This window comes from Ambystoma mexicanum, chromosome 2q, assembly GCF_040938575.1.
Source record: "Ambystoma mexicanum isolate Mex_15411 chromosome 2q, UKY_AmexF1_1, whole genome shotgun sequence".
In the NCBI taxonomy this organism is placed as follows: domain Eukaryota; kingdom Metazoa; phylum Chordata; class Amphibia; order Caudata; family Ambystomatidae; genus Ambystoma; species Ambystoma mexicanum.
Window position 1 is genome coordinate 1,403,053,171 of NC_090924.1, and position 144,179 is coordinate 1,403,197,349.

Sequence of the window (144,179 nt, forward strand, 5' to 3'; positions counted from 1 at the left end):
CAGCGGACCCCATACCCATCACGTATGGTGTGCCACAGGGCTCTTGTGCCTCTCCCACATTGTACAATATATTTACCAAGCCCCTTTTCGATGATCTGGATCATCTCGGTATCACATACACGAACTATGCAGATGATTCCCAGATCCTCCTTCCGCTTTCAGGAGATTATGGGAAGGATTTGGCCTTGGTGAATAGAGTGTACATCATCATCCAGGCATGGATGGCCACACATGGACTATGCCTGAATGATGATAAAACTGAACTCATTATCCTAGGTACTACCACCAGTTTAAAAAAACTTGACCCTGCCTATTGCTCCTTCATGATCGACGGCAACAGTATCAATGTGGGACATGAGGTTAAAACACTAGGCTTCTACTTGGACGCTACCTTTTCCTTCAACAAACAGGTGCACTCCTTGGCATCTTCCATGGCGTACACGTGCAAACTGATCCGCACAGCTAAACCCTTTCTGTCCGATACCAGCTGCTTGACCCTCACTAGAGCCCTCATACTGTCCCGCCTGGACTACTGTAACGCTCTCTATCTGGGGTCCTCTAAAGCCATCACTAGTAAACTTCAAACTCTCCAGAATAACGCCCTTAGAGCGGCACTGAGTATCTCCAACAGAATAACTGGCTCTCTATCAAAGACAAAATTCTCCTAAAAACTGCCTCACTCACTCACAAATCCCTCAACAACGCGGCCCCTATTTATTTGATCGACAGATTTCACAGACAGACTTCCCTGAGACCCACAAGAATAGCCTATAAAGACTGCCTCTCTGTCCCCAACTTCAAACTTCCCAGTGAAAGCAGCTAAACTGTGGAACTCACTACCGCTAACACTTAGAATGGACCTGCCCTATCAGAACTTCCGATCCAAGGTCGTTTTATGGCTGAAAAAGTAGGCCCCAAACACTTCCAGCTGCATAGTCCTTTTTACTATTACCATCTATACTTATCGTATTGCATATTGCCTGTACGTACTGCTGCCTACCTGTATATATGTTCATAATCGTGATATTACTTCCACTGTGTGTATCTATATATTTTTGTTGTTGTAACTAAGCTTTGCAATCTCATGTAAATGTTGCGCACTGTTACCTGAGGGTATGATCGCGCATTACAAATAATAAAACAAACAAACATACACGCATATTTCCAGGGTGTGCAGGTCCAGCACACTCCTAGGTTATTAGTGAACAATGTATTCAATTTGGGGTATATTGTTATTCTGAAGTCTGAGAGTATACTAGAATTATGTAACATGTGTGAGGCACACACCTAGATTCTTGGTTACTTAATTTGCACAATCATAATACATACAGTGTGTCTGTTGTCACAAGGAGGAACAGAACACTTGCAAACGAGGTATAATCAGTTCTATTTTGAAGAAAGGTAATACGGATGAGGGTAGCATGGAAAAGTGAACTAGCATGAACATAACGGCCTAACTGGAAGGGTTGCTCAGCACAAAAAGCATCTCAAGCAAAAGGGCTCGGTATCTAGGAACCGGGCAGTCAACCTCCAATTTCAAAGGATGTCACTTCCCTCTCTTCCTGTCACGTGGTTTGTGGAGCGACGTTTAATCCCAACGGGCTGCTTTAAAACCTTGCATTTCCCACACATGAGTTATATGGTTAGGGCAGGGTGAGATCTGGCGAATAGCTAAACGACACAATTGGAAAGTTTCTAGACGAATGAATGTCAGGATGTGATGCTTAACTTAAATCAAGTGCAAAGATCCTATTGCGCTGAACTCAATGTTTATTCCCTATGCCAAATCCGCACCCAGGAGGCCATCCGTCATATCGTTCAGAGCCTCGGTGTCTTCTTTGTCTTTGCCTCGTTAGATAACGCCATCGTTGTTCACATGTCTAGGGTGCTGTAGCCATGGAACTCCTATTGGGGCAAGCCATTGCATCATTACCACTCTTGCCCTAGTTGCCTCTTGCTGATTTACGGAAACAAGACCTGTAGCTTCTGCTCTTGGCCCAGGGGTTCTCTTGCGTTACCCAGGCAAGACCTGTACCTTTCACCCATGCCCTAAGGGTTCGTGGTTAGGATTGGCTTCCTCTTTACCTAGGTGTTTGTCAAGCTGCAAAATTGATGTCACCCACCTCCCAGTCAAGGGTTTCACCAAGGATGCAAGCTAGAGCTGGTGGCTTGGCAGCTACCCCCAGAATTTTGGCAAGCTACTCTTTAGCGTTTCCTCCCAAAGCATGGCTCCAGCATAAGGGCCAAGGCTTCCAACTGCAGACCTTCCCTCCAATTCTCCCCTGTTCTACAGTGTGGCTCCCTTGGCTTGTCCACCTCCTGTCCCGTGCCAGTCTTACTTTGCCACCTATTTGGCTTGGCTACTTTAGTTGTTACTCACTGTTACCACTGACATTCTGGAATGCCATTCCAACACCTTCAAAGTCAGGAGCCTTCTGCCTCTTTTCATAGTTTGGCTCAAGTATCACCCCAATGAGTGCTCTTATTTGTGAGTCATTTTCAATATTAAGGAAGGTATTTGTAATAGGTGCATCCAAAATGGTTCAACCTCCTCCCCGAGTGGCATGGCCTGTGCTTTTTGAGATCAGTCCTTGCTCTGGCCCCGGCAGTCTCAGATCTCAAAAAGCCTGCCTGCCATCTTGGGATCAGGCAGCTATGTTTTAGTGTCCGAGCGCTCCATTACCAGCACTGGAAGTGCAGTGCGTACGATTGCGCTCTCATGAACAGCTTGGTTGCTCCCTTGATTTCTGTGTAGTTCTCATCAAATTCAACTCCACCACCTATATCGGAGCTTTGCTGGTGTCCCGATCCATGGTCAAGGCCTGCCACTGCCAGCAGTTTCTACCCGTGGCTGATGATCTCAAAGTTTCTTTCCCATGTATCATTTCTGACACTTGGACATAGCACTGCACCTTCTCCCTAATTACTCATTTGACATATGCCGCCTGGATGCTATCAAGAACTTTTCCTGACATGGGCAGCCTCTGAACCTTTGGGGAACCCGAGGGAGCCGCATGGGACCCTAAGGGTCCTCCATATACCATCTCCAGGGGTCGCACCACACAGCCTGTGGCTTCCCCTGAACTGCACAGTTCTCCAGCGTCCCCTCAAAGGCAGATTCAAAACAGACTTTGCCACTCTATCCCAATGCATTAGGAGTTTGTCCAACCCCCGAATATTACCTGTTTGACACTTCCACTTTAATCTGTTAGAACAACTCCAGAATATTGAATCTTTCCGTATACCCGTGTATTCCAAGTCAAGCTTTATTTTAAGTAGGCACAATACACCTATATTTCACGTTTGACAATCTCTGTATGCCCCATTGTGTACATTGTGTGCATTATCCAAATATATACAATTCTACTATACTCGGTTTTCACAAAGCAAGGATACGCCCGTTTGCCAACCCGAATATACTGCCTCCTTGACAAGCCCAGTACACTCCCAGTCTGACAATCCTCTTTATTCTTACAGTTTGTATAATCCTCACAAATTACCAATTTGGCAACTGCAGTTACTTCAGTTTGACATCCATAGTATAAACAATGTTTGACACCACATTTAGGGACCAATTTGCCCAATCCTCTTTTTTTCCATTTGCCAAAACAGTCTTCTCCCAGTTTGCACAATCCATCCCAGTACAATGCCGGGTTTCACAATCCCAGTTTGAACAATGCCTTTACATTCCCAGTTTCATAGGCCAGTTTACACAAACCCATCTTGGTGAAAGTATACTCCCACTTTTCCAACTCCCAGTTCACTGCATGCTCAGCCCGCATAATTCCAGTGTACTCCCAGTATGAAAATATTACTATGTTCCCAGATTGCAGTCACCAGCATAAACATTATGAAAAATCCAAATATACGACCTATTTGTCACTCCCAGTTATCACAATTCCAATACATTCCCTATTCCACCAATCCAGTATATTCCAAGGTTGACCAACCACAGAATATTCCCAGTTTTAAAATGAAATTCTATTCCATGTTTACAGAATTCCAATTAGCACAATCCATGAATATTCACAGGTTAAACAACCCCTGAATATTCCTAGTATGGGCGCCCCAGTGGATTACCAGTTTGCACTATGCGAATATATCTACATTTGACAGTTACAATATTAATGCATTTTGATCACTATCCCATACAGAGAGACAGGGGCTCCTGTTGGCAGAGGGCAGCTGTTAGATGCTTACATGTAGATTCACGTTGAAGTACTGATTGCACGTTGAGGTGTAAAGAATGCACGGAAATCCGGACGTCCGGGGTTTCTGCGCATGTTTACACCAAAATATGCAAACAATCGTAAATGCCACCCTCTCAGGGACGTCATTTGGGGGCTTGCCAGGGGTCGTACCTGCGATCCCTGAGGCCTCCCTTGCTATCCCTGTGGTCTCCCTTGCTACCCCTAAAAAAGGCCAGTGCCAAGCAACTCTTTGTTTCTGGAGTGGCTTTTGTTGAGGCCTCTTAATAAAAAACAGGGAGTTCCATAAGTGTAACACTTTGAGCAGTGACCCTAAATAAGAAAGACTAGGAATAACAAATAATGTGTGTTTCTGAAAGTCTATATAATTCTAGACTCATTAAAGGGCTGAAAGGTCGTGTTCTATCGTTTCCCATGATGTCACTTCGGGATGGGGTCAAATTACATGACTTCCTGTAATTTCACCAGGGGTCAAGGGTCATGTGATGTCACTTCCGCTACCCCTGGCATTTTGGTAAAATTATGTCCCTGCACCCTCTATGTTCATGCATTGACAGGTGGTATTTACGTAAGGAATCCGTCTACATTTAGCACGTGCAAAAAGCATGCAGATTCCATCCGAGCTAGAATCTCGCAAGCATCAATATCAGCTGTGGGGGGAGTTGCTGTCATATTTGTGGCAAGAAGCGGATATAGGGGCGATGAGTCGGTAATTGCGATTCATGTTCTTATGTCACATATCAACGAAAAATTGCGTCGTGATTTAATGACATGCCAAAAATGCTTTACGTACTGTTATTAAAATGTCCACCAATTTATTTACGATCAAAACAAATACGAATGTCTTATTAAAATGATCAGCTTGGCGTTTTGACTAAAGACATATTTCAGGAGATGGCATCGCAGGTAGAAATTATTACTGTGAAAATAAGAAAATAGAAGAGTTATCACGCCATGTCATCACTCTGCTACCGCAACATGTCACCGCTGCATGCGACTTGACAGGTGCGATGTAATGCATTCCAGTTCTGCACACTGAACTCTACACTTTACAGAAGCGGAAAAGCAGAAAAATGTGGGGGAGAGGGGAAAAAAAAACAGAGGGCGTGCATGTGAAAATATTAAAATACTCATCTTCGGATTAATTCATTCCTATGTTAAAAGAGCCCTCATTGCCATAAGATATTGTATATTGAACCTCATAAATAGATACATCGAGGTACAAGGTCATTCCAGGCTGCAAAGAGAGTGCTCTGGGGTGCTGCCTGCCCACAGTGCTGCGTTCGAGAGTACACCCTACGCCCCCCTCCCAACCACACAGTTAGGTGAAAACCTTCAGACGTCCTCAGGCTCTTGATATCAAACTCCTCATGCAACACTCGAGTCTGCAAATGACATGCAGAGCTTTGTGCACCAACCCATGGAGCTTATATCTGACATGCAAGGTCACAGCTCTTCACTTTGTTCTCTTCATCAGGATGGCTCCCAGGTTTTGGGTCTTCCATCAGTTGCTAGGCTCCTGTCCCACCCACCTGTTGATCACGGATAATCTTCTGGGTCTCTATTTGGTGCTCTTTCTTTCTGTCCCGCTGCTGTCTACCTTTTTTTAGCTGCCCCCCACACACTTTTCCAGTCCAAGGGGATCAAGGTCATGTGAGCCATGTGTCATCCACCTACTAATCACGGAATTATTTCCTGCCCCTATTGGTTGCTAAAAGTATTTATCCATTCTCAACTTTCAAGCGCCAGGCTGTCTGAAGGGCAGAAGAAAACGAGGGCAATTCCTGTTTGGTGCTGGTCGGACCTGAAAAGGGCCTGAACCCTTGCTCCATGAATCACAGCTCATTCACCCCGTTCCGCCCTCTCTCTTCGCCACACTCACCCAATCAACGCCCTGCTCCCACGTACAACTAACCCACAGAATCTCATCCACATCCCACTTCTCGCCACCGCTCTACACTGCCTCCAAAAACACACATGCAACTTCGTGCTCATCAGTGCTAACTCTGCAATGCCTACATGCAACAGGCGTTGCTATACTCACCACCCATTAAAACCTAGACGCACTATCATAAAAATATGGGCAACCCCCACCTCCATGCACATCCTGGGTATCCTGAACTCCACAGTTCTGCAGCCTCAAACAGAAGAGCTGCAAAGGGATCACTGGCAGTGGGCTCGCAACCATCCCCAAGACGTGAAGCACATGCACCCTCCAGGAGCACCCAACACCTGCAGCCATGCAACTCCTCTCCTCCCGCATCCCGCTTAACCACACTCTGACAGCCAACTTCCACCTCATCTACTGACCACCCCAAACTGAGCTCTGACCTCATTACAAAAGCATCCGCTAACAACTTCTTCCATCTTCCGCAGAGACCTCAACCTGTCCATGAGCCAAGCCAACAAGCAAGCTAGAGAGACTGCTCCAACTGGTCAACATCATGGACATCAAGCAACTCTTCACAGAACCAACTCGCAACAAAGACACAGCACTCAACCCAGTATTCACCACCTCTCCAGCCATCGCAGGTCTTTCCCTGTCAGAAAGCCGAGTGGTGATCAATGAGATACATGTACTACAAAAACTCAGGGTTTCCACTGGCTTTATTTTGGTCAACACAAATAAAAGATATCAACTTGGAAGAAAATAGTAGGATGTCTTCTTCTGGAGTCGCGAAAACAAGAAAACCCAAGGCAAAATCCTGGGTGTTTAACAGTCTCAAAAGTCTGTGCTCTCTCCCAGCAATTCTTGGTTTTCAGCCACTCACAGACCAGGTTGTTTCTGTCTCCCCTGTACTTCCTCCTAGGTGTTCTCTAGCCATTGGTTGACCTTGATCCTCTCAATAGGATTCGGTTTTAGTTGTTGCACAGAGCCACATACCAGATCGGAGCAAACAGTGCGAAGAGGTCTATGTTCAACAAGCACTGACCCCAAGACTTCCTGTTGGATTTTGGTTAATTATCTGGGCCAGAGCGAGATTCTAGCCATGGTCTAGGATCTATATCATGGAAAGACAGAGGATATGGCAAGAGAAATGTGTCCAAGATCGCACAGTGAGTAAAGAAGTATGAAATAGCCTGTACTACAGGTTGTGCTATCTGCAGTAAGTACGTAGAAACCTTTTATGGTTGCAAGGAAGGTCAGCAAACTCCACATTCACAATTGCTGTTGCTGGTACTATCAGCACTAAATCCACATATAAAACAAGCAACAACGTCTGTGAGCTGAAGCATTTGATGGTTTTATATAAGGCAATTTAAAGACAATACTCAAAAGGACAAGCAACATGACCTGGGATGCCACACTCCCCAGCAATTAAGCAGGGGCACTGAAAGTATAGAACAGCAAAGGGAGTATAAATTAATTAGAAAGATTCTTAAGAAGGCACAAGTAGCCATATAGCTTATAGGATAGAAAGGAAGCCATAGGCATGCACACAGGTGCACGGAAAATAGCAGACCACACCCAAAAATCAATGGGGAACCAAGGGAGGAGTGCAAGGGAAAACCAAGAACAGCCTACAATGGAGAGCTAAGGAACAGGAGCAGGGAAAACACAATCACAAGACCAGATCCCCCCCCCACTTCCCACTCAGAAGGAACGAAAAATGTAACTAAAATAGGAATTCTCTGTAAAAGGGTTGTTTCAAGGGTCAAGTTTACAATGCGGAACACAGCGTGGGTAGTAAACTATAGACCAAACAAAAACTGCTGTTCAGGAAATAGAAAAGCACTGGGAAGTACAGACTCAAAAACAGAGTAAAGCTAGAAGAAAATACTAATAAGCAAATCAGAATTAAAATCCAAGAATTCAGGAACAGGGAACAAGGAGCTAGGAACTGGAAGGTAGAATCATAGAATCAGGAACAAAGGATGGGCCACAAATTGGAACACTGCAACAATGGCCAGCACTTTGCTGATCCCATGCCCCAGGTGTGATCAATGCTTGCTCCTGCCAGCCTTAGGCGGTCCTTATCCTCCACCCAATCCTGGCCTGCATGGGTGGAGATTCTGCAGTGGGCAAGGCTATCAGTGATCTGTAGTCTTTAGGGAAGCAACACTGCCTGCCAAAATCCCCAAATGGATCCGGATTGGATGCCAAATCATCACAATAAGTTGTTGCAAGGTTTGGAAGCAAAGCCCAATAGGGAACAGACACCAAAGCATGCCCCCCAAATAGCAGAAATGAAAGAGGAGGGCAATGATCTTGAAAGTCTGTTTCAAATGACTAGGTCCACCTGCTGTTTACTCTCCTTACACCTCTGTGACAATCTCACTCATCGGGACCCTCCTCTACCCCTGCTTATCCTCTCCTGCTAGACGGAGCCTCATTGTGAACTCCTGTTATGTTGGCCCATGCTTGTACCGCCTCCCAACCCTCACACTGGTCCACCAGGCATATAACGTATCTGGTGTACCTCCCCCCTCCTGTCTGACCCATCTCAGGCTATTCCTCTTCATCACCTACTCCACCAGTATCTCCACCATACGTTCATGTCTCTCAGTTTTCTTCTTCACCTTATCTTGTGGTCTCACCATCTCCTCATTGGGGTGAACAAAGTTTTTCTACTTACTGGGTTTGAGGAGAAGTGGAGGACGTGAAGCTGGCAGGAAACACATAGCCCAGTGTTTGTGTGTCCAACAGAAGAAAAGAGGAACCACCTGCCAGGTTGTACCTACCTCCTGTTCCAGGCTTGAAAATGGCTGTGCCCTCTGATGTTTCCTCTGGAGGCTCAGCATTGTCACACTGAACAGAGGAAGTGGGGGCCATGTTGGATGGGCTGTTTTGTGAGCAGGGAGCCTCATCCTTTTTTAAATCCTTATTCGTACTCATTCAGACTACGGAGGTGCACTTCCTGGCCATGAAGCTGTGCCCCAGCATTCGAATAATGCTTGTTTAGCGGGTGGCGGTACCTAGCCCCCCATGGTCCCCCAATACCTTGTCACACCCTCTACCTTTGGACTGGACAGACCACGCATCCATACTCCTCCTACTTTAGCAAACACTTCTCGCCCACTGGGGTCAAGATGCCCAGCTCTCTTTAACAACTACCCCATGGACGCACTAGAAAAAAAACGCATTACGTTAGCTTCTACGTCTGACCCCTTCGGAGAATGCCAAAGCCCATTTCAGCATGCTCAACCACTCTAAATGAAACTACCAACAACCAGGCACTACTAAAACTGTAACTCAACGAACATAAGCCCTCCCACCTTGGTACCCACAGTAACTCTGACAGCAAGCACACCATCCATACTCAAGAAAGGTCCTGGAGAAAAGTGCACCACCAAGAACAACTCATCAACCCAAAGAACTCTCTTTTTAGCACACAGAACACTCATCACCACAGCAAAAGAAAATAGTATTACCCATTTTTGCCGGAAGACATGATCTCAAATGTTTTTGTGCTAATTTATTTACTACTTCAGGAAAAAGATGCATAAATGATCATGAAGGTAAAACAAGACCAGGGAAACATCAGACATGATCAGCATACAAACCATACACAAACTGCATGAAACTAAGATAAAACCAGAGGAAGTGCCGGCCAGTGGCAGTGTCGGTACCTGGAAGCATCCTCCTAGTGAGAGTCAATGAAGTAAACAAATATGAGCAGTCACAAAAATTCTCACAGTGTTACCCTTTGGCTTCCTATGTATCCCATATTTTCCCAAACTTCAGAGGGCAGCCCCTGGACCTAAACACTCGTTCCTCCAGCTTCACGCACCCGTCTATATCCCGTTCCCAGTTCGACAATGTGGGCTGCGCATGTGTACCCCATGACAATGCACTATTGCCTTTAGCTAACACTAAGGCATTTGATAGGAGAAGTTTTTTGTATGTGGAGACAGCGGTACCAACCCATATTGAATTAGGGATAGTCACGGGTCCATAGATATAGGCTGAGCAAGGATCACTGACAAGCGATGGAACACTGCACACCTGAACCTCTGTATTTTAGGGCCTAACCATATTGTGTGTGAGACATCACAGTCAGGTGTTGTGGCGTGGCCACATTTATACAGGAAGTCCCGTGTATAGTAGGCTCTATGAAGGATTTTCAACTGGGTCAGCTGAAGTCTAGCCGGAATGGCGATTTCTCGGGAAGACATTACGGCTTCCTGCCAATCTTCAGCTTCCAGCGGGCCTACACCTAATTCCCATTTTGAATTAAGTTTTGACAGGGAGTGGGGGGTAAAATTAAGGATAATTTGGTGCAGCGTGGAGATTGATTTCGATGGGATCAGTGCATCATTAATATCGGCCTCTAGCGGAGATTGTGAAAGGAGGTCATAGGAACCCCGAAACTGTGCCGACACAGCATGTTTAAACTGCGCTTATGGGAATTTGTCACGAGCCCTTACCGAAAATTGCTGTCCCAACACTGCAAAAGGCTGAACTTGGTCCGAAGCAAGTACGTCTCCTAACAATTGACTGTTTTTATTTGCCCAAACTCGGAGCAAAATCAAGCCCAGGGAGCTCTGGGAGATCTTTATTACCCCAAAGCAGAGATTTTAAGGACACTATCCCTCGCCAGCCTATTATTACTTTCATAACTGCACCGTGGGCACAGATAATCTGCTGTGGCGTCAATGAGAGCCTGTTAAGAATCCCACAATCATAGAGTGCCTGGATTGACTGCCACCACCAAGTCGGGAGAGTTTGAAGCTGATATGAGAGAGGGTGTGATCTCCATGGAGCCATTCATTGGTGACAACCAGTTGGGAAGCCCAATAGTGTTTTCAGATGTTTGGGAGGCTTATGCGCCGTCCCCAGACAAATATGCCCAAGGTATTCAAAGCTATTTGTGGTTCAGAGTCATGCCACAATAACTTCGCACAAAATCCACACCAGCGATCCAAACAGTGTATTCTGGAGGATGTACAAGTACTTAGATAGGATCAACATTTTGAATAGGGGGCCACATCCAAACAGTGAAAAGGAAAGGGCCTCCCAGAACTTGACATTTGAAATGAACCTCTGTGTGATGGCTACCAAATTGCGTCTTAAAAGCGTTTTAGACAACGACAGATTCAGATACCCAGACACAAAAATGTGTCAAAGACCACTGAGAGTCAGCAATCTGGTGGGATTGACCCAGGACCACGCCGCATTGGGAAAAAGACAGTCTTGCTCAAGTTGACATGCAGCCCGCTGATTCGTTCAAATATTTACATTATCTCTAAGACTCTGGGATAGGATCTAAGAGGGTCCCCCATAAACAAAAGGAGATCGGTAGCATAAAGTGACACCCGATAGCCAGACAAAACCCTTCTAAGCCATATCGCAAGAGGTTCTACAGCTGTGAGAGAAAACAACGTTGAGAGGGGACACCCCTTCTGCATCCCCCATTCTAGACAAAAAGTGTGTGAAGAAACACTGTTAATACGAACCACTGCTTGCGGGTGCGCATACAACAGTCTGACCCACTGCAAGAACGTCTTTCCAAAGCCCATTTGACATTACCGGCCCATAGGAAGTCCCAACTAATTGATTCAAACACCTTCTCAAAGTCAATCACCACCAAAGCGAGAGTGTCTTGGCGATAGCTGGCTCCATCCAAGGCACTATGTACCCGGCGTATATTCATGCGTGGGGCTCTACCTGATAAGAAGCCACTCTGGTCCGGATGGACCAACAAGGGCAGGATGTCCATCAGGCGTGATGCCAAAACCTTAGCCAACACCTTCGCTTCTGCATTAATAAGTGAGATAGGCCTGTAGGAGGCACATTCAAGCAATGATTTACCCTATTTTGGTATCACTACAATAGTTGCTGGTCTTAGGTCATAAGGCAGCTTCCTGCAGTCCCTACTAGCCTAGAACATTGAGAGCAAGAGACTAGTTGCACTGTTACGTAGTGACTTCCACAACTCAATTGTAAAACCAGTGGGTCCCAGAGATTGACCAGAATGGAGAGTGGTCAAGGCCAGCAACAGCTCCTCCTCGTGGTCCCAGAATCCAAAACATTTCTCTTTTGGGATGAGATAGATGAATTTCCTCCAGCAGGTCAGAGAACTCTGGTAATGATACATTCTACAGCACCGCATAGAGAAGGCTATAATAATCTGCGAAGGCCTTGCATGTATCGACATGATGCAGTTTACAATCCTGCACACAGCTCGAGGACAAATCCCGTTTTACCAAACAAACCAACATCTTTTCAGCCTTATCCCCAGCCACGTACATTCGAGCCTGGGAGGCCAGGTAGGGCTGGCAAGCAGTACCAGTTGCACTATTATGTTAATCCTCCCTAGTCAGCAACAACAATCTCTGTATTTCTGAGGCTTGGTCAGCAATTATTTATCTTCGATCTGGGCCAAGTCAATTTCCAAAGTTGGACGTTTCTCTAGTCTCGTTCTTTCCCTTGATGCCAGGATCGAGATAGCCTCCCCACGTAAAACAGTTTCATGTCCTTCCCACACTACCCGTGGATCATCCTACGAACGGCCATTTAGCTCAAAATATTCTAGTTCAATCAGTAAGTACTATTATTAACTCTAAGAAAGCCTTCTAGGAAAGCCAAGTAATATGAGTGTAGACGGCAATTAGTCCCAGAACGTGATTGCGGCCGACCCACGGACAACAACAGTGAGGAATGATCCGAGATGTGTCTAGAGAGGTATTGTAAGCCTGAGACGCACGCAAGATCTGTGGAAGACATGAAGAAATGGTCGATTTGTGACAGTGACAAATCCACACCAGAGTGAAACAAATAGTCTTGCTTCTGAGGGTAACACGGTGCGCCATACGTCCAGCAAACCATGGCACTCACCAAGTCATGGCGTTTGGGCCTGAGCATACCCTAGACCTTGAAAGGGTTTGGCTGTCTAAGTCTCGGTCTATGACGTTGTTTAAGTCCCCACCCACCAGTCAGCGTTATTGTTAATCAACAGCTTCTGCAATTCCATAAGCAAGTCAGAATTTACCGTCGTTACCAACAAGATGCGTCTCTTGAAGAAAAGCCACAGAGGGCTTTTGCCGATTAAGCAGTTGCAAAACTCTACCCCTTTTAACATTATTAGAAAAGCCATTAATGTTCCACGACAAACAGTATAATCGTGATTCACCCTCTGTGATCATGGGGGCTTCCCCAAGCATACAGGATCCAACAAGAAGCACAAGGAGACACAAACCAAACAATATGATCTAAACAAAACAGAGACACTGGTCGAGAAACAAACCCCACCAAAACCCCAACAACCCCCCACCCTCATACAATCACATATCCTGTTGTACCTGTTGCCCAAACATTTAACTGAATGAACTTAAGTTGCTTCGGGGAAAGAAGAGCGATACAAACACTCTAACATGCATTGCACCACCCTAATATACTACCAGGTGCCAGTAGCAACTAACGGGGAATGGTTCACATCAGATAGCCTGTACCCCAAAAGAAGGAGAGCATCCCCATTCAGGTGGATGGGCTGTTTTGGGTCTCCATTGTGACCCGGTGTGTTATCTGGGGCAGAAGTCCAGATTTCCGGTGGCTGCCAGGAAAAAGAAGTATGTGGCGTCCTGCCATGACCCGTCGCCATGCATCTGATGCGTAGTGCACAGCAAATGAAAATGCACAGAGTGGTAGTGATCGCTGGGCCTCAAGGCTGCAGTCGCGCAACCGCCACACCGGCTCCGCGCCCCTAATTTTGACACAACATTGCTATCATGCTTTTTTACAAATAAAATTCCTTCACTTTATGCGACCACCTCATCGCGTATCTTCCGTCACGTGGGCACTATTACAGGGATATTATATTGTGGAAAAACAAGAAGAACTTAAAGAAATTGGCCTGTCAGCAAATGTTGCCTGTAAGAGGACAGAGCTGTTTATTGTGATTTTCCGTGGTCCCTGCGCAGGCCACCCCAGCAGATAATCGGCGTTGCGACTCTCTGTTGCCCCGCTTCCCCTGGTTATTGCATTAACTCTGTGATTAATGAGCCTGCGCGGGCACAGGCCAGGGGTTTCCCCCAGTGTTGTCCCTGCGTGCCTTGCTTCGTTAGGCCCGCGTTCCGTGTCACGGTGTTCTAGAAATTAGCGCGCCTTCCTTCTACATGATGAGCGCGATTCATCAGCCGCCCTGTCACACAGACTCCCGCCCTTTCCTGTCAGAATGAGTTACACAACTGCTCGGATGTTATTGGTAAGGAGCCGCGATGCACCGGGCTTCCTTTTAATATTTCATCGCCGCTTCTGAGAGGTCTGCTTTGGAAAGGGGCGCTCCAGGGTTTTTCTAACTGCACATATGCCTGTCAGAAATCTCGAACGAGACAAAAAGTTGAACGCCTGCAAGCATGCCTTCCTTCTTGTTTGCTCTTTGTATTCACGAGCAAGTGGCCCCTCCTACCCACAAAAATGTTTCATTTGTACTATAAAATACACTTGGAGAAATACATTGTGTGATGTCGTCACTCACTCCCTTGTCACGTGGGAAGGGACACGGGGCAACGGGAAGGGGAGGGACGGGAAGTACGGGTATGCAGTCAGTTCCTGAAAGGCTGTGAGAAATAAAGACGTGTTTGATTCGTACCGCCTTAGTGTCTGTCCATTTTATGTGGAAAGCTTGTGGCGTGAACGTATAAGTACGTGGGAGACCGATCCACCTCTTTACATTGGCGACGAGGCGGAAGAACCACCGCCAGCACAGCCACGCAAGTCCCAGCACCGTGCGCTCGGAGACATCGAGTGCGGACGGAGCAGCAGGCTGCGGCCCTACCAAGACGTGACGGTGAAGGTAAGGCGGGTGGGAGTGAGAAAACTCCCCGCCAGCCACCATCCTTGGTAGGATTCCGGGCGGGGTACCGGCACGTACCCGTCAACGGCGGCGAACACCCGGCAGGTAGAGCACGTCGGCTCCCTGCGACGGCAACGAACACCCGGCAGGTGGAGCGCGTCGGCTCCCTGCGACGGCAACGAACACCCGGTAGGTGGAGCGCGCCAGCTCCCTACGACGGCGACAAACGCCCAGCAGGTGGAGCGCGTCGGCTCCCTGCAGTAGGGGCAGGCCATCCCACCAGCGACGTGAGGCCCCGGGCAGAAAGAAGCTGCCCACGACTGGGGAAAGGAGACAGCGGTGGGTGGAGCGTGTCGGCTCCCCGCGTGACGGTAGGCTGTCAGTTTTTCCTGGATCACTCGCCAGAGGCGGATGCGCGGGAGGGGAGTGCTTTTGGCTCCTCACCACAGTTTCCCGCCAACTAAGCTGTGATCTACGTGGGTGGAGCGTATCGGCTCCCCACCTATCAAACGGAATCCCGCTACCGGCGGCAACGCACGTGGGTGGAGCACATCGGCTCCCCACGGGCTTAAAAACTCTCCTTATTCTTTTGTTTCCCCTTATTTCCCCCATTTCGTCTCTTATCACAACGAAATTTTCACGTGGGAAGAGAGCACTGGCTCCTCGCATTTCTTTTGACCAGCCACACTGCAGCAAACAATAATTGTGTCATGCTGGATGACTCCTCAGAGGAGTCACTTACCGTACAACTAACACCTGCCCGGACGACTCGCTCAAAAATGACGGACAGCCTGATCTCACAACTGCCCCCCAATTTTGACCTCAGTGATTCCAGCACGCTAGGGCCCAGGTGGAAGAAATGGCTAAGGGACTTTGAAATGCCTGAAGATACCATAGACACCTACATCAGCTTAAAAACTGCTCTCATCGATTACTTCACGCCCCACACCAATGTGGATTATGAACGGCACGTTTTCCACACCATGAAACAAATAAAAGGTGAAACAATGGACGCGTTCGTGATGAGACAGAGTAAAAATGAAGCACTGCGATTTTAACAAATATTCCAATGAGGAAGCACTTCGCTCACAAATAATAGTAGGATGTGAAAGTGGTGACTTCAGGAAAAGACTATTGCAAAAACCACGTAGTCTGGAAGAGATCCTACGCCTAGCACGATCAGAGGCAGCTCTAACAGCACAGGTAGAAGGGCTGGATGGCATCACCATCACCCATGGGAAACATGAGAGCCTACATAAACTGGAAAACACCCCTAAGGGGAACACAGACCCATTTTGCTATCGTTGCGGGCATGAGTACCCACACGAGGGCACGTGCCCCGCCATGGGTCAAATCTGCTCTGCGTGTGGGGGAGAAAACCATTACAAGGCTGTTTGTTTCATATATCGCATCAAAATGCGTGTAAGCGGAAGGAACAGAAGATCCACGCCAGAAAGAGAGCCGAGGCGTCCAAGTCCCAGTCGTGACTCACACAACAAAGCCGAGTCGCCACGCCACAGATTTCGTGAGGAACCCACAGACCGAAGACAAGCAAAGTCATCACGAGAGTGGAGAGACAACAAAGCGGCGTCCTCCGGACGAAGAAGGCGCCCTAGGAGATACGTCAGGTGTTTAGTGGAACAATCACAGTCGGACAGCGTCTCCAACACCTCTTCAGAAGACAATCCCAAAAATGAACTGAAACCACGAAAAGGAGAACCACGGGTGAAAGGCTACTTATACGCACTTGGGAACCCCACAGCAAAAGAAAACAGCCACACTCTCATAATACAAGTCAACCAGGTGGCTGCTGAATTTCTCGTGGACACGGGAGTCACGGTCAACGTAGTAAGTGAAGAGGTCTACAACAGCATGCCAAACGCACCACGCCTGCAACCAGCCCGAGCGCTTATCTTTCCATATGGCTCCACAACACCCCTTGCGTGCAAAGGTTTCTTCATGGCTTCATGCAAATACAAAGACCACGAGAAAGAGATACCCATGCATGTCCTAGAAGCCGCCACACATAGTGGGTGCATTCTCAGCTACAAATCGGCTGTCGACATGGGGCTAATACATATTCTATACCGACTCATGATGCACAAGCATTTGGATCCCACTTCAAGCATTGATCAAGCCTTCCCCGCACTATTTAAAGGTCTAGGAAAACTGAGGGACAGGCAAATTGAACTACACATAGACCATGGCGTCACGCCTGTAGCCCAACACTACAGAGGAATTCCCATTAACATACAAAAACAGGTAGAAAACGAACTGATCAAGCTCCTAGAAGCCAACATAATTGAACCGGCTGAAGGTCCGACCCCCTGGGTGTCCCCCATAGTACCCGTACCAAAGAAAGACTCCCCGGACATTCGCATTTGTGTGGACATGCGAAGACCAAATGAAGCAATATTAAGAGAACGTCATCAATCTCCCAGAATAACAGATATGGTACACCTCCTCAATGGTGCCACCGTCTTTTCAAAACTGGACCTCAACAAAGGCTACCATCAGCTAGAACTCCATAAGAAATCCAGGTACATCACCACTTTTGCTACTCACCTGGGTCTCTATAGATACAAGAGACTTAGTTTGGAGTCTCCTCAGCAGCAGAAATCTTTCAGTCAGAAATTCACAACGTAATCAAACATGTGCCAAACTGCCTAAATTATAGCGACGATATCTTGGTTTTCGAACAGACTCAAGAACAGCACGATGACACACTCATGGGTGGGTGTGCATGGCACTGGAAGAAGCACACCTCACACTAAACAAAGAGAAGTGTGAGTTCAGGAAAACAACACTACGATTCTTCGGGCACATCTTCTCTGAAAGTGGAATGACACCGGATCCTGAGAAGGTCAGCGCCCTCACAAACACCACACCACAAACCTCCGTTACCGATGTGCGATCATTTCTGGGCTTGGCAAGCTACTGCACAAGATACATCAAGGATTTTGCATCGGTCAGCGCACCCCTACGAGCCCTCACTAGACTCAATGCAGAATTCAAGTGGTCAGACGAGTGCCAACAGGCTTTTCAAATCATCAAAAACCGCATTGCGGATGCCAAAAACATGGCCTACTTCGACCCCAAAAGACACACAGAACTAATCGTGGACGCAAGCCCAGTTGGCCTAGGGGCCATATTGACTCAACTTGATCGCAAAGATGGTCAGGCAGCACACGTGGTATCCTATGCAAGTCGCAGCCTCTCAAAAACTGAACAAGCCTATTCACAGACTGAAAAGGAAGGTTTGGCTGTAGTGTGGGCCTGTGAGCACTTCCATGTATTTCTCTATGGAAAACCATTCACAATAGTCACTGACCATCAGGCATTACTGTTCATCTACGGCAGTGCTCAGGCTAAGATGCCCCCGAGAATAGCTCAATGGGCCTTAAGGTTACAAGATTATCACTTTGACATCATTCACCGGCCGGGGAAAGAGCAAAATCCAGCAGACTTTCTCTCGCGTCACCCCAGCCAGGGTAGCAGCCCAGAACCCTCTATAGCGGATCAATACATCATGTACGTAGTACAGGGAAATGCCCCACAAGGTGTGGACATGGAGCAAATAGCCAGAGAAACCAACACCGACCAAGCAATACAAATCATCATGAGATGCCTCGAGAAGGGCCGCTGGAAACATGCAAAACAACTCAAAGAGAATGTAGGAGATGAGACTAAACAAGACATCACGTGTATACTGGCCGTAAAGGAGGAGCTTGCCAAAACTGAGGAAGGACTCTTACTAAAAGGAACCAAGTTAGTTATTCCACAGACCCTGAGAAAAAAAATACTGGAGTTGGCGCATGAAGGACATCGAGGAATAATGTCTACCAAAAGAATGTTGCGTCAAAGAGTATGGTTCCCTCAATTGGACACTCAAGTAGAAGAACTGCTAAAAAACTGTCCCACCTGCGTGGTCCTCAATCCACAAACCAGACCAGAACCACTCAGGATGACTGAACTGCCGGAAGGGACCTGGGAAGAAATTGCAGTAGACCATTATGGCCCATTAGAGGGAGGTGAATATATCCTTGTGGCCATTGATGAATATTCCAGATTTCCGGACGTACAAATCATACCTTCCACAGCGGCATACCATACCATTCCTGCGTTAGATCGGATGTTCGCCATTTATGGCATTCCAAAAATACTGAAATCCGATAACGGACCCCCATTTACTGGACATGATTTTAGAAACTTTGCAGAATACATGGGTTTCCATCACAGGAAAGTAACACCGTCGTGGCCTCAAGCCAATGGTACAGTTGAACGGTTCATGAAGAACATCAAGCGTACCACGCAGATCGCTCGCCTGACAGGAGAATCGGTGGAAAAATTGCTGTGCCAATTAATGAGGGACTATCGCAACACACCCCACAGCACCACAGGCAAATCGCCATCCGAAGTCATGTTTGGAAGAAATGTAAGAACCAGACTACCTCACATGGGGCTGGAAGAAGAACGCTACAAAGGTGATGCGGAAATGAGAGAGCAAGATGCATCACGGAAATCAGACATGAAAGAAACAGCTGATAAGAAAAGAAGGGCTGAAGAGAATCTTCTAACAAAGGGAGACATCGTCATTGCAAGGCAGCCGCAAAATCGCAAGAACATGGCAGCCTTCAGAGAAGAGCCCCTCACCGTAACGCATAGGAAAGGGTCTCTCATCACGGCTGAAGGCAGCACCCATGTCTTGACAAGAAATAGCTCCCACTTCAAAAGGATGCCAGGAATTGTACCGCTAGTTGAACCTCGCACACCCCGAGGTACCTGGGAAAAGGACGCACCCTACGATGGAGACAGGGAGGATTCCGACGCAGAGGAGCCGTGTTGGCTCTCCCAGGAATCGAGCGAGAGAAACGACTGGAGGCCCCAAAGGACTCGCAGAAAACCACATCGCCTCATTGAAGAAATGTCATGATCCCGAACTTTATGTTTAGTATCGGGGGGGTGTGATGTCGTCACTCACTCCCTTGTCACGTGGGAAGGGACACAGGGCAACGGGAAGGGGAGGGACGGGAAGTACGGGTATGCAGTCAGTTCCTGAAAGGCTGTGAGAAATAAAGACGTGTTTGATTCGTACCGCCTTAGTGTCTGTCCATTTTATGTGGAAAGCTTGTGGCGTGAACGTATAAGTATGTGGGAGACCGATCCACCTCGCAAGTGGCCCCTCCTACCCACAAAAATGTTTCATTTGTACTATAAAATACACTTGGAGAAATACATTGATAGGTACATTGTACTAAGCTTCCCATGTTCGGCTTTTCTTCATGTTCTTCCTTTTTTCTCATTCCCCCCTTCCTCCATTGGTCTCCTGTTTTTAGGCCCACCTGTGATTTGAGAGCTATGAGTTACTTCATTCTGTTTTCAAGCTCCCGAGAGAGAGAGAGAGAGAGAGAGACAGAGAGAGAGAGAGAACACTTCTTTACCTCTCGGGCTTAGACGCATGATCGGCCCACTATCCTGTGCTCTCTCTCTCTCACCTCGCCAGGGTTCTAGGAACTATTGCCGCATTTTCTTTTCGACGACCACACTAACACTTTCAAGAAAGTGTAGGTCGGCAAAAGTGGGCCTGACGCTGTCCAGGGCTCACAATCTGCCATGCCTGATACACCTCATAACCCTTTGAGCCTGATGGTCTCAGCACTGTATTACTTTATCCAATCCTTGCATGTAAAACTCTCTTGATAGTTTTACTTCCATTACTCTTCCTGTGGCCTTCTAATAAAGAAGCTCTTTGAGACTTAGAAAGCTAATGCATTATTCCATCTATCGCAAAGTAATTTTTTAGTGTAATAAAAAACTCCAAACTCAAAACCTTTTGTGTTTTTTTGTTTTTAAACAACTATACCAATGGAACATGCCTACTAAACATTCTCTATAAACAAGTCTTGTGTTTAAAGCACTTAGGGGTCGATTCATGGAATTAATGTGCGCTGAAAATTCCTGCGCAGAGGTGCCAAAACGTGCGAATCGCAGGAAAAGTGCGAAAATTGCAGTGCAAGTGCGAAAATCGCAGGAAAACCAGCGCACAGCGATTCATGGAAGTCTGTGCGCGAGAAAAACATTGGATGTGCGCTAAAAATGTGCGCCACGCACGCCGGCGCACAGGTCATCCAACAGCGTGCGCCACGGCCACTGCGAAATCGCACATAGCGCGGCGCACATCACAAAAGTAGGCGGAACACGGGGCGTAACACTCGGAATGGGGAACAACGCGTGAAAATATGGGCGTCACGGGGGAAGTACAGGAGGCAAGTGTGCGGAACGCCCACACGCTCGTATTCATGGAATCGAATAGGGCAAACCAGCGCACGGTCAAAGACGCGCACAGGGCCAAACAAGTACGTCACAAGAAAGCAGGCGGTAGCGCCCCTGCGACTGAAAAAAATGTGCACCAAAATGTGCGCTAACAAAAAGCACCCATATACAGCCATGATGAATGGCCCATACAGTGGCCCTCTAGGACAAATGAGGTGCAAAGGGGCACCGACAAACACGGACACCCGCTGTGTGAAAAATAGCGTGTGCGCGCGGGAAGTTCCACACGCGATTTGCCTGGGTACGTGTACTTCGGGGTGCGCGGGAAGTTCCACACGCGATTAGCCTGGGTACGTGTACTACGGGGTGCGCAGGAAGTTCCACACGCGATTGGCCTGGGTAGGTGGGGGTGCGTGGGAAGTTCCACACGCGATTGGCCTGGGTACGTGTATTCCGAGGTGCGCGGAAGATTCACACGCGATTTCTGCAGGGTACGTGTATTTCGGTGGTGCCGGGGAATGCTACACGTGATTTGGCCATGTGGGTCCCCCCAGGTGTTCCCTCTACACCCTCCACGGCCCCTGCAGGCAGCCCACACCACAGGGTAATACCCTGCACCCCTGCTCATGTCCCACAGGCAACCCATCCACCATGGCCATGCCCACCAGCCAACCCACATGTCACCTTGCACTACTGATCACCAACACATGTCTCCCACCCCCCACACCCCCCAGCAGTGCAGGGGCAGCCTCCACCAGGCCTCCACCCATGTCTCCCACCACCCCCACCCCCCAGCCACCAGGGGCAGCCTCCACCAGGCCCCCACTCATGTCTCCACCACCCCCCAGCAGTGCAGGGGCAGCCTCCACCAGGCCCCCACTCATGTCCAACTCATGTCTCCCACCACCCCCACCCCCCAGCAGTGCAGGAGCAGCCTCCACCAGGCCCCCACTCATGTCTCCCACCAACCCCACCCCCCAGCAGTGCCGGGGCAGCCTCCACCAGGTCCCCATCCATGTCTACCACCACCCCCACCCCCCAGCCACCAGGGGCAGCCTCCACCAGGCCCCCACTCATGTCCCCTATTACCCCCACCCCCCAGCAGTGCAGGGGCAGCCTCCACCAGGCCCCCACTCATGTCCCCATGCACCCCCACCCCCCAACAGTGCAGGGGCAGCCTCCACCAGGCCCCCACTCATGTCTACAACCACCCCCACCCCCAGCAGTGCAGGGGCAGCCTCCACCAGGCCCACACTCATGTCTCCCATCACCCCCACCCCCCCAGCCACAAGGGGCAGCCTCCACCAGGCCCCCACTCATGTCTACCACCACCCCCAACCCTCAGCAGTGCAGGGGCAGCCTCAACCAGGCCCCCACTCATGTCTCCCATCACCCCCACCCCCCAGCCACCAGGGGCAGCCTCCACCAGGCCCCCACTCATGTCTCCCACCACCCCCACCCCCCAGCAGTGCAGGGGCAGACTCCACCAGGCCCCCACTCATGTCTCCCACCACCCCCACCCCCCAGCCACCAGGGGCAGACTCCACCAGGCCCCCACTCATGTCACCTATTACCCCCACCCCCCAGCAGTGCAGGGGCAGCCTCCACCAGGCCCCCACTCATGTCTCCCATCACCCCCACCCCCCAGCCACCAGGGGCAGCCTCCACCAGGCCCCCACTCATGTCTCATCCCACCGCCCACCACCAAGCAGTGCAGGGGCAGCCCCCACCAGGCCCCCACTCATGTCCCCATGCACCCCCACCCCCCAGCAGTGCAGGGGCAGCCTCCACCAGGTCCCCACCCATGTCTACCACCACCCCCACCCCCCAGCAGTGCAGGGGCAGCCTCCACCAGGCCCCCACTCATGTCTCCCATCACCCCCACCCCCCAGCCACCAGGGGCAGCCTCCACCAGGCCCCCACTCATGTCTCCCACCACCCCCACCCCCCAGCAGTGCAGGGGCAGCCTCCACCAGGCCCCCACTCATGTCTTCCATCACCCCACCCCCTAGCCACCAGGGGCAGCCTCCATCAGGCCCCCACTCATGTCTCCCATCACCCCCACCCCCCAGCCACCAGGGGCAGCCTCCACCAGGCCCCCACTCATGTCCCCTATTACCCCCACCCCCCAGCAGTGCAGGGGCAGCCTACACCAGGCCCCCACACATGTCTCCCACCAACCCCACCCCCCAGCAGTGCAGGGGCAGCCTCCACCAGGCCCCCACTCATGTCTCCCACCACCCCCACCCCCCAGCAGTGCAGGGGCAGCCTCCACCAGGCCCCCACCCATGTCTACCACCACCCCCACCCCCAGCCACCAGGGGCAGCCTCCACCAGGCCCCCACTCATGTCCCCTATTACCCCTACCCCCCAGCAGTGCAGGGGCAGCCTCCACCAGGCCCCCACTCATGTCCCCATGCACCCCCACCCCCCAGCAGTGCAGGGGCAGCCTCCACCAGGCCCCCACCCATGTCTACCACCACACCCACCCCCCAGCAGTGCAGGGGCAGCCTCCACCATGCACACACTCATGTCTCCCATCACCCCCACCCACCAGCCACCAGGGGCAGCCTCCACCCGGCCCCCACTCATGTCTCCCACCACCCCCACCCCCCAGCCACCAGGGGCAGCCTCCACCATGCCCACACTCATGTCTCCCATCACCCCCACCCACCAGCCACCAGGGGCAGCCTCCACCCGGCCCCCACTCATGTCTCCCACCACCCCCACCCCCAGCCACCAGGGGCAGCCTCCACCAGGCCCCCACTCGTGTCTCCCACCACCCCCACCCCCCAGCAGTGCAGGGGCAGCCACCACCAGGCCCCCACTCATGTCTCCCACCACCCCCACCCCCCAGCCACCAGGGGCAGACTCCACCAGGCCCCCACTCATGTCCCCTATTATCCTCACCCCCAGCAGTGCAGGGGCAGCCTCCACCAGGCCCCCACTCATGTCCCCATGCACCCCCACCCCCCAGCAGTGCAGGGGCAGCCTCCACCAGGCCCCACCCATGTCTATCACCACCCCCACCCCCCAGCAGTGCAGGGGCAGCCTCCACCAGGCCCCCACTCATGTCCCCATGCACCCCCACCCCCCAGCAGTGCAGGGGCAGCCTCCACCAGGCTCCCACCCATGTCTACCACCACCCCACCCCCCAGCAGTGCAGGAGCAGCCTCCACCAGGCCCCCACTCATGTCTCCCATCACCCCCACCCCCCAGCCACCAGGGGCAGCCTCCACCAGGCCCCCACTCATGTCTCCCACCACCACCACCCCCCCCCAGCAGTGCAGGGGCAGCCTCCACCAGGCCCACACTCATGTCTCCCATCACCCCCACCCCCCAGCCACCAGGGGCAGCCTCCACCAGGCCCCCACTCATGTCTCCCACCACCCCCACCCCCCAGCAGTGCAGGGGCAGCCTCCACCAGGCCCCCACTCATGTCCAACTCATGTCTCCCACCACCCCCACCCCCCAGCAGTGCAGGGGCAGCCTCCACCAGGCCCCCACTCATGTCTCCCACCACCCCTACCCCCCAGCAGTGCAGGGGCAGCCTCCACCAGGCCCCCACCCATGTCTACCACCACCCACACCCCCCAGCAGTGCAGGGGCAGCCTCCACCAGGCCCCCACTCATGTCCCCTATTACCCCCACCCCCCAGCAGTGCAGGGGCAGCCTCCACCAGGCCCCCACCCATGTCTACCACCACCCCTACCCCCCAGCAGTGCAGGGGCAGCCTCCACCAGGCCCCCACTCATGTCCCCTATTACCCCCACCCCCCAGCAGTGCAGGGGCAGCCTCCACCAGGCCCCCACCCATGTCTCCCACCACCCCCACCCCCCAGCAGTGCAGGGGCAGCCTCCACCAGGCCCACACTCATGTCTCCCATCACCCCCACCCCCCAGCCACCAGGGGCAGCCTCCACCAGGCCCCCACTCATGTCTCCCACCACCCCCACCCCCCAGCAGTGCAGGGGCAGCCTCCACCAGGCCCCCACTCATGTCTCCCATCACCCCCACCCCCCAGCCACCAGGCCCCCACTCATGTCTCCCACCACCCCCACCCCCCAGCAGTGCAGGGGCAGCCTCCACCAGGCCCCCACTCATGTCTCCCATCACCCCCACCCCCCAGCCACCAGGGGCAGACTCCACCAGGCCCCCACTCATGTCCCCTATTATCCCCACCCCCAGCAGTGCAGGGGCAGCCTCCACCAGGCCCCCACTCATGTCCTCATGCACCCCCACCCCCCAGCAGTGCAGGGGCAGCCTCCACCAGGCCCCACCCATGTCTATCACCACCCCCACCCCCCAGCAGTGCAGGGGCAGCCTCCACCAGGCCCCCACTCATGTCCCCATGCACCCCCACCCCCCAGCAGTGCAGGGGCAGCCTCCACCAGGCTCCCACCCATGTCTACCACCACCCCACCCCCCAGCAGTGCAGGAGCTGCCTCCACCAGGCCCCCACTCATGTCTCCCATCACCCCCACCCCCCAGCCACCAGGGGCAGCTTCCACCAGGCCCCCACTCATGTCTCCCACCACCACCACCCCCCAGCAGTGCAGGGGCAGCCTCCACCAGGCCCCCACTCATGTCCTCTATTACCCCCACCCCCAGCAGTGCAGGGGCAGCCTCCACCAGGCCCCCACCCATGTCTCCCACCACCCCCACCCCCCAGCCACCAGGGGCAGCCTCCACCAGGCCCCCACTCATGTCTCCCACCACCCCCACCCCACAGCAATGCAGGGGCAGCCTCCACCAGGCCCCCACTCATGTCCAACTCATGTCTCCCACCACCCCCACCCCCCAGCAGTGCAGGGGCAGCCTCCACCAGGCCCCCACTCATGTCTCCAACCACCCCTACCCCCCAGCAGTGCAGGGGCAGCCTCCACCAGGCCCCCACCCATGTCTACCACCACCCCCACCCCCCAGCAGTGCAGGGGCAGCCTCCACCAGGCCCCCACTCATGTCCCCTATTACCCCCACCCCCCAGCCACCAGGGGCAGCCTCCACCAGGCCCCCACTCATGTCTCCCACCACCCCCACCCCCCAGCAGTGCAGGGGCAGCCTCCACCAGGCCCCCACTCATGTCTCCCATCACCCCCACCCCCCAGCCACCAGGCCCCCACTCATGTCTCCCACCACCCCCACCCCCCAGCAGTGCAGGGGCAGCCTCCACCAGGCCCCCACTCATGTCTCCCATCACCCCCACCCCCCAGCCACCAGGGGCAGCCTCCACCAGGCCCCCACTCATGTCTCCCACCACCCCCACCCCCTAGCAGTGCAGGGGCAGCCTCCACCAGGCCCCCACTCATGTCTCATCCCACCACCCACCACCAAGCAGTGCAGGGGCAGCCCCCACCAGGCCCCCACTCATGTCCCCATGCACCCCCACCCCCCAGCAGTGCAGGGGCAGCCTCCACCAGGTCCCCACCCATGTCTACCACCACCCCCACCCCCCAGCAGTGCAGGGGCAGCCTCCACCTGGCCCCCACTCATGTCTCCCATCACCCCCACCCCCCAGCCACCAGGGGCAGCCTCCACCAGGCCCCCACTCATGTCTCCCACCACCCCCACCCCCCAGCAGTGCAGGGGCAGCCTCCACCAGGCCCCCACTCATGTCTTCCATCACCCCACCCCCTAGCCACCAGGGGCAGCCTCCATCAGGCCCCCACTCATGTCTCCCATCACCCCCACCCCCCAGCCACCAGGGGCAGCCTCCACCAGGCCCCCACTTATGTCCCCTATTACCCCCACCCCCCAGCAGTGCAGGGGCAGCCTACACCAGGCCCCCACACATGTCTCCCACCAACCCCACCCCCAGCAGTGCAGGGGCAGCCTCCACCAGGCCCCCACTCATGTCTCCCACCACCCCCACCCCCCAGCAGTGCAGGGGCAGCCTCCACCAGGCCCCCACCCATGTCTACCACCACCCCCACCCCCCAGCCACCAGAGGCAGCCTCCACCAGGCCCCCACTCATGTCCCCTATTACCCCTACCCCCCAGCAGTGCAGGGGCAGCCTCCACCAGGCCCCCACTCATGTCCCCATGCACCCCCACCCCCCAGCAGTGCAGGGGCAGCCTCCACCAGGCCCCCACCCATGTCTACCACCACACCCACCCCCCAGCAGTGCAGGGGCAGCCTCCACCATGCCCACACTCATGTCTCCCATCACCCCCACCCACCAGCCACCAGGGGCAGCCTCCACCCGGCCCCCACTCATGTCTCCCACCACCCCCACCCCCCAGCAGTGCAGGGGCAGCCTCCACCAGGCCCCCACTCATGTCTCCCATCACCCCCACCCCCCAGCCACCAGGGGCAGCCTCCACCAGGCCCCCACTCGTGTCTCCCACCACCCCCACCCCCCAGCAGTGCAGGGGCAGCCACCACCAGGCCCCCACTCATGTCTCCCACCACCCCCACCCCCCCAGCCACCAGGGGCAGACTCCACCAGGCCCCCACTCATGTCCCCTATTATCCTCACCCCCAGCAGTGCAGGGGCAGCCTCCACCAGGCCCCCACTCATGTCCCCATGCACCCCCACCCCCCAGCAGTGCAGGGGCAGCCTCCACCAGGCCCCACCCATGTCTATCACCACCCCCACCCCCCAGCAGTGCAGGGGCAGCCTCCACCAGGCCCCCACTCATGTCCCCATGCACCCCCCCCCACCAGCAGTGCAGGGGCAGCCTCCACCAGGCTCCCACCCATGTCTACCACCACCCCACCCCCCAGCAGTGCAGGAGCAGCCTCCACCAGGCCCCCACTCATGTCTCCCATCACCCCCACCCCCCAGCCACCAGGGGCAGCCTCCACCAGGCCCCCACTCATGTCTCCCACCACCACCATCCCCCCCCCAGCAGTGCAGGGGCAGCCTCCACCAGGCCCCCACTCATGTCCCCTATTACCCCCACCCCCAGCAGTGCAGGGGCAGCCTCCACCAGGCCCCCACCCATGTCTCCCACCACCCCCACCCCCCAGCCACCAGGGGCAGCCTCCACCAGGCCCCCACTCATGTCTCCCACCACCCCCACCCCCCAGCAGTGCAGGGGCAGCCTCCACCAGGCCCCCACTCATGACCAACTCATGTCTCCCACCACCCCCACCCCCCAGCAGTGCAGGGGCAGCCTCCACCAGGCCCCCACTCATGTCTCCCACCACCCCTACCCCCCAGCAGTGCAGGGGCAGCCTCCACCAGGCCCCCACCCATGTCTACCACCACCCACACCCCCCAGCAGTGCAGGGGCAGCCTCCACCAGGCCCCCACTCATGTCCCCTATTACCCCCACCCCCCAGCAGTGCAGGGGCAGCCTCCACCAGGCCCCCACCCATGTCTACCACCACCCCTACCTCCCAGCAGTGCAGGGGCAGCCTCCACCAGGCCCCCACTCATGTCCCCTATTACCCCCACCCCCCAGCAGTGCAGGGGCAGCCTCCACCAGGCCCCCACCCATGTCTACCACCACCCCCACCCCCCAGCAGTGCAGGGGCAGCCTCCACCAGGCCCACACTCATGTCTTCCATCACCCCCACCCCCCAGCCACCAGGGGCAGCCTCCACCAGGCCCCCACTCATGTCTCCCACCCCCCCCCCCCACCCCCCAGCAGTGCAGGGGCAGCCTCCACCAGGCCCCCACTCATGTCTCCCATCACCCCCACCCCCCAGCCACCAGGCCCCCACTCATGTCTCCCACCACCCCCACCCCCCAGCAGTGCAGGGGCAGCCTCCACCAGGCCCCCACTCATGTCTCCATCACCCCCACCCCCCAGCCACCAGGGGCAGACTCCACCAGGCCCCCACTCATGTCCCCTATTATCCCCACCACCAGCAGTGCAGGGGCAGCCTCCACCAGGCCCCCACTCATGTCCTCATGCACCCCCACCCCCCAGCAGTGCAGGGGCAGCCTCCACCAGGCCCCACCCATGTCTATCACCACCCCCACCCCCCAGCAGTGCAGGGGCAGCCTCCACCAGGCCCCCACTCATGTCTCCCATCACCCCCACCCCCCAGCCACCAGGGGCAGCTTCCACCAGGCCCCCACTCATGTCTCCCACCACCACCACCCCCCAGCAGTGCAGGGGCAGCCTCCACCAGGCCCCCACTCATGTCCCCTATTACCCCCACCCCCAGCAGTGCAGGGGCAGCCTCCACCAGGCCCCCACCCATGTCTCCCACCACCCCCACCCCCCAGCCACCAGGGGCAGCCTCCACCAGGCCCCCACTCATGTCTCCCACCACCCCCACCCCACAGCAGTGCAGGGGCAGCCTCCACCAGGCCCCCACTCATGTCCAACTCATGTCTCCCACCACCCCCACCCCCCAGCAGTGCAGGGGCAGCCTCCACCAGGCCCCCACTCATGTCTCCAACCACCCCTACCCCCCAGCAGTGCAGGGGCAGCCTCCACCAGGCCCCCACCCATGTCTACCACCACCCCCACCCCCCAGCAGTGCAGGGGCAGCCTCCACCAGGCCCCCACTCATGTCCCCTATTACCCCCACCCCCCAGCCACCAGGGGCAGCCTCCACCAGGCCCCCACTCATGTCTCCCACCACCCCCACCCCCCAGCAGTGCAGGGGCAGCCTCCACCAGGCCCCCACTCATGTCTCCCATCACCCCCACCCCCCAGCCACCAGGCCCCCACTCATGTCTCCCACCACCCCCACCCCCCAGCAGTGCAGGGGCAGCCTCCACCAGGCCCCCACTCATGTCTCCCATCACCCCCACCCCCCAGCCACCAGGGGCAGCCTCCACCAGGCCCCCACTCATGTCTCCCACCACCCCCACCCCCTAGCAGTGCAGGGGCAGCCTCCACCAGGCCCCCACTCATGTCTCCCACCACCCCCACCCCCCAGCCACCAGGGGCAGACTCCACCAGGCCCCCACTCATGTCCCCTATTACCCCCACCCCCCAGCAGTGCAGGGGCAGCCTCCACCAGGCCCCCACTCATGTCTCCCATCACCCCCACCCCCCAGCCACCAAGGGCAGCCTCCACCAGGCCCCCACTCATGTCTCCCACCATCCCCACCCCCCAGCAGTGCAGGGGCAGCCTCCACCAGGCCCCCACTCATGTCTCCCATCACCCCCACTCCCCAGCCACCAGGGGCAGCCTCCACCAGGCCCCCACTCATGTCTCCCATCACCCCACCCCCCAGCCACCAGGGACAGCCTCCACCAGGCCCCCACTCATGTCTCCCATCACCCCCACCCCCCAGCAGTGCAGGGGCAGCCTCCACCAGGCCCCCACTCATGTCTCCCACCACCCCCATCCCCCAGCCACCAGGGGCAGACTCCACCAGGCCCCCACTCATGTCCCCTATTACCCCCACCCTCCAGCAGTGCAGGGGCAGCCTCCACCAGGCCCCCACTCATGTCTCCCATCACCCCCACCCCCCAGCCACCAGGGGCAGCCTCCACCAGGCCCCCACCCATGTCTCCCACCACCCCCACCCCCCAGCAGTGCAGGGGCAGCCTCCACCAGGCCCCCACTCATGTCTCCCATCACCCCCACCCCCCAGCCACCAGGGGCAGCCTCCACCAGGCCCCCACTCATGTCTCCCATCACCCCCAGCCACCAGGGGCAGCCTCCACCAGGCCCCCACTCATGTCCCCTATTACCCCCACCCCCAGCAGTGCAGGGGCAGCCTCCACCAGGCCCTCACTCATGTCTCCCATCACCCCCACCCCCCAGCCACCAGGGGCAGCCTCCACCAGGCCCCCACTCATGTCACCCATCACCCCCACCCCCCAGCCACCAGGGGCAGCCTCCACCAGGCCCCCACTCATGTCCCCTATTACCCCCACACCCCAGCAGTGCAGGGGCAGCCTCCACCAGGCCCCCACCCATGTCTCCCACCACCCCCACCCCCCAGCCACCAGGGGCAGCCTCCACCAGGCCCCCACTCATGTCTCCCACCACCCCCACCCCCCAGCAGTGCAGGGGCAGCCTCCACCAGGCCCCCACTCATGTCCAACTCATGTCTCCCACCACCCCCACCCCCCAGCAGTGCATGGGCAGCCTCCACCAGGCCCCCACTCATGTCCCCTATTACCCCCACCCCCCAGCAGTGCAGGGGCAGCCTCCACCAGGCCCCCACTCATGTCCCCATGCACCGCCACCCCCCAGCCACCAGGGGCAGCCTCCACCAGGCCCCCACTCATGTCCCCCTGCACCCCCACCCCCCAGCCGTGCGATTTGCCTGGGTACGTGTACTTCGGGGTGCGCGGGAAGTTCCACACGCGATTGGCCTGGGTACGTGTACCTCAGGGTTCGCGGGAAGTTCCACAAACGATTAGCCTGGGTACGTGTACTTCGGGGTGCGCGGGAAGTCCCACACGAGATTGGCCTGGGTACGTGTACCTCGGGGTGCGCGGGAAGTTCCACACGCGATTAGCCTGGGTACGTCTACTTCGGGGTGCGCGGGAAGTCCCACACGCGATTGGCCTGGGTTCGTGTACTTTGGGGTGCGCGTGAACTTCCACACGCGATTAGCCTGGGTACGTGTACTTCGGGGTGCGCGGGAAGTCCCACACGCGATTGGCCTGGGTATGTGTACTTCGGGGTGCGCGTGAACTTCCACACGCGATTGGGCCTGTGAGAGTGGGGTACATGTATTCCAGGGGTGGGCGGGAATATTTACCCGCGACTGTGCCTGTGAGAGCGTGCTACGTGTATTCCTGGGGTGGGCGGGAAGATTCACACGTTCGCCTACGACATGCCGAAAAATTAATGGTCAAATCCTGAGACACGTACGCCAGCATGAAGCAGGCGTACGTCGACCCGCGCAGCATAAAAGTGCGCGCAAACAACAAACAAGCTCATACGCCAGGATGAATATACCATTCCTAGCAGCAGTGGCCGTGGGTTACCAAAGGAGGAGGAGGAGGATAGTGAGGGCCCGAATTTTCACTCCCAGAACCAGCCTTTTTGGGATGCCTGATGACCAGGTGTATGGGAGGTACAGGTTTCCCCCACACATAATACTGGACCTGGTCAGTGAGTGGGAGGATGACCTCACATCACCCACCCTGTGCTCCCAAGCACTCAGCCCCCTGGAGAAGGTCCTCAATGTACTGCACTTCTTGGCCACAGGATCATTTCAGCGGACAAGTGCCATAGTGGGTGGGGTGTCACAGGCCACGCAGTCACGCTGCCTAGACCAGGTCTTGAACATCATCACTGCACGCCCATCAGTCCGTAGGCACATATACCTGCCCAGGACACCTGCAGAAAGGCAGGCTGCCACCCTCGATTTGTACGGTGTGGCACAATTCCCAAAAGTGCTAGGTGCCATCGACTGCACCCATGTGGCACTACGTCCCCCCAGGGCATCTGAGCACATCTATAGGAACTGCAAACACTGGCATTCCATCAACGTGCAGGTAGTATGTAATGCTAAGGTAAAAAATCATCACCTCAGTATATGCCAACTATCCAGGGTCCACCCACGACAGCTTCATTTACCGAATGTCTACCCTAAGCCGGGACCTAGAAGCTGGGCGGCATGGCGATACATGGCTGCTTGGTGAGTATGAATGCCACTGCACATGCATGCATGTCAGATGCAGAGTTATGTCACTACCCCACTAATGATACCCATCACCTCCTCACCAGGGGACAGTGCCTACCCTCTGAGCACCCACATGATGACGCCAATTCGGAACCCCATCACGCCTCCAGAGGTAAGATACAACACAGCCCATATTGCAACCCGGGGCATAGTGGAGCGCACATTCGGAGTGCTCAAGTCACGCTTTCGCTCCCTTGACAGTTCTGGCGGGCAGCTGTTATATGCGCCCCCAGTAGTGTGCAGGATCATTGTGGCAGCATGTGTCCTGCACAATGTTGCAACACGCCGGGTCCTGGCTGTGGACATGGTGGTGCCCCCACATCCCCAACCACATGCACGGCCGCTGCGCATGGGAGGGGAGAGGGCACGGGGTGAGGCAGCCCGTACGCAGCTGGTGGCTAATTACTTCACATAGAAATCACACCCCAGTGGAGTGCACACAGGCCTGGCACATACCATCTGATAAGCAATGATGACTTGACCTGACAATTAAAACGAACAAAGGGACTGTCAACTGTCAGAACCATAGCAGCCTGAGATTGTTCATGTGGAAGTGTCACAATGTGTGCATCCCTACCTACACAAACACCACCAATGCAGTGTCATGAAAAGACACTTCCATGCTGCAGAAATGAATACCCACTTGCAAAATACTACATGAAAACAGTGCCATGTCACCCACCCCCTCCCCGGCATGGCCACACAACACACCATGGCATGTCATGCAATGTGAGAGGAAAGAAATTAATCCCCACAACATGCCCCACGTGTCAGCAGCTACAGTGTCCCTAATGACAACATGTCCACACATGAAATGCTCACAGTAATGCAGGACCTACAACCGACATTACCAAATACTTACCAAGAATACCAATCACCTACACAACCTCCTATATACCTTAAACATGACATTACAGACTTAAAAATTAGCTAGCCTCACCACCTGATGATGACAGCCCTCCGAACACTTCCAAGTATACAGTGTTAGCGCCACGCAAGAGTGTAGGTGCACTGCTTACAACATGGACTCCAGTTCCAAGGTGGACCGCATTGTGAAGACATGAGGAATGGACCTGCAAATATGGAGGATGAGATGGATGCAGAGGCACATATCAATACACCACGCAGTGTACAATACAACAACAATATGCACTATGTATGTATACACAGTATTGACTACAGACTGCCCACACAGCTCATGGGAGTCCAATGTCACCATGTATGTCAATGTCACTTGGGCACACCCTTTGCAAGCCCATGGAAACGGGAAGCAGGAGGGGTGTGTGTGACAAAAACCCAAGCATCTCAACCAAATCCATGACAAGCCTGCATGTGCCCAGCCACAATTCAGCGTATGCCCACGGGAGCCACACAAGGCAACATACTGTCCAAAAAAAAAAAATGCCCATTAATGGGCCCGGGGGGGTTGGGGGAGGCCACCCCGGAGGTCCGAGGACAGGGTGCACACCAAAACCCACCTGTGTGGATCTTGCGGAAAAAAAAAACACCTCCATGGGCTCATGGCCTATACGGCTACCCTATTGTGGGAGTATCACTGCTGTCGCTATCCTCACCCTCTGCAGCTGCATCAGGAGGTGGTGGCACTATGGGAGGCAGCCCACGCAAAGCCCTAGTCTGTTCCTCCATGGCTGCAAGCATGCGGGTGTGGTAGGTCTCGTTCTGGAGGAGAAGTGTGCGGAGGTCCCCATGCAACAACTCACGGGATGCCCGGACCTCCGCCCTAGTTGCCTGCATCTCAGCTGAGAGCGTACGGGTGAGACGCTCCAGCTGCTGTTCTGTCCTTCGGTTTGTTGAAGCCTCAAGCTCAACAAGAGTCGTCCTGAGGTGAAGGAGTTCCAGCCTCAGGGCTTCCCTGTGGCCCTGGGACTCTATGGAGATGGCTTCCTGCAGAGTCGCCAGTGCCGCCCGCCTGTCCCTGTCGGACGCCAACATGTCCTCCCTGTGTGACTGGCAGATGGAGTCGGTTGCCTGCTGTAGTCGCTCCATCAGCCTTTCGGGGGGGGCAATGGAAGTGGCCACCCTATCCATGGCCTGAGCCATCATCTCTGATGATGCTGCCTGTTGGGTTGCCATACCATAAATGGATTGCTCCCATGCGGTATTGCCAGGTGGCGTACGGCCACCACGTCGGCGGGCACCACACCTGTCTGGGGCAAGGCGAACTGCGCCTTGCTGTGCTGGCACTGCCTTTGGCTGCAGGACTGCATTCCCCCTCTGATCTGCTGGCCCAGGAACAGGATCAGATGTCGCAGAGTGTGACCCTGCATCCGTAACCACCAAAGGCGTACCTGCCAACACTGACATCCCCATTGAGGGTTCTAACCCTGGTGCAGATGGGTTGGACAGAACAGAATCCTTCCCAGGAACACTCACCTGCGACGGCATGTAGGTCTCATCATCCGAATCGACACCTGAGTACAGCTCGGGGGAGGTGCAGCCAGAGACACCCCTTGAGAGCACGACCTGCAGCAGTTGTGGGTTCTCACCCACCACCACACCACGTCCCTCACTGGTGGTCGGTAGGCCCTCAGACCCCTCCTGGGTCTGCACCATCTCCACAACCCCAGCAGTATCAAGTGCGTCTTCCCCTGCAAAGACATAAAAGAAAACAAATGGAAACAAGCATTAGCACTATGGCACACAATTAGGGCTGAGAGGCTACAGAAACAGTACTTGATTGACACATGTCCCACATGACTAAAACACTCCCATGCATGCACCGTCACTGCATGTGATGGGGAGGCAGATGGCACACATTGATGACACCAAGATGGAAGATGAACACATTTTCTGCATGCTGCCTAGCAGTGGCATCACACATTGGCCAGTGATTGGCAGGTCAAATACACATGCCATCACACAGATGGCATGTACCCTAGCCATGAAGTGAAGAGGGAGAGGAGGTCACCAATTGTTCATTCAGTCCAGTTTGTTCATATAATTGATTATTTTTTTTGTAATGGTTCAAATGTTTAACCTGCAGCTGCCAGTCAAAAATGGTCCTATAGCACAGGGACATGTCCAAACTAATCATGTCCACGAAACTGAGCCAGTCCACTGTACCATAGCCATGTCAGACATGTGACAATAGGACTGAGAAATCCTGAGTAAAAGCGTTGTTATGCAAACAATCTGCGTGAATAAACAGAGGTAAATAAGCAACAGTGTTGTGGCAAGATGACACTCCAAGGGCAACTGGCGTGGTGTTGGGCTGGATGTCTAATGTTGGCCGAAGGGATGCTGCTATACCCAAATGCTGTTGCCAAGAATGTATAGGAAGAGGCACATGGGTGAGCCGAACCACTCAAGCACACACACCCTCCCCTGGCACCCAAACAGAAGCCCTCCCACACACACCATGCACATGGATGACACACACATGCATGTGCACTCACCGGACAATGCCTCGTAATCTGCCAGTTCTCCCACGCCTTGGATCTGTTCCTCCGTGACGTAGGTCCCAGCAACCTGCTCATGTGGAGTGAGTTCTATGTCGTCTGCTGGAGACCCACCTCCAGTCACTAGAGTTGCGGCATGATTTGAGGCCAGCTTATTCTTTGCCCTGCGCTTCAGGTCATTCCAACGCTTGTAGCATTCATTAGCTGTGCGCCTCATGATTCCAAGGGCACTTATGATGTCCGCAATGGTCTGCCAGTGTGCCTGACGTTGTGCAGGTGTGGTCTTGGATCCTGCAACAATCACCATTTCGCGGTCATGTGCGGACACATACTCTACAAGTGCATTCAGTTCGGCCTCATTGAAGCTGGGCTTCCTTGACGGGCCGGACTGTGTAGCCGTGTCTGGGGCATCAGCCTCTACTGGACGAGCACTCTTCCTCTTCCGCTTGGAAGGTGGTGGGGATCCTGAGTGTCCTACGCCGTGCGTGGGATTGCACACTCAGCATGGGAGTTGGTGCAGGCATTATCTCAAGTGTGATGGTGTCAGGGGGAATGTCAGCATGATGGACTTGGACCGACACTGTCCTGGATGGGTGTGTGAGAGTTGGGGTGGAGTTGGGGTGGAGGAAGCCGCAGCTGCCCCTGCAGCCTCCCCAGCCTGCCTACGCGGGGCAGCAGATGACCTAGCTGCCCCTGATCCACGTGGCCTGATGACACCAACGTTCACCGGCGCACGTGGCCTAGACCTGCTGACCTGGAAGTCAGCCATGGAGTCACCCTGTCCCAGGTCTGGTTCCACAGTGGGCTGGTTCAACAAGGGCTGAGCATGGATGGTGTCAGCCACGGTAACCTCAACCGGGGGGGGGGGCATGGGTGTCCCTGACTGCTCCTCCACACATGGGGGACTAGGGGCACCTGCAAGTCACGGCCACGTCCCCTACTGGATCCACCACGGCCACCACTTGGGGCTCGGCCACCTTTGCCACCCTTACGGCTTGGTCGCCTCCCAGCCATGGCACTGATGTTATTGTGCGTATGGGAGTCGATGTGAACTATTGTCCTGGGCAATTGGGGGTCAAAGGGGTTGGGTACCAGATGGTAATCGTACCCTAGTGCTCTAGCAAGGCTGTATGTCACCCCTGGAGAAAGATGACGGGTCACGCAACGCACAGGCATCCCAAAAAAGCGAAGTAAGGTGCACGCAACCCCTCCTAGACCACGTGCGTGGAAAAATAAACCTGCACTACGCTGTGGCACCCAGGAACACAAGAATGAACGTATGCGTGTCACACGCAGCCTAGAATGACCTCTGAAGGGGTACGCGACACACGGGGCAAGCACAGATGTTAAATACGTGCGCGACCCACCGTCTGCCAGGAACAAAAGCGTGAAAAATATGCGCGTGTGCGCGTTGGCAACACCCCCGCCAAAAGGATAATTGTACGCTGTCTGAGGAGACAGGACAACAGTAGTAGGGAACGCTGTTTGAGGAAACAGGCCCAGGAAAAAGAGGAAAAGAGAAAAAGCAGTCAGAGGTAACAGGGAGTACGAACTGGAAACGCTGTGAAGTAAATTGCGTGTGAACCAACAAGAAGTACAGATTTCACCCACTCGCTCTCCACGAAAAACACGTACAAGGAAATGGCGTTCTACACGTACCTTTTATACACACGTCACAGACGCGCATACGCGATGAGGCCATTTCCACCAATTACGCGCTTTGACACTCGGACGTGTATCTCTTCATTTTTACACGCGCCATTCTCTACGGCCATGCGCGTGACGTCACAGCTGCGCATGGTGGCCTTTGGGCCAATGAAATCGCATATGCGAGCACACGTGGTAAAACTGCACGTCCGAGTGTCATCGCGTGTAATCGGAGGGAAGTGAGCGTACACGCGATTGGCCTGGGTACGTGTATTTCTAGGGTGCGCAGGAAGTTCCACACGCGATTGGTGGAAATCCACGTGTGCTCTGTCATCACGTGTAATGAGGGAAACACCCACGCGCCTCACGTCACAGATGCGCTCACGCGCTAAGGGCCTTTGGTCCAATGAAATCGCATATGCGTGCTGACGTGCATACGCGCTAAGGGCCTTTCCTCGATTTACACGCAGACGTGCAGGATTTTCACGTGCCAAATCACTCCGTATCAAGCTGGCCACGCGTAAGCACACGAGCAGCCTCCCACGAGCCATCTGCTGCTGCCTGCCTGCCTGCCTGCTGCCACCGTGCCCTGCCATTTGGTGCCTGCACATCAGCCATCTGCAGGGGTCCATTTGCTGTGTCCACCCCTGCTGGAACAGAAGACTCCCGACTGGGATACCATCGCTCCACAGCCCAGCCCCAGGACCCAGTTGCCCACCCACTCCTGCCTCTGGGGTTGCCATGTCGGGCACTGCAACATCTGGCACCACTGGCAACCCCCGGCCAGAGAGGCAGAGGGCACCAGCTTCACTGCCACCGAAGTTGGTGTCCTGGTGGAGCAAGTCCTGGGGCAGTATGATGCCCTCTTCGGAAGTAAGCGCGCCAACAGGAAGGACGGACTCGGATCTGGACGGACATCGTGACTGCCATCAACATGGAGGGGGTGGCAGTCCGCGACTACCAACATGTCAAGAAGCGCTGGGATGACTGCAGGTCCAGGACTCTCTTGAAGGCCCGGCACCTCGTGGAGGGGGGCCGGGGCCGCATGAGTACCATCCAGATGAGGGTCCTGGAACGCCTAGGCCCAGCACTCCACGCCCAGATCCTTGAGAGGCAGACCCGTCTGGAGTTGAGCGGTAAGTGGCCAAGCATTGCTGTGTGAGACAGGGCATGTCGCAGTGTGCTGGTTGTCTGATACTTGCCTGTATGTGTGACATAGGCCATGTATGCATGTGTGTGTGCAGGGACGTCATGCATGTGAGACCAGTAATGTGTGAACCGCACGGTTGGTGCATGTGTTCAAATGCAACATGGGTTGCCCTATGCGGAATGGCCACATGAAAGCATGCCAGTCTTTGTTCCTGGACATGGGTGAGGGATGGGTGCTGATGCCATGTACATGTATGCTGTCCATGTCTGTGTGTCTAACCTGCGTGTCTGTGACTTGTGAATGCCAGGGATGCATGACACATGTCTGTCGCAATGTTCAGGTTCACTGATGCAGCCTAGTCATCCTTGTATCCACTGTGTCTGTGGTGTACGAGGCCAGATGGATGAAACTAGGGTGAAGTGTGTGCATGTGATAGGCATGGCCCATGATGCATGTGAGTTCCAAAACAACAGTGTATGTTTCAATAATCACTTGGACATGTATGCTAATGTCCATAGCATGCACCATGCCTGTTACCGCATGTGTTTTACCTGCACTGAGCCATGTGTTGTGGAGGGACATGATGGAAGTGATCTTTGACAGTGCCACTCATCTCCTATTGCTTCCTGTCTAGGGGACCATTGTACAGTACCCTGATGCTTGTGTTCTATGTCTCCCTCTACACAGCGCCACGTGAAGAAGAGGGCGGAGACGGCTCTCTGGAGCAAAGCGGCGGGGATGCCCCCACGGCTGCAGCGGAAGGGGTGGGTGAGCCCCCTCAACGGCGGAAGATGGGGTGGAGCCATCCAGGTTGGTGGTTTCCACGGAGGAGGAGGAGGCCGCTACTGAGGCGCACATGGGGCCTGGTGGGGGCATCCCTGCTGGTGCAAGTGTTGCAGTCCAGGGGCAGGGGCAGGAGGCAGCACAGGTCGCCGTGGAGGGGCCTGTGCATGTCACTGTCCCTGACACTGTGACTGCACCACCATGCACCAGCAGGGATGCCCCATCCCAGGCCCGTCCGCAGGTAGGTGGGATGTCCATGTCATATGACTCCCCTCCACCTGCGGACGAGGGGACCCCTGGCCGTATGGAGAAGGTCCTGATTGGTGTCGCGTTGCGCACAGGTGCAATTCGTGATGAGGTGCGTGCTTCCCGGGAGGAGCATGCACGTCATCACGGAGAGCACCGTGCCGACGTGGCCCAGTTGGGATCGGCCATGGTCGGGGGTTTCCTACATGTGACAGCCAATCTGGCGACCCTCTCCTCCTCTGTGGAGACTATGCACCAGTCGTTCTCCATGCCGTCTTCCGGCCCAGATGCCACCAGGGCCCCCTGTGGACCTGCCCCGACCAATGCAGCCGGCTCGGTGGGGATCCCATCCCTGCCACAGTTGGGAGTCGGAGGTCCAGCAGGGGTGGACACACCAGCAACTGGACCCCAGCAGATGGAGGATGTGACGGCATCATCGGGCAGGGCACGTGCAAGACGGCGTCGGTGGATTCCATCAGCCTGGATGCCGTCGTGCTGGCACAGGTAGTTGCGCCGGAGGCAGCGGCAGGCTCGACGTGGGAGGCATCATGGCTCGGGGCCATCAACATCAGGGGTGCAGGCATCGGCCGGAGGGCAGGAGAACCCTGGAATGGGAGTGGCTTCCGTGTGGGAGCCGTTGGGCCAGCAGATAGGTGCAGAGCGGCAGCGGGCAGAGGAGGAACAGCTCACAATGGTCAGGGCGGAGAACTCCATGCGGAGGGTGCTGAGGCGGGCTGTGTGCCTCGAGGGTCTACGCAGGGAGTTGGAGCTGGACACTGTTTTATCTCTGCGAGACCTCGGGGCCAGGGAAAATGCCCGCCTCCAAGCCATTGAACAGGAGTTCGATGATGCCCTGGCCCATGACAACATCCAGTGAGCCGTTGGACTAGCCCGCTGCCCATGTAAATAGTTATGTAGTTAGTGTTAGGTTTCCTTTGTTTTTGCATTTTCTTTGGACCTTTTGGACAATGGGCCACATTTTTGTATATAGTTATTTTTTATTAGGTAGTGTTGTTAGATAGGTTTCATTTCTTTTGTTGGGATCATGGACCCTGGCTTGTTCACCTGTACATAGTTCACTGTTGGATTTTCTTTTCTTTTTACAATTTACCCATGGAGCAATGGCTTTCAATTATAATTTCCCATTGGATTTTCTTTTGTGGACTGTGACTTTGGACACCATTCCTTTGGATTCTGATTTTTGGTTTTGCATTTTTTCACGGACATGCTTCTTTTTACTTTTTTTACATTCCCATTTCTGTTAGTTTATTTTTGATTCAATTCATGATTCCTTTAATACATATTTTTTGATCAAACTTCAGTGTGTAGTATCATCTCATTGGTTTCATGCATATCATGATATGGGTTTTGAGATTCACTGACACCCATTGGGTGTATGTGAGGGACATGTGTTCGTTTCCAAACTTGCAATTGCTGTTCTATCATGTTATTGCCATTTCTGAGTGGGTGGATGCAATACTCGGGTGGGTGTTTTGCATTTGGAGGCTGACCATAGGGACCAGGGATCTAGATTGTGATGACATGTTGGCTGGGGAACATGAGTTGGACATGAGTGGGGGCCTGCTGGCAGGTGCCCCACAGTGCTGGGGGGTGGGGGTGCAGGGGAACATGAGTTGGACATGAGTGTGGGCCTGCTGGCAGGTGCCCCACAGTGCTGGGGGGTGGGGGTGCAGGGGAAAATAAGTTGGACATGAGTGGGGGCCTGCTGGCAGGTGCCCCACAGTGCTGGGGGGTGGGGGTGCAGGGGAACATGAGTTGGACATGAGTGGGGGCCTGCTGGCAGGTGCCCCACAGTGCTGGGGGGGTGGGGGTGCAGGGGAACATGAGTTGGACATGAGTGGGGGCCTGCTGGCAGGTGCCCCACAGTGCTGGGGGGTGGGGGTGCAGGGGAACATGAGTTGGACATGAGTGGGGGCCAGGTGGAGGCTGCCCCTGCACTGCTGGGGGGTGGGGGTAATAGGGGACATGAGTGGGGGCCTGGTGGAGGCTGCCCCTGGTGGCTGGGGGGTGGGGGTGCTGGGAGACAGGAGTGGGAGCCTGGTGGAGGGTGCCCCTGGTGGCTGGGGGGTGGGGGTGGTGGGAGACATGAGTGGGGGCCTGGTGGAGGCTGCCCCTGCACTGCTGGGGGGTGGGGGTGGTGGTAGACATGGGTGGGGGCCTGGTGGAGGCTACCCCTGGTGGCTGGGGGGTGGGGATGATGGGAGACATGAGTGGGGCCCTGGTGGAGGCTGCCCCTGCACTGCTGGGGGGTGGGGGTGGTGGTAGACATGGGTGGGGGCCTGGTGGGGGCTGCCCCTGGTGGCTGGGGGGTGGGGGTGGTGGGAGACATGGGTGGGGGCCTGGTGGAGGCTGCCCCTGGTGGCTGGGGGGTGGGGGTGGTGGTAGACATGAGTGGGGGCCTGGTGGAGGCTGCCCCTGCACTGCTGGGGGGTGAGGGTAATAGGGGACATGAGTGGGGGCCTGGTGGAGGATTCCCCTGCACTGCTGGGGGTGGGGGTGCAGGGAGACAGGAGTGGGAGCCTGGTGGAGGGTGCCCCTGACTGCTGGGGGGTAAGGGGTGCAGGGAGACAGGAGTGGGGGCCTGGTTGAGGGTGCCCCTGACTGCTGGGGGGTGGGGGTGCAGGGAGACATGAGTGGGGGCCTGGTGGAGGCTGCCCCTGGTGGCTGGGGGTTGGGGGTGGTGGTAGACATGAGTGGGGGCCTGGTAGAGGCTGCCCATGCACTTCTGGGGGGTGGGGGTGATGGGAGACATGAGTGGGGGCCTGGTGGAGGCTGCCCCTGCACTGCTGGGGGGTGGGGGTGGTGGTACACATGGGTGGGGCCCTGGTGGAGGCTGCCCCTGCACTGCTGGGGGGTGGGGGTGGTGGGAGACATGAGTGGGAGCCTGGTGGAGGCTGCCCCTGGGGGGTGGGGGTGGCGGGAGACATGGGTGGGGGCCTGGTGGAGGCTTCCCCTGGTGGCTGGGGGGTGGAGGGGTGGTAGACATGAGTGGGGGCCTGGAGGATGCTGCCCCTGCACTGCTGGGGTGTGGGGGTAATAGGGGACATGAGTGGGGGACTGGTGGAGGCTGCCCCTGCACTGCTGGGGGGTGGGGGTGCAGGGAGACAGGAGTGGGGGCCTGGTGGAGGGTGCCCCTGACTACTGGGGGGTGGGGGTGCTGGGAGACAGGAGTGGGGGCCTGGTTGAGGGTGCCCCTGACTGCTGGGGGGTGGAGGTGTAGGGAGACAGGAGTGGGGGCCTGGTGGAGGCTGCCCCTGCACTGCTGGGGGGTGGGGTGGTGGTAGACATGAGTGGGGGCCTGGTGGAGGCTGCCCCTGCACTGCTAGGGGGGTGGGGGTGATGGGAGACATGAGTGTGGGCCTGGTGGAGGCTGCCCCTGCACTGCTGGGGGGTGGGGGTGGTGGTAGATATGGGTGGGGGTGGTGGAGGCTGCCCCTGCACTGCTGGGGGGTGGGGGTAATAGGGGACATGAGTGGGGGCCTGGTGGAGGCTGCCCCTGCACTGCTGGGGGGTGGGGGTGCAGGGAGACAGGAGTGGAGGCCTGGTGGAGGCTGCCCCTGACTGCTGGGGGGTGGGGGTGTTGGGAGACAGGAGTGGAAGCCCGGTGGAGGGTGCCCCTGACTGCTGGGGGGTAAGGGGTGCAGGGAGACAGGAGTGGGGGCCTCGTTGAGGGTGCCCCTGACTGCTGGGGGGAGGGGGTGCAGGGAGACAGGAGTGGGGGCCTGGTGGAGGCTGCCTCTGCACTGCTGGGGGGTGGGGGTGATGGTAGACATGAGTGGGAGCCTGGTGGAGGCTGCCCCTGCACTGCTGGGGGGTGGGGGTAATAGGGGACATGAGTGGGGGCCTGCTGGCAGGTGCCCCACAGTGCTGGGGGGTGGGGGTGCAGGTGCAGGTGAACATGAGTTGGACATGAGTGGGGGCCTGCTGGCAGGTGCCCCACAGTGCTGGGGGGGGTGGGGGTGCAGGGGAACATGAGTTGGACATGAGTGGGGGCCTGCTGGCAGGTGCCCCACAGTGCTGGGGGGTGGGGGTGCAGGGGAACATGAGTTGGACATGAATGGGGGCCTGGTGGAGGCTGCCCCTGCACTGCTGGGGGGTGGGGGTAATAGGGGACATGAGTGGGGGCCTGGTGGAGGCTGCCCCTGGTGGCTGGGGGGTGGGGGTGCTGGGAGACTGGAGTGGGAGCCTGGTGGAGGGTGCCCCTGGTGGCTGGGGGTGGTGGGAGACATGAGTGGGGGCCTGGTGGAGGCTGCCCCTGCACTGCTGGGGGGTGGGGGTGGTGGTAGACATGGGTGGGGGCCTGGTGGAGGCTACCCCTGGTGGCTGGGGGGTGGGGATGATGGGAGACATGAGTGGGGCCCTGGTGGAGGCTGCCCCTGCACTGCTGGGGGGTGGGAGTGGTGGTAGACATGGGTGGGGGCCTGGTGGAGGCTGCCCCTGGTGGCTGGGGGGTGGGGGTGGTGGAAACATGGGTGGGGGCCTGGTGGAGGCTGCCCCTGGTGGCTGGGGGTTGGGGGTGGTGGTAGACATGAGTGGGGGCCTGGTGGAGGCTGCCCCTGCACTGCTGGGGGGTGAGGGTAATAGGAGACATGAGTGGGGGCCTGGTGGAGGCTGCCCCTGCACTGCTGGGGGGTGGGGGTGCAGGGAGACAGGAGTGGGGGCCTGGTGGAGGCTGCCCCTGACTGCTGGGGGGGTGGGGGTGCTGGGAGACAGGAGTGGGCGCCTGGTGGAGGGTGCCCCTGACTGCTGGGGGGTAAGGGGTGCAGGGAGACAGGAGTGGGGGCCTGGTTGAGGGTGCCCCTGACTGCTGGGGGGTGGGGGTGCAGGGAGACAGGAGTGGGGGCCTGGTGGAGGCTGCCCCTGCACTGCTGGGGGGTGGGGGGGTGGTAGACATGGGTGGGGCCCTGGTGGAGGCTGCCCCTGCACTGCCGGGGGGTGGGGGTGGTGGGAGACATGAGTGGGGGCCTGGTGGAGGCTGCCCCTGGTGGCTGGGGGGTGGTGGTGGTGGGAGACATGGGTGGGGGCCTGGTGGAGGCTGCCCCTGCACTGCTGGGAGGTGGGGGTGGTGGTAGACATGAGTGGGGTCCTGGTAGAGGCTGCCCATGCACGTCTGGGGGGTGGGGGTGGTGGTACACATGGGTGGGGCCCTGGTGGAGGCTGCCCCTGCACTGCTGGGGGGTGGGGGTGGTGGGAGACAAGAGTGGGGGCCTAGTGGAGGCTGCCCCTGGTGGCTGGGGGGTGGGGGTGGTGGGAGACATGGGTGGGGGCCTGGTGGACGCTGCCCCTGGTGGCTGGGGGTTGGGGGTGGTGGTAGACATGAGTGGGGGCCTGGTGGAGGCTGCCCCTGCACTGCTGGGGGGTGGGGGTAATAGGAGACATGAGTGGGGGCCTGGTGGAGGCTGCCCCTGCACTGCTGGGGGGTGGGGGTGCAGGGAGACAGGAGTGGGGGCCTGGTGGAGGGTGCCCCTGACTGCTGGGGGGTGGGGGTGCTGGGAGACAGGAGTGGGAGCCTGGTGGAGGGTGCCCCTGACTGCTGGGGGGTAAGGGGTGCAGGGAGACAGGAGTGGGGGCCTGGTTGAGGGTGCCCCTGACTGCTGGGGGGTGGGGGTGCAGGGAGACAGGAGTGGGGGCCTGGTTGAGGGTGCCCCTGACTGCTGGGGGGTGGGGGTGCAGGGAGACAGGAGTGGGGGCCTGGTGGAGGCTGCCCCTGCACTGCTGGGGGGTGGGGGTGGGGGTGGTGGTAGACATGGGTGGGGCCCTGGTGGAGGCTGAACCTGCACTGCTGGGGGTTGGGGGAGGTGGGAGACATGAGTGGGGGCCTGGTGGAGACTGCCCCTGGTGGCTGGGGGGTGGGGGTGGTGGGAGACATGGGTGGGGGCCTGGTGGAGGCTGCCCCTGCACTGCTGGGGGGTGGGGGTGGTGGTAGACATGAGTGGGGGCCTGGTGGAGGCTGCCCCTGCACTGCTGGGGGGTGGGGGTGATGGGAGACATGAGTGGGGGCCTGGTGGAGGCTGCCCCTGCACTGCTGGGGGGTGGGGTGGTGGTAGACATGGGTGGGGCCCTGGTGGAGGCTGCCCCTGCACTGCTGGGGGGTGGGGGTGGTGGGAGACATGAGTGGGAGCCTGGTGGAGGCTGCCCCTGGGGGGTGGGGGTGGCGGGAGACATGGGTGGGGGCCTGGTGGAGGCTTCCCCTGGTGGCTGGGGGTGGTGGTAGACATGAGTGGGGGCCTGGTGGATGCTGCCCCTGCACTGCTGGGGGGTGGGGGTAATAGGGGACATGAGTGGGGGACTGGTGGAGGCTGCCCCTGCACTGCTGGGGGGTGGGGGTGCAGGGAGACAGGAGTGGGGGCCTGGTGGAGGGTGCCCCTGACTACTGGGGGGCGGGGGTGCTGGGAGACAGGAGTGGGGGCCTGGTTGAGGGTGCCCCTGACTGCTGGGTGGTGGGGGTGCAGGGAGACAGGAGTGGGGGCCTGGTGGAGGCTGCCCCTGCACTGCTGGGGGGTGGGGGTGGTGGTAGACATGAGTGGGGGCCTGGTGGAGGCTGCCCCTGCACTGCTGGGGGGGTGGGGGTAATGGGAGACATGAGTGTGGGCCTGGTGGAGGCTGCCCCTGCACTGCTGGGGGGTGGGGGTGGTGGTAGATATGGGTGGGGCCCTGGTGGAGGCTGCCCCTGCACTGCTGGGGGGTGGGGGTAATAGGGGACATGAGTGGGGGCCTGGTGGAGGCTGCCCCTGCACTGCTGGGGGGTGGGGGTGCAGGGAGACAGGAGTGGGGGCCTGGTGGAGGCTGCCCCTGACTGCTGGGGGGTGGGGGTGCTGGGAGACAGGAGTGGAAGCCTGGTGGAGGGTGCCCCTGACTGCTGGGGGGTAAGGGGTGCAGGGAGACAGGAGTGGGGGCCTCGTTGAGGGTGCCCCTGACTGCTGGGGGGTGGGGGTGCAGGGAGACAGGAGTGGGGGCCTGGTGGAGGCTGCCCCTGCACTGCTGGGGGGTGGGGGTGATGGTAGACATGAGTGGGAGCCTGGTGGAGGCTGCCCCTGCACTGCTGGGGGGTGGGGGTAATAGGGGACATGAGTGGGGGCCTGGTGGAGGCTGCCCCTGCACTGCTGGGGGGTGGGGGTGCAGGGAGACAGGAGTGGGGACCTGCTGGAGGCTGCCCCTGGTGGCTGGGGGGTGGGGGTGGTGGGAGACATGGGTGGGGTCCTGGTGGAGGCTGCCCCTGGTGGCTGGGGGGTGGGGGTGGTGGGAGGCATGGGTGGGGACCTGGTGGAGGCTGCCCCTGGTGGCTGGGGGGTGGGGGTGGTGATAGACATGAGTGGGGTCCTGGTGGAGGGTGCCCCTGCACTGCTGGGGGGTGGGGGTGCAGGGAGACAGGAGTGGGGTCCTGGTGGAGGGTGCCCCTGACTGCTGGGGGGTGGGGGTGCTGGGAGACAGGAGTGGGAGCCTGGTGGAGGGTGCCCCTGACTGCTGGGGGGTAAGGGGTGCAGTGAGACAGGAGTGGGGGCCTGGTGGAGGCTGCCCCTGCACTGCTGGGGGGTGGGGGTGCAGGGAGACAGGAGTGGGGTCCTGGTGGAGGGTGCCCCTGACTGCTGGGGGGTGGGGGTGCTGGGAGACAGGAGTGGGAGCCTGGTGGAGGGTGCCCCTGACTGCTGGGGGGTAAGGGGTGCAGTGAGACAGGAGTGGGGGCCTGGTTGAGGGTGCCCCTGACTGCTGGGGGGTGGGGGTGCAGGGAGACAGGAGTGGGGGCCTGGTGGAGGCTGCCCCTGCACTGCTGGGGGGTGGGGGCGGTGGTAGACATGAGTGGGGGCCTGGTGGAGGCTGCCCCTGCACTGCTGGGGGGTGGGGGTGATGGGAGACATGAGTGGGGGCCTGGTGGATGCTGCCCCTGCACTGCTGGGGGGTGGGGGTGGTGGTAGACATGGGTGGGCCCCTGGTGGAGGCTGCCCCTGCACTGCTGGGGGGTGGGGGTGGCGGGAGACATGAGTGGGGGCCTGGTTGAGGCTGCCCCTGGTGGCTGGGGGGTGGTGGGAGACATGGGTGGGGGCCTGGTGGAGGCTGCCCCTGCACTGCTGGGGGGTGGGGATAATAGGGGACATGAGTGGGGGCCTGGTGGAGGCTGCCCTTGGTGGCTGGGGGGTGGGGGTGGTGGTAGACATGAGTGGGGGCCTGGTGGAGGCTGCCCCTGCACTGCTGGGGGGTGGGGGTAATAGGGGACATGAGTGGGGGCCTGGTGGAGGCTGCCCCTGGTGGCTGGGGGGTGGTAGACATGAGTGGGGGCCTGGTGGAGGCTGCCCGTGCACTGCTGGGGGGTGGGGGTAATAGGGGACATGAGTGGGGGCCTGGTGGAGGCTGCCCCTGGTGGCTGGGGGGTGGGGTTGGTGGTAGACATGTGTGGGGGCCTGGTGGAGGCTGCCCCTGCACTGCTGGGGGGTGGGGGTGATGGGAGACATGAGTGGGGGCCTGGTGGATGCTGCCCCTGCACTGCTGGGGGGTGGGGGTGGTGGTAGACATGGGTGGGCCCCTGGTGGAGGCTGCCCCTGCACTGCTGGGGGGTGGGGGTGGCGGGAGACATGAGTGGGGGCCTGGTGGAGGCTGCCCCTGGTGGCTGGGGGGTGGTGGGAGACATGGGTGGGGGCCTGGTGGAGGCTGCCCCTGCACTGCTGGGGGGTGGGGATAATAGGGGACATGAGTGGGGGCCTGGTGGAGGCTGCCCTTGGTGGCTGGGGGGTGGGGGTGGTGGTAGACATGAGTGGGGGCCTGGTGGAGGCTGCCCCTGCACTGCTGGGGGGTGGGGGTAATAGGGGACATGAGTGGGGGCCTGGTGGAGGCTGCCCCTGGTGGCTGGGGGGTGTGGTGGTGGTGGTAGACATGAGTGGGGGCCTGGTGGAGGCTGCCCGTGCACTGCTGGGGGGTGGGGGTAATAGGGGACATGAGTGGGGGCCTGGTGGAGGCTGCCCCTGGTGGCTGGGGGGTGGGGGTGGTGGTAGACATGAGTCGGGGCCTGGTGGAGGCTGCCCCTGGTGGTTGGGGGGTGGGGGTGCTGGGAGACAGGAGTGTGAGCCTGGTGGAGTGTGCCCCTGACTGCGGGGGGGTAGGAGGTGCAGGGAGACAGGAGTGGGGGCCTGGTGGAGGGTGCCCCTGACTGCTGGGGGGTGGGGGTGCAGGGAGACAGGAGTGGGGGCCTGGTGGAGGGTGCCCCTGACTGCTGGGGGGTGGGGGTGGGGGTGCTGGGAGACATGCATTGTTGATCAGTAGTGCAAGGTGACATGTATGTTGGCTGGGGGGCATGCCCATGGTGGATGGGCTGCCTGCGGAACATGAGCAGGGGTGCAGGGTAGTCCCCTGTGGTGTGGGCTGCCTGCAGGGACCGTGGAGGTTGTAGAGCGAACACCTGGGAGGACCCACACGGCCAATTCAAGTGTAGTACTCCCCAGAACCCCTGAAATACACGTACCCTGCTGAAATCGCGTGTGGAACTTCCCGCGCACCCCTGAAATACAAGTACTCTGCTGAAATCGCGTGTGGAACTTTCCGCGCACCCCTGAAATACACGTACCCTGCTCGCACAGGGCCAATCGCGTGTGGAACTTCCCGCGCACGCCTGAAATACACGTACCCTGCTCGCACGGGGCCAATCGTGTGTGTAAAACTTCCCGCGCACCCCTGAAATACACATACCCTGCTGAAATCGCATGTGGAACTTCCCGCGCACCCCTGAAATACACAAACCCTGCTGAAATTGCGTGTGGAACTTCCCGCGCACCCCTGGAATACACGCACCTTGCTCGCACGGGGCCAATCGCGTGTGGAACTTCCCGCGCACCCCTGAAATACACGTACCCTGATGGAATCGCGTGTGGAACTTCCCACGCACCCCTGAAATACACGTACCCTGCTGAAATCGCGTGTGGAACTTCCCGCGCACCCCTGAAATACACGTACCCTGCTGAAATTGCGGGTGGAACTTCCCGCGCACCCCTGAAATACACGTACCCTGCTCGCACGGGGCCAATCGCGTGTGGAACTTCCCGCGCACCCCTGAAATACACGTACCCTGCTCGCACGGGGCCAATCGCGTGTGGAACTTCCCGCGCACCCCTGAAATACACGTACCCTGATGGAATCGCGTGTGGAACTTCCCGCGCACCCCTGAAATACACGTACCCTGCTGAAATCGCCTGTGGAACTTCCCGCGCACCCCTGAAATACACATACCCTGCTGAAATTGCGTGTGGAACTTCCCGCGCACCCCTGAAATACACGTACCCTGCTCGCATGGGGCCAATCGCGTGTGGAACTTCCCACGCACCCCTGAAATACACGTACCCTGCTGAAATCGCGTGTGGAACTTCCCGCGCACCCCTGGAATACACGTACCCTGCTCGCACAGGGCCAATCGCGTGTGGAACTTCCCGCGCACCCCTGAAATACACGTGCCCTGCTCGCACGGGGCCAATCGCGTGTGGAACTTCCTGCGCACCCCTAAAATACACGTACCCTGCTGAAATCGCGTGTGGAACTTCACGCGCACCCCTGTAATACACGTACCCTGCTGGAATCGCGTGTGATACTTCCCGCGCACCCCTGAAATACACGTACCCTGCTGGAATCGTGTGTGATACTTGCCGCGCACCCCTGAAATACACGTACCCTGCTGATTTTGCGTGTGATACTTCCCGCGCACCTCTAATGCACACGTACACAGGACAATTGCGTGTGGAACTTCCCGCGAACCACTGAAATACACGTTCCCCGCTTGGCGTTTGCTGTTTGCCAGCCCTGTGAACTGGTCCAGGGTTAGCGCAGCCCTTTGCGATTATTTGGGGATTTTGAAGGCTTTTCCTTGCGCGAGGGCGTTCTTGGGGGCGTAACTGGCGCTGCTGCAGGGTCGCTGCGCCACGGCTGGTTTTGGATGCGAAAATCCATGAATACGCTGTGCGCGGAAATCGATTTTAGCGCACGCGGCTGGCGCAGACATTTGCACGGGCACGCTGTGCGCCAGTCGCGTGCGCCACTTTTGTGCGAATTTCTATGAATTACCCTGTCAGTGTCTTCCTACTCAGTGAAAATTATACTTCTTTGCAGACTTTTCTCAAAATTAAAGTCATAATATCAGAATGTACAATTATATTAGATGTTTTAAATGCATCGTGCCAATGATTATCTTTTGCATTCCTGAAAATCATTCACATTTCCAGTTGTCAACTGCACATCTGCCACTTTCCAACTGTAGTTATTTTTCAAACTGCACGTTGTGTCCAAAATGCACACTAAAAATAAACCTGGGGTGCTCTGCTGAAGAGGTGTGCAGGAAGGGGTACAGATGGCACCAGAGTGGCACTTGGGCACATGTGGTTGCCTCCCTACGGCTTTTAACCTTGCCTATCCACTTCGTAAAGGTTTTTCATAAGAAGCCATTTTGTTAACTTAAAGGAATAGTGCGCTCAAAAATATTATTGTCCCGAGCATTTGGGCATGTGTTTTTAAGCATATGTTGATCGATCGTACAAACATTTCCTATCCATCCACCTTACCGTAGTTTTCCTAACTTTTACACATGCGAAATCAGGCTGCAGGGAGTGGCCATCTTGTGCTAATCTTATCCGTTGCCACATCGCCCTAAGGTGAACTGCCCTGACGGCACTAAATCATATCCCCCACCCCTGAAGCTGACATCACTAGACGCGTACGGCCCATTTCACAATGCCAATGCACATCTCCAGCTAAAGACGTGTCTCCATGGAAATGGCAGGACGCCTCTTTCCTAAATAGGTATAAACAGACGCTTCTCATCAGACAACATCAGAGTTGCGTTTTCAATCGTTTCACTGTCTTTTTTGTGTATCCTGTGGCTCGTTTCTGCTCTGTTCAGCTGTCTTTGTTGCCTGTAGCCCGTGCGAACAGATACTATTACTATCATTACTATCTATTTTAATTTTGTCGCATAATGGCAACAATACAGCCCTACCAGTACGAGCCGGAGTATTCTGAGGTGGAATTAGTCGAAAGAGAAAGATGCACAAAAGATGGTGCTTTGGACGACAGTTGGGAGAACGAATCACCGGATCAAGAGCTTGAGCCTAGTCGCATGGAAGATGTTTCCACCTGGTGTACCTGCAATCGGTGCAAGGTCATGCCAACCGAGGAGGAGAACTGCTGCTGCCGAGAAAACTATGGATGCTTGGCCTACATATCGGAAGACGAGACACGGCCGCAGTGCGTTACCGAGCTGCATGACTTCAGGGCAGCCTGCCTCACATGGTCCGTGTTGAGGATTATGATGGTGCTTATGCACGAACTTCGCCCAAGAGTTTGCCTTCGCAATCCTAGTAACGAGTAAGTGTACTCTAGATTTGATGTTACTTTGACCACTGAGGCCACTTACATTTCTTGTTTGTCTCCTATAGTGTCGTAACTTCGATCTATCACCGCCAAATTAATGTAGTCTTGCAATTATATACATCACTCATGATTTGGGGAAATTATACTGGTCATCTTATGTGTCTTTCACGTACAACTAAGAAACAATATTTCTCTGTGCCCCAAACATTACAAAATGTATAGCTATTCACTTTTGTAATGTGTCTACACTTTAAAGCCCAAGTTGATTGATCCATGAAGTAACATTTGTACTGGCAACTATGCCATAGGGTACAAGATTACATTTTCAGCTAAGGTTTGATACACTTATCATGTTCAATTAAATACAATTTGTATGTTTCTCTTCCACAGGTGGTACAGGCTGGTGACCTATCGTGCGTTTACATGGTGGCTTCATGCGAGGCTTGGATACCGCGTTCGATGAGTAATACCCGCCTGTGTCATTGGTGCCATTAGAGCCGCATTCCCCAGTGACAGCGGTCAGTACAGGGGCTTTTCTCACATTGTGCTGCAACTCGAAGTATATCATGTGTAGTACATTTGTGCCATCAACATCAGCAACAAAATAAAATACAACTGAACTTTTATGAATGGTTGTTTACATTTTTCTGTGAATCACGGACACGCTCACTTGTCCTGGCAGGGCTGACCTTCAATGGTGTCCCGGGCCTTGTATGCACGCCTCATGCCCATCCATCCCCCTTTCATTATCAACGGGAGTTCGCACCTGTGGATGTGCGCTGCCAAGTGGCTGGCAGGGATGGGAACGGCCAAGGTGCCAAACACCATGTACACTTCAAAGGTATCTTCTGCACAACGGACATTGTACACATGGCCTAGCCAGACCCAGTGTCTCCCGGCAGGCTCCCCTGAAGCAGGCCGCACCCCTGCTATCCACTTAAGACCACGCCATAAACACGTCATACACACCCATTTTTCTAATTCTTTATAAACCCCTTGATATTTATCATGAGAACATCTGTGAGCCCTATAAGTCAACTCGTCATCGTGCTACCTGTGAAAATCTCTGAGCACTGGCAGTCAACTCGTGATCGTTCTACCTGTTCTCCTGCTACTAACTACCCTGCTTGTTGAATCTAACTGTTTGTTGGTCAAAGTAAGGGCAGGTCACCTAATCATCTCTTCTTGATCTTTAAATTTCTATCTATTTCGAACGAATGTACCCAGTAGTGTAATGTTCATTCATCTCATTGCCATTACCTTTGACTTCTGTTTAATTTGTTCTATTCTCGATGTATAGCAATTGTCATCATTGTCAATTGGGATTGAATTGCATCCTTCGCGGACAGTGTCTATAAGCATGTTTCATTTTGATGCATGAAAGTACATTTAACAGACGAGTAACATGTTACGATTTGCGTCTCATCAAACAATTCTGTATGAAAGCTATCCTAGTGTATAGTCGACTGCGCTACACAGGTTTTGCTTCTGTGACCAAAGCAAACATTGCATGAAAACATTTATGATATCATTCCATCTTTCTCACGTATTCATGTAAAATAATGTTTTAACTATGTGTACTTTTTTTAACAGATTTTTCAACAATGCCTGCTTGTATGGTTTACGGTTGCCGTTCTAAGACCCATACCAAACCTAAGGGCACAATAATGCATACATTCCCAAGGAATATAGATCTAATAAGAGAATGGGTCAGATATTGTGGATTTGCGCCAGGCGAGCTTGAAAGTAGAGCCCAGGATATCTTGAGGGACTTGAGGGGCGATCAATTTCGCATCTGCAGTCTGCACTTTACCCTGGATATGTACGACCAATCACAGTACACAAAGAAGCAATGACTCAGAATGTCCCGTAAATTGCTTCCAAATGCAATTCCAACTCTATTCATGCACATGCTGCCTCAGGTGAGTCACGGTTCATAAATTAGCTGTGGGCCTTGTGGTACTGAACAGGTAACTACAGGAACGGATTGGTGCTTTCGGTGTAAATGTTTCTTATTAAACTGCATAATTACCAGATTGTATTGCTTTATAACTATACCCCATTTTGCCAGACATCTGTCCCTGGTTTTAGGAGCATCATAGAAAATTATTTATGAACACAGAAAACTATGCCATAGTGCCCTTCGGAATAAGCATAATCTTTTCCTAATCGGTTGCTTCACATGTCAATTCTTTTAGGTGAGCATATTGACTATCGGTAGTGACGACATCACTGACACGTCCAGAATACCAATGTTGAGCCATACAGACTTCCTAAAGTTCATATTCTTGAGAGTTGGATCTTCCCACATATCTAATGCAGATCTAATTTTCCCTTTACCACTTTGTGACAATGCACTGAAAATGAAGGAGCAAGATTCTGCATCCTTTTCTTTTCCGTAGTCAACAATAACTTCGAGCGCCTATCAGGTAGTTTTATTTCGCTTTTCGATTACGGAAATGTATTATGCTATGAAATAGTTTACGTATCTGTCATGATGCCTACCCCCGAAGCACCAGGCCAGGCCCAGCACCCCCGGGAGCAGGCATCATGCCCCGTGTAAAAGCCCAGCGGCCCCTTATAGGGGCTCTTTGGACTCTGTCCTGGCGCCGTTGGCACCAGGCTCATGTTGGACGTCAGTCCTGGCGCCATAGGCGCCAGGCTCATAAAGGAAGGTGTTTTGTGCACTTACCTGATGCAGACCTTGCTGTAAGATTCAGGCCTCCCTGAGACCTGAAAGGGACTATTTTTTCATTGGGACTATTTTGCCACTCGGAAGTGGCCAGGGAAGGATACTTACCTGGAACTACTTTGGGGGCTATTTAAGCCACGCCCAGACAGTAGCTCACGCTTCGCGTTGTTCTGAAACCAAGCAGCTGAACGCTCACCGTGTCTGCTCCTGCATCTGGTCTCCAGCCACGCCCGCCTCGATCCTGGAACATCTGCAAGGAAAGAAGAGAAGAGAAAGGTGAAAACCAAGAATTTTATCAAACTTCTTACTTGCATCCGGAACGTTCACGCCAGCGTTCCTGAGAAAAGATTTTCATTTAAAAGCACCGCGTTGCTCGCTGCAGCGCTGCGCTTCACTCACCTGTCCTCGGGAGTTCTTCTGGCCCCACCGCGACTGTCTGCACCGGTCGCCACATCTCTGCGCCTAGGGGAGAGAAGAAGAGACAAAAGGTGAGCAGAAGGAACATATGAGGAAAGCCTAATTTTCCGCCATAACACTTACCGGTCTTCTGTTGGTGGACCATTCCACATTTCGGGTCGGCACCGCTTCGTTGGCAGGTACCGCACCCCGGCCCCTATGGGGAAAGGACAAAAGACATTACTGGAGGAATGTAAAGACATTAAGAGGGATCGCCCCCATCGCTAACTCACCTGAGTTTACCATCGGCAATTCAATCCCTCAACGCATCGCCTTCATTCTGCACCTGAAATAAAGGACAGATCACAGGTTAGGAAGGCAACAGAAAAGGAGGCTCTACACTTGAACTTTTGTAATCTTCATACTTACGGCGTTCCGCTCGGAAAAGTCAAGTGGATTTTACCAGCGCCATTCTAAAAACCAGTGAAGTAACTGGACAAACACGCGCCCCTGCACCAAAAGCAGGATGGAGAGTTCATCCTTTCAAACCATAAGGTGAGCTTCAACCGGGGATTTCGGAGGAAGTTAGAGAAGAACGAAGACGGGAAGGGGGGAGCAAGCACACTATTCTCTGCAGACTGTTAATCCCCTTTCTCATCTGCAGAAGGATATTCCTACGGGCCAGACAAGCAAGATTTGAGGGTCCTGTTCAGTCGGTGTTCCGAGTTCTGCGCATCATGCTCGAAGAGGCCACAGCAACCCAGACTAGACCAGCGCCTCCGTGGGAGTCAGGTGAGCGTTACAGTATCCTGTTGTTTGTTTACATAATGTTTCATATATGGGTTTTTATTTATGTGTACCATTGTCTGCATCCGATTGTCTCTGTTCAATTTCACAGTTTTCATCCATACCAAAACAAGTACTGTGTTACAGGGGGATGCTGGTACTTCGACTACAATTACATCATCCTTTGGAGCTGGTCCAGAGTATGGGGTATGCGTACTGACAGTTCCCTTGAATGAAAGAAAGTAAATCCTACATCTGATACTATTAGACAGTGACATTCATATAAATGTGCAGTTTTTCAAACTTTTATAATTTCAGTTCTAACATTAAAATTTCTACCCTAATGCCGAATACAATGCAAAATGCTTCAGTGCAACATTACAATCAGTAGGTTTTTCACAGTGATCTCTGATCCAGTACACTTGCCATCAATCAGGTGAAATTCAAAATGTCTATTTGACTAAATGACGTACACTGTTTATGTGGGTATGTATGTAAGCGATACGACTGAATTATTTTTAATGAATATTCTATTCAAGGGATGTATACAAGGTTGGGAATTAGAAGAGGAGGCACATGGATCAGAGTTGGTGGACCAGCTTGCTGGTGCGGTCGTTACAGTGAAGAACACAGTTTCACAGAAAATCAAGAAAACAAGGGTAACTTACAAACAATTTTGTTTACGAAAAGTGGTTTGGGCTGGTTTTGTCTTCACAACATGTTTTATTTTACATTGAACATCTTTTTACAACCCATCTCCTAGAGGCCCAGAAGGAAAAGAAGTATAAAGACACAGACAACAAAGGAAACCAAAGATGCTGCCTGCCAAACAGATCACCCATGGAGCATCTATTATTTGAGGGGCAGCGTAGTCCAGTCAATAAGCAAACTCGAGATGCTTATGCCCAATGGCCAAAAAATGAATTGAATGTGACCAGCAAAGCAGGCAAAGTGTTTTTGGACCATTGCTACAATGTGAGAACTCGACAAGATGAAGAGAAACTGAATATAAGGAAGATACTTTTGAATTATTTAGTGACCACTTCACACAATCTACACCCGCAAAAAAAGGGACACCCAATAAACAATCGACATTGATGGTTCCTCCAATTTGTGTGCAAATAACACAAGCTGAAATAACAGACGCTGAAGCCTCAACCCAATTGACCCAGAAACTTGCCAAAGATCTCGATTTAAGTGTGTCCTGTTTGGCCGATATGTCCACTACAGTTGAGTCACAAACCACATTAATGCAGGACGATAGTCTAATAAAGGAGCACAAATGCATTGTATTCGACAGCTGCCTGGTAGAGATTACACTGATGCTGAAATGTGTCCATCCAGTGAGAGGGGGATGTATGCGAGCAGCCATTGGTGAATGTGACTCATGCATCACAAGGCACTAACCTGAAAATCCAAGCCACCTGTGCCCAGCTCCATGGTACATTTTCATTGTGCGCTCAACCGATGCTGGGCAAAGTGCCAGCTGAAAATCTACTGTGTGCAGCAGCTTTATTTTTCAGTGGCTCTTCTTTTGGTAAATTGTCCAGGTTCTGTCAATTTGTGGGACTTCAGTTCCTTTCTAAAACGCAGCACTACAAATATCAACTAGAATATTTATTCCCTGCTGTTAGTGAAGCCTGGAAAATTGAAAAAATGTCAATTGAAAGGACATTCTCGGACAAACGGATCCGGCTAGCTGGAGATGGACAGTGTGACAGCCCTGGATTTTCAGCAAAGTACTGCACATACTACTTTCAGGACATGGAAACTAAAATAATTGTGAGTTCGATGGTCGTGCAGGTATGCAAATGTTAATCCTCAGTGGCCATGAAGAAACATGGTTTTATAAAATCCCTGCAAGATCTCCAATTGAGGGGAATGCAAATAGGTCTCATAGCCACCAACAGACATGTTTCAAAAGCCCAGGCAATGCAAGAGCAGTTTCCAAACATTTGCCATCCATTTGATGTATGGCATGCTGCCAAATCAATCAATAAAAAAAATCACAGCTGCTGGTAAAAAAAAAGGGTTCTGAAAATATTTTACAGTGGTCCTGGTCTTTGAGCAACCATCTTTGGTGGAGCTCCAAAACCTGTGGTGGGTCTGTGGTAATTCTACTTGAAAAATGGCGCTCATTAATACACTACTGTTCCAACGTTCACTCTTGGACAGAAAACCTACATTTTCACCAATGTGCACATGGACCTTTATCAGAGGATCAGGAACACAAGAAGAAGTGGTTGGTTCTATCTTCACCTCCACACAAAGCTCTTGAGAAGATCGCGTTTGATAAAACTCTATCAAGCGATCTGAAGGGACGCACACAATTCTGTCACACAGGAGATTTGGATGTGTTCCACAATATGTGCCTAAAGTACAGGCCCAAGAGATTGCATTTCAGCATAGACGTGATGCAATATCGAACATTACTAGCGGTATAAGCGCATAACGAGAACATAGGGAGAGAACAATCGAGGACTGCAGGAAACTTTGGGATACTTCGTTACACAATGGCCTTTGTGAAAAGAAGCAAAAAATGTGGTAAAGCCAGGAAATGGAATTCGATTTTGTTAAAGATCTCACTTTGACTGTGTTGGACATGCATACTCATGGAATCGCTCATTATTTTGTTCTTAGGACACATACATTGCAACAAAACATTTCAAATGTGCCCTGTCCCCCGAAAGCAGACATTGTGGAAAAGTTCACTTCCCGGTTCAAATGATTAGCAGCTATTTATTTATTCAACAATTTTTATATACATTGTCCAAATAAAGTGTCCAAATTGTCTTTTGAAATGTATCCTCTTTGACAATTGTCCAAATAAAGCATCTAAATTGTCTTTTGAAATGTATCCTCTTTGTCAATTCTTTTTGCAAGAAGTGCCTTTTGGAGGATGCCATACAGTGTAACGCTGTGCTTTCACACTTTCCACTTTCGTTGAGCTCTTGTGGGACCTTCACTGATCGGGCGAGGGTCAGATGGATGTCAGCATGAAAGCAACTTCGGGGTCTGCAGTTGCCTTACCAAGCACGTGTACAAATAGCAGAATAAATAGGCGTCCCACAAAGGAATGAGACCTAGGCTAGATAAGAAACTTGGCACGCAAGAACTTTTGACTGTAAGCAAAACAACACATGAAAGGGGGCTGTTGGTGTGAAATAGGTGCATTCTGACTTATATTTTTATGGGGGCATGTGTTAAGGGTCGTTGCTATCGGATGCCTTATCAGAGAGGCTGATCTTTGATTTGCGGCCTTTGGAGTCTTACGATTTCAAACACAGTGTGGATAGGTGTCAGTTTTACCAAAATATATGACCACTCCTGATTAGGTATATGGGAGGTGAATTTGAGGTGGTGCGGAGGTAGGGTCAGGGGACCAGATGCATTCAAAGGGAACAGGGGTCATGGGTACAGGGGACCGCAGCCTGGCAGGAGGGGGTTGGAGATGGCATGAGTCAGTGAGCAGAGATGGATTGTGCACTAAGATTGGAGCAAGGCCTGCTCTGACATTCTCGCACCTTTTGTCAGGGCTTGAGACTCGCTACTTGCAAAAATAAATAGCTGCATTGCCGTGAGAACAGGAGATGGGCTGAGCTGATAGGTGGTGGAGGCTGGCTGTGCAAGGTGCTGGGAGAGTGAGCAGTTCACCAGAGGGCCAGAGGGACTCTAAAAATAAGGCATTTGGAAGTAACTAACTGTAAATGTTTTCTTTAAATAAAGTAAATCACTAGAAATTTCCCGCAGGATTGGTGGATGCCAGCAAACAATTTGTTTGCTTTTTGAAAATATTTCAAGTGCCACATTGGTCTGCAGGGCTATTCACTCCCATGGGAGTGAAGGTCAACTCATTTGAATTTTGCTTGTGAGCTGTGCACACCCACGCAACCTACACAGTTTAAGGTTCGATTGTTTTTCGTCCTTGGAAGAAAGGGAGGATTTGGAATGGAATGAATGAAAGGAGGTGTGTAATACCGTCAAATATGATAAGGTTCACCATTCCAAAACTGGACAAAGGAACATGTAATTTTATTTTATGACACTCTGCTTCATGCCGAGATAATGGAATTGCCGAATATTATGTAAGTTCTACTGTAGACGAGTTTATAGACGAACGAGTCAAGGTTGAATTTTCTGACCGGTATTGCTGGCTTACATTGTAATGGGTTGTTGTTTGTGGCATATTGCAATGACCCGCAAAAACAACCCGTGTGTACTTGTCATTGTCCCAGGGACATGGGCAGTCCAGCACCGAAATGCATGTAGTCCATGTATTGGATCCCCCAGGTTCCACCAACGCCAAATTCTACGCTAATATTCCATTAAAATGCCGTATATGTGTTCATCAAATTCTTCCGTCAGCTTCCGCATCCCATAGCGAGCTAAACATACTCCATAGTACTAACCTTTCAAGCACATTGTAGATTCCAACTTTCCACAAGGTTTTCTCTGTATTTCCATTGTTTCACGTTCGTATTCATCATTAGTTTTCACACGGTGCAGAATTAATGGGTAAATTGATACATCAGAATAAAGAACAGCTACTGAGACACATTTCTGTTATGTTTTCTACACAGCTACATCCTGCTATTCTGCGAATGTCATTGTTTCCAGATACCAATTGATGGCTTCTTCAGCAGGCAGTTGCAGATACAACTAAATGGCTCGATTTCAATCACGCTGTTTTGGGCTGATCGCCCCTGGCCGATATACCCTTTCGCAGTACCAGCATTAAGAAGCAACCTGACATAGTTTACGGTGGTCTAGCAACAAGCTGATGCGAAAGCCTTGCGATTCAAGGTGCATCCAATGTGTTTCCTATACCCAAAGGAGCACTGTGTGACTCACGATAAACATTTGTGGATCGAGAACAAAGAAAGAAATTACCATGTGGTTGAATATGGAAATCGGTGGATGTTCTCGGAGTGTTTATTGTGAAATAAAAGCACATTATAAATTGCAGAGTATTGCGGTTTCCTTTAAAATTAATGTTTTGTATTCAAAATTGGGACGTGCCGTGCTGTGAGAGGATGTGTGTTGATATTACGGGTTCTGCATCAACTGACGTAAAGACGTAGGTAATGACTGGGTGCGTTTGGCTACGCTGCCCAGTAACGTCATGGAGATAGGTGGAGAATATCGCTAGGAATTGTCATGTCAGCTTCAGGGGCGGGGGAAATGATTTAGTGATGCCAGTGCAGTTCACCTTAGGGCGATTCGGCAATGGATAAGATTAGCACAAGATGGCCGCGCACTGCTGCCTGATTTCACATGTGTAAAAGTGAGGAAAACTCCAGTAAGGTGCATAGGAAATGTTTGTGCGGTCGATCAACGATGCTTAAAAACACATGCCCGAACGATCGGGGGACAATAATATTGTTGAGTGCACTATTCCTTTAAACACACCATTATGCTTAGCATGGGCATAATGTTGATGCTACGCTTGTAATTGATAAAATAAGACCGAAACACACTGACTACAAGTTCTGTGACTGTACACAAGAATAATAACCACATCCCCTTCCATATAACGCTTAGGATGTTCGTAAGGTTGAATTGACACAAATTCATGATTTGTGAGCTGCAACGGCAAGGTTTCACCAACCTGTTGTCGGCTGTAACAGCAAGGCTTCAACCTGCACAGGCTGTTTATGTCCACATTTAGGTGCGTAAGAGTACAAACAAAACTCAGCTGCCACCGGGAAGAGTCTTTGAACATGCATACAATTGGGTTGTAGGATCCTACGCAATGTTAAAGGATATGATGAGAACACTGAGGCTCGTGTGAGGGGTCAGTAATGTGAGGCGGAGACCTGTTTGATGATTTGTTAACATTTGCTATTTTATTCTAAAAGAAAATGTAGTCAAAAATACCTCACTATCCATACTCTGCTGAGGGATTCCCTGCCTTCCCCCCAAAGCTAAGGGGAAACACTAACACAGGATAACTGGCCCTGACACTAAGCAACAAATACACAAAGAAAATATAAGGCAATACAACATCACATGAACAACATTCACAGTGTAGGGTTCAAGGTCAGGTCTGCTGTTGTTCAACCGAAGAAAGATATTTTCCAGATCAGTTCTTGATAGTTCAAAGTCAATGTAAATGGTTGTTAACCAAAGTTCCAATGATAGCCAAAACTCTTCCCCTTGGTGAAATATCCACTTTCTACAAATAGCACCAATGGTAATCCCAGCCACAATGCGTTGTCACTTCCTCAAGAAGAATTGTACAGTTTTAAAGAAATGCAATAACCACACCTACTAGTGATACACAGTTCTTGGTTAACACTTTGTATTTAGCTTGGTTACAGTTTTAGAATTCACAATGGTATATTTGTCAGGATGGCTTCTGAGTGCTGCTGCTTCCACTTCCACAGCTTCACTTTCACTTGATTCAATATGAGAACAATCACCTTTGTCTCATAGCACTCTACTTCATTTAGGCTACTACAATGTTGCATCTGCCAACAATCAGATACACCACCACTGCTTCAGTACTTTGGACAACTACCACAACTTCAGTGATGTGTACTTCTAGACAGGCTTTGCAAGACATACTTTAAAGTGCTTCAACAACTTCAAGTAGGCAAGGCACTCTTCTCTGAATAACTCACCGACAAAGGGACAGCCTCTTTGCCTCTCTTGTCTGTCTGCCAAAATAACAACCTGGTTTTGCCTTTAAGACTCACTTCTCTCTGTCTTCCACAGTCTTTGGCACTACAGGTTGTGTCAACTTAGAAATAGTGTTTACAAGCAGTTTCCCTTCCCCAAATTTGCCTGCAGCTTTCTCACAGTTATGAATACAAGTAATTACCCAGAAGCCTTGGTGCCACTCTCTTAGCTTCGGGTAATGCTTGCACACTTGTATCGTATGCCAATTAATTGTTATCAACTCACAGTATAGTTAGATTGCTTCTTAACTCTGAGAAAGATTGGTTTCACTGTTAATATGGGGAGATTGTTGACTTGGGCAACACTTGTTCTCTTCTTCAATACTTATACACTTCAACATCTTATAAATGCATGGTGTGCCTTGTTAAGAGAAAGCATAGTGTTCAGCCTTTCCTTAGAAATCACAATTGGGACACATGACCACTCTTTAATGCAGTTTCACAAGTTAAAGATGGCAACATTTGTATTGTCAAGACAAGGTATTTGGTAATGGTCTTAGCAGCGTTGCCTCTACTTAATTAGGGACATGCAACCACTCCTTCAAGTATTAACAGTCTTTTCAGATCGAACAATGGATTTAAAGAACATTCCCTTCTTACGCAAGTAAAATATCTGCACGTTATACTCGAGAGCTTCATTTCCATTGTTTGAATCTTTTAGCTTCAACTAACAACTTCCACTTGCTTTAATTCTTACGCAAGTGAACAGGGAACTGGATACTGTTGCCGGCAATGCGTGTGCAAGGTTTTAGAATGCCATACTTCACTCACCGGCTTCTCTGACACTTGATTTGTGGGTTTCACTGCTTTCCTGACTGTTGCCACACCTTCTGCTGCTTCTGGCTTGCTGGAGACTCACACCCTTCTTCCATAAGGTTATCTCCGGCCACACGTCTATGGAGCCCCTCCCTCTCCCGAGACCCATGGCTTGGCAACTGCTGCTTGCCTTGGTCTCCTGCACGTCTGCTGCTCAGCAACCACAGCAAACAGACTCACGTGTGGGAAGGCAGATCTCCTGCACGCATTCTGCTGCACAGCCTCTGCACTTCAGAGTTAGGGGGAAACAGGCCCCTCTCAGAACAAGCAGATGAAATCTACTGTCTCCACGTTCCTGCATCCCTCTTGTTCTACCTCTTCTGCTTGGTTGGCCAGCCTTGTGCCTTCTTCCTTCTGCTACTACTGCTACAGCTTGCGTTCCAATCACAGTTCCAGCTCCTTCCAATTGCTTGCACCCGAGGGGGTCTTTTATGCCTCCCAGGTTCCTTCAGGTGTGGGCTGTTGAGCTTGATTACCTGACTTCTGAAACCGCCTACCTCTTCAGCCCTCTTCCTCGTCCTAGTACATCTGGGATTATGGGACTTGTAGTCCCCTTCAACAAATGTGTTTCTTTTAACAATTAAGTTCATTTTAAGGGCAGATCTATTTCCGTTAAACTTATTAAAAGATGGATTGTCAGAATTAGTTGTGAAAGAGGAAGACATGTGATTTAAGGCATTTTGTCTAGACCCTTTTTTATTATACCTTAGGAAGTAGGGAGGGTATTTATTTGTAAAAGATCTTTCTATTGACAAGGTTTTCTCAGATTTAACAGAGCTTGTACTTTGTATCACAGATCGGAAATAGCGACAACATAGTGACAATATACCATTACCTGTTTTGCCAGCCCAGAAAAACACTCCCTGTCAGAGGGCAAATACTGCATCTCATCCCACGAGATCTCCTCACCACCCTGGACCTTATCTCCTCCTAGCTGATCCTCCTGTAGTACACCACCAGCAAAGACAGGATCAGGGAGCATCTGCCTTTCCCTGGCCACCTGGGTTTTCAGTGAGGGATCCGTAGAATTCTTCACACTCGTCTCTGCCCATCAAAATGTCAACTTGCCATTGCAAGTCATATAAAATGGCACAATTGTCCTTTAATAGGCATATCTTGATTATGGCAATGCATTTTTCACTGGATCACCAGCATACGAGATTACAAAGCCAGAAGTGATATAAAACGCTGCCGGTTGCGCTGTGGTGAATATTCCCAGAAGTTCTCATATCACCCCAACGTTGAAGAGTTTGCACTGGCTGGCAGGTGCTCAGAGAATAAAATACAAAACCTTGCCTATTACCCACAGGGGACGGTCCAGCATACTTAAAGACCCCCATAAGACCTTACAGTCCTTCTCGGCCTCTTTGTTAAAGTCCACAACAATTTTTAACTTGTAAGCGTTACAAGCATAGTCACGCCGGAGGCAGATCATTTCAAACAACATATTGGCGGAACATGCCATCACCCTGCCTGCACTTTGAGTATAACCTTGTTTCCTTCAGAAAAACGTTGAAAACACATCTCTTTAGCGATCATTATACATCATTCTTGGGGTCCTATCTTTTTCTGACGTTCAGACGCCCGACCTTTATTGCATCGTTATTGCCATACGAGTTCTTCCCCGTGTTCTGTTCATTTTGTCTAATATGTAAATGCGCTTAGACATGTACGGGCTCAAGCGCTTTATAAATACATTAATAAATAAATAAATGCAGCTTGTCAGCAATATAAGGCACGGGTTCCCACATACTTAAAATTCTATCCATTTTTAAACAACTCGTTTGCCCGTAAAGTGAAAGCGCTCAACTTATTAAGGTTACGGTTTACCAAAAATCTTAGGGAAGGGGCACACAATAAGCACTCCACTTCGTTTAGACATTCAGTGTGTATATTTAGATCAGGGGTCTGCAACTTGTGGCTCTCCAGATGTGTTGGACTTTAACTCCCATGATCCCTCATTATTAACTATTCTGGCTAGGTCTGATGGAAATTGTATCTGGAGAGCTAATGATTGATGACCCCCGACTCGTACGTTCACGTCACAATCAGCAGCGATGAAGTTGATGATTTTCATTCTTCATTAACCACACAGAAACACTAGCTCATTCAAAAAATATATATGTATGTCGTGGATAAAGAATGGCCAGAAAGAGTACCATAGCTCTCTTGCTGGGGCTTTCTGGAATTAGAAACTGAAGCTGCCATTTTCTTCCTCCTCCTGCACTGGAGGGAAGTGCATTGTCTGTACTGTTGTACCTGCTGAGAGCCTTGAGACAGAATGAGAAATACTAATGCTATTGGTCTGAGTCATTGCGATAAATGTATTTGAATTGTTTTAATTGTGAAATTGAACATGATTTGTATTGATTTTGCTCTATATGGCAAGAATGTTTTTACATGAACTGGCCCATTCATTTCATTCGGTTTGTATGCATAATTTTATCCAAATAAACATTTCTGATTTGATTTGAATGCATGATATAAGCATTAGGTAGGTCGGTACCTATGTAGTTAGCATGAGAAGGCCCTCGCTCACTCTGCCACCATCTTGTCACATTTTAATTGCAAATCCCTTAATTTTACGCAGACCTGACCAGGTCCTGAGGGTTCACGTCACGTCGGTGCAAATTACCTCACGGTGCCCAAGAAGTGCCGGGGATTCCTGATGCCAGGATTATGATGTTTTGCAACACGCTGCTGGTCACCCGTCACCATGTTTATCTGCAATTCATTAATGAATAGTCAGGGCAGGCATGTCTTGGCGCTATCCACCCGAGACTAGGTTTAGCAAACGCCTTGAAGGTTGGGGTAGACGTTTGGAGGGTGACGCGCCAGGTGCCAGAGATGTTGGAAATACGCAGATGCCTTCCATAGGACAGAGCCACTGGTTCATGGCTGAGGGGTCTGGCCCTACCAGCCTCTATTGCAATGGCACAGCTTGGTGTTAGGAAACCACACTCTCCTCTCACCAGGCATGGTAGGGGAGTCCCAAAAGCCTCTGTGAAGGTGGAGGAGGGAAGATGGAGGCAGAGGGTGGCCGATCAGGCCCTATGCAGCAACCATATCAATTTCCCACTGCGATGGCACCAGGGAGTAGGGCATGGAGGTGGAGGGTTGAGCCAATTGAGTGAAAAGCAAGGTAGCCTTTCTACCAACACTGTTCGACTGTGCAATGTTCCGTATGAAAGGGAAAAGTTGGCGTCAAGTCTGGCTATTATGTAGCAGGGCCAGCATGCATAGAAGAGAGCATTGGGGGTGCTCTATGCATATGAAGATAGGGGACAAAAAACCTGCCTCTTGCTTTCTGCAAGCATTAGGACGTTAGGTATTGGAGAAGAAGGCACGAAGGGGGTTGCTGCAGGGATACAGATTCAGAGGAGCACTGGCGATTTAAGGGAGGCAGAGGTCCAGTGCAGGCGGTGGTATCTAGGAGCACCCCGGCTCCCTATCAAGGTCTTCTGCCCAACTCAGACCAAATGTCTTGGATGCTATTGCTTCCATAAATCTATTTTCCAGCAAGTTTCGAAGCTATGAGATTCAAACCATAAGCGAAACACCGGAGGAATTGAAATGTAACATGCGGTGCAACCCAGGTGATCACCCCTCTAGCATAGGCTGAATATGGTGCACCCACTACGGTCCCTCTCCACTTTTTCCGGACCACATCCAGATTTTCTTGCGTTATGGGGGTTTCCATACAAGATCTTACTTGGGAGGTCTGTACTATTCCAGTCTTTTATGTTATAGTTTGCTGTGTGAGATCTCTATTGGGAGACGTTATGTTATCCAATGTTAATACTGCACCCATCGCCACCGTGGTGGTTTTACGGTGCCGGGCCTTGTCCGAAAGGTTGCATATTGCGACCCTGCCATGGTTTCATCAGACCCTAGTCTGTGGCAAGGAAGGGGAGGTTTGCGGATGAGGTGATAGGAAAAAGACAATAGAATGACCAAAAACAGAGGAAAACCAATTGGAATGAGTGGGAGGGGATACGGTTGTCGGAATAGGGATGTCTGTTTCTCAAATGTGATAAGATCCTCCTCACTCTCACAGGTAACTACGACACAGACCCCACTACTCTCAACAACATCTACAACACTGTCCAGGCATGGATGGCAGCCAACAGACTATGCCTCAACTCTGACAAGACAGAACTCCTTCTGGTAGGATCCTCTGACACACTTAAAAACGTCAACACAGTTTAGCCATTTCACCATTGACTCTATTAAAATCCCAGCATCTGACACAGTCAAAACCCTTGGCGTCTATTTGGATTCTGATTCTAACCTTTCCATGAATAGACAAGTTAATGCGATCGCCTCTTCAGCGGCGTACCATGCTAAACTCATTAACGTAGCCAGGCCTTTCCTCTACAAGGAGAACTGCACTAACATTGCCAGAGCCATCACTGGTTCAAGGTTAGACTACTGTAAACAGTGTCTGCTAGCTACAGTTTTGTCAGGATGCTTCTGCTTGGAATTTTCTTTCTCTCCAGCAACTTCTTTGATGCAACCATGAGAGCAGGCTCCCTTGCCCCACAGTTGACTTTTGACTTCTGCTACATTCAATTATTATATTACTGACAATTGTATTTGTGACCACAGTTCTCCTGATCTGCTGCTACTAAAATTTATTAGGTTAGGCAACTTCCACAAGACTTCTTCAACCTCTACAGGTTTGCAAGGCACTCTTCTGTCTCACGTGGTAAGCCTCTTTGCCTTTCCTTCCACTTTGTAATTACCCAATTCATTTATGTTGAGCAAGTACCCAGCTCCCTTCTCCTGCTTCAAGGACACTGACTTCACTATATAACCCAAGACTATATTGCCACTCTTTCCAGCCTTGGATAACCTTGTTCAACCCCAGTTTTGAAAATCTTTGAGATAACGCAGCTTTAACAACTCTTAAACGACATGGTTTATTTCTTAGATGAGCTGGATATGCTGTGATAGGGTTTGGTTGAATTTGTTATCTGCTCAGCTACGTCTGCTTTATTGTTCTTGATGTTACAAAATATCAGTTTTCACATAAAAACAAGATCAGGTACACACGATTTCATTTTACCTTTGAACTGCCACTTCAAAGTTATGCGTTCCCACCTTTCGGTCAGCTTCTTAACCTTCAAGATACCCGGCACACAATGTTTCACGTGCAACTTCTTAAAAAGTGGCTTGTAACGCTTCGGGAGAGTCAATGAGGAGTCTTTAGCTTCACCGGCATCGTTCTCAGTATTAATAAGAGACACACGACCGCTCTGCATCAAATTGTGCTTAACAATGGGAAACGAAAAGACTTTTACAATATGTGGGTGTTTCAGCTTTGCTATTTCATCGAGTGTTACATTTCTGATGTTGATAGGACTTCCCACTTCTACGAACAAGTTTTTCCTGCTCAATTATGCACACAAGTGTTAAGAAAGCTAGCTACTGTTACCGGCACAATATTATAGTTTATTTTGAGTATGGAGCTTCACTTTCTCGACTCCACAATCACTGTAACTGCAGGCTGCTTCTGCATACTTGCTTGGTTTCTTGATCTACTACTGCTGCAGGCACTCTTAGGACCCATACCCCCCCTGCTGCACGGGTGTCTCCAATCCGGCCTCATCAAAGGAGAGACTTCTACTTTCCAGTTTCCCTCAGCTTGATTCTGCACACAGGCTTGGGGTGGATGCACGACTTCAGCTCTGCATTCACAGCAATTAGGCGCACCTGGAAAGACTGTCTGTTTCCTCCAGTCTCCTCCAATGCTGCCATAGCCAAACAGGTTTTGTGAGCACAGGACCCAGTCTGTGGTCACCCTTCCTTGTGAACTGCCGGCCTAGTGTTTTGCTCCTGCTACTTCTGCTACCGCCGACTGTTATGCTTGAACAAAAATGTCGCTGGTGCGCCGTGTATTCTGGGAGCGCTCGGAGCCATGATGGATATTTACTTCATGCCGCAGTGAAAAGCTGCACACATTTTGCTGAGTGTTAGATTCACGGTGCTGAGGAAAACATGCTTTCCAAACCTGGTATGCGGTCAAGGACATTTCTGCTGGGAAAGCTAACTTTGTTATGGTTTGTTACTGTTCTCCGCGGAGCGTGTTTTTAGAGGGAGGCACTCTGCTCCTTGAGGGTAGCTCTCGATTGATCCAGCTGGCAACCGATGGCTGCTCATCAACTGTGCAAATGCCATTTCCAGAAGGTTCGAGAACTGCCACCCCTTTGCGGAGTGTGTATATATGCGGAAACCCGGAGGTGGTCAGGTGAGACTTCAGCCGGAGGAGGACTCTTACGTCCGTCACTCCTGTGAGCTGTGGTGCTCTCGGCCTGGCTGTTCCCGGGGTCTTCCAGCCGCTTCTGGGCGAGATGAGGAATCCAGTTACGCTCACGGTGATGTATTTCCTTTTGCATTCTTTGCTTCTTCTGTGATTTATGTCTATGTTACTGCTGTGAGTTATTTCTATGTAATTACTGGTTGCTTTTAAACTTTAAATAAATAGCCGTATAAGTGCTGATTATCTTCTAAGAGTGTGTGGTTGCGAGTTATTGTGTCTTTCTGCGTTCAAAGTATTGGCTCTATAATTGCATTAGTGATTTATGTTTTTCCGTGCACTCTCAGTCCCAGATGCCATTACCTTGATTGAGAATGTCCAAACGTTTGAGGGGACTTGGTATGCAGTGATCCATTTAGCCAATGCATTTTTCTCCGTGCCAATTGTTGAAGAGTGTCAAGAGCAGTTTGCATTTTCGTGGAGTGGACGGCAGTACACTTTCACTAGGCTACCTATGGGGTACATACATAGCCCGACTATCTGTCACCGGCTGGTGGCAGAGCACTTAGACATGATACCGTGTAAACCTGACATACAAATCTCTCATTACATTGATGATATTTTGATTCAGGGCAAGGATGAGCACAGTGTGCAAAGTCAGTTAGATGTCATTATGGAAGGATTAAAGAAGGAAGGGTGGGAGATTAACCCGAATAAAGTTCAAGGTCCAGCAGCTGAAACAGTGATATTCTTAGGGATTCAGTGGCATCATGGGCATCGAGAAATGGTGCCAAAAGCCCGACAGAAAATACTTTAATTCACCACTCCAATTAACAAAAAGCAAGCTCAGCAGTTTATAGGGCTGTTTGGGTTTTGGAGACAGCACATTCCCCATTTAGGGCAGATATTGGCCCCCCCCTCTACAAGGTGACACGAAAGAAATATGAGTTTCAGTGGGGGAAGAGCAACAGAAAGCCTTTGAGCTGGCGAAAGACACCGTGCAGCAGGTGCTTGATTTATGGCCATTGAAGGAAGGCGAAGTGGAATTAAATGTGTCTGTACAAGACAATTATGCTAACTGGAGTGTGTGGCAGAAACAAGTTAGGAAACGTGTGCCATTGGGGTTTTGGAGTCGTAAATTGCCCGATGCTGGTAACTCATAAACTCCGTTTGAGAAGCAATTGCTGGCGTGTAATTGGGCACTTGTTGATACCGAACAAATGACGGTGGGTCACGATGTATTAATGAGACCAGAAATACGAATCATGCAATGGGTACTGGGCTCTCCTAAAACGCATAGAATAGGACATGCTCAAGAAGCCAGCATACTTAAATGGAAATGGTATATTCAAGACAGAGCCAAATCAGGGAAGGGTGGAGTGGCAAAACTACATGAGCAAGTAGCCAACATACCGCCCTCAGATTACATACCATCGGAAGTGCCTGAAAAATGTGAGTCTCCCGTGAAATGGGGAGTACCTTGTAGCGATTTGACCATGGAGCAAACAGAGCATGCTTGGTTCACGGATGGTTCAGCTCGATATGTGGGAACTGAGTGGCACTGGAAAGCAGTGTCGTACAATCCCAAGACAAAAAAGATGTTGACAACAACAGGGAAAATGAAGAGCAGTCAGTTTGCAGAGCTTTACACAGTTTACCAAGCATTAAAACAAGAAACCCCTGGTCAATGTTATGATTCATGGTCAATGGCAAATGGATTGGCAGTGTGGTTGCCAACTTGGCAAAAGAATGGGTGGAAGATTCATTCAAAAGAGTTGTGGGGAAAAGAACTGTGGCAAGATACTGCAGAAATGTTATCACAAAGTGAGGTCACTGTATATCATGTGGACGCGCATTGTGCCACAGACTCATTAGAACGTTGGTTTCATTCTGTTGCAGACGAACACACCAAGATTTCATCTGTGGATGCAGAGGCTCAGGAAGACGATTTGGAGAGTTTGGCCAAATGGGCTCATCAGAAATGTGGGCACCTTGGAGAAAAGGCTACTATCAGGTGGGCACAAGCTCAAGGAATCAGTCTTCCTGTAGAAGTAGTGAAACGATCATTTTGCAATGTCCAGTGTGCCAACACCAACTGCATAGACCTATCCCTCAGATTGTTTGAGGTACATTGCGAAGAGGAAAATTACCAGGTCAAATTTGGCAGATTGATTATATCGGTCCCATGCCAATCAGCAGAGGTTGTCAGTATGCATGCACTATTGTGGTACATACTCAGGATATTTGATGGTTTTGCCGTGCAAACGTGCAACACAACTGAACACCATCAGGTTGTTAGACCAGATCATACTACATTATGGAGTGCCTTTGCAGATTCAAAGTGACAATGGGTCACATTTCAAAGGCAAATTAATCCAGGAGTTTTGTCAGGAAAAGAGCATTGAGTGGTTGTATCACGTACCGTATTACCCAGCTGCTTCAGGGTTAATTGAACGAATGAATGGGTTATTGAAAGAACAGTTGCGGAAATCTGGAGATGGCAATTTGGCAGGCTGGCGTGATCGTGTGTTTGATGCGGAGCAAGTATTACACAATAGACCTGTGAATGAGCATGAAACTCCTTTGATGCGACTAATGACTCCTACTTTACAGGTTCAACCCAATTCAGTCAGAGAAACACTATTGTACTGGGAAATTACTCCAGGTTCTTTAGCTCCCTATCGAGCAACTCCAGAGTCAGCAGGGGTAGACTTGCATTCCCATGAAGAAATCAGATTGGACCCGAGAGGGATGGTTGTAATTGAAACAGGGATTGGAGTACAAATTTCCCCAGAGCATATGGGATGGATTGGCCCTAGATCTGGCCTAGCATTGAAGGGATTTCAAGTGTTGGGAGGGGTGATTGCAGGGACGTCATTTGGGGTCACCAGAGGTCAAAACTGCGACCGCAGAGGTCTCCCTTGCGACCTCTGTAAAAAAGAAAAAATAAGAAATCGTATTTTTTTTCTTTTTTTTCCCTGTTTTTTGTAATGCAAGGTCCTGGAGTGGCTGGCTCTCATGTTCAGGTCCTTTAATAAAAAAAAATAAGAAAAATAAGAACAGGAGTGCCACAAGTCTAACACTTTCAGCACTGACCCTAAATAAGAAAGAATAGAAAACCAAATAATGTGTCTTTCTGGAATTCTGTACAATAATTGCTAGACTCATTAAAGGTTTATTTCAGGCACACTTCAGGGGGCGAGTCACTGATTTAGTCTGTTCTTAAATGCCTTAACTCAGCCTTTCATCCTTCTGAGGTCGATAAATGAGTACAAGACAGGTTGGGTGATATTGGGTGTATATTTTTTCTATATAAAGCGCTTAAGCGTAAGTGCTATATAATAATACATCATTATCATTTGGTCATGGACGTCTGCTTGCATTCACAGTCATTTGGTAATATGGGCCTATACACACTGATCTTAACGCTACATATGGCGATCCATTCTTGGATGAAATGTACATCACATTATAGTGATATTGTAACCATATTTTTCGTACTGTACAATGCTGTGATGTCACTTCCTGTTTTGTCAACGGGTGAAAGGTTGGGTTCCATCGCTTCCCGCGATATCACTTCGGGGTGGGGTCAAATGACATCACTTCCTGTGATGTCATCAGGGGTCAAGGGTTGTGTGATGTCACTTCCGCTACCCCTGGCATTTTGGTGAAATGACGTCCCTGGGTGATTGATGCTGATTACCAAGGCGAGATTAAAGTCATCCTGATGAATAGTGGGGACCAATTGTTATCGATCCACAAGGGTGATCGAGGGGCCCAATTGATCATTATTCCCGTTAAGTTGTCCATGATTAAGAAGGGGGAGCCTCCTACAGTGTTAACTACCCGTGGGGATCGCGGTTTTGGCTCTTCAGACAGTATGGTACTGGGTGCAAAGGTGTGGGTGGAAAAGCCATGTGGCCCACCAGTGCCAGCAGATGTCATTGCATCAGGCAAAGATCAAGTAGTTTTAGTCATGGAGTCTGGTAGAAAGAAATGGCAATATGTGCCCGCAGACAAATGTTACCTGAGAGAGTAATGTGCAACACTGATATCTCTTTTCTGGGTTTGCCTTGTAGATCCTGTGTCTGGCTGGTGTAATTGTGGTACTAAATGGACTCCATTTGGGAGAGTTAAACAGTCTACTGCTACCAACGAAAAATGTCACATCTGTGCCAGTGATCAAGGGGATACTGATAGTGATGAATATGTTGTCCCAAAGGCTCATACTATGTCTTGTAATCATACAGTAATAGCTACCAGACATTTGAATCATGTGAAACTTCCAACAGGATGGCTCTTTTCATGTGGCAACATCACATACACTTATATTCCAGCTAACATTTCCGGAGGTCCATGTGCTTTAACTTGATTAGGACTAATGATGTTTCCTTTACACCCAGCGATAACTGGAGGCAAAAGGTCAACTTTCGAATCTGTAGGTCTATCTCCTGATTGTGATTCACATGTACACTTGTTATCAGAAGCTGAGGTTCTAGCATTAACCCTTTCATTAGTGGGAGTTTGGGGTTTAGCTGCTGGAGGTTACACATCTTTGATGAAATTAGCATGTTTAGTAGTCAAAAGCCTTAATCATACTTCTCAGGCATTAGAAGAATTACTCCTTGATAGTCAAGTTATTAGAAAAGCAACTTTGCAGAACAGAGCTGCTGTTGGTTACCTATTGCTAAAGCATAATTTAGAGTGTAATGCATTTGAAGGTATGTGTTTCAATTTAAGTGACCATTCACGATCCATTGAAAGTCATATTCGAGGTTTGAGGGATCTCATTTCTCAAGTGTCTCAAGATCGTACTGGGAATTGGTGGGATTGGTTATTTTCATGGATACCGGATATTGGGGGTACACTACGTTACGTTTTTGCTTGCATTTTCATTTTATTAGCTATCATAATAGCTTGTTGTTGTTGTATTCAATGTATTCCCAATTTAGTTTTAATGTTTCGTAGGTTTCAGAGACCTGCTTATTTGCCACCGGGCTATGGAAGGTAAATATCCAAGGGTGGAATTGTTATGCTTGAACTAAAATGACGCTGGTGTGCAGTGTATTCTGGGAGCGCTCTGAGCCATGATGGATATTTACTTCATGCCACAGTGAAAAGCTGCACACATTTTGCTGAGTGTTAGTTTCACAGTGCTGAGGAAAACATGCTTTCCAAACCTGGTATGCGGTCAAGGACATTTCTGCTGGGAAAGCTAACTTTGTTATGGTTTGTCACTGTTCTCCACGGAGCGTGTTTTTAGAGGAGGGAGGCACCCTGCTCCTTGAGGGTAGCTCTCGATTGACCCAGCTGGCAACCGATGGCTGCTCATCAACCGCGCAAGTGCCATTTCCTGAAGGTTCGAGAACTGCCACCCCTTTGCGGAGTGTGTATATATGCGGAAACCCGGAGGTGGTCAGGTGAGACTTCAGCCGGAGGAGGACGCTTACGTCCGGCACTCCTGTGAGCTGTGGTGCTCTCGGCCTGGCTGTTCCCGGGGTCTTCCAGCCGCTTCTGGGTGAGATGAGGAATCCAGTTACGCTCACGGTGATGTATTTCCTTTTGAATTATTTGCTTCTTCTGTGATTTATGTCTATGTTACTGCTGTGAGTTATTTCTATGTAATTACTGATTGCTTTTAAACTTTGAATAAATAGCCGTATAAGTGCTGATTATCTTCTAAGAGTGTGTGGTTGCGAGTTATTGCGTCTTTCTGCATTCAAAGTATTGGCTCTATAATTGCATTGGTGTTTTATGTTTTTCCGTGCACTCTGGGGAGAGCAATAAACCGACCTTCCAGCTCCCATTCCAGCTTCTTTCTACTGTTCCTCTCTGCAGCAGCCTTTTATGGCCCTCAGGTGGGTTAATTGGTTCCAGGTACAGGCCCGGTAAGTGCATCGGCACCCTTCTTTCCGGATCGGCAGACACCGAGCCTGCCTGCCAGGGCCGCTGTGCCCGACAGGTCTGACCGTGCCCGGTGCTGCGGCCATGGTAGGCAGACTGTTTGCTAACGGTACTGGTGCTTCTGTGTCCCCACTCCCATAGAGTCCAATAGGTCTACATGGGACTGGGGACTAACAACTTACTGGCACCTGACTTGGAATCTACTGGTGGCACCGGGAAGTCAGGCGCCGGTAAATTATTACGGTTCTGGCGGCAACCCGCCGATAGCAACAGCAGGGTTACCACCTGACCTTTTAATGAGACCCAGTATCTCAGTATCTCTCTCTCTATCCCTCTCTCTTTTTAGCATTAAGACCCTGAGTCTCAAAAGGCAGGAGGACTCTACCTCTAACACCCTTCCTTCAATCTGCACTGGGGCAAATTGCAGATTCCTTTCATTAAGAGGTGCCATTCATCCCTTAATTAAGACTTGTTATCTCTCCTGGCCAGACGGAGTAACATTTGGGTCCTTTTTGGTGAAGGAGTGATGGCTCATTCTGTGAAACAACTGGTGGCTCATTCTTTGAAACAACTGGTGGCTTCCATAAATGGAGTTTCTTATTTTTATTTTCTTACTTATTTTTTGTTCTTATGAAATTTTTCATGTTCCACAATGGTAGAAAGGGTTTCTTGGATGGATGGAGTAATCATCCGGGAGTAATCTCCCTCTGTGAGGGATGACCCAGCCACCAGGAATAGACCCAGCCATTAAGGCCTTTATCGTCGGACCTACACACACTGGCCTACGGCTAGAAAGGGAAGGTTTGGATCCATGTGTAAGACCTATATCAGAGTATGCCAAGTCTACAAACATTAGAAATGATAACGGAGGATAGCACAGGGGCAACATGCTGGTCTTGGAAGCAAGACCACACAGAGCAACAGAGGATCGAATCATGGATCTGCGCTTAGAAACCAAATTCAGGTGCGGTATTAGGCGCGTTATAAAGAAACCCATTAAATAAAACGATAAGGTAACATAATAAACTGTATCAATTAATTAAAAAATAATATATTTTAAAAGCAACTATCATAGTAACCTTAACTCACCCATAAACGTATAAGCACACGATAATATCAAGTAATAATGATACACATACAAACAAATTGTTGTATAAAATATAAAAATATTAAAATGAATAAATATACACCTATAATAACTGGTAAAGTATAACATGTTTTTGTAATACATCAATATATAATAAACTGAATGTGTAATATACACAGACAGGATTCCTGTAAAAATTACAATTAAAATTACAATCAAAAACATAAAATAATAGTAAATTAACCAATAATTTTACATTACAAAATATACATAAACATGTCAATATCATATGTTACATTATAATCTCAATTTGCAAAGCACAATTAATCAGTGAAAATATATAATTTAGTAAACAATTAACATAAAATAAAAATAAAACAAACTTTAGTAAATAAGACAATACGTAAATACTAACAGAAATAGCACAAATATAATACACTTTAAAAACATAAATAAATAAAAACAGTTTAAGATGTTTGTTTCACACACCACTTTACATAGCTTTCACTATAAACATTTGATAGCAAAAGCAAAACATTGCAAACCAAGAACAGTTACCATGATATTTAATTTTAACACATTTAATTAATTGATCAAGTTTATTATGTTGTTACCACAACTTTATAATTTCTAATGTTTGTAGTTATTGTTGGTTTAACCTTAACTCGTTTGTACAAATATTCTTTCCAAATATCTATCACTCACTCTCACACTTACTATCTCACTCAGTCTCACTCATTCTCTCTCACACACCCAGTCTCACACTCTCTCACACTCACGCTCGCTCATGCACACTCGCTCGCCCTTAACATTTTCCAGATCCATGTCTTCTGTTGTTTCCAGGGCCCCTTATAAAGGCAAGCTTATAGGTTCTTACTCATTCGAATGACCCTACGAGTTATTAGGTCATGCCCAGCCTTTCAAACAGACTGCGCTACCCTGCCACCCATCTCTAGGCCAGGCACACTGCATTCAATCGGTTCTGCTAAAGGAGCGATTCCACTGGTATTCTAATGTGTCCGAAAACAGGGAAAAACATTATGTAGACCCATCATACAGACTTCACCCTCCCTAGCTTTAACTGACCACTAGTTGGTTAATGAGCGCTAAAACACATGGATGGTATATAGCATGACCTAAGTGACTCCCACTCCCTTATCCCCCAACTCTCACAGGACAGTTACCACATGCTTCTTTTGTCTGCCATCACAAACCGGACTACAAGGGAACAGGGAGAGAGCCATTCAAGAGGACGGCTTCTAGTTTCAAAGGAACAACTGGTGCTTTGCTGGGTCATTTGGTTGAAAGTCTGCAAGCGTGGCATTGCTGGCCTGCATGAGGTACTGCTTGAAGTTCCATCATCACAAGGCTGATTTCCAATAAAGGTAAAATGTGATATTGTGTGCTTTCAAGAAATACGCCTACCCTACAATCTATCTATAGGAAATTAGTAACAATTCACGACCTGACCCCATCAAAAATAGTAATATCCAAAGAGTGTCTATTAATTATCAACTCTAACATAACAAATACACATCCAGCCTCTGACAACAAGAGTAGAGGCCTTTTTGCTGGTTGCCAAAGTAGACCAAACCTTTTTATACTGTGTACTGGTCTTACCACAATGAAACCGTCCACACTTTCATTGTGTGAACAAATGGTGGCCTTTTTGAGGGTCCATTTGTGTGGCTATCACATAATTGGCACCTTGCCTACCCTCCTAGTCTTTTCTTGACCTCAGATAACCTCCCCTCCCCCCCTCCGCATATGTCTATGTAGTTACATGACCTCTTTGTGTATTTTCAGCAATTAAAATCTGTCTGACCCTGGAGCCTTGTAAGGCGAGGATTCTTAAGCATTGTGCTGAACTAATTTGGGACAGTCTACTCCCTACTATTGATGTCTCCTTATACAAATGCTATTTGATTTTGCTCTGGAAACTGCTGTAGGCCCATAGTTTCTAGGCTACATAACATCTGGATCCCCCACCTGCCAGATCCTGCTAAACTCCTGGAGTCTGCCGTGGCATCTTGATTTCAAAATCTTGTAGAACATTTAATTGACCAACACCTAGTACAGGCTTGCTTAAGGTGGGGTTGGGGAACAGAGAGCGCCATTATGGCAGCTTCTAGCAATATTCAGAGGGCTTTGGATTTGATGCCAATGTTGCGAATCTGTCGGCAGTCTTTGACGCCATCGACCATGAAATGCCTCTCTAAAATCTCGCTAGGTGTGGTGTCGGTGGCGCTGCACTACCTTGCTTTTCTTTGTTTTTGGAGGAGTGCACACTGTCAGTCACTTGCTTGTCCCATCCCTCAGGGATTGTCACTCTCCTCTACTCTTTCTAATCTATATATCTAACCTTCTGCTGCTTGCGCGTCATCGTCAAACTATCTTCACCTGTTACGCTCACCTGGCTCCCACAGGGGTGCCGATCTGAACTGGACAGCTGCGGCCTCCACCAATGTGACACGTAGTGCCGAGATGACAGACTGGACTGGCCCACCTAGCTTCGTTTGCTTGGCCCGTAGGAATATTCTTCTGCAAATGGAGAAAGGGAATTAACCACCCAGGGAGTTGAGCGTTAACCCTCCCCCACTCCTGCTGTTCTCCCCACTTTTCACCTTTGATGTCCCCTCTTATAGTCTCACCTGATGGTTTGGAAAGATGAGCTCTCCATCCTGCATTGAGCGCAGAGGCGCGTAGATAACCAGTTGCTTCACTGGCTCGAAGGAATTGGTGAGTTCCAGAACAATATTGACTCTTAGATTCCCGGCAAGACGCCATAAGTATGTAGTTCGTAAGAGTTCAAATGTCTGACTTTCACTCTTGTCCGATTCCTTGCAGGTTGCAGCTTGACCCTAGCGAAGAGTTCCTTGTGGAAACCGGTAATATTCGGGTAAGGATTTGTATTATCCAACACAGTTCGATAAAATAATGTCAATATGTAACCTATTGCTTTCTCCCTTATTCAGGCGCTGAGAGAAAGTATGAAGTCTCAGGGAATAATGCCTCCGGTGGTAAATCAGGTAAGTCTATTGTGGTGAGGAGGTTTCCCCTTGTATTTCCCTTTGTGACAATGTGTATGTCCTAGTCTTAGGGTCTGCCTTACTTTTGTGTACAAACGGGGACTCTAAAGCCCACCGGAGACGGAGATACTAAACCAGGAAGTAAGCCTTGTAGGACCTTTCCTCTAAAACCCTGTGTTTTTTCGTTCACTAGGAAACGGTGGGTGACGAGGAGGAGGTCGAGCCCAACAGTCTCAGCTGGGCATATTGAGGAGACAGCTGGTGTGATAATGAGATTGAAAAAGTTCCAATGCGCCGTTGCGCAGAGTTAAGTTATAAAAGTTAAGCTGAGTTATCTTATCGTTCAACGTTGAAGCGGAGAGCGGAGTGTCACCAGGAAGAGTTACATAAAGAAATACTGCCGCGTATCGGGTCGTGAGGAGACGCGGACCGCGATGAGCTGCTCCTGACCAACGGACTGAGAGGAGGAGGGAGACGTTCTTCACGACTGGAAGAAAAGGTGATTTGCCGATCGAGCATTCGTTCGCCGACGGAGGGGAAAACGAAGACTCAGCCCGCAGGTAACGCTCCGTAACGAGGGGAGGAGTAAAAACCTATGACCTCGTAAGAGGCTGACAAAATAGAAGGATCGTTTGATTAACCCATAAGAGGGTTGAGAAGTGAAAGGGTGAAGAGAAATCCTTAAAGAAAGAGTCAGGCCACACAAACTTTATTACGTATGTGCAACAAAAGGAAATAAGGGCTTAACTAGGTGGGAAGCCAAATGAAGTACGAGATTGCACACTTACAAAATAAAAACAAGCGAACATCCACCTAAATGAACAGAGAAAAGAAAGAGGACTCTAGAATATAGGGTGATGGACTGAAAGAACTTTTGAAAAGGAAGCCAACCGTGACAATTGGGAAACAGAAAAAAGCCAGCATGCTCATGCAACCTTACTGAAAGAAATAAACAACATATGGCTCGAAGTGGAAAGAAAATGAACATAGAGACCTTTGAACTTTATTAGCCCAGTCACAAGGTAAACAGAAGAGGAAAAGGAAGATCCTTTAAGAATCGAAACCTAAGAGCCAAAGTGAAACGTCAATCCGGAGAGACAGAGGAAAAGCAAAGCAAGAGACAAAAAGGGAAAAGAAGAGAGGAAAAGACAGAAGTAAAGACAAAGATAAATAAATAAGACCTCGAACAGTACTTCAGATAAAACTTACCTTTTCAACTCCAGAGAGGAAAAGACAGAAGTAAAGACAAAGACAAATAAATAAGACCTCGAACAGTATTTCAGATAAAACTTACCTTTTCAATTCCTGGCCAGCCTGACAAGACGACCCTCTCCTTGAAGATTGGCGGAACCTTGCAGAAGAAGTATCCTTTTTTCTGGCTTTTATGAAAAGAAAAGAACTTGGTTAATAAAGAATTGGGCTCTCTTTCAGTCCAAAGAAAACTACTTTTGGCTGACGTCTCATAATTCTTGTTATTTTGTACCAATTAACCATTAGGTTGTCACAATTATCCAACACAGTTCGATAAAATAATGTCAATATGTAACCTGTTGCTTTCTCCCTTATTCAGGCGCTGAGAGAAAGTATGAAGTCTCGGGGAATAATGCCTCCAGTGGTAAATCAGGTAAGTCTATTGCGGTGAGGAGGTTTCCCCTTGTTTGTCCCTTTGTTTCACCTTGCTGTCCTTTTGTTTCCCCTTAGGGGCCGGGGTTCGGCGAGGATGCAGTGGAAGCTGTGCCGACCCGTGAAGAAGTATAGTACCCCCAGTGGTAAAATCAGGTAAGTCTATGTGGGGTGACTAACATTGCCTCTGTGTATTCCCTTGGCTCACCTTGCTGTTCTTGTCTTCCCCTTAGGTGCCGGAGTGCGGCGGGAACATGCAGAAGGATGCGGTGGAATGTGAAGATGCTGCGGAGGCCGGTGAGTTCAGCGCGGCGCTGCAGCAGGCGAGGCGACGCGCATAAAATAACTTCTTTCTTTCAGCTCGAAGGCGTGATGGATCGGGAATTCAGGTAAGGATCAAAGGTATTGCTCTTGTTCTAACCTTTTCTCCTTCTTTCTCCCTTTTTCTAGGAGCACCAGACTCGAGGCAGGCGTGGCAGAAGACTGGATGCAGACTTGCAGGCACAGTGAGCGTTACGCAGCTGGATGCAGAATAACGCGAAGCGTTTGCTGCTCTTCGGGCGTGGTTTAAATACCCTCCAAAGTAGTCCCAGGTAAGTATTCCTCCCCAGCCCCACCCGAGTAAAAAATAGTCCCTAGGTAAAGGAGTCCCTTCCAAGCCTCTTTTGGCTTGGAGCTCTTGCAGCATGGTCTGCATCAGGTAAGTTTGCAGCATGGTCTGCATCAGGTAAGTTTTAATCTATGAGCCTGGCGCCTATGGCGCCAGGACTGCCTCTCCATATGAGCCTGGCGCCATAGACGCCAGGACTTCACCCAAATAGCCCCTAGCAGGGGTTGTTGGGCTTGTTTGGAATAACTTGATGCCTGCTTCCGTGCTTCCGGGGTTGCTGGACTCGGTCTGGGTCCCCGGGGGTAGGCATCATGATATCACCTCAATTCCGATAAAATTGAAGTTATGATTTTTGGGTTGCTGATTCTCCATTCTGTCCCTAACATTTGGGATGGGGCCCTGGCCCTGGCCCTGGACCAGTTTCTACTCTGACAAAATTGGGTTTCAAGTTAACACCACCTTATCTTTTATACAGCAGATTAATCGAGTATTTTCCTCTCGCTTTTCTGTATTCGTCTTTTGAGTCAGATTGGTGTTGTCTTTGTCTGCTACAACTTTTAGTTTAATAGCTAGCAGGAAATCACACTAAAAGTGTTTGTAAATTACAAAGGTACAGTGAAAAGAAGGATATGGGTTGTTTGACCTAAAAAACTTGACCTACTGCCCATTTGACCTAATTGATTTGACCTAATTCTTTTTGACCTACTGCAGAGGGAGACCTTCCAGAAACCCCCCCATAATGGTGGGGGAGACACCCCGGTCCCTCCTCAACCTATTCCCTTATCCCACCCCACAACTATTTTTTAATTAAAGTGTACCGTTTGACCTACCAATGTAGGTCAAAAAGATGCGGTCAAATATGAGTTGATTAAATTGGACAATACCGAAAAGATATCCCCTTCCTGAGAGTGAGTGCTTGTTGAAAGAAACCTTACTCAGAAATTGCATTGCTCTTTCATGAATGCAGGGAAGGGTTTTCTGCTGTTTTCCCGCCTCCTTCTGATGTCAGAATTTTTGGAATACAGCCAATACCAGTTATTGACTGCATACCGAGAACTGTGATTGCAGAGTGGAGGTCAATAATGACCTCCATATATTAATAAACATTAGAGATACATTTAATTTGTGTGACAGAAGGAAAGGTGAATATCAAAATGCACAGGAATGTACATGCTTCTCCAACCCATGGCAGTAGTATTCGCAAATAGACTACTTTAATCAGTAATTTACCTAAACAGCATGCTGTATCCCTAATTAACCCTATTAATATTTCAGATCACACAATTGTTAAGAATGAAATAAAAAATATGAGCAAAACATTGACTTACCGGGAGACACCACAGCCAGTTCCTTGATCACTTTGATGGTGTCGGAGGCGCAGACAAGCCGGCTAAGAAAGGAGTGGCAATCCTATTTTAGGGGTGGCCCTTCCTCCAAGTCGCAGCCTCTCGGGGCAACGTGGGTTATGGTGCCACTTGGATGTTGGAGTCAGCACCAGCCCAAAGGATGGTGTACAGTCTCCTTGGGGCTTGCATCTCCAGACCATGATGTAGCACAGGCAACTACGGTGTGGTCAAATGGCTCCTGCCGAATAGGCTCAGACGGTATGGCGAATTGGGCCCAGCAATCCCTGCCTGGCCCCACAATACCTCACCTGGGTGCCCTCATCCCCTAACTGGCAAGAACTGGTGACTAAGCAACCAAAAAAGGGACTGCGTCTAGCCCAACCTTCTTTTCCAATACAGCAACACACAGCCAGAAAAAAAGAGAAATGACTATAGCCGTTAGGGACAGGACACCAATCCAAGAAGAGGTGGAGGGGTAAGGAGGGATACAAAGGGAAATCAGGAAACACAAAGTGCAAGTTACATGGGTGAGGTCAGCAGGAAAGGAGGGGAATGGCAAATAGTCCAAATGGAGGACAGGAGGAGTTGTGATTCATGGAAGAAGGTGGGGGAGAGTTGGGCACAGTGAGGCAGATGCTCTGCTGTGTGAGAGGAGCATGCAAGTGTGGTGAGTGGATAGTGGAAATGGTGAGAGGTGAGTGGTAGTAGTAGGTCTGGGAAGAGGTGGTGGCAGTGTGACACGTAGTAGTGGAGGAAGAGCGTGGTAGAGTGCAGGATGAGCAGCAGGAGGAAAGTAGTAGGAGGAGGGCAGTACAGGTAGCTGTAGGAGTAGAGGTTTAGAGGAGCTGGAGGGGCAGAGGAGTAGACATATCATAGAAGAGACAGAGCGATAGTAGTATAGCGAGCAGAGAAGGAGTAGAAGTTGATAGGAGCAGGACTGCAGAGGAGTAGACATATCATAGAAGAGACCGAGCGATAGTAGTATAGCTAGCAGAGAAGGTGTAGAAGTTGAGAGGAGCAGGACAGCAGAGGAGTAGACATATCATAGAAGAGACAGAGCGATAGTAGTAGAGCGAAAGGAGAAGGGGGAGAGTTGATATCCAAAGGTAGTGGCAGGAGGAAGGCAGAGCGAAACATCGAAGGGACAGGAAGAAAGATGAGTGGGGCGGAGGCTGAAAGGAGGAAGTAGGTAGAGTAGAAAGGACAAGGCAAGTGTGAGCGTGATGGATTACAGGTGTTTCCAACCGAGTAAGTGGAAAAATCCAGCCTCTATCGTCTTAAAACTAAGCAGGGTTTAGTGTAGGGAGAGTTAGAACGAACCAGAGGGATTATAGAGGGTTGTTGTTTTAGGAAATCCCCCTTCAGCCTTAGGCTGCTGCAGACAGTAGGGGTTACTGATCCATAGTACTAGCTGAGGAGTTATGGACGCGTGGGCTAAGGAGTGAAGACCAGAGGAGAATAGAGAGAGGGACCTCCATAGGTCCCACAAAAGAAAATCAATTAAAACCCTTGGACTGAGCTTGAGTCTCCGAGTACTCTTTGGGACACCTATGACACAAATCAAAATCAGGTAGGCAATTGATATTCGAAAAAGCGCTTCTTAATGACAACAAATTTGTAGAGCAGATGCAAAATGTTAACAAATTATACCAACTAAACACAGGTACGGCTATCATAGCTATGGATTGAGATGCACTATATGCAAGAGTAAACGGGGAAATAACTAGCTGAATATTGAAACTAACAGTGGAACAAATGATCAGCTACAAAGGATACATAAAAGAGATTATCTCTCGAAAGCTGATGATACAATTTGTTAGAGAGGCAATTAAAACATCTGCAAGCAAAAACTGATTGTTAAAAGCTCTAAATGCAAGAGTGCAAAGACGTACAAGCAAAATCAACATATAGAAGGTGGAGACAGTCGGTTGCTTCACAAAGGAAGCATTGGTTTGTTAAGGCGCCGCAACACTACTGAACACACAAACTTGATGACAGCCCTGCTTGGCTCTGTTATACAAGCAGTTTTTAGGAGCTGTTCTCCTGGACGCCAACATGGCTTTTGACTACATCAATTGGAAATTTCACTTGCCCGGTATGACCAAATATCAAATCTACACAGTTTATTGACTTGGTCAAAGGTCCATATAGGTCTCCCGGTGAAGCAATAGAATGCCAACTGAAACATTGATTATACGTAGAGGTACACTTCGGGGTTGCTTTTTAAATCATCAGTTTTATTTGCACTATATTTGGGATCTTATCTGCAATAACTTAACAACTTCTTAGGAATTTCTTCTCATACTGTCAATAACGAAAGCTTCAAGATTTCTGCATTTGCATATACTATTACAATCTTCACTGAAAACATACATATCACACCATCTTTGCCGCCAGACTACAAAACTCGGCTTCTTTTTCTAGAGGGGCTTCTAGTTAGGTTTTACCATTTCCATCTAACCGAACTGCCAGAGTCGTTCATGATGATATTATGGCGGAATATAACTCTATACGCATATGTAACAAGGATGGCAAATTGAGAATCAAGTTGGGGATGTATATTATAAATGCCAATAAAAACATTTTAAAATAAATAAGCTCTAATAAAATACAAATACAAAATACAAATGCCTTTTTATTGTTAAATAAGATTGGATAAACGCCTTACTATCCCTAACCGGACTAGGTTTTCCTTGCCTAATATAAACTAAAGGAAACACTCTAACAAAATATATCTGACCCTCACACTTATACATACAATAAACAAGGAAATACATAACAGTTCCAAACAGCACAGTTCAAGAAAATAACACAAGGAAATCCTGATTTGTAACAAAGTTCCAAATACAGATCGATTCAACTTCAACTTGTCAACAGAAAGTTCCAACACAGAAGATATAAGTCTCTTCTCCTTCTTTAAACAGGTTCTCAGGTTCTCAACGGCAACAATGACTGTCTTATTCAGGGTGATTGGCCAGTGTGCCAAGTCAAAGAAATACAAGTTCTCTCTAATAGCCTTGTACAGCTCTTCCTCCAGCACTACTAGCAGCATTAAGTGTTTCCGTCAAGACCACCTTGTAGCACCCCTCCAACTTCCACCTGGCCTGCTTCCATGCCAGGTCAACAATCATCAAAGGTTTGCCATTCGGGTAAACTCCCCTGCCCGAACAGCTTTCATGACAACAAGTACTTTTGTGGTCAATGTTAACTGATAAGAGGTTTACAACAGTTTCATAGCTTTCCACAATTTGCAGCTTCAAAACCTTCAACAACTTTTCAGGGATAACAAGATGCATATTGATGTTCTTTAATATTCTTCTGCAATTAATGCTCCTCTCCTTCTGGATACCTTTTCCCTGAAGGGCAGCCTTTTTGACACTCCTGTTTCCCCACTACACAAGCAACCAAAGACTGATAGGGATAGATCTCTTCCTTCCTCTTCCTTGGTTTTGGCAATGTGTGCATCTTCCAGATTGTACCAGATGTTGTACACAATAGGGGCAACACGTTTCAACGTTTAAAGACCTTGCATTAGCCCCATCTGCTGTTTTAATCTTGGCTAGGTTGTATTGGCCTTGTTTTCAGTTTCTCCTGGCTTATTAACTCTTTGGCTTTGATATAATATGTCTTTGCTGCTTTTCCACAGTTCGGTATTCAGAATTAACTTGGGGTTCACTTCCACTCATGGGCAAGTGCTGCTGCAGCTTTTTTTAATAATAGTTCGGTATTCACACGCAAGTGCTGCTTCTGCTGCTTTGCACAAATTCTGCTTCTATGCGAGTGCTGCTCGCTCGCCGAATGCCTGCTTCTCTCACATGAGCGGTGACAGAGCACTCCGGGGTCACTGACAACCTGTGAATTCACCAGATCAGATGTGCACCTCTGTTCTCCTTGCTGTCCACAGCACCTTTGCTGCTCTGGCGCTCACAACCCGGCAAACTGCTTCGGTAAGTCTGCCTTCGCCTACGCTTCTTCCAATTGGAGCTCCTCTTGCTCTTGTGGCCCTTTGGTGCACCCCAGCCACCAGAGACAGCCTTGAGGCCCTCTGGTGCACGCCAGGCACCCAAGACAGCCTCCTGCGTCCCTTCCGCTGCGCAGCCTCTGAAGAACAGGTCACACAAGTGAAAGCTTTCCTTCTCCACGCTTCCCACTGCGCGACCTCTGCATTTCAGATTTTTGGGGGCAGATACCCTCTCAGTAACGGCAGCTGCTATATGCTAAGCAATGGTCCTGGCATCTTCTCGCTCCTCCATCCTCTGCATGGACTGCCAGCACGAACCATGCTGCTTCTGCCTTCTACTACTCGTCACCAACAATGCCAACTCCTCTTCCTCACCTCCTCCTCTCTCTATGTCCTGCACCTAAGGGTACCTTTTAAGCCTCTCTGTCTCCCTCAGGTGTGGGTCATCTGCCCTAATGAACTAACCACTCCTGCAACACTGTGCCTCCTCTCCCCTCGTCTTCATCCCATTGCCTAGGGAATTATGGGACTCGAAGTCCCTAATGGAAAAATTAGGTTTTCTCATTTCTGTTGTTTTACAATGAAACCCCAGTTTGTTCCTTATAACATTCTTTAAAAGAACACCATAGGCATTAGTCAGTAGCCTGGATTGTACAGGGCAAGGCTGATGTTATTTACAACTTTCCTTTCGCTGACTCTTTGGGTGTTAGGGAGGTTTTCAGTTTCACAGGTCTCCCGAACTTTGGAAGGGTTTTTGATTTCTCCCCAGGCCTAGGACTGTATGATTGAGTTCACCCCTATTTGTATGTGTATCCTGGGTAACAGCAAGATGGTTATTACAACAAGCCATTACATACTTTGGCATTGCGGGCCATCTTCCCTAGATGAAGACAAATACTGTGGGCCTCATTACACGGAAGGCGGTAAGGGTTAACGTTCACCGGTAAGGGTACCGGTGACCATTAAGCCTTACTACGAGGTCCTTTTGCGGGACCCGACCTTAACGGCCCTATGGGGCAAAAATGGGAATGGGGAAGGGCCATGGAGAAAGGGGGAATTACCGCCCCGCCACCCTTGGAATGGGCTGGTAATTCCCCTTTCCTCCATGGTGGTACCGGTATGGTACTGGCGGCAACCATGGTGCTAATAGCACCATGGTTTACCGCCTACTGTGTAATGAGGCCCTGTGTCTCATCCAACGGTTTCCTCCCACAACCCGGGTCCTTTTCTGCTCCCAGGTGCCCTTCCCGCAGAACACCACCCACAGGATCAGAAAGCCTCTCCTTTTCCCTGGCTACCTGGGAGGAGACTTTAGGCAGGGAACTGGTGAAGAGTATGCAGTATTCATCACATCCCTCTGTTCTTTCAGTCCTAATATGGATGGCCCTTTCATGGATACATACACTCTGGCTCATATACACCTGCATTTAAATTCTAAGTCGACAGGGGCATGGCCAAGAGCACCATCGATGAGGCTGCTCTTTTAATGGCCTCCTTAGGAAGCCCGCTGCAACACGAATATATGCGGTCTTAATTAATCCAACTGAATCAACACCGCTCCCCAGAACAATCGGAACTCCCTGTGAACAGCCGAGTCCATGAAGTCTGGGCGGTTTATGCTTTAATCGTCCGAAATCGGCCTCTGAAGAAGCCGACCCGGCAACGCTCTACGAGCAAGATGGCGCACGGAGGCCGCGGGGAAGCAGAGCGGTGAGGACCTATTTCTGGGTGCCGCCTGAAGATTGAAGGCACCGGACACAATGATAGCAACACCAGTGGACCACTGCCGAGTGCATCCAGGGGGGGTCCGGTGTCCTCTGAATGGCGTGTGCAGTGCCGTGGGGAGATGCCACCCCCTCTAAAAACAATGGGGATGATCGACACTAGAAGGGCAGTCCATCAAGCCGCGCACTGAAGGTGCGCAGATCTACCTCCCCACCCACCCCGCCTGGAGTTCTACAGTCCCCGTACCTGGGACCCCACAGCTGCCGAGCCATACGCGACCCCGCTGGATCCACATGGCTCGAGAGGAGCGGCGGTCTGCGGCGACCTGCAGGCCTAGAGAAGACGGCCCGCCCACCATCCTGAACTGCCGGAGACCCGCAGTACAACACGCGGGAGACAGGTGAGGGGCGCCGTACCCCAATGGAGGGAGACCACCCTGCCGGCCCACTAAGGAGCGCATTGAGGGTGTGCAGCCTTGCTTCCCCTCCCACCCCCGCACGGGGCTCCGCGGTCCCCCACGCCTGCCGAGCCACACACCGGGCCTGCTGAGCCACCCTGCTCCCTCCCGCCGATCCATGCAGTTCAGGAGGAGCAGTGACCTGCGGCGACCTGCGGGCCTGGAGACGACGGCCTGCCCACCATCCTGTGCAACAGGGGTCTACAGTGTAGCACGCGGGTGATACGGCTGTGGCGCCTTACCCCAACAGGAGAATAGCATGCTGCCGCCATACGGGCGGCCCATTGCAGAGCACACTAAGTGTGTGCAGCCCTACCCTCCTCCCCCGCTTGCCCCATCTGGAGTTCCACGGCCACCAGGCTGCACACCGGATTCTGCGACACCAGTCCGCCTCCTCCTGTGAGGCTCCCTCGCCACATTGAGCCTCCGCTAAGGGATAACAACGCAGTGGGTAGGTGACCGGTGGGAGCGCCCTGCCGCAGTTGGAGAGCATTACAGTGCAAACGCTCAGAGCCTGGTGGAGGGGTACACCCCCCCGCCCCACTCTGGTGAGGGGAAAACCACTGGGGAAGCCCATCGACCTCCCCCAGGCCTTGCAGTCTCACCAAGCCTCTGGAGGCATCAAACACCATTCCTGGGGTGCCCCGGCCCACTCAGCGACCCCCTGTCCCTCCACTGTGGAGATCCTTGGACCCCTCACAGCGCGGGGGAGAGAAGCCCTCCTCCCTCCATCTTCTCCACCTTGAGAACCAAATGCTACCTTCTGGAATTCCAGCACATGTGAGCGGAGGGTCCCAGGGCTTCCTGCCTACCTATTACAGCCTCTAGAGTATAGGGCGCCTTCTCCTTACCCTCAAAGGACTGGTGGGGCCCACTCCTGCTCATACCCCACTTCGAGTTGCGGTCTTACTGGCTTCCAGAGGCATTTAAAACCACTCCTGGGGTGCCTCGGCCCACCCAGCGACCCTCTGTTCCTCCATCAAGGAAACTCCTGGCACCTCTCCTTCGCCCTAAATCACCTCTGGCCCCCCACCTGCTCAGGTGCTCCACCCTGATCCATGAGCTCACTAACTAAGTCTCTTCATGCCAACTGGGAATACTCCAATACCAACCAAGATCGCTGCCCTGACTGGGTCCCCCCCTTCCCTTGCACTCTACAGCAACAACGGAATACTACCCTGCTTGCAACCAACTAGCGGCCATCATGACCAAGCAACCTAAACCCACGAAGACCGCAGATATTGCTACAATGCTGCTGACGACAGACAAAGGGAAGAAACAGGACCAACCCAACCCCATGCTACAGATGGACCAGGAGGGCAAAGAGACCCTCGCAACTAGAAGCGACCTACTGGCCTTTATGGCTGACATTAAATCTGAAATCAGGTCCTGCATGGCCGAATTCTCTACAAAACTGGAGCATACTAACCAGAGGGTGACGGAAGCAGAGCAAAGATTGGGAGAAGTTGAGGACCAAGCCCAAGACCACTCCACGCTATAAACGGAATCCAACACTCCATCAGAGCTCTACAAGATAGATGTGAAATCCTGGAGTTTAAACAGGAGGACTTAGATAATCGAGCCCGGTGCAATAACTTACGAATCTGAGGTATACCTGCCTCGGTTCCATACTAAAATCTAACAGAATACCTGGGGGTCCTCTTTCAGTGCCTTCTCCCGGACTTAGATAAGGCCCAACTCCTATTAGATTGCACTCACAGGTTACGACCGCGTCGTGGAGTGGAGTTGGATTCCCCCCCCCCCTGATGACATTACCAGGGTACACTTTTTCACCACTAAAGAAGCCATCTCATCAATCTGTGCTACCCGGAATGAGCTAACCTTTCAAGGCTCCTCACTTCAAATCTATCAGACTCCCTCCTCACTCGTCAAAAAAGGAGAGCTCTCAGACCATTGGCTCTCTTCCTTCAGGCCCAACAGGTCTGCTACAGGTGGCTCTTCCCAACAGCACTACAATTCACCTATAAGGGCACCTTAAGGAGAATCAGCCACCTCGAGGACGCCGCACAAATCATGCATCCACTCTCGCCCGGGACCACTCCTCCAGGGGCTTCTGAGACCACCACAGAGGGGGATCCCATACTCCCGCCAAAAGAAAAGCGAAATGCATGGACAAGGGTCCCAAGGGTCAGGAGGAAAAAATGACCACAGATTACAGGGAGGCACATAGGCAAGAGACCGGGTAGCGGTCACTACATACACAGATATCCTGCAACCTCCGCGCAACCGGAGACTGAATTGGCATGACCCTATCCTCCCTCAGATCCAAATCTCCTCGTCCCTGGCGAGACGCTACATACCGTAACGCCACACAAGATTCACCTGACATACACAGCAGCGCCCCCACCATGGCTCCTGCCCACTTCCGAGGTATGATACACCTACAAATCCTTGGAATGCCAGACATAGTCTGGCCGCAAGTTTCAGCCATGTTGGCTGACCACGGTTGCCTGGCCCAGTTGGCCTGGGGTGGTGCCGGCCCCACTAAGCTGGCCCCCCATTAGTTAATACCCGGCCTCCCTGTTGGAGGCAGGAACTAAAATCTCAAGAGCAGGATAAAAAGCGAACAAGCAACCGCACCTATGCAAGCAATGGCTGACTCCAACCCGACCCATGCCTCTCACCCAAACCCATCAGCGCCCCCCCCACCCGGGACCATAGCATCCTGAGAGTCATCTCCCTTAACATCAGGGGGCTGAACTCCCCCCCAAACGTAAATCTATTCTACAGAAGCTCCAGGATAAGGAAGCAGCAGTGGCCCTGCTCCAGGAAACCCACTTACTACCAGCGGACTTTGGGTGTCTGCGCTCACAACAATTCCCAAAGCAATTCATTGCCTCGGGTGGCAACAAGAAAGAGGGCACAGCAGTTCTATTTCGGAAGGGGTTGAACCCCCATACCCTGGAAACCAAACTCTGCCCCGAGGGAAGATTTGTGGCAGTGAAATGTCTCCTGCTGGACCAGCTGCACACCTTCATCTCGGTGTACGCCCCAAATACAGGACAGTCGCATTCTATGAAGCCTTGAGCGCCGCCCTGGTTCCCTTCGCAGAGGGCCAGATTGTGATGGGAGGAGACTTTAATGGGGTGCCAGACCCCACGAATGACAGGTCACACCCGGCCTCCTCAGGAGATGTCACCCTAGCCCTCGGTCTGCTACGGTTATTCAGGACCCTGGAGGTGGTCGACTCATGGCGGGTACTACATCCTTCAGAAAAGGACTTCTCCTTTTACTCCTATGTCCACAGAACTTTCTCGAGGATTGACCTCCTCCTGACATCACCACAGGTACTCACCTTCACCAACGAGGTGTAACTCTCACCTTGGATCCACGGAGACGCCTCTGGTCTGGTCTGGGATTCCTCTGGGCATTCCGCACCTTCCCCAGAGTTCGTCCAGCCAGAAATCCGTTCTAGAAGATAGGAGGGGATTTAGAGAATTCTCCTTTCCTCCCGCGGCCCACCTCCCAGGGTTCCCTTGCTTTCTTCCCTTGGTACTTTGCTCACCTTGATTATAGTATGCCGCACTCTCCATCCTGCCGTGCTGGGCAGGGGCGCATCGATGTTGGCTTGATCGCCGAGTTACTTCACTGGCGGCAGCCTAGAGTCCAGACCGGCTGCGACTCCAACTTTCTGGTAAGTCTTTAGTGATTTTGAATAAGTCTGTGTAGAAGAATGTCCAAGTAACCTTCTCCTCTTGTAATTGCAGGGGCCGATGAAGATGGCCGAGGCCGACAGGGGATTCGAGAAGGTAAGAAAGCGCTGGATGCAGCGCTGAAAGCGTCCTTGCAACTGGCTAACCTGTACTTGTTTCTTCGCAGGTTGCGGTGAATTACTGAAGCTACGATGTGATGGGGTAGAACGCTCAAGAAGATGTCGGACTGGCGGTGTCCTCCCAGAAGTGATGGTAAGTAGTTCCTAGTGCTTGCCTCTTTGTCTTAGGCATGTAGCTGAGGACTGATGGAAGAGTCCTCGAAGGCTCCAGCATGATGGAAGGTATGGGGCTGAGCAGGTAAGTTCGATGATGTTCTTCTGAGGTAGTTCGCCCGAGCAGGCCTGGATTTGAACAGGACCCGGTGAACGTCATGCTGAAAAGCAGAATAACGCAAAGCGCGTGCCTCGGGTTGGGCGTGGTTTAAATACCCAGTAGGTATCCCAGGTGCCTTTGGGGCGGACCCACCCTGAAGCTAGACCGCTTGTTGCAGTTCCTTGATCATTCTTGTGGGGGCAGCCATGTTCGCCCATTGTCCGATGGAAACCATGCTTGGCTAATGAGCCTTGTGCCAACGGTGCCAGGATTGCATCCAAGGCACTCGTAACGGGCTAATGTGGGGCTTTCTGGCCTTAGAGTAGCCAACACGGAACGCCATAGCAGCGTCAATTTCGAACTTCTTCCAGGAGAACCCTAACGAATATACCTCCCCAGCCAACACCTGGGACGCTATGAAGGCGGTCATTCGGGGGGAATTGATATCCCGTGGAGTGGCATACCACAGGAACAAGAGGCAGACGCGTACAACCCTTGAGGAAGAGCTTCAAGAAGCGTTAGCTATCCATTAGGAGAAAGGATGGTCCCCCAAAATACAAGCGCTCTGGACGGCACGGAAGAAAATTGAGGCGCACTGCGCCGCACACACGGCACATCTATTAGCAAAGGCCAAACAATTTTATTACATCAGGAATAATAAGGCAAACAAGCTAATGGTAGCATAACTCGCCAAAATCAAGATGAATAACACCATTATTGGACTATGAGACCCCCAGGGCACAATCCAATACTCGGAGCCAGAGAAACTACGACTAGCGACTGACCACCTTATGCAAGTGATGTCCGCCTCACCATGAAACCCGCAGGAACAGACGGAATACCTGCAGAAGGCCGCCCTCCCCCAGCTGAAGCCCTCAGCTCGAGACCTCCTAGATGCACCGATCTCAGGAGAAGAGGTAGAAGAGGCCCTAAAAAACCTTAAATCCAGAGCCCCCGGACCAGACGGCTACACCACCAAATTCTACAAAATCTTCAAGCATCAACTGTTACCGTCATTGGTGAATCCGTTTAATTCCTTTCGTAACGCAGGCACTGTAACCCCCTCCATGCAAGAATCCATCACAGTCCTCTTGCCCAAACCTGGAGGGGACCCAGCGAACCCAGCATCTTACAGACCTCTTGCACTGTTGAACATCAATGCAAATATCGTTTCTGAGGTCTTGGCAACATGCCTCTCCCACACCTTGCCTGACATAATCTACCAGGACCAGACCGGATTCATCAAAAATAGAGCGACAAGCGACAATATACGCAGAACATTAGATCTGGTGGACCTGGCCACCCGAGACTCACAAGGCCTGGCACTCTTAGCTCTCAACGCCACCAAAGCGTTCGATAAGGTAGACTGGACCTTCATGAACCTCACCCTAGAGGCCTTTGGCTTCGGACCAGAGTTCCGAGCCATGGTCCTAGCAAACTACAAATCACCAAAGACCCTTCTGAGAATCAATGGCCCCCTCTCCACTCCAATTCCCCTGACCAGCGGGACAAGGCAGGGATGCCCGCTATCACCACTTCTATTTGCCTTAACCATGGAACCTTTCGCCCAAAGAATCAGACTAAATGACTCCATCAAGGGGCTCCAGGCCGGGCCCTCCCAACACAAAGTAGCCCTATATGCGAACAATGTCTTACTCACCATCTCACAGCCCTGTCACTCACTGAAACACGCCGTGGCCGAGATAAAGGACTATGGAAGGGTTACTGGTTTCTCCATCAACTTCAACAAATCAGCAGCCCTTGGGATAGGCCTGACCCCATCGGAAAAGGAATCCCTTACCCCGCTATGCCTCATTCAGTGGAAAGCCACAACAATCCCCTACCTGGGGGTCCACATCCCGGGGCGAACCCAAAGGACGTCTACCGAGTAAACTTTCCCCCTCTCTTTAAGGAACTGGCAGATGACTTGAAGCAATGGAAATTACAGGAAATCTCACTGATGGGCCGCATCACCGCCTGCAAAATTAACCTTCTTCCCAGATTTTTATATGCCTGCTCATCACTCTCAGTGCCTATCCCACTGCCGGCTCTTCGGGACCTCCAGAGGAATGTGTTGCGGTTCATTTGGAGGGGGAAAGAACCCAGAATCCCCCTAGGAATGATGCTAGGGAACGCCAGACTAGGCGGCCAAGGAGTGCCCGACCTACAGGGATACCAGTTGGCAGCACAAGTGGCGAACACCCAGGCATGGCGGATATCCTCAGACCGCCCAAGATGGGTGGAACTTGAACAGTCCCGCTTATCTCTCCCTCTACGCTTTCTTCCACATATTCCACCACCTATGCGACAAACAGAGAGACTACTGCTTGCCACCAGGCACACTGTAGACACTTGGGACAGAGCGCTAAAGAAAAAAGGGGTCCCTAGAGGACTGAGCCCCTAATCGCCGGTATTCCATAACCCAACCTTCACGCCAGGTATGAACCCCCGGAAATTTAAGAACTGGATCACAGGAGGCTTGGAGCCATTGGAGCAAGTGTTTTTGGGGGGGGGGAACTGCGCACCTTCATCCAATGCAAGGAAACCTTTCAACTTCGCGAGACAGACAGGTTTTCCTATATCCAGCTCCGCCACTGGTGCTCCCACCCACAAACCCGACTAGCAGCAACTCGCCCGCCTACAGCGTTGGAATTGACCTTAATGGATCTCCCAGCCCGAGGTAAAATCTCTGCCTTATATAAACGCTTCCAGGGGAACTTCCTTGCCTCTAAAACTTGCGCTATGGCACAATGGGAGGCCAACCTAGGCCATCCCATAGAGGACCAGACTTGGGCGGACATATGGACTCGGCGCACTCATCCTCGGCCTGCATCACCAATAGGGAATGCGCCTATAAAATATTGCTACGCTGGTACTACTCCCCCCTAAGGCTCCACCACATGAACCGTTCCCTGGACCCGGCATGTTGGAGACAATGCAGACATACAGGGTCTTTCCTCCACATGTGGTGGACATGACCACATGCCCAACAGTTTTGGAGACAGTGCCTGAATGTCATTGAAGATATTACCCAAACGACGCTCCCCCTAGAGCCTAAACCTATCCTGCTGGGTGCTCCGGTCCCTGGAATATACTCGAGGTCTGGAGCTAAAGCCAAGCTCCTCTCCCAACTCCTCCTAGCAGGTAGAATAACAACTGCCCGCTACTGGAAAGCCAGGGAAGGACCACTTTTGCCCCTCTGGTGGACCAAAACATGGGACATCCTCATCGCAGAGAAGGTGACAGCGGCCAGAGCGGGGACGCTACACCGTTTCCAAAACATCTGGGGCCCATTTTGGATTACGACCAAAAGTTCCCAGCCCTTACATACAAGCCCCAGCAGGCCAAGCGGATCCTGTGTGGCGGGAGTACACCCATCGAGGGGAGCGAAGCATAAAAAGGGAGGGGAGTGAGCCCCAACCTCCAGGACACTAACCCGGACAGACATCCATGGCGGGGGATGGGGTAGGGAGGGGAGGAGGAGAAATGTGACTGGAGTGTGGAAGTAATGCATAACTGTACTTGTTTCCTGCCTTGTTTCAAAATAAACATATTTTAAAAAAAATAAAAATTCTAAGTCGGCTTTTGCATACCCCACCAGATCTACATGTTCCTTGTTGTAACCACCGTGGGATCCTTCTGGCTTCTTTAGGTCACATGCATGACCTTACAATTGATCTATTGGCACCTCTTTGAGTCTACCAATATTTGTGTTTCCACACCAAAGATTTTTTTTTTTTTAACCTAGGTGTGTATTCTTTTACGACTTTGCATGCAGGATACCCAATCAGCTGAGGACACAGGCAATGACACCCATGGCTCTCCCATGTCAACCATTGCAACAGCTGGCCATTGGCATCAAAGGACTAGTGTGCATGGGGGGAGAGGCCATGGACTCTGATCTGCCTGATGAATCCCAAGTCAAAGTAAAGATTGTCCACGAAGTGACATCTGAACAGAGAATTAAGTGGGTTGTGGCCGTGTTTGGGTGAAAAGGCTTACACAGTGTGTGATAATGCCACAGTTTACCAGTAGGCGATTTGAGAGTTTCTTAAAGAACAACAGAAAGGACCACAAAAGAGGGACACTGAAAGGAGTCAACAGAGTGGTTATGGGGGCTACGCACGTGGTGTAATGCACGTTGCAAGAAGGATTCTGGTGGCAAGAGTTGTGGCCCTGCTGTTTTCACCGCACAGCTTTGACCGGGAGGTAAGAGTGGGGCATTACACTGTGGAGAAGGATGACTGGCAGCTCTGAATAATGGTAAAGTTGGAATTTGCACAACAAGTTGTGGCAGTGGTTGGCAGCTTCAGATGTTAATGCTTTAATTAAGGGAGATGTGTTATACTCTCAATGATGGCACTGCTTTATTGTGGCTTAACATGCTAATGGAGGGTTGTGGGAGTGGGATGCAAGGATTGTGGATCATTGTGATGTCAGAGGATTAGTCTGTGAACTTGTGGACTTTCCACCAGGGGCAGTTGGTCAGTTGATGCCAGGTTACCAGTGTGGCCGTGTGCCCATTTGTCACCTTCTATTTCTACAATAAAGCGCTGTGTGTTGGCATGTTTCATAACAATGTGGCCTCCAATCAATGCGCGCAAGGTTGGTGGTAAAGCCCTGACTTCAAGAGGAGACAAGGCAGGGAATTATAGTGCGGGATATGGTCCCAAGAGCACACAAAAAGTCAGCACTCCTCCAATACATGCACCTTGAAATCAATACGGATGGAGAGGAACAGGCAGGTTGGTACAAATTCTGGAACGCGTGGTATTACCACCTGCCTGGAGCCCATCTAACTCGGTGACTCCTTGCTATCTCTCTTCTGGAGCAGACATTCCACAGAAACGGCCCTCACCCACTTTAACGTTCACATTAATGCACTTCAATGTTGCCCCTCGTGTAGCCTCATTCTCCTGGATCCCGCAGCTGCTTTTGATATGGGTCACCCTTTACCCTCAGCACACTCTGCCATTTTGACTTCCGGGTAACTACCTTTGTATGGACCACCTCCATTTCATGGAACGGTTCCAACTCCACCCTTAATCAGGAGGCGTTCTCCAAGCCTCTATCTCTTCATGCTGCTCGGCGCCTCCTTTCTCTGAAAGCTCAGCTCATCCTTTGGTTTGTCTCCCATCTTATTCCCAATGATGCCAAAGTCTTCTTTCGCTGACAGCTATCAGTCCGCATCACTGATTGTCTCTCGACCAGTCATTATGTCGCCTCATACTTACCTCCCATAAATCGAGTTGATCTTTCTCCATTTCCCAAACCGTACCTCCTCTCATTTATTTATTTAACATTTATAAAGCGCTCACACAGCCCGCAGGCATCGAGGCGCTGTTACAGGAATTGTTTGTTTTTCTTAGTTGCGTAATTGTGGTTTTGTTTTGTCTTAGTTACGTATTTATAACGCGCTTAAACACCCAGAGGTTTCTAAGCGCGGACCCGGGGATCGAACCTGTTGTTGCTTCGTGTCGTCTTGCTTCAAAGACGCGCACGCTGCCGCTGAGCTATCCTCCCGGGACTAACATATTACCTTTCCTCCAGGCAGTCACACTCCATCACCCAGGACTCGCCTCACACTGTGGGGATTCTCTTCTCCAGCTATATCGAAACCCAACACTTAATTACCCGCACAGCTGCCAGTATCGACCTTCTCCATCAGGAAAACCGGTTCCTACCTTACCTTCTACTCTGATAAATCCGTAATCGCTGCTCGAGTCATCATAAAACTGTACTGGCCTTCTTCTGGGTCTCCCACTCTATCCCTTTCCCCTCTGAAAAGTGTTCTCAGCTTTGCCACCCTCACCCTATTCAATCCCCCTCGCTCCTGTCTCCCTTCTACTCACTATCTGAGTGGGATCCCGGTGCACAACCACTCCCTTTTCAATGGCCTTCTCCTGATCTTTAACTCGGTCAATACACTGCCACACCATATCTCCCTGATTCTGTCACTTTGCCATTCTCCCTCTTGGATTCCAAACCCTTCTCAACCCCATCGTCTCCCGCTCCACTTGTGCTGCCCCTGAGTTTTATTTATTCTCCCTCACTGACCTCCCCAACCTAGCCCCCGTCATCAATGATACACCCAGAACTTCCCCACTCTGTCTGGCTTAAAAATGCCCTAACTATTATTGGAACCCCCACCCCCCATGCCCGCTATGTCAGCATCCATCCCTGAATAACCTACACCTCAACTGTAATTATATATATCCTCCAAATGGTGGGCTATTTTGGCCCAGGTCAACATTCCATAATGGCAATAGTGAAATTTGACCAACCCCATCCATTTGCCCTGGACAGGGCGCGGCCGGCCCTATGCAATCAGTATAGGCGATTTTGTCAGATTGACGATTTTGTGATTTTTTCTAAAATAGGAAGTTATGACACAATCAAAACATACACAAGGCTATAGCCGACCCCACGTGCATGTCAGCTACAGACCAAGACAACGCTGAGTGGTACCACTGGTATTATATGTTATGCAAAATGTTGTTAGCCTTAACCACAGCTTACATGTGTGTCTGTCCGTGTCCCCTATCACTTTTCCACATTCCTTCCTATCCATTAAACATGTTTTATATCAAGCATCAAGGTTTGCTACCACCTTTTAAAGTCCCAGTAATGGGATTGGAATTCATGCCAATATTACAATACAAGGTTTCTGTTTGAAACACTTCTCTCCTCAATGAATGCAAATGTAAAAACAAAGTTTATAACAGAAATAAAAAAGGGGTTGTTGGAAGAAAGGGGAAAAAAAAGCTTCTTATGGTCACACTAAAGCACACAAAGCTCCTTGCCCACAACCGCTGTTAAAGATACCATATTGTCAGAATCTGGTTAAAGGATGAACCATTACCAAGTTAGAGAAGCTGACAATGGGCCCCATCACAAGTTGGGCGTTAGCCCTTAAAAGCGGCAGTAACAGCATTACCCCCGCATTTAAGGGTACGCCCGATCACGAGTCTGGTTTGTTAACCCCCAGCTCAGAGCTGGGGGTAAACACGCCAGGAAAATGCCACTTTTTGGTGCAATTACCGCTGGCGGTATTACCACATGGTAAGTGCCACAATGGGGAATGGACCCAATGGGGAATGGGGAGTAATGGTTGGCCCCAGATGGGATACCGCCCAACTCGTGATGAGGCCCACTGTGCTATTCTACAAGACAACCTGAAGACAAGCACAAACACACCACCTCAAGAGGCAGCTGTGCCCACGAATGCTTCCAGTCACACAGCAACATAAAAGATTGTACAGCAAATAGTGGCAATAGTGTGTCACAGGACAGAAAAGAAAACAAAATAGTGCACTCCACCCAAAACACAACGGAGCAAGGAAGTAGGAGCAGGTAAAAACCAGGAACAGACTCCACTATCTGCCAGAGAACGAAAGGAAGAAGAAAACTAGAACTGGAAGCAGGAATATCCCCCACAAAAAAGTCAACTCAACACAGGCTCATTGCAAATCTGTGCACACCCGGAAACCAGGGTACACAGCAACACAAGGGTGTGCTGCGATAGTGCTAGTCTAGGCAGCAAGATGGACTGCGTGAAAGAACTAGCTCAGGAAACAAGATGGCGGATAAACAGTAGAAGCCCAATAAGCAAGTAAGCGCTTAGAGAAACACAGGAAACTCTGAATTCCAGATTTCCTGAAATGATCACAAACCTGGAATTCCGAACAAGGTGGCCAGTCACAACAGGGATGCTGCGACGGAAGCCAGCTCACAAATGATCTCAAGCCTCAGGTGTGATGAAGCCCTGCACCTGCTAGCCACAGGACCGCTGTTTCCTTGACCCATCTTTGGTCGGGACACAAGGGATTCTAGCAAATGTTGGTTGGCTGGCTGCCCCAATCCAAAATGGAATCTGGAAAAGAACAAAAAAAAAAAAAAGCAACCCCACGACTTTCATATCACTGTGGCCATATGTCACAAGGTCTGTAAACAAAGCCTAACACTGGCAAAGCCCGATGGCCTGGTAGCAGGGACGACGGTGGTGAACATTGACAATGACAGGTGAATACCCATTGGCAGTAAATACAGGTTTGAATGCACTATTTATTTTCAAATGTTAAGGTTCATATGAGGGGCTTGGTGTAAAGATGTAAGCCACGCCGGGTACAGAATTCAACGGTTTACTGTCCTCAATACGTTGTCGTCTTGTTTTTCTTGCTCCTTGATTAGACAAAATCCAAAAGCAAACAGCTTTTTATCTTGATCCTGCCCTCACATTCTTGGAGGATCAAATTATGGAAGCCGCTGCCTGACTTGCTGCGCACCTTATAGCCAGGTTATGACGCGGGCACCAGCAATGCTCTAGCAAGCTTCACATTTTCCCAGAAAATTAGTGCCTCATTACGAGTGTGCCGGTGCGGTAATAACGTGCCAGTATTACTTCAAAAAACTGCCGGTATTATCGGCAAATCCCCCTATGGAGTCCTATGGTCCGCCAAGAATATTGTAATTGTAATTGGTTATTTATAACGCGCTTAATACCCAAGGGTTTTCTAAGTGTGGACCCGGGGATTGAACCTGTGTTGCTCTGCATCATCTTGCTTCCAAGGCGAGTGCATTGCCCCTGAGCTATCCTCCCAAAACGATAGTTCACAGATAGGACTTCTTTACTTTCAGTTGAAAAGATCTGTAAATAGAGGTATGGAAACAACAATTTCTTTAGATTTATTGCAGTAGGAAATTATTTTTGTGCCTCTTTAGAATTATTATAGATGTGATATAGGAACTACCTAAAGTGACTGGCGGCAACCGGTGCAAGAAGGAAAAGGACGAATAAACCACAGAGCATTTTTACAGTCTTAAAAATGGAACAGTTTGATTACCAATCAGAAACAGACGGAGCGGCGGCTGCGGGTGAAGTGCCCCATTATCTAGATTTATCGGCGTATCTTGGGAGCCATATCAAGAACGGGAATGGTTTAAGAAGCCAGGATGTAGACCTCTTTATTTGCTGGAATCATACAGGGGAGAAATATTTCTTCCTGGCGGTGCAAGCAAACCGCGCCCGATGCTTTATAGCCGGAGCGGCGGGGAGAGCCATCTCGCCGACTCCCAAAAAAAGCATTTGTTTTGCTGTGTTTTTTCAAGTGATCAGGGATTTCGCTCTAGACTGAAATAAAAAAAATGGAAGACAAATCAGAGTGCGCAACAATGACGTAAATACATGGCCCGCAGGGCACCTGCACGGTAGGTGTCAATAGAGCCCGATAGTGGTACCAGATGGAATGAACCAGTGCTTAATGTGTAAAAAAAAGAAAATAAAAAAATAAATATTTTCTAGCACATCTGGGACACATCGTGTCAGGCAACTCCAGGTCCACTGGTGCAACCATCCACGGCAGTGCCACAAAGTGTCAGCATATTTAGGATAAATTGCGGGTGACGGATGCACTACCCATGTCAGATGTGCAATTTATAGATATCCATCGACGTGAAATAACGTAACTACTAGTTTAAGGCAAATGTTTGAGCGATTCTTTAAACACATCACATTTGGCTTGGATTCAGTGGGTGGCATGTGGAACATGTTGACCATCGATCCACAGAAAACAAAGTAAACCTGCTTTCCTCTTATGGTAAATGAAAGACAAATGCAGGAAAAATCATTCTTGAACTGATGCACCTGCCTGTCAAACACTGCCGTAAAACCATTGTGTATAGTTTGGAGCTCATGGAGGACACTCCTCTTAGGCTGTGGCTCTTTCCCTGGCTTTGCCCCTGTGCTGGTGCTGCTGGCTTGTGACTGTGCCTTGTGACTGTCCCCTTTGCCCATGTGTTGGTGCTGCTGGCCGGTGACTGTACCCTTGGGCCCTTTGTTGGTGCTGCCGGCCGGTGACTGTCCACTTTGCCCATGTGTTGGTGCTGCTGGCCGGTGACTGTACCCTTGGGCCCTGTGCTGCCGGCCGGTGACTGTCTCCTTTGCCCATGTGTTGGTGCTGCTGGCCGGTGACTGTCCCCTTTGCCCATGTGTTGGTGCTGCTGGCCGGTGACTTGCCCCTTTGCCCATGTGTTGGTGCTGCTGGCCGGTGACTGTCCCCTTTGCCCCTGTGCTGGTGCTGCCGGCCGGTGACTGTCCCCTTTGCCCATGTGGTGGTGCTGCCGGCCGGTGACTGTCCCCTTTGTCCATGTGTTGGTGCTGCTGGCCGGTGACTGTACCCTTGGGCCCTGTGTTGGTGCTGCTGGCCGGTGACTGTACCCTTTGCCCCTGTGCTGGTGCTGCTGGCCGGTGACCGTCCCCTTTGGCTCTGTGTTGGTGCTGCTGGCTGGTGACTGTCCCCTTTGGCTCTGTGTTGGTACTGCTGGCTGGTGACTGTCCCCTTTACCCCTGTGTTGGTGCTGCTGGCTGCTGACTGTCCCCTTTGGCTCTGTGTTGGTACTGCCGGCTGGTGACTGTCCCCTTTACCCCTGTGTTGGTGCTGCTGGCTGGTGACTGTCCCCTTTGCCCCTGTGTTGGTGCTGCTTGCTGGCGACTGTCCCCTTTGCCCCTGTGCTGGTGCTGCTGGCTGGTGACTGTCCCCTTTGGCTCTGTGTTGGTATTGCTGGCTGGTGACTGCCCCCTTGGCCCCTGTTTTGCTGCTGCTGGCTGATGACTGTCCCCTTTGGCTCTGTGTTGGTGCTGCTGGCTGGTGACTGTCCCCTTTGGCTCTGTGTTGGTACTGCTGGCTGGTGACTGTCCCCTTTACCCCTGTGTTGGTGCTGCTTTCTGGCGACTGTCCCCTTATTGCCAACGCACACTACAGTAGCAGAACTGCACCAGTATCATGCAGGATGGCTGGAGCACCCAGCATTGTCACCTTCCAACTCACTTTTATCCACGAAAACTAGCACTATCCTTCCTACCCATCTGGGTCATTAGGTTCGGGAATAACTATGAACCTGCCCAGAATGAAGAGACTGCATCCAGTGCACACTGTTGTTCCCTTGTTATGTGACAACTTCTGAAAGAGAGTTAAAATAATAAAGTTTCTGAAAAAACCTCATCAGAATCAGACCGGGGATCAGGAATAACTGCGGAGCTGAGCCCTAGCAAACACACCCACAAATTGAGCACTAGAACGAAGGCATGAATATGAGAAAATAAAGCAGTTTATTGCATAAAGTGTGGCCTGCTTTCCAATATATGCAATTAACGATACAAAAAATGCTTAAAAGTAAAGACAGTTTTTAAAAATAATGTATAAACATGTATTGGTCTAACAATTATAAATACACCCTATGAACAATGTGGCATTGATGTAGGTGACATAAATGGTACAAATGAAACAAGTTAGCACGCATCCAGTAGCGCCTACCACAGGCTGAATCCCCTCAAAGCACTTGGGCTTTAGTGGCTGTGCAATGTTCTGAAACGAGGGCACTGTTACTTCTACATTTCCTGCTTCATGCATTAAAAGCGGGGCGACTGGTGAATTTTGGAAGTGCGGGGGCGTAAATGTTTCACCCCCAAGTTGACATTTGTGAGCAAGTGCACCCGAATTTACGAAGAGAGCCTCTTGGGGAATCTCACCCCGAGAAAACATTTCAAATAATGGGTTAAAAACCTTTATTTAACGTCAGAAATTTCAGAATAATTGGATACAAAGCAATGCATTTTACTGTCTATTCTGTTGGGTTACACGTGAAAAAAAATACCACAGATGCCAGGCAACTGATAGGACACGGATGCATTTTATAGCCCATTTTCATGATACCTTTGCCCAAAATATATGCCAGAATTGACACTGATCATGGATGATGACCACAGAAAACACACACAGACCTACAGGATGTGTATGCAACTCAAAGCAGATACATTTACACAAAACAGTAGGAAGGAGGATTAATGGAAGTTCTTTAAAAAGGACCTTATTTAAATGGTGGCAGTCACTCAGAGCCACAGGCTTTGAAGAGTACCCCAGAACACTGCTTTCACAGTGAGGGCGTCTTCATCCTGCCACAGGGTATTTTTCCTGAATGGGGTGTTGGTCTTAGACTGGTTTTGCCCCTGGGTGTTGGCCTTGATTTGTGTCTTGGCCCTGGACTGCAGGATGGGCAGACCCTGTATGGAGTGACCGCTTGTCCTAGGGGTTTCGCTGCGGCTCAGATTGGTAGGTATTCTCCCCCAAACTGGGTACTTTCGGGTAGGATTGACTCCCCGCACCAGTGCTTCAGGGATATTAGGGGGCGGCCCTGGATAGTCTCTGGGCCCAGGTTCTTAGCAGGTCTAGTATGTCCATTTAACCTGTCTTCTCACAAGCACTTGCCCCACTGCTCAGCCTACCCCCCTTTCTCATTCGTAGTCTAGTTGTCCCTTTTAGCTTGACCCATGTCAAGGTCCCGCGATCAATATTCTTTCTCTATTTGGCCTTCATTGTTTGGCCGAAAAAGTTCTGCTTGACTTATTCTCCTTCTATAATGCTCCTCACTATAACACAACTCTCTTTAAGAAAAGGCATCTTCTCACCCACCAAGTCGGGATGTCTGTGTCTCTTTTTTATGAGGGTTTTTCGAGAGGGAATGGAATAAAGAGGGATTCGATCTCTGGGCCCATGTTCCCAAAGGATTAGTTTAGCTTGATTGTGCCTGACCTAATGGTTCCACATCTTCATATTTTTGTAGCCAGCGTTTGCCTTTACCTGCAGGTCTTGTGCCTCTTTCATTAAGGAAGAATGCCCAGTACACCGGCCCCTGTGGATCCAAGTTAAGAACACCCTGTCCGCCATATTGGAATCACATGGTTTTAGCATGATGGCCCCAGGAGCCAGAGCTCTGGCTTCCTCTCACTCTTGTTGGTTTCTCTCCTCTCTGACCGTATCACTGCTCTGAGCGCAATCATTCGGCATCTATGGTTTTTGTGTCTGCCTTATGGTTTATCTTTGGCTTTGGGCCTATGTCCAGGCAGGAGCCCGATCCCCCAGCCTGCGCTGATCTCTCACTCTTGCCCCATGCCTGGACCTCTATCTGAACACTGAATAACATGAAAAACCACTTACTAATGTGGGGCATGACTGGTCCCTGGCATTAAGGAATCAGCTATGTTCTCCTTACCTATGAGATATATTTCCCCCTGACTGGCTTGGAGTAATTTCACTACTTCATGTACTGTGCACTGTGTACTGAACCTCGTTCAGGCACAAAAACGGTGCGGGTAAATCCTTCCCCGTATCAGTGGCTGGCATATGGAACAACCTCCCAGCTCAGCTAAGGCTGGAATCAAACTACCAACGTTTTCGCAAACCACTGAAAACACACATCGTTAAGTAAAACCTATAACCTAATCCTCTTGCGCTTTTATTATTTTATGTCCTCTGTTATCTGTTCCTCCTTTCTCCTGTCCTTCGTGTCCATGTATCTGCGCCCCGAAGCTTGCGAGCTACCAGCGCAATACAAATAAATAAATAAATGAATAAATAAATAAATAAACCTTCGGTATTCTGACTAGAGACACTCTGGCGGATCCTCCTTATACTACTTTCAGGGGTTGCAGAACAGAGTGGCTGACTGCCCTTGACAACCAGGATTCCTCATCTAGCCTCTCTAGGTGAGAATCAGTTGTCATTGTCGCATGCTTTACAACACTTCCAGCATTGCCATTGTAAAGTACATTGCCAGGATGCCTTTGACCATGATATATGCCAGCATTGCCACAATAAATATTTCATTATGCTGCTTGTGCCCAGAATATATGCTAGAATTGTTACGTAAAACACACGTTCATAGTTATGCTAGGTTTGTATTCTACCATTACATTGCAGAATATTTCAACAAAGCCCATTACACATAACACATTTCACCGCAATGAAGATGGGGGGTTTGGTTAGGGTATTAATTCAGGTGGGGGGATTTAGAGAGGGTTGTGTGTTGGTTTGATCCATTGGGTTAATCTTATTCTAGTGAGCTTGGGGTCGAGTTTTCTTTGGGTGATTCGGTTTCGTAGATTCCTATTGTGTTGCTTTGGTGGTTTTACTTTCTGTGGTGCTCTTTCTTTAGCTCTGTGCATTAAAGAGTTTTATTTTGATCTGTTTCCTGAATTTTAGGTGATCTTCTGTTATTTGTATTTCCAGTTCCAAAGTCTCACTGCTATGTCCGAGAATGCAGATTCCCTTGAATTTATTTTTCGCGTATTTTTACGGTTCAAGGTGAATGTTGTTGCTGGTCTTAGTGTTCATGTTGGTTTGTAGATGGGAAATTTTTTCTTGTATGAATTCCAGTGCTTGGCGTGGATTGTTCAGTATGTTATGCAGAGTGTTTTGAAAGAGATGTGTTTTTGACTGGTAACCAATGTCGTGTTCTCAGCGCTGGGGTGATATGTTCTCTCTTATTGAACCTGAGGAGCAGTCTTGCTGCTGAGTTCTGTATTCGTTGTAGTTTCTTCATAAGGTATTCTGGCATTCTGAGATATATTCTGTTGGTGTAGTCTATTCTTGACATGACGAGAGAGATAGTCAACAGAAATTGGACCAATGGAACCGGGAATAGCCTCTCAATACATTTATTTACTTCATAAATACCAATAAATGTTCAATTTCAATTTCTAAAAACTTTTATTTGCATATCATATTCATATAAAATACTAGAACATTTCCACAAACAAGTATCTACAAGTTCCACTCATACTCAATCACTCCTACCATTCATTGTACTTTTTGCTTTTTTGTATCGCATTATTGACATATAAATATATGTGGCCTCATATATGGACGGCCTCCAACCCTAATTCCACATTGAACAAAAGTCCTCCATTCGATTATCTGATGGTTCCGTCTGTGTGTTCCTAATTACACCGACGTTCGTCTACACGTGTTTCGGTTGTCTTTTTTCGGAACGTCAACATTCATCGACCCTTCGTTCATACAACCTTCTTCAGGACAAAATTTAGGGAAGTTTCCTTATTCCCATAAGCATCGAATAGGGTGAGTATCACCACCTAAAATACAATATACAATATCAAAACACGCTAAAATAAATGAAACTCAATTTCATACATTCTCTACTAACCATAGGCTATTCCCACTCATTTGAACCACAATTAATGTGAAGGTATGATTCTAAATAGTAATCATCATGACAATGTCTATGGGTGACGTTTTTTTAGCACCCAATTCCATTGTTAACTGGATTAATCCTGTCTACATCTCGGTATAGTAACCACCTTCATCTAGCCCCATCGAAGATGCAAACAAACATGTTGGATCCCTACTTGTGGAGCATTGTACTTACTCAACTAGATTATATCTCCATTTTCTGTTTTATTGCAGAACATTGAAACTCTTTCCTCAAGAGGGATTCTTCGCAGCTCAATCTGGAGGGACCTGTTAGTTCTCAATGGCCCCTAGAAGGAAAAGAGAACTTTCAATGCGGGTATGGATACAGCAGAGTCTCTTTTTTATGTATATATGTGGGCCGACCAAATACTTACAACGGCTCAGATCTTATTGGCATCAATTCTTTTCAAAGAGCCGCCAACACTTGCGGTCGTGGTGTAAATTGACACCGTCTGTGGGCCAATAAGGGGAAATAACTTAGTGCGTTCGTATCATTATACATCAAACTGATCGTGGTAACTTTACTTCTATTACTTCCTCCCTACACATTATAGCTATTCCCCACGTCTCATGGTGACCCTTCTAATATACACCCCCTCGTGTACCTAAGCTTTGAATACGGTCTATTAGATCTAGTAAAAAACGTATTCTACTCTGTGCTCTCCCGCCATTTAGTTCTCTCGGTTATTTTACAGGCAGCCGTCCCCACTAACTCACTTACCTTGCTTCTTCTATTCAGAACCCAACTGCATGCTGTCTCACATTTCGTCTTCCAGCGTTGTCTTCCGGCATTGTTTACATAAGCGCGGCGTGGATTTATTCGTACTTACGTGTTAGTCGCGGTAGAAAGAGGACTGCTGTTAGTGTTCTGTTCGTGAACATAAAGAATGGACTACTTGGCAAATTTCCTCTCTCTTTCGTATTAGTCGCGATAAAGAACGGACTGCCTTTAATGTTCCATTCGTGAACATAGAGAAAGGACTACTTAACTAATTTCCTTACTTTTTAATGAATCACGTATTCCAAGAAGCTTACACATTTCTCAAAAAACAACAACAACAACAGATGAGGGAAAGGGCTGCATCTATACTTTCATTTGCTAACCCTACTAGGGAGTTCCTAGTTTCTCATAGAAATTGATATTGTCCCATGGGCACCACGAGAATGTCTGTATATATGCTCAGAACATTCTTCATTAGTCCAAAGTTGTAAATGAAGGCTACAAAATCTCAAAATACTCAATTCCCTCATACAATCCCGGTGCATTGGGTGTGCATTTACATTTCTCACTCTTCTGGGTACAATAGGGGTGCACAATTACACTCTCATATTCGTGCATGTAGAGTGAAAATGGAATTCTATCACATTCCACATTTATTTAGTGTGTTATCAAGGCTCCCCATTCCACCGAAACATTAAGGCCATTCTTCACCATGTCTAGACGATATATCCATCGTTGCTCCAATTTGTGGAGCATGGTTGACATGTCCCCACCTCTTTTAGGTAGTTTAATAGTCTTTAACACAAACTATCTGAGGTTGGTGTCTTTGTGTTGTTTCAGACTAAAGTGGTCCACCAAGAGTTTTTCAGCTACTTTGTTCAGAATACAGCTACGGTGTTCCCCTATCCGCTGTCTCACCTCTCTAGTCGTTTTTCCCCAAAAATTGCAGATAGCATTCTTAGTACGACAGTTTGTGTGTGATTTCATTTTCCATTTTGTAGCCCCATGATTGAACTCATGTCTAGTCTCGGTCAATGGACAGGACACACAGTTACCGCATTTATAATGGCCTGTAATTGGGGGTAAACCCCATTGGTTCAATATAGTTTGTTCCGAATTCGAATCTCTGTAAGTGTGCACTAGACGTTGTCTAAGATTTAGATTCTTTTTGAAGGCAAAAATGGGTTTCTTCGAGAGACTTCCTGCTTGTTTGATTAGGTCCCAGTTCCGGTTCACAATCTTTTTAATTTCATTGCTTACCGGATTAAAAGTAGTGACACACACTAATCTGTCTTGTTTCTTTTTTTCCTTTGGTACAAGGCATTCATCTCTGTTCCTGTTCAGTGCCCTTTTTATATTTTTCCTTACCAACTTTTGTGGATAACCTCTATCTAGTAGCCTTCCTTTTAGATCCTCTGCATGTTTTTTGTATTCATCCTTTTCGGTACAGTTTCTCCGTATCCTTATTGGTATTTATGAAGTAAATAAATGTATTGAGAGGCTATTCCCGGTTCCATTGGTCCAATTTCTGTTGAGTATTAGATGACGCCTGAAGGACCTGGAACTGTAATCAGGCACCCCTTTGTTTTATAATAATGACGAGAGAGATGACAGCAAGTGTTTTGAGTTTGAAGGTGGATAAGTGAAGTATTTTCTTGATTGTGTGTAGGTGGAAGAAGCGTTTCTTAACTACTGTGTTGACGTGTGGCTCTAGTTTGGTATCCATTAGGATTCTGCAATTTTTTACCAGTTTTGATGGTGTAGGGGAGGACTGGTCCAGGAGACCCCCCTCGCCTGCGCTTTCTCCCCAGGTGAGGACTATGGCTCTTCTGGGCGTCCCCTCATGCCACCCGGGCCCAGGTGGTGGAGGGTTCACACACTGGAGACATTGCCCACACGTATTAAAATTGCCCACCTGTAGTAAAATTTAGCTAGGCCCAGAAACCATTTTGTCTGGTAAAGATGGTGTGAGCTCAGCGCACTGTAGCGCGGCCCCCACCCTTGGAGGGTTCCAGTCATCCTTGTTGCCGCAGCACCATGGCAGATCCGCTCCGAGCACGTTCTCACGGACAAAACGGACATGAGCGAGCGTAATACACTAACATTGTAACAATTCACCTCCCGCAGTGTACCATCGCTCCCAGCATGACTCGGCCAGCAGGCCTGGGTAATGAAAAGAACAAGTAAAATGGTCATCAGATGGCAGACAGTCTTTATATATTAATGTCAAGATTACTCGCAAAGTATGCTTTCCCCCACCAGATCCCTTTTATTGCAAAAGCCTGTAAAATGTATAACTCCAAGAAAGCATGCTTCCTTGATATAAGCAATGGCGAGCCCACACCATTGCAGTTGGGTGCTAATAATAAAGGAACGCACCAGGAATCTATTTGTTACGTGTATCACTGGGAAACTTACACCCCATGGGCTCACGCCTTAACTGAACTAATGCTGCTAGAGGACACAAGAAAGACGAATGTAACCATACAGAGGGCCCATGTGAAGGATGCACGAGAAGGCGCATGTCATGTGTGCATGTCTAGGCCCCATATGTGCCACCACCGCCACGAATAGTGGCGGGTTACTTTCTATGTTCTCCACCAATCCTAATTCTACCTCACTCATTGCAAACATATATATATGCATATAACTAAAATACTGTACTCGCTGAAATATAATGTATGAATAAGGTGCTCAGACTGGGTATAATCGAGACACATCCAGCAAAGCTTAAATGTATGTTTCGTATTGCTCAGAATAAGTATTATAGAGTGTTCAAATGTTCGTGATGTTTTTACCTAAATCGGCAACACACGAGGGAGATACCTTTGTGAAATACGTGCAAGGCCATTCCCCCTCCCACCCTGCGAAGGCTGCCAAGGCATGAGAGCAGAGACCGCGCCGCGCTGCTTCACCTCCCCCAACCGGACTGGAGCCGCTTCAAAGACTTGTGACCCCCTCTGTAGCAGCCAAGGCCGCCACCCGCCACCTGCATTATTTACAGCACAGCAGTAAACCTCTGCATGAACACACGCGCCCCCTCGTAAACCTCGCAACCCACCGGACCATCTCAGACTTATGGCCCTGTACAATCAGGACACCCAACACTTTGACAACACACAAGCGGAACATCCATAACAACTTCTTACAAGGCAGACACACCAGTACCACCCGTCCCAGGCCCTGAAGCTTAGCCCCCGACCCATGACCCCGGTCAACAGGACACTGGTAACCATGTCCTGACGTATTACCTCCAGACCCCTCACAAGGTACATTCCTCCTGTGTTGCATTAACCTGTTGTATAACCTATTGAAAGATTTACTAAAGAAGATAATATCAAAATGCCTGAGTGACTGCGGTGTGCATGGCCTAGGGCTAATAAGTCAGGAAAAGACATTCGTCTCTGCCACAGGCCGCGATGGCCCCACAACACCGCCTGAATGAACTCCGCCACCCTGCCAGGCCCAGCCCAACCCACGAGGCTGACCAGTGACGTCTTCCAGCCAAAGCCAACCACATCGCAGCAGCACCTATAGTTAGTCGTCGCCACCCAATCCCATTGAACTTGTGCCCCCTATAGTGTGTAGGTTTTTATGACGTTTTTTGTAAATATATACGCCTGTCTTTGCTATTGTCGGACAGAGCGCTCTCGGAGTTTGCAGAGTCCTTTGCATGCCCTATTCTGATTGATAAACTCCCATTTACGCTCACCCGCACTCTGTCTTGGCCTTATTCCCATTTTGGGAGAGTCCTTCATTGTCTCTCATTGCGGGGAGGATCGTGCTGTTTGGGGACGCTTGCTTTCAGTGGTGACCCCGATAGCGTGATTTTTACTTCTTCCTGACTCATTATAACCGTCCCCTTTTTGGCACGAGAATCTCCGGTCGAAAAGGGATACGCACGGTGAGCCGGCTCCGGGAGGCTGCCCGCCAACGGCGACCGGTACACTAAGAAGTGCGCACTCAATAGAGAAAGGGTACGGGATCCCGGTTGAAAAATCCCCTTTGAGTACCGCTCGCCGGAGCCGGGGCTGACTGTTGAGCTGACGGCGACACTGCCTGGACGGACCCAGTTTCGGAGACTATCGGTTCAAGACGGGCACGTGAGTACTGAGTGTGAGCGATTGTAAAGGGAGCGGGGAAAGAAGTGTAGGACAGGGAACGAGAAGGGGGTACGAAGATATACTAAAGATCATTCTAAAATTTCCTTTCTTTTTCTTTGCATATGGCCATTAGGATAAGAGGTGAATAAGAGATAAAAGTGACGGGAACCTAGCTCCGAAAGGGGGTGGAAGGCGGCGCCCCATAGTGCTATATTGACTAGTACTGGGAATATATGACGAAGTGAAATACAAGATAAAAGTGTTCAGCAAAAGGGGACACTGAGAATATATTAGTGATCGCTATTATTTCTTTCTTTTCTTTTTCTTTAGGGTAGGGGGAGAATAAAAAACAAGGTTAGCACGAACCTGGGAAGGAAGTAAAAGAGAAACAGGTCCTACTATAAGGGGGGAGAGCAGGTTAAAAAATATAAATATATGCATATGCGCATCCATCTATCTAAGTAAGACAGGACAGGGGAAGCCGGCTAGGGAGGAAAGGGAGTGCAGCTTGAATGGTGCATTGAGTGTTACCAAGAGGTGTGTGCACCTCGTATGTGTCAGGGGACGATTTGAGGTTGTGAATGTGCATAACGGTTATAAATGTATAATAGCTAAACGGTCTTGGTAAGCGTGACGTACATGTTTTGATTTTCAGATTGATACTGTCAAAATACATGATGGGTTGCCCTTGTATGTGCCCCTCCAACAGAACAGAGTAGAGGCTGTGTATAGCTAGTTTTATATCGTGCAATCAGAGGAAGGGGGGAGAGCCCAAACGAGCCCAACATTGATTGTGAAATAGCATAAAATATATATATATATTTTTATATATATATATATATATATATATATATATTGATAATCCATTTACCTTGTAGTGGCAGACGCACAGAGACACACAAGCCCTAGGAGAGTATAAAGATGGGGGCTGAAACACCCTTATCACATATTTGTAAAAGTCTTCCAGGGTACGCGGAGCGAATTAAAAAATATCACGACCAATGGGTAACGGAGTTGAAGGGAGAGGGGTTACCCCAGATATGGCCAGAGGGAGGGTCATTCGATAAAAGTGTCCTGGATATGGTGGTCACATGCATTTTCTTGAAGTACAAAGGGAAGCAGTTGCAAAATAGGAGGGAAATATTAGACCTTTGGAGGTTATTTGAAGAGATACCACCACCTAAAGCACCAGCATTAAATCCTGATCTCCCGTCCACCACCGACAATCCACTAATGATACAGAAAGATGTCAAAGAATCGCCCAGTGTAGCGCAACCAGTAGAGGTAATAAGCTTGTACCCAATATTAAGAAAACCTGTACCCGCAGAGGGATACAGTGATCCGATGTATGTGCCTCCCCCGACCACCACTACACCCCACCGGCCCACTGCACCCCCACCATATGAAAATACAAGGGAGCGAGGCCAGGTAAGTACACAAAGGGTAGACATAGAGAAACTCACAGAGGATTTACAGTCAAGACTCTCAATAGCCAAAGATGAGCTCTCGAGGATAAAAGACATGTGCGGGCAAACAGCACTTAATGCGGCTAGATCAGGGCGCACGTCTAGAGCACCAGGCGAGAATAGAAAACCTGAAGAGGGGTGGAAGAAAGGTGAGATACTGTTTAGAATTGAAGAAGAACCAACACGAATAATTGAAATAGAGACACGAGAGGGAGATACTGACAATGATGAAAGGCCTATGGGGGATCGAGAGGAATTACTATGCGACATAAGGGATGAATTAGAAGAAAGTGACAGATTGAGCATGGCAATGGGAGGGGGAAGCGAAGGGGGGGATGGCACATGTTCAGTGAGAACACTGGACGATGAGTGGACGGGACGACTAAGGAACAGAGTGGGGAAAATGGAATCACTGGAAACATCAGCATCCAAATCTGGTCCGGATGCCCTAACGAAAGGAAAGCTACAGCTCCCGCTGATACACAGAGGAGGAGGGAGGCCTAACTATATCCCATGGGCACAAATGGATAAAGCCAATTTATTAAAGCTATTGCCCCCTTTATCAGGAGGGGCAAGTAAGTGGATATACGCCTTTGAAAAACATACTGCTGGGGTACCCCTAGCTATAGGAGATGTGAAAAGTCTGCTCGTATCAGCGGTGGGCGATCAGGCTGAAAGAGTATGGGTTAAAGCAGGGTTCCCGGGAGTAACGTTAGATTGTGACCGCCATGATGGGGCCTCCTTTAACACAGTACGGGCTAGGGTGTGGGACGCCCTACGCGAAACATTCCCAGATACACCGGACTTACAGTCAGTGATGCAATGTACCATGAATGAGGGGGAGGAGGCTATGGATTACATTTTTCGGGTCCAAGAGATGTGGAGAGCGGAGACGGGCACGCCCTGGTATCAATCGACATCTTTATTTTACTTCATTATAAAAAGAGGGCTCCCCAAGGAAGTGCAGAAAGCGCTCGACAAGATAGCAGGCATTGAAGCAAAGGGATGGCCAGAAATCCAGAGCATAATAGTACACCATTGTAAACGAATAAAGGAGAGGGAGAAGGAGGTGGCGCAAAAAAGGTTGGCAGACGAAGCAACGTTAGTACAGACAAAATTGGTGAAGGTCGCAGCAGCAGTAGCTGCGCTCCCACACAGCAGGGAGGGAGAGGACGAGGAGGAGGGGCTGATAGCAATACAAGGAAGGATGGCAACTAATTGGGCGGGAACAGGACAGCGGCAGTGGAATGAGCAGGAGCAAGGTGGAGGTCCGCAGTGGCAAGAGTGGACCCCTCGAGGGGGACGAGGTGGGTACAGGGGCCGAAGGGGAGGTGGAACGGGATACGGGGGAATGGGAGCAAATGGATGGCAAGGTCCTAGAGGTGCACAAGGAAGTTGCTGGAACTGCGGGCGATGGGGGCACTATTCTAGAGAGTGCAGAAGCAGACCCAAGAGCGGGTTCCAAGAGATAGAACAATATGGCCATCCCCACCCGGGAAGCCCATATGGCCTCCCAATGGGACAACAACAACCAAGAAACCCAGGCCAAGGTAATGTTGGCCAGCAACAGGGACCTCAGTATAGAACACAGAAACACCCACAAAACAGCGACAGTATGCAATATACACCAGGTAACCCTTTCGCGACAACAGCAAACGGGGCCCCCGCACCTGCACCTTACAACGGCATGTCGGTGGTCTCAGGAAACGTATTTAATGAAGGGGGGGCGATGAGACACCCCGCATAGGACAGCCCACAGAGAACACTTGCGTGTCCAGTTCTATCTACCACCTACAGTGCAGCTGAGGAACCATTGGTAGGGGCGCAGATAGGAGACAAGCAGTTTATATTCATGGTTGATTCGGGAGCGGAGAAATCATGTGTCAGAGAGGGCCGGTTCCCGTTATCTAACAGGAAGTTAGAGACGCAGGGGTTCTCTGGGGCTGTAATTGAAGTTCCTTACACAGAAGTTTTGGATGTAACAGTGGGGGGCAAGACCGTAAAGGCGCCCTTATTGTATTACGAACAGTCCCCGATAAATTTGTTGGGGAGGGATCTTATGAGTAAACTTAACATGACCATATCATTTACTGAAGGAGGAATAGTGTGTTCCACACCCGGGATATGCCCCTTGCGTGCAATGTTGGTAGTACAAGCCTACACAACCACACAGGAAATACGAGGGCTGCCACAAAATGGGGAAATGTTTATTGAAGGGCTAAAGACTTTGGCCCTTATAATTCCAGAGCTAAGAAACATGGATTGGAGGATTCCAGCAGAGTTCCTCTTCCGCCCCATAGTGTGTCCAAGCCCAGCACCAGGATCAGTGGTATCGTTGGATTTGCACGCTGTGCAGGTATCAACGAAAAGGATCGCTGTGATTGGAATGGACAGGGAAGGATGTGAGTGGCGCACAGTGCTGTGTACAAACGCCAACCTCGCCCTACGCGAAATAACAGATGAGGATCTCTTTTTCAGACACAGAAGCAGATGGTGAGATAGTAATGGAAATAGCGATGCCCTGTGACATTTTGATCCAAGCCAGGGAGATCCCCGTCCAATTGATGGCAGTGGTAGGAACACCACCGTCATTTTTTGATGACGACATGAGGCTCGTACCTAACAATTTATGGACAACAGGCCCCCATGATGTCGGGCTGTTGCATGGAGTACAACCTGTGATAATAAAACTAAAACAAGGAGCTATCTTACCCCGAGTCAAACAGTATCCATTGTCCCGTGAAGCTGAAGAAGGGATAAAAGAAACAATAAATGCACTACTAGCACAAGGGATAATAGTGCCGTCAAACTCCCCATGTAACACATGTATTTATCCAATCAAAAAAGCGAAAGGGGGATCTTGGAGGATGATACAGGACTTACGCCCCCTCAATGACGTAATTCAGAAAGAGTTCCCTCTAGTCCCGAACCCTGCATCAATACAACATGATGTCCGTATCACAAATACTAGAATTACAGGAAGGAGCTAGTGCAGAAGAAAAATTGACATGGACAAAACGGGGTTGCAGCCAATCGGGAACAGACCTACTATGGCGGCAAAATAACTCAGGGAAAGTGGTAATGCCACTACAGTTACTAGAAGTTGCATTTCAACAGCTACACTTCCCTGCACATAATACTAAACAGCACATCGCAGCAGAAATACAGGAAGAATGGTTTGTGCCCTGTCTCCAGGAGCATGTATCTCGATTAGCAATGGAATGTACAACATGCCAAATATACAACTCAGGAATGACATTACGCACGCTCCGGGGACAATTCCCAAACCCATTGGCCCATTCAGAGAACTACATATAGATTACGCAGACATGGGGGAAAGGTGCAATGGCGCACGGTACATGATTGTGGTTGTGTGCCCATTTTCAAGGTGGGTGGAAGCAGGACCCTGTGCGCGACCTGATGCCAAAAGCGCCGCCAAGTTCCTAGTAAGGGAAGTGTTCCCACGCTGGGGAATTTGTGACGTGATTCGCTCAGACAACGGCTCTCACTTTGTGAATGAACTTTTCAAGGAAGTTACCACACTATTGGGTATAAAACATAAATTGTGTTCGATTTATCATCCCCAAAGTAATGGCGTAGTGGAAAAGATGAACGGACTGTTAAAGGGCAGGTTATCAAAACTATGCTTCTCATTAAAGAAAAATTGGATTTACTGTCTACCCCTGGCGCTATTTGAATTGAGAAATCAGCCAAGCAAAGACCATCATTTGTCCCCGCACGAGATCGTGACCGGGAGAAGAATGAATACAGCACACTCTCCATTGCGCGAACACTCAGATGCTCACAGAAGCGCCGCAATATTACGAGATTAGTGTACAGACTATTTACAAAAATTGACAAGAGCAGCGCGCGCCATTTCAAAGCAACTATCCCCACCCTTCACTAGAGAAGAGGGAAACGTAACAACATCTGTCACGGAGCCAGAGCAACAGCTACAGCTGATGCCAGGCGACTCAATTTATGTCAGAAGCTTTGTGCGTCGGTGGAATGCACCACGATTTCATGGCCCATACGAGGTAATATTTTGCACGCCCACGGCGGTAAAGGTAAAGGGCTTGAGGTACTGGGTGCACTTGACCGACGTACGGAAAGCATACAGCAATGTACAAGAGGAGATAGATGAGGACGCACAGACAACAGCAAACGATGCAAATGAGTAAGATGCCCAAATATGAACTTGCGTGTGTGTGTGTCAGCACTGGACCGCAGTGGGAGAATAACTGATAAGGATATTTCAAAAAAAAAAAAATGTGTTTTCTTTTTATCTTGTTGAGTGGTATGTAATTAATGAAATAACCAAATTATAGCCTGTATACACCCTTGTCTGTGAATACCCCTCCCCGCATCCCCACCCGCTTCCATTCCCCGTCAAATTTATATTGGCACCGATGGTGCTAGCAAAATGTTTACATCCATGCACTTAATGCACTTTTATATCTCAAACAGGAGCTTCCATGGCATCTAACGGGCAGCCTGCAACGGATAGAATTAGTAGAATGAGAAATGTAGTACATGAGAGATGCAGATATTCGTATGAGTGTGGATTATCTGTAAGCATAACATTGTTTTTTATGCTAATGTTTGGCCTGGTTACATATTGGTTTATAGCGTTCATCTCTATCGAGATGAACGAGGGGGGAGGGATTAACAGCACTACCGGGCCCAATGCAACTACAGGTGTCGATACCAGGGAAGGTGATTTTTTGATATGGGACGGAAATAAACTTGTATGGGGGTATCATACCACACCATCCAGTGTTGTCACCTTACAAAGAAAAAAGCAACAAGGTGAAATGCAGAACAACACAGTGTCCCCACCAGAGGTATCTAATTACAATGCCCACAGTTTAAATGACCGAAATCCGTCCGCCATATCATGGTTATACAACACCCTCACCAGCCAGCCTGCCCCCATACTAAAAAACAACCTGCCAGCTAACGTCAGGAAAGAAGACGAAAAGCTACTAGAAATGCACGAAATATTATATGATGAATGGGCTAAGGGGGGCGGGAATGAGAAAGGGGGGTCCAGCTTATCCATTGCCCAGGGAGGTGGGAAGCACATGAGGAACAAGAATAACAGACGGAAGAGGGAAGCAGGGAGGAGGAAGTATGATGAGTACTATGGGCTAGGTCTAGATAAGATGGAAGACCCACGACACCCCCACCAAACAAATAAATGGTATGCAGACATGAGCGCCACAGCTAAACAAACAACCAACGAGAGCTGCTATGTCTGTTCCCTCATCCCTCACGCATCAGGTACACCCAAAGTATTACTACCCAAAGAGTTGCCAATTGTAGATGCCCAGTGTCTCCTTCATCTCACGTTATGCAGGATTAAGAACACCTTCCAGGCACACGAAGTGACTTTTCAAATGCTACAGAACGAGAAAACGTGTTACCCAAAACCGGCAGGGGTGGTATGTTTGAAAGAACCATTTTTTGTAATAGAAGGGACACTTTTTTCTGACAACAAGCGGAAGGATGAAGAAGTACTGTGCAAAGCGGAAGCACTAAGAGGTGTGGCACCGGAAAAATTGCAGTGGATAGAAGAAACATGTACACCAGTATGGAGAGAACACATTTCAAAACTAACTTGGGTAACTGCAATTGAAAAACCGTTCAAACTACAGAGTGAAATGGACTATGAACTGTGTTTTAAAGGAGAAGGGAGAATCCCCATGGGAACAAACAAGAACTGTAACAAGACCCTCACCATCCCAGATCTAAGAAAAGGTACTGCAGCCCTCATGGACACCTACTGGGTATGCGGCAACCAGGCATACCTACACCTCCCGCAGTCATGGAGTGGCAGCTGCTCAATGGCCACTCTGCACTCAGCCCTGATGGTGATACCAGAAAGCCACATCGATGGGAACAAAAGGACACAGGAACGCGTGCAACAGAGTGTGGCTCAACCAACTGCAGAGTCACAAATATATGTCCTGTCTTCCGGAAGCAAGGGAGAAGTGCTGACCCGTAACAGACGAGCATCAAATTACATATCAAAAGCCTCATCAGAACTATTGGCTCAGATCCCAGACAAATATCGATTATTCAGCTCAGCAGAAACATTTTTTGCCTCGCTCGTCTCAAGTGTCCAAGCAAGGGCAAACGCAAAATGGCTCCAGATAACCCGCTGGGAATTAATTCAGCTGGCAAACGACACTGAAGAAGGATTCAATATAATAAAGGTGGAACTAAGAGCTCTACGACTAATGACCATGCAAAACAGGTATGTCCTGGACCTGTTGACGGCGATGGACGGCGGTGTTTGCCGAAAAATAGGAAGTGCCTGCTGCACTTTCGTACCTTCTGAAGACGCAGAAAATGGCTCCCTGTCCCATGTGATCGAAGCAGTCCACAACCTAGGAGAAAAAATGAAAATGGAAGGTGGAGCAGAAGACAGTACATGGTTCGACAACATCTTCTCCTGGGTTCCCTCATGGCTTGGAATGACTGTGAAATTTTTGATACCAGCTGTCGTGTTCCTCCTTTTACTTTTTTGCCTGTGCCAGGTGGGTCTTCGAGTTTGTGCTAACGCAGTACCAAATGGTGCAATGATGATGGTGACAATGGGCAACTCACATGGTACAATAAAAACGATGCAAGAAGCACAAGTACAGACAGGGATAGACAACACACCCAGGTACCAACTGGTGCCTATGTACCACGATAAGGATATTGTAGATAAGTTGTGGCACACCACCATCAAAGAGCCCCGTATACTAGAATGGTATGAGGAAGTCTGGGTAGATTTGGAAGGAGATGGTGGATGTATATATCTAATGTGTACCCCAGATGAATACGCCCGGAGAGGCGAAAGCTTAAGGGGGGTGTGCAGAGCATGGATGCCCATTAAAGGAACTCCCGCATGGGATGAGGCGGTGATGGACGAGGCAGAATGTAGGAGGATAGAAGATTTAAAGAATTCATTACTTTAGTAACGAAAGGGGGGAAATGTAGGGGAGGACTGGTCCAGGAGACCCCCCTCGTCTGCGCTTTCTCCCCAGGTGAGGACTATGGCTCTTCTGGGCGTCCCCTCATGCCACCCGGGCCCAGGTGGTGGAGGGTTCACACACTGGAGACATTGCCCACACGTATTAAAATTGCCCACCTGTAGTAAAATTTAGCTAGGTCCAGAAACCATTTTGTCTGGTAAAGATGGTGTGAGCTCAGCGCACTGTAGCGCGGCCCCCACCCTTGGAGGGTTCCAGTCATCCTTGTTGCCGCAGCACCATGGCAGATCCGCTGCGAGCACGTTCTCACGGACAAAACGGACATGAGCGAGCGTAATACACTAACATTGTAAAAATTCACCTCCCGCAGTGTACCATCGCTCCCAGCATGACTCGGCCAGCAGGCCTGGGTAATGAAAAGAACAAGTAAAATGGTCATCAGATGGCAGACAGTCTTTATATATTAATGTCAAGATTACTCGCAAAGTATGCTTTCCCCCACCAGATCCCTTTTATTGCAAAAGCCTGTAAAATGTATAACTCCAAGAAAGCATGCTTCCTTGATATAAGCAATGGCGAGCCCACACCATTGCAGTTGGGTGCTAATAATAAAGGAACGCACCAGGAATCTATTTGTTACGTGTATCACTGGGAAACTTACACCCCATGGGCTCACGCCTTAACTGAACTAATGCTGCTAGAGGACACAAGAAAGACGAATGTAACCATACAGAGGGCCCATGTGAAGGATGCACGAGAAGGCGCATGTCATATGTGCATGTCTAGGCCCCATATGTGCCACCACCGCCACGAATAGTGGCGGGTTACTTTCTATGTTCTCCACCAATCCTAATTCTACCTCACTCATTGCAAACATATATATATGCATATAACTAAAATACTGTACTCGCTGAAACATAATGTATGAATAAGGTGCTCAGACTGGGTATAATCGAGACACATCCAGCAAAGCTTAAATGTATGTTTCGTATTGCTCAGAATAAGTATTATAGAGTGTTCAAATGTTCGTGATGTTTTTACCTAAATCGGCAACACACGAGGGAGATACCTTTGTGAAATACGTGCAAGGCCATTCCCCCTCCCACCCTGCGAAGGCTGCCATGGCATGAGAGCAGAGACCGCGCCGCGCTGCTTCACCTCCCCCAACCGGACTGGAGCCGCTTCAAAGACTTGTGACCCCCTCTGTAGCACCCAAGGCCGCCACCCGCCACCTGCATTATTTAAAGCACAGCAGTAAACCTCTGCATGAACACACGCGCCCCCTCGTAAACCTCGCAACCCACCGGACCATCTCAGACTTATGGCCCTGTACAATCAGGACACCCAACACTTTGACAACACACAAGCGGAACATCCATAACAACTTCTTACAAGGCAGACAGACCAGTACCACCCGTCCCAGGCCCTGAAGCTTAGCCCCCGACCCATGACCCCGGTCAACAGGACACTGGTAACCATGTCCTGACGTATTACCTCCAGACCCCTCACAAGGTACATTCCTCCTGTGTTGCATTAACCTGTTGTATAACCTATTGAAAGATTTACTAAAGAAGATAATATCAAAATGCCTGAGTGACTGCGGTGTGCATGGCCTAGGGCTAATAAGTCAGGAAAAGACATTCGTCTCTGCCACAGGCCGCGATGGCCCCACAACACCGCCTGAATGAACTCCGCCACCCTGCCAGGCCCAGCCCAACCCACGAGGCTGACCAGTGACGTCTTCCAGCCAAAGCCAACCACATCGCAGCAGCACCTATAGTTAGTCGTCGCCACCCAATCCCATTGAACTTGTGCCCCCTATAGTGTGTAGGTTTTTATGACGTTTTTTGTAAATATATACGCCTGTCTTTGCTATTGTCGGACAGAGCGCTCTCGGAGTTTGCAGAGTCCTTTGCATGCCCTATTCTGATTGATAAACTCCCATTTACGCTCACCCGCACTCTGTCTTGGCCTTATTCCCATTTTGGGAGAGTCCTTCATTGTCTCTCATTGCGGGGAGGATCGTGCTGTTTGGGGACGCTTGCTTTCAATGGTTCTGGTGGGTTTCCTTGTTCTGTGGGGCATGGGATGTGGTGGTTATTCAGCGGGTTATTTGGTGCGATCATGATTTCAGTTTTGGTCTGGGGTGAGTTTCAGTCTGTTGGTACTCATGCAGTGGTTTAGTTCAGTGAGGCAGTTGGTGAGTATTGGCTTTTGTTCTCTGCTAGCGTCGATTTTGTAGATGATTGGAGTGTCATCTGCGTAGTTGTAGCAGGTGAGGCCATGTTTTTTAATGAGGTTAATCCGGGGGGTGATGTAGATGTTGAAGATGCGTGGTGATAGCGATGAGCCCTGTGGGACTCCACATGTTTTTCAAGGTGCTGATTTCAATGGTGCTATCCAGGTTGTTTCTGTTCTGTCAAGAAAGATTTTAGCCAGAGGAGAGCTGTGTTACTGATTCCAATGTCTTTTAGTCTTTTATAAGTGTATAGGGTTGACTGTGTTGAAGGCTGCTGACAGATCAAGTAGTATTAGTGGTAAATTGACAGAGTCTGTGTTGGTCTTTATATCATCCCATATAGATAGTAATGCAGTTTCCGTTCCTCTCATGGGTCTGAAGCCTACTTGTGCCTGATTTAGTATCCAATTGTTTTCTACATCTTCCATGATGTATCCATGGACGTAGCTTTCTAGTATTTTCGCCGGGTATGAAAGAAATTAAATTGGCCGGTAGTTGGTTAGGTCTTCTGTGTTTCCCGATTGAACTTTAAGGAGAGGCTTGATGTACGCTGAATCGAAGGTTCATGGTGTGGTTCCTGTTGCTAGTGAGTAGTTTAAAAGGTTGAGGTAGTATTCTGCAGGTGTTTTCTGGGTGAGGATGGTTTTAAAGACATCCGGTGGACAGGGGTCTTGCTTTTGTTCACCATGCTGTTGAATTTATATGTCGAGATCAGTGGTTGGTGGTTTAGTCTAGTAGGTGCTTCTGTTGTTGGCTGGTTGAGGGTGTCGGGGTGCTTTTTGGCTAGCTTTATAGGATTTGCTGGATGTTACTATTGTTTGTCCCTGAAGAGGTCAGCAAGATCATTGCATAGTTTTTTGGAAGGGGTTGGTGTATTGTTGCACACTGATGTGTTTCTTTGCTCACTTATGATGTTCAACATCTCTTTCTGGGTGCTGCTTGCATTTGTGATCCGTTCATTGTAGAATGTCTTTTTTGCTTTAAGTATTTTGGTTTTGTATAGTCTAATCTGTCTTTGGTATGCGTTTTTTGTGTTGGTTGAAGTTTTTCTCTATTTTTGCTCTAGTTTTCTGTTAGTTTTATTTGGTGCTCTTATCTTGCCATGGTTTTCTTTAGTGAAGGGATGAACGGTTTTTCTGGTGCAATGTCATCCAGTGTTTTCGCAATCCATTTTTGGATTGTGTCTGTTCTTTCTTCTATGCTGGCTGAGTCTAGAACGGTGTTGATGGTTTTGTAGCTTCCAGTCTCGTGTTAAGGTCCACACCGTTAATGAATTTCCAGTTTATTTTCAGAATTTGAGGATTTTTTGGGCGGTTATCAGGTATCCGTGTTGGTGGTTCATTCATGAAGGGTACAAAGAGGTGGTCGCTCCAGAGGATTTGCATTGGAGGAGTTGTGACCAGGTTTTTGTTGCAGACCATTGCATCTAGGGTGTGGCCAGCAGTGTGTGTCGCTCCATTCACCAGTCGGTGTAGGTACATTGTCGCTTGTCGATTGGTTAAGATTTTGGATGAATTGATGTTCTCTTCTTCAAACCAGATGCTGAAGTCTCTAAGTATTATCAGGTGATCATGTTTAATAGTGATGGCGTCCACAAAGGTAGGGTTGTAAATTGGTGTCCTGTAGATAAGTAGAAACGTTAGGTTGGTGTGAAGATCTAAGGCTGGGTGTAGGAGTGATTTGCAGTTTGGGATGCTTAACAGTGGTGCTGTTGTTATTTTTAGCTGGTCCCTGTATGCTATGGCGAGACATCCTCCTCGGTTTCCTTCTCAGTTTGCTTGCTTAATCTTTGAATCTATTGTGTAGGCAGTCGTGCACGATTACCTTGTAATTTTGGGTAACCAGGTTTCAGTGAGGAATAGGATGTTTGTCCCTCGATCGTTTATGAGTTTGTATATTTCTGTTGTGCGTTTGGACTTTGATCTTGTGTTTATTAGGTTGCAGTGTATCTTTCTTTCCTGTGGTTTGTTTGGTCTTTGGCTGTGTATTTTGGCGAATGTGTTGGTCTTGGTTATTTTTTCCACTGGCTTGTGGGTTTAGTCTTCTACATGGTCGTCTTCCAGATGGAAATGATGATTCAGTTTGTCGTGCCAGCTTTTTGTGATGAATGGTGTTGGTATTGTTGTTTCTTTCTGGTTTGATTCTGTGTTTTTACACTAATCCTACTAATGTGTTTACGGTTCTTGAGGATAGATGGTTGTCCGATTGGGTGGCAAGTTGACAGGTAGGGCAATAAGTAGAGCGTTTTTGGTCTTGTTCTGGCAAATGGACTTTTTTGCATTGAACGTGTAGGTGTGTCATCTCTTGGTATGGGTTGGTATCCAGGTGTGGTGTTCTGAGATTGCTCCACTTCGTTTTTGTTCTGTTTTGGTTATTCCTTGTGAGCCTGTATTTCCTAGTGCAGGCATTTTGTGGTTGGGTTTATCTATCCCTGGAGTGGTTTTATCCCAGGGGGGCAGGTTTTCACAGGGGAGGTTGTCCCAGTAGGCGGGGTTGACTCAGAGGTCGCAAGGTGTCCTAGAGTTTGTGAAATCAGTTTTTCGGTCTGTCTGGGGATGGGGGTCTATCCCAAGGTGGACAACTATCACAGGGACGGGCTGTCCCAGGGTTGGGGAGTATGCCCCAGGGTAGTGAACTAATCCTAGCAGTCGGGGGCGGACACTGGCAGTTGGGGACTAAGCCAGGTGGTCGGAGACTAACTGAAGTGGTCTTTATGGTTCCTGATCCCTTATGCTGATGAGTGATTTAGCTTGCTTTAGTTCTGCCTGATGAACTGGTCTTCCCTTGTGGGGTCCTGTACAGAGTTTTGCTTCATAGTTGAATCGGGTTCACAGAGGCAGAAGCCTCCCTGTGGTGGCCTGTTTGATCTTCCCTTTTTGGGTGCTATCTAGTTATCTCCCCCTGCAGGGTCCTGTATACTTATCTACTTTACGGTGATGAGGACCTCTCTGTTGTGGTTTTATTTCAGTTTCAGAGTCTTCTGGGGTTGGGGCCCTCCAGTTGCTGGGTTTTTGTAGTTGTATCTGTATCGGGCTCACAGTGATGAAAGCCTCCCTGTGGTTTGATCTTCCATTGTGGGGTCTCGTTTAGTTTAGTTCACAGTGCAAGGACGTCTCCGTGGAGGTTGTATTTCAGTTTCAGAGTCCTGTGGGGCTGGGGAGTGGGCGGGGGCGGGGGAGAGTTGTAATTGTATCTGGTCCAGCATTGCAAAAGCCTCCCTGTGGTTGCCAGGTGCTTGCAAAAGTAACCAACCCTGCATCCGAACCACACTGTGGAGGGAATGCAATGTGGCATCACTCAGCACCGCTAGACTCCGATGACCCCAAGCCCGATTTAAGGAGCTGTTGTGGACGAAGAGTGTAGTGTGGTGGAACACAATATTTTCTAGTTTCAGGATGCAATATTACCACTCTGACCTAGTCCCTTACCTGTGTGTCGCTGCAGACAGCTACAGCTATCCCATAATTTCAAACATGATTTTCCAAAACAACGAAATGGATTCCAAATAGTTAGGAATGGAATTACATGATGCCCTTTCCCAAAAGGTAAATGGAAGCTGTGATGTGAAGAGCTACATTGACTATCTTTCAGGTTTTCGGCTGGTGTATAGAGTAACTGGGCAATATCCGGATGGCCAACTTCCTATTGTGGGACTGTTTTTTTGGGGTTAAAGTGGGCCAGTTTACTGAGATACGCTGGTTTGCAGCTGGTAGTTTTGACCAATGCTATTGCCCAATTATATATTTTTTTTTAGAAAACATTTTTTATTATTTTAGACAACAATCACAAAAACAAAACCAACATAAGGCCCATCATGTTCATTCATAATCAAATAGTATTGCACATGTTGTTGATCACAAGAAAACTTTCCACGTAATTACATTTGTATGTTATTCCTAGTCGTACAACTTGTGCCAGGGAGTCTTAGGTCACCTCTTCTTCCCACCTTCCCCATATTTTGGAAGCTTTGTTGGGGCAGCCCCTCGCATTGTAAATCCTACGTTCCATCATGGCGCATCTGTCCATGGCCCTCATTACGACCCTGGCGGATTTTTTCCGCCATCGACGGACTTTCCGGCCATGGCGCAAAGTCCCTTTACGCCATGGCGGATGGCGGACTTACCGCCCCATTCCGAGGTCGGCGGGGCGGTAAGTCCCCATTGACCCATTTACCCTTCCCCATTCCCATTTCGGCCCCATAGGGCTCAATGGGAGTGGGGAAGGAGTTAATTACGCCACCGTAAAATACGGTGGCGTAATTAACACCAAGGTCCCAGAGCGCCATGGATTTTTCCGCCCGCAAAAAGCGGGCGGAAAAATGACCATGGCGCTCCAGGAACTCGTAGTTGGCGGTAAGGGGTCCGCGCAGCTAACGCTGGCGCAGACCCCTTAGCGCCAGGGTCGTAATGAGGCCCCATGTCTGTTATCCATTGATCCAGCGTTGGAGACTCTCAGGCTCCCCATTTCTGCGCTATGTTACGCTTAATCAACCTCATTGCTGTGAGCAGGAGCAGCTTCTCACATTTATTAACGTCTGTTTCGTTAGGTATGTCTATCATTTTATCATTTTTGCATTTTTAAACCGCTCACACAGCCCGCAGGCATCGAGGCGCTGTTACAGGAATTGTTTGTTTTTTAGTTTCGTAGTTTTTCTTTTAATCTTAGTTGCGTATTTAATTTATAACGCGCTTGAATACCCAGAGGTTTCTAAGCGCGGACCTAGGGATCGAACCTGTGTGGCTTTGTGTCGTCTTGCTTCCAAGGCAAGCACGTTGCGGCTGAGCTATCCTCCCGGGACAGGAGTAGGGCCCTTGGATCCAGTGGTATAGTGTGGGCCAGGACTCTAGCAAGTTCATTTCAGCATGCACTCCAAAAGGTTTGAATCCGGGGGCATGCCCATAGAAAGTATACGAAGGTTCCCTCTTCCTCTCCACATCAGAGACAGTTTGGATTTAGGGCTTGTTTCCAACCATATAAGCGTGTTTTAGGGTAGTATACTCGGTGCAATATTTTCAGCTGCAGGCGAAGCCTGGAGGAGATGGCAATCTCACGAGGATGCATGAGCACCTGAATCCAGTCCTCTGGGTCTATTCCTCCTACATCCACTTCCCATTTAGCTTTTAGACTTTTCAGTTCAGGGGTGGCAACGGATGACATAGCATTATATAGGATGGAAGTGCATTTAGTGGGGATGTATGTTGGCAACATATTGCGCTCTATAGGAGTGTAATCCCCGCACAGTGGCGTCTGTTGGTATGTGGGCTTTCAGAGCATGGGCCAACCCAAGTATGGTTTAATATTTCGAATATCAAAAATGCCTCCACTATTAGTAAGTAAACAATTTGTCACAAAGGGAAATTAATTGCAATTTGCGATTATGGGCCCCATTTTCATTGGTGCCCGGACTTATATTATGCTCCTGATTGACATGGCTGGCATACAGTCCTCCGGGAGTGGACGGCCATTAATAGCTGGAAGTAGCACATAGCTAAAATGATGGTATACCGTATGTCCAATGTAGTGGCCAAAAACATATAGAAAAGCCACCTTGATTTAACAACCCATAACAACCACACTCCCTGTGTGTACAATTCCCAATGGGAAGCCTATACTGGCACAAAAGCTGAATAAGAGCCCCGTGGCCTGGGGCTGAGTATATCAAATTAGTTAAAGTACAATATTTGTGGGTTGTCTGGCATCGGTGACCCGTAAATTTAAAAATAAATATATGCTCTCACGCATTGGAGCTAGACAAGTATCCACTACAATTGGTCTAGATGATTGACGCTTTCTTCGTCCATAGCTTTCGTGTACGGCAACACGCTTAACCGGAAATACTTGGAGCAAAATGATTTTGAGAAATGCTCACCTTTTGGGCCCTACCATGAAAGACAATGAGGATCCACTCTAGACGTTCCCCAAATCTGGCCCGTTTCTAGAGAGGGGCCAACGACCCTACACGATCAATGGTCTTCAAGGCGGCCAAGTGCGACCTGTCAAGAAGTGAAATCTAGCCCTCGTTGACGTCCACCAGCAGGTGATCCATCAAGCAGACCAGACTCCAAAACAGCAGTGCAAGACGGCAAAAAAGCCAGCCGCTTCGAAGCGCTTTAACTGGGTGTATACCGTCCTTTCCAAATAATTCCCCAGAAGGGAGAGAGCGGAGATAGGGCACAAGTTGGAAGATCTGGGAACCTTGCCCTAAGAGCTGTGATATTCTGACAGCACTGATGGATTGGGTGAGCTCTAGAGGAAATATGGCAGCAAATTCACTGATTCTATAGGGAATAGGACACAGACATTAAGTCTCGGCCCCAAGCAGTGGGTGACATTCAATGGGCAACAACCATCTGCAGTATTTAATGCTTCGGTATTTAGCCCTGGATACACAGATGCAAAGGCAGTGACATTTCAAGTGAAATGGAATAATAATTGGCAAGACAATCTCACAATGATTGTGCCCACATCCCAATGCCTCACTCCTGTGGTGACTGCACTGGGCTCCCACGTTACTGGAACCTCGTGGTGGCCATTGGCCTGGGAAAGGCCACCATGGCTTTGTGTGCAATAATAGGTGTTCCCAGCAACTGTTGGGTACAGCAACCCCCTATGCACAGCTTCCCAGTGCAGCAACACTGCTGCACAGATTCCTACCACACTAAGCACAGTGCCCTCTCCCCAACTGACAGCCTCGAATTGTACCACTCCTCATCTCTTCACAATCCATCTGTCCCCTGCTTCTCCCCGTGCCTCCTCCCACTTCCATGCCTTTTCCCTCCTTGCCCCCCACACCACTGTAATGCTCCCCATCAGCCATCAAAGCCAGGAAAATGGAAACCTGGAAAATGCAGCTCAATACGGGCTTCAGACCCTGAAGCTTAGAAAAATGTTTTGCACGCCTGTCCCTTTCCCTGCCAAATGCTCCCACTCTTACCCCTTAACCACCCAGAATACGTCTCTCAATCAAACAATGCGGTTAGGTGAAGCACCTTACCCTAGCATTGCCTCTGCACTCTCTTATTTATACTTTGTAAGTAATTTCTGTTTGAAATGACTCCCGGTTCCTGAACATGCCCTACTGTGCCTAGAATATCACCTTATTGAAGCACCGCCTTTGCTTTGCAGGAAGCACAGGATGAGCAACGACGGCAGCGGCACGCAGCTCGTTTACAGGCAGAGCGTCTGCACTCTAGCCCTCGCCTGTGTGACTTGGGAGGGTTTATAGTCATAATGTCGAAAAAATATGTCGAAAACAATAATGTTGAAAACCTATACTTATAATGACAAGAGTCCATTTTTAGAAAAAAAAAATGTCATTTAGTACTATCAATAAATACATAAAAAAGAAGAGTCCCCCCAAACCCCCTCACCCAACACCCCCCTGCCACCCTCCCACCACCCTCTCACCCCTCATACTCAACACATTTTAATTATGTATTTATTTATTTATTTATTTATTCAATAAATAAATAAACAAGGAAAATATCATGTACTAGGGGGGGTTCCCCCTCACCAAACATCCCCCTGCCACCCTCCCCACCCCCACCACCCTCTTACCCCTCATACTCAACACATTTTAATTATATATATTTTTTTAATGTTTTTATTTATTCAATAAATAAATAAACAAGGAAAATATCATTTACTAGGGGGGGTTCCCCCTCACCAAACATCCCCCTGCCAGCCCCCCACCACCCTCTCACCCCTCATATTCACCACATTTTAATTATATATATTTATTTTTTTCTAAAAATTCGAAAAAATGTAGAAAATAATTTGACCTTATTGCTTTTCTACATTATTTTTTTCAACATTTTTTTTGAGACATGTTGACTGTCGACATTATTGCATTCAACATTATCACTGACCACCACTTGGGAGTAGGCCTGAGGCACCAGAGAGTGGTGAGAGGAAGTCAGTTAAGAAACATTGGCCCATCGTCTCAAGTGTTACATTGTCAAAGTTTCAAAATATATAATTATCACTTCTGGATTGTCCATATGTATAGAGCGGTTATATGAGGAAACCATGTTCAAACTTGTGAGCATTTCTCACATACTGTCAACTTGGATGAGGGGGAAAAAGAAAACGACATTCTTTTATTTATGGTAAATGCAATGAGCTCCGTTTCACTTTAGCTGCTTGGAGCACAATCCGGTGTTCCATTGAAGATACTGTACGCACTGCTGTCCCTTATGTAACAGTGCAGCTCCCCATGGATTGGAAGGCACGTCTTTCCTTCTCTTGCAGAAATGCATTGCACATATCTTCCCACTTTTGAAATTTCAAGTCCGCTTTCTTTCCTTTAGATTTTAGTTGAATAGGCCTCATGTCCGACATCCCCATTTCTGTGCAGGCCTTAGATACAATGGGCATTTGCACTGGCCGCATGATTTCAAGCGTTCAGGGGCTATATTTCACCCCACAATATCACTGCACCATCTGTTCTCAAGTGCTCCAATCTCTTCTTAATTAAAAAGCAGCAATTTACGTCAACAGCTAATAATAGCAGAACGCAACAACATGACTTCGCAAACCACTCTGGGACCCCCAGAAAAGGTGATTGAACTGCAGACATTGCAATCCCATCATAAATGGTCCATTTATATAACATCCTCTAAAAAGTCATTAAGATATTTCTACAGCATTTTGCCACATGAGATTGAGTAATTTATGGCATCAAATGCCCATTCTGCAAATTCTAGGTGGGTAAAATGACCCGCAAAGCAAAAACAAGATGGCCCACAAGAAGATCTAAACACTGTACCGCCACTATGTTGAAAATAAGCATGACGTTTCCCAAAGGCAAGTATGTATTTTAGAAGTAGTAAACAAACGTAACAGAGGAGGTAACTACAAAAAACCCTCTGTCTCAATGACAAGCATTTTGGATCGATTTTCTAGATAGTTTGCTCCCAAGAGGTTTAAACGACCATCATTTTCGCGCCTTGAAACACTTGTGTATAGGCGCGTTATAAATGCCATATCATATATCATGAATTACAACATTTTTTGTAAAGCATATGACGCATGAATGTACTTATCAGACATAGGATAATACAGCACTCATCTGACCAACTGAACACAATTCGGAGAACTCTTCCTATATGTACTACAAACAGTTGAATTGATTGATCTTCTAATTGTAATCTTTATTTATTTTATATATTGCTGCACAATGCCTTCTCCAACTGATTAACTAGAAACATGATGTGTTCTGTTTGATTAGGTTTTCCTCAATATTTACATGTCGATTCATGGAATTAATGTGCGCTGAAATTTTCGCCGCAAGCGTGCGAAAGCGTGCGAATCGCAGTGCAAGTGCGAAAATCGCAGCGAAACCCGCGCACAGCGATTCATGGAAGTCTGTGCACGTGTAAATCCCTGGATGGGTGCTAAAATTCTGCATGGTGCACGCTGGCGCATACGTCTTCAAACAGCGTGCGCTAAGCGCACAGCGAAAGCGTGCATAGCGCAGCGCACACAACAAAAGTAGTCGGAACAGGGGGCGTAACACATGGAATGGGGAACAACGCGTGAAAATGTGGGCATTACAGGGGAAGTACAGGCGGCAAATGCGCGGAACGCCCACACACGTGTCTACAACACGCATTCATGGAATCGAACGGGGCTAATGCGTGCGCCAAAAAAGACACGCTAATCCAGAAACACGTACGCCAGCAGGAAGCAAGCGTACGTGGACCCACGCAGCATAAAAAAGCGCGCAAACAACAAACAAGCTCAGACGCCAAGACGAATATACCATTCCTAGCAGCAGTGGTCGTGGGATGCCGCAGGAGGAGGAGGTGGATAGTCAAGCCCAGAATTTTTACACCCAGAACCAGCCTTTTTGGGATGCCTGATGACCAGGTGTATGGGAGGTACAGGTTTCCACCTCACATAATACTCGACCTGGTGAGTGAGTGGGAGGATGACCTCACATCACCCACCCTGTGCTCCCAAGCACTTAGCCCTCTGGAGAAGATCCTCAATGTACTGCACTTCTTGGCCACTGGATCATTTTAGCGGACAAGTGCTATAGTGGGGGGGGTGTCACAGGCCACGCAGTCACGCTGCCTACACCAGGTGTTGGCCATCATGACTGCACGCCAATCAGTCCGCAGGCACATATACCTGCCCCGAAAACCTGCAGAAAGGCAGGCTGCCGTCCAGGATTTCTACAGGGTGGCACAATTCCCCAAAGTGCTAGGTGCCATTGATTACACCCATGTGGCTCTACGTCCCCCAGGGCATCTGAGCACATCTATAGAAACCGCAAGCACTGGCATTCAATCAACGTGCAGGTAGTATGTGATGCCAAGGGAATCATCACCTCAGTATATGCCAACTATCCAGGGTCCACCCACGACAGTTTCATTTACAGAATGTCAACCCTAAACCGGGACTTAGAAGCTGGGCGGCATGGCGATACATGGCTGCTTGGTGAGTATAAATGCCACTGCACATGCATGCATGTCAGATACTGAGTAATGTCACAACCCCACTAATGATACCAATCACCACCTCCCCAGGGGACAGTGCCTACCCTCTGAGCACCCACATGATGACGCCAATTCGGAACACCACCACGCCACCCGAGGTAAAATACAACACAGCCCATATTGCAACCCAGGGCATAGTGGAGCGCACATTCGGAGTGCTCAAGTCGCGCTTTCGCTCCCTTGACCGCTCTGGTGGGCAGCTGTTATATGCTCCCCCAGTAGTGTGCAGGATCATAGTGGCAGCATGTGTCCTGCACAACGTTGCAACATGCCGGGGCCTGCCCGTGGACATGGTGGTGCCCCCACATCCCCAACCACATGCATGCCCGCTGCGCATGGGAGGGGAAAGGGCACGTGGTGAGGCAGGCTGTACGCAGCTGGTGGCTAATTACTTCACATAAAATCACACCCCTGTGGAGTGCACACAGCCCTAGCACATACCAGCTGACAATCAATGATGATGACATAAGGGACACTCAACTGTCACAACCATACCATCCTGAGATTGGTCACCTGGAAGTGTTACATTGTGTGCATCCCTACCTACCCAAACACCACCAATGCTGTGTCATCAAAAGACATACATCTATGCTGCTAAATTCATTACCTAAACAGCGCCATGCCACCCAACCCCTCCCCAGCTCCACCACCAAACACACAATGGCATGTCATGCAATGTGAAAGCAAACAAAGCAATGCACAAGACCTGACACAAGTGTCACAAAGTACACTGTCCCTAATGGAAACTGCCCACACACAATATGCTCCCAGAAATGTATAACTAACAGCACCCATTACCAAATACTTACCACCAACACAATGCTGCAACACACCATGGAAACATGCAAAAACATGACAGTACTAAGTTCAAGTAGTGGTAGTCTTACAACCTGAATATGCCAGCACATCGACCCCTTCCAACTGTAGAGTGTTGCTGCCACGCAAATGTCTCAGTATACTCAGTGTACTGCATACAACATGAACTGCATCTGCAAAGTAGACGGCCTTGTGAAGACATGAGGAAGGAACCTGCAGATTAGGAGGAAGACATGGATGCACAAGCACATATCAATACACCATGCAGTGTACAATACAACAACAATATCCACTAGGGATGTCTACACAGTATTGACTACAGACTGCCCACACAGCTCATGGGAGCCCAACGTCACTGTGTAATTCACTGCCACTTGGTCACACCCTTTGCAAGCCCATGGAAACGGGAAGCAGGAGGGGTGTGTGGCTCACGAAACCCAAGCATCTAACCCAAACTCAGGACAAGCCTGCATGTGCCCAGCCGGAATACAGTGGATGCCACGGGAGCCACACAAGGCAACACACTGTAAAAAAAAAAAAATCAAAAATCAAAAATGGCCATGTGGGGGCCAGGGGAGTGGGGGAGGCCACTCAGGAGGTTCGCAGACAGGGTGCACACCAACACCCACCTGCGTGGATGTTGCGAAAAAAAAAAATTCCTGGGCTCATGGCCTGCACGGCTATGCCATTGTGGGAGAACTGCTGTCGCTCTGCTCATCCTCTGCTGCTGCATCAGGAGGCGGTGGCACTATGAGAGGCAGCACACGCAAAGCCCTGGTATGGTCCTCCATGGCAGCAAGCATGCCGGTCTGGAAGGACTGATTCTGGAGGATTAAAGTGCGGAGATCCCCATGCAGCACATCACGGGTTGCCTGCATTTCTGCACGCATGGCAGAGTGAACATGTGAGCTGCTCCAGCTGCTGTTCTGCCCTAACATTTTGGGAAGCCTCAAGTTCAAGCAGACTCTGCCTGAGGTTATGGAGTTCCACCCTCAGGGCTTCCCTGTGGCCCTGTGACTCTATTGATATGGATTCGCGCAGAGTCTCCAGTGCTGCCCGTTGGTCCCTGTTGGACGCCAACATGTCTTCCCTGTGTGACTGGCAAATGGAGTCTGTTGCCTGCTGTTGTTGCTCCATCTGTCTTTCAGGGGGATAATGGAAGTGGCCACCCTCTCCATTGCCTGAGCCATCATTTCTACTGATGCTGCTTGTTGGATTGCCATATCGTACATGGAGTTTTCCCATACAGTATTGCCTGGTGTGCACGGCCACCGCGTGGGCGGGCACCACACCTGTTTGGGGCAAGGCGATCTGCACATTGTTGTGCTGGCACTGCCTGAGGCTGCAGGACTGCATCCCCCCTCTGATCTGCTGGCCCAGGAACCGGATCAGATGCTGTGGAGTGTGACCCTGCATCCGTAACCACCAAAGGCGGACCTACCAACACTGACATCCTCATAGAGGGTTCTACCCCTGGTCCAGGTGGGTTGGACCGAACAGAATCCCTGCCAGAAACACTTACCTGCGATGGCACATAAGTCTCATCATCCGACTCAGGACCTGAACAGAAGTCTGGGGAGGTGCACCCAGAGACACCCCTGGACAGTATGGTCTGCAGTAACATTGGGTTTTCACCTACCACCACACCACGTCCCCACTGGTGCCCGGTCGTGCCCGAGATGGGTCTGCACCATCTCCTCAACCTCAACAGCACCAAGTGCGTCATCACCTGCAAAAACATGAAAGACAACAAATGGAAACAGGCATGAGCACCATAGCACACACATAGGCCGTGACAAGCCAGAGATCCAGTACATGATTTACACATGTCCCACATGACTATAACCCTGCCATGCATGCACTGTCAAAGAGTTGGAAGTGGAGTCAAAATGGCAGACACTGGGGAGAGCAAGATGGAAAAGCAACACATTTGCTGCATGTTGGGTAGCACTGGCATCACACATCAGGCTGTGAGTGGCATGTCCAATACACATACATGACACATGCCACCGCACAGATGTCATGTAGCATAGCCATGGTAAATTACAAAACTACAGCAATATGTCAGTGAATGAGTACTGTCACACATCCATGTCACATCGACATGATGCAAAGATTGATGCTGAATAGTATTGCAAAATATGCATGTGCCCCACACCGAAAAACATCCAGTGTCCAATAACACAGTCAATGTGGGCTGATCAATGGTTGGTCACTTTAACATTACAGGAAACATCTGTCATCTTCCACATGCAAACAGGCCCTAACAAAAAATGTCTGCAGCCCAATACTCCATCGGCCTGAATGGTGTAATCATTAACATAACCAGGTAAAAATAGTGGCCCAGTGTGGGCTGTAAACAATGACCGAAGCATACCACATATGTTGCAATAGGGCAGAATAATGCGTAGCAAAAATGGGAGAGTGGAAACAATCAGCCTGAATAAACACTTACAAAATATGAACAATGTAGTTGCAGGATGACAGTTCAAGGCTAATGTGGGCCTAATTGGCAACTGTGGGCAGAAGGGATACAGTCATACACAAATCCAAGGCACGTGAATGTATGGGAGGAAGCAAATGGGTGACCCATAACACTCAGGAGTACACACCCTCACCTGGCACTCAATCAGAACCCGTCACCCAAACAACATACACATGGATTACACACACACACGCGTGGGCACTCACTGGACAATGCGTTGTAATCAGGTACATCTCCCACACCTTGGATCTGTTCCTCTGTGACGAAGTTCCCAGCAACAGACTCATGTTCAGTGATTTTGTTGTCCTCTTGTGGAGACCCACCGCCAGTCACCAGAGTAGCGGCATGATTTGAGGCCAGCTTGTTCTTTGCTCTGCGTTTCAGGTCATTCCACCGCTTATAGCAATCATCAGCTGTGCGCCTCAAAAATCCAAGGGCACTTATGCGGTCCGCGATGGTCTGCCAGTGTGCCCTACATTGACCACGTGTGGTCTTGCACCCTGCAGCCACCAACATTTCGCGGCTATGTGCCGACACATAGCTCACAAGTGCATCAAGTTCGGGGTCATTAAAGCTAGGCTCCCTTGACGTGCCGGACTGTGTAGCCATGTCTGGGGTCTCAGCCTGTAGTGCTAGAGCACCCTTCTTCCTCTTCTTCAAAGGTGGAGCAGAGCATGAGTGGCTTGCGCCGCTTTGGTCAGTAGGGGCAGAAGCGCAGGTGGACTGGGTACTGGGAGTTTGGGAAGGCACAATGACCATAGGTCTTGGTGCAGGCATTGGCTGAAGTGTGATCTTGGCAGGGGCAACATCAGTTTGATGGACCAGGACCGACACTGTCCCGGCTGGGAGACTCAGAGCTGGGGTGGATAGAGCTGCAGCTGCCCCTGCAGCCTCCCCACCCTGCCTTCTTGGGGCAGCAGATGACATCGCTGCCCCAGATCCACGTGGCCTGGTGACACCAACGTGCACCGACACACGTGGCTTAGACTTGCTGACCTGGAAGTCAGCCTGGGAGTCATCCTGTGCCGGCTCAGGTGCCACAATGGGCTGGTCCAACAAGGGCTGAGCTGGGATGGTGTCAGCCACATTTCCCTCAACCATGGGGGGGGCATGGGTGTCCCCGATTGGTCCTCCACACATGGGGGTCTAGGGGCACCCTGCAAATCCTGGCCACGTCCCCTACCATGCCCACCACGCCCACCTTTTGGAGGTCGGCCACCTTTGCCTTCCTTACCGCTAGGTCGCCTCCCAACCATGGCACTGATGTTGTTGTGCGTATGGGAGTTGCAGTAAACAATTGTCCTGGGCAATTGGGGTGGAAAGGGGTAGGGTACCAGATGGAATTCGTACCCTAGTGCTCTAGCAAGGCTGTCTGTAACCCCTGGGGCAAGATGACGGGTCATACAACACACAGGCACCCCAAAAACGAAAAGTAACGTGCACGCAACCCCTTGTAGACCACGTGCATGGAAAAATGAACCCGCACTATGCTGTGGCACCCAGAAACACAAAAACAAGCGTACGCTTGTTACACACAGCCTACAATGACCTCTGAAGGGGTACGCGACACACGGGGCAAGCACAGTTGGTAAATGCGTGCGTGACTCACCATCTGCCTGGAAAAAGAACGTGAATAAAACACCTGTGTGCGCGTAGGCAACACCCCCGTCAAAAGAAGAACTGTACGCTGTCTGAGGAGACAGGACAAAAGAAGAAGTGAACGCTGTTTGAGGAAACAGGCCCAAAAAAAAAAAAAGAACGCTGTCAGAGGTAACAGGGAGTACGAACTTGAAACGCTGTGAAGTAATCGCGTGTGAACCAACAAGAAGTACAGAATTCACCCACTCACTCTCCACGAAAAGCACGTACAAGGGAATGGGGTCCTACACATACCTTTTAAAGCGGCCCACACTACAGCGTCACTTACACGTGTACGCGCTAAGGCCCTTTCCTCCAATTACACGAGCCGACACTCGGACGTGCAGTTTTTGGACGTGTACGATAAACATGCACCCGTGTTGATGGAAACGCCCGCGTGCGTCACGTCACTTATGCGCATAGGCCCTTTCCTCGGATTACACGCATCCACACGCGGACGTGCAGTTTTTCCACGTGCATTGAACCACTATGCCCATGTCACGAGGGAAACGCTTGCACGAGTCACGTCACAGAAGTGCTTACGCGCTAAGGGCCTTTGGTCCAATGAAACCGCGTACGTGTGCTGACGCGCTTACGCGCGAAGGGCCTTTCCTCGAATTACACGCTGACGTGCAAGATTTTCACGTGCCAAATCACTCCGTATCAAGCTGGCCACGCAACAACACAGGGAAGTCCAAGCTCCTGCCCAGAAGGCCGAATTACTGCCCCCCAGAGCCCCGAGCACGCTCCCACCTGCCATCTGCTGCTGCCTGACTGCTTGCTGCCCACGTGCCCTGCTATTTGCTGCCTGCACGTCAGCCAGGGGTGCAGTTGCTGTGACCACCCCTTCTGGAACTGAAGACTCCCAACTGGGATACCATTGCTCCACACCCTAGCCCCAGGACCCAGTTGCGCACTCACTCCTGCATCTGGGGTTGCCATGTCACAACACCATCTGGCACCACTGGCAACCCCCAGCCAGAGAGGCAGAGGGCCACCGGCTTCAGTGCCAGGGAAGTTGGTGTCCTGGTGGAGCAAGTCCTGGGGCAGTATGATGCCCTCTTTGGAAGTTTGCGTGCCGACAATGAAGGATGGACCAGGATCTGTATGGACATCGTGACTGCCATCAACGCGGAGGGGGTGGCAGTCCGCGACTTACAACATCTCAAGAAGTGCTGGGAGGACTTCAGGTCCAGGACCCTCAACAAGGCCCGGCACCTCTTGAAGGCAGCAGATGCCAGGGGGCGCTGGGGCCACCTGTCCGACCACCAGATGAGGGTCCTGGAACACATATGCCCAGCGCTCCACATCCAGGTCCTTGAGAGGCAGACCCGTCTGGAGTCGAGCGTTAAGTGTACATGCATACTGATTGGACGCTGTGCGTGTGGTGGTGTGCTAGTAGTGTGCAGGTTGCACATGTGTTTTCGTAGGGCCATGTAGGGATGTGTATGAACAGGGGCGTGAGGCTGCCACATGTGAGTCCTCTTAGGTGTGAGACACATCGATGGTGTATGTGTTGGTAAGCATGCTGTGCAAATGCAGGTGTGGTAGCACACATTTTAGAATTTCTGTGTATGTACGTTGGCATGGTTGTGGTGTCACACATGGATGGTGGTTCCTGCTGCATGTATCTGCACTGTGTACATGTGCATGTGTGTGTATTTGACAAGTGTGCAACTGTGATGCAACATGGATGCACGTGACACTGATATGTAGAAGGCTGAATGCCAGATGTGACATGTGTGGCGATCGCATCACTGCGACAGTTGGAGGAGATGTAGACATGCATGTAAGTGTGGTGGCGTGTGTGCGTGTCTAGTGCACTCTCGATGTTTCATGTGATGTCAGGCTCACCTTCGGCTGTTCATGCTGTTGTATGTGTATGGATGTTGCTGCCTGGTGCAATATAGCTGTGCAAATGCTCATGTGTATGAGTTAAAATATTATATGTGTTGTGGAGTGTGATGCCATGTCTGAAGTTTGACACTGCCACTCATGTGCAACTGTCATGTGTGTATCAGTCCATTGTACAGTGCCCTGATGTCTGTGTTTTATCTCTCCCTGTCTGCAGCGTCAACTGACGTAGTGGGCGGAGAGGGTGCTGTGGAGCACAGCGGCAGGGATCGCACCACCATCCGGAGACGCAAGGCCCTGCTCCCCTCCCAGATTGTCATCTCGTCGGGGAGTGAGGAGTCTGGTGCCGCGTCCCAGGCCGCAGCTGCCGAGGGTAGGTCCAAGAGGCAGAGGTCAGAGGTGGACTCCTCGGCAGCAGAAGGGGCAGCTGAGACCCCACAGGGTCCAACGGAGGAAGGTGGCACGCAGTCATCCAATGTTGGAGGGGGGTTTGGTGGAGAAGGAGGCCGTGGAAGGGACACACACAGGGTCTGGAGGTGGGGATTCCACTGGTGCTAGTGGTGCAGTGTAGGGGCAGGGACAGGAGGCAGCACAGGCCGCCACGGAGGTGCCTGTGTGTAATCCTGTCCCTGATCCTGTCACTGCATCATCTGGCACCAGCAGGGATGCCTACGTCCAGATCCGTTTTCAGGGAGGGGATGAGCGCACAACAACTGGCCTTCCTCTCCCTCTGGACGTGGCTATCCGGGACCGTGTTGAGCCTGTCCTGAGTGGGATAGCGTTGCGTCAACGGGGCATGAGAGGTGACCTGCAGTCTTTTCGTGGAGAGACTGCACTTCGTCTCGCATGCCTCTTTGACCAGGTTGACCTACTGGGACGGGTCACCGGTGCTGGATTCCTCCATGTGCTGGACTTTTTTGCGACCCCCTCCTCACCTTAACCCCCTACGCGCCAGTCGTCCCCCATGCCATCTTCCCACTCATGTGTCACCTGGGTACCCTGTGGAGCTGCCCCTGACCCAGCGGCCAGGCTGGTGGAGGACACATCCCTGCCACAGTCGGGAGTCGGGCGTCCAGCAGGGGTGGCCACCACGACAACTGCACCCCAGCCGGAGGAGGACATGCAGGCAGCAAGAGCCAGGGTGCAGGCACAGCAGCAGCAGCAACATGGTGGGAGCAATGATGGCTCGGGGCCTTCAACATCGGAGGGGCAGGCATCGGCCATAGGGCAGGAGGACCCCGGATTTCAAGTGTCTTCCGTGTGGCAGCGGTTGGGCCACACCATAGATGCAGAGCGGCAGCGGGCGGAAGAGGCATGGCTCACAATGGTCAGGGCGGAGAACTCCATGCGGAGGGCCCTGAGGCGGGCCGAGTTCCTCGAGGCAATTCGCAGGGAGTTGGAGGTGAACATGTCATCGTCCCTGCGAACCCTCGGGGCCATGGAAGAGGACCGCCTCCAGGACATTGATCGTAGTTCGATGATGCCCTGGCCCGGGACATCAATAAGTGAGCCGTCGGAGTAGCCCGCTGCCATTGTAAATAGTTAGATAGTGTTAGGTTTCCTTTCTGTTTTTGTTTATTTTGGGCCGCTTGGACAATGCACCACATTTTTGTATATAGGTCATTATTAGGTAGGGTTTTTGGTAGGTTTCATTTCATTTGTTGGGCTCATGGACCCTGGATTGGTGATTTGTATATAGTTGAACAGTGGATGTTTCTCGTTTTTATTTTCATTTCACCATGGTGCAATGGATTTCATATATATATTTTTCCCTTGGATTTGCTTTGTTGGACTGAGACTTTGGACAAAGGTTCATTTGGAGTTCTTTGGATTCTGATTTCATATATAATTTTTTTTCCGGACATGCTGCATTTTATTTATTATTCCCATTATTGATTTTTTTTTTCATTACATTTATGTTGTGTTCAATACATTTTTGTTTAATACTTCGCTGTGTGGTATTCTCTCATTGGTTTCATGCATGTCATGATATGGGTTTTCACATTCACTTGCGCCCATTGTGTGTGTGTGAGACGGACATGTGTTCATGTACATACTTGCCATTCGGGTTGTATCATGTAATGGCCATTTCTCTGTGGGTGGATGCAATACTTGTTTGGGTCTTTGGGCTGGGGTGGTGTGGTGTGGGTGGCCATGAGGCCCATGATTGAGGATCGTCATGACGTGGGTGCTGGGGGACATGTGTGGGACATGAGTGGGGGCCTGCTGGCAGGTGCCCCGACTGCTGGGGGGTGGGGGTGCTGGGGGACATGTGTGGGACATGAGTGGGGGCCTGCTGGCAGGTGCCGCTGACTGCTGGGGAGTGGGGGTGCTGGGGGACATGTGTGGGGGCCTGCTGGCAGGAGCCCCTGACTGGTGGGGGTTGCTGGGGGACATGTGTGGGGGCCTGCTGGCAGGTTCCCCTGACTGGTGGGGGTGGGGGTGCTGGGGGACATGAGTGGGACATGAGTGGGGGCCTGCTGGCAGGTGCCCCTGACTGCTGGGGGATGGGGGTGCTGGGGACATGAG